The sequence below is a fragment of the Balaenoptera acutorostrata genome, chromosome 6 (genome assembly GCF_949987535.1).
Source record: "Balaenoptera acutorostrata chromosome 6, mBalAcu1.1, whole genome shotgun sequence".
Classification (NCBI taxonomy): domain Eukaryota; kingdom Metazoa; phylum Chordata; class Mammalia; order Artiodactyla; family Balaenopteridae; genus Balaenoptera; species Balaenoptera acutorostrata.
In genome coordinates, this window is record NC_080069.1 from 63,369,372 (window position 1) to 63,513,550 (window position 144,179).

Sequence of the window (144,179 nt, forward strand, 5' to 3'; positions counted from 1 at the left end):
CTAAACTCTACGTGTAATGACACTACTGACAAATTAAATACTTTATACAATTTTTCCAGCCAATTCTAGTTATACAATTATAAAAATTAGAGTGGCATTTTATTTTTTTATGTTCAAAGCAAAATACAATATAGTACAGTTTTGAAATTTAATAAATTTCTTGAAAAAACTGCTTTGATGTGAAATTTTAGCTTTTACTAAATGAGCATGGAGGGATTGTACCTAACTGAAATCATTTGTGATTTGTTCCTCACAGCTGGGGGGACTGGTGGTTCTAACTTCTTGCAAGACAAAGGATCATGTAGTCTGGCAGTAGTAGCTAGTCAATGTTGAAAGATAATGTAGTATATATATACAGTACAGTATATATTATTATATTATATTATATACTAAATATGTTATATAATTATAATAAATTAAATTATAAATTTAATTTACAACTATAATAAATAGTTTAATTTATAATTATAATGAATAATTTAATTTATAATTATAAATAAAATAAATTTGATTATAATAAATTATAATATATATTATTTATGCTGTATATTATATAACAAAAATAATATATATTATATATAGCAGTATAAAAATTCTAAATTGAAAGGTTTTACCCTCAAAACTTTTTTCTTTAAAACTTTTAAAATATTACTTTATATTTATATCACAACTAGCAACACTTTTGAGAAATCTACTAGAAATCGGATGATTCTCATTTATTTACTTATCACCCATATATTTCTGTTTCAGGGAAGTTTAAATTTTTCTCCTGTTTCAGTTATACTTAAATTTTACTACATTGTGTCTATGTGTTTACAACTCTATGGAACCTTTTGATCAGAGACTTATGTTTTCTACTACTTCAGGGAATTTTTCTGTTCTTATTTATTAAGTACTGCCTCTCCTTCATTGGCTCCTTCTCTCCTTCTAAAAGTCCACTGAAGAGGTTGTTTATACTCCTGTCAATCAGATTTAGTGTTTTACCTCATTTTTTTCATAGATTACTTGATAAAGACACAAGTTTTCTGGACAGCCTGGATTTGAATCCTATTTCAATTACCTACAAAATGTGTGACTTAGATCAAACTAACAAATATTTTTGTGCTTCAGTGTCATCATTTATAAAGGGTCAAAAATAACAATAGTTTTTTCAAAAGCTTATTGTTTAAGTCCATGGCTTCAACTTTGAGTCACCCAGAAAAATACCAAGATTTTAAAGGGAAGAGCTAGAATCCCTTACCACACTATCGCAATTTTTTTTTAACATCTTTATTGGAGTATAATTGCTTTACAAGGTTGTGTTACTTTCTGCTGTATAACAAAGTGAATCAGCTATACATATACATATATCCCCATATCCCTTCCCTCTTGCGTCTCCCTCCCACCCTCCCTATCCCACCCCTCTAGGTGGTCACAAAGCACAGAGCTGAACTCTCTGTGTTATGCGGCTGCTTGCCATTAGCTATCTGTTTTACATTTGGTAGTGCATATATTTCAATGCCACTCTCTCACTTCATCCCAGCTTACCCTATGCCCTCCCCTTGTCCTCAAGTCCATTCCCTATGTCTGCATCTTTATTCTTCTCCTGCCCCTAGGTTCTTCAGAAACTTTTTTTTTTTTTTTTAGATTCCATATATATGTGTTAGCATATGGTATGTCCTTCTCTTTCTGACTTACATCATTGTATGACAGACTCTAGGTCCATCCACCTCACTGCAAATAACTCAATTTCGTTTCTTTTTATGGCTGAGTAATATTCCATTGTAGATATGTGCCACATCTTCTTTATCCATTGATCTGTCGATGGACACTTAGGTTGCTTCCATTCCTGGCTATCGTAAATAGTGCTGCAATGAACATTGTGGTACAAGATTTTTGAATTATGGTTTTCTCAGGGTATATGTCCAGTAGTGGGATTACTGGGTCATATGGTAGTTCTATTTTTAGTTTTTTAAGGAACCTCCATACTGTTCTCCATAGTGGCTGTATCAATTTACATTCCCACCAACAGTGCAAGAGGGTTCCCTTTTCTCCACACCCTCTCCAGGATTTATTGTTTGTAGATTTTTTGATGATGGCCATTCTGACTGGAGTGAGGGGATACCTAATTGTAGTTTTGATTTGCATTTCTCTAATGATTAGTGATGTTGAGCATCCTTTCATGTGTTTGTTGGCAATCTGTATATCTTCTTTGGAGAAATGTCTATTTAGGTCTTCTGCCCTTTTTTGGATTGGGTTGTTTGTTTTTGTGATATTGAGCTGCATGAGCTGCTTGTGTATTTTGGAGACTCACTCTCTGTCAGTTGTTTCATCTGCAAATATTTTCTCCTATTCTGAGGGTTGTCTTTTTGACTTGTTTATAGTTTCCTTTGCTGTGCAAAAGCTTTTAAGTTTCATTAGGTCCCATTTGTTTATTTTTGTTTTTATTTCCATTTCTCTAGGAGGTGGGTCAAAAAGGATCTTACTGTGATTTATGACACAGAGTGTTCTGCCTATGTTTTCCTCTAAGAGGTTTATAGTGTCTGGCCTTACATTTAGATTTTTAATCCTTTTTGAGTTTATTTTGTGTATGGTGTTAGGGAGTGTTCTAATTTCATTCTTTTACATGTAGCTGTCCAGTTTTCCTAGCACCACGTATTGAAAAGGCTGTCTTTTCTCCATTGTATATGTTTACCTCCTTTACCAAAGATAAGCTGACCATATGTGCGTGGGTTTATCTCTGGGCTTTCTATCCTATTCTGTTGATCTATATTTCTGTTTTTGTGCCAGTACCATACTGCCTTAATTACTGTAGCTCTGTAGTATAGTTTGAAATCAGTGAGCCTGATTCCTCCAGTTCCATTTTTCTTTCTCAGGATTGCTTTGGCTATTTGAGGTCTTTTGTGTTTCCATACAAATTGTGAATTTTTTTGTTCTAGTACTGTGAAAAATGCCATTGGTAGTTTGATAGGGATTGCATTGAATCTGTAGATTACTTTGGGTGGTATACTCATGTTCACAATGTTGATTCTTCCAATCCAAGAACATGGTATATCTCTCCATCTGTTTGTATCATCATCTTTAATTAATTTCATCAGTGTCTTATAGTTTTCTGCATACAGGTCTTTTGTCTCCGTAGGTAGGCTTATTCCTAAGTATTTTATTCTTTTTGTTGCAATGGTAAATGGGAGTGTTTCCTTAATTTCTCTTTCAGATTTTTCATCATTAGTGTACAGGAATGCAAGAGATTTCTGCGTATTAATTTTATATGATGCTACTTTACCAAATTCATTGATTAGCTCTAGTAGTTTTCTGGTAGCATCTTTAGGATTCTCTATGTGTAGTATCATGTAATCTGCAAACAGTGACATTTTTACTTCTTCTTTCCAGATTTGGATTCCTTTTATTTCTTTTTCTTCTCTTATTGCTGTGGCTAAAACTTCCAAATCTATGTTGAATATTAGTGGTGAAACTGGGCAACCTTGTCTTGTTCCTGATCTTAGTGGAACTGGTTTCAGTTTTTCACCATTGAGAACCATGTTGGCTGTGGTTTTGTCATATGTGGCCCTTATTATGTTGAGGTAAGTCCCCTCTATGCCTACTTTCTGGAAAGTGTTTATCATAAACGGGTATTGAATTTTGTTGAAAGGTTTTTCTGCATCTATTGAGATTATCTTATGGTTTTTATCCTTCCGTTTGTTAATATGGTGTATCACATTGACTGATTTGTGTATATTGAAGAATCCTTGCATTCCTGGGATAAACCCCACTTGATCATGGTGTATGATCCTTTTAATGTGCTGTTGGATTCTGTTTGCTAGTATTTTGTTTGGGATTTTTGTATCACGTTCATCAGTGATATTGGCCTGTAGTTTTCTTTCTTTGTGACATCTTTGTCTGGTTTTGGTATCAGGGTGCTAGTGACTTCATAGAATGAGTTTGGGAGTGTTCCTCCCTCTCCTATATTTTGGAAGAGTTTGAGAAGGATAGGTGTTAGCTCTTCTCTAAATGTTTGATAGAATTCGCCTGTGAAGCCATCTGGTCCTGGGCTTTTGTTTGTTGGAACATTTTTAATCACAGTTTCAATTTCAGTGCTTGTGATTGGTCAGTTCATATTTTCTATTTTTCCTGGTTCAGTCTTGGAAGGTTGTGCTTTTCTAAGAATTTGTCCATTTCTTCCAGGTTGTCCATTTTATTGGCAAATAGTTGCTTGTAGTAATCTCTCATGATCATTTGTATTAAGGCAATGTCAGTTGTTACTTCTCCTATTTCATTTCTAAATCTGTTGATTTGAGTCTTCTCCCTTTTTTCTTGATGAGTTTGGCTAACACTTATCAATTTTGTTTATCTTCTCAAAGAACCAGCTTTTAGTTTTATTGATCTTTGTTACTGATTCCTTCATTTCTTTTTCATTTATTTCTGATCTGATCTTTATGATTTCTTCTGCTGACTTTAGGTTTTTTTTGTTCTACTTTCTCTGATTGCTTTAGGTTTAAGGTTAAGTTGTTTATTTGAGATTTCTTGTTTGTTGAGGTAGGATTGTATTGCTATAAATTTCCCTCTTAAAACTGCTTTTGCTGTATCCCAAAGGTTTTGGGTCGTCGTGTTTTCATTGTCATTTGTTTCTAGGTATTTTTTGATTCTCTCTTTGATTTCTTCAGTGATATCTTGGTTACTTAGTAGTGTATTGTTTAGCCTCCATGTGTTTGTATTTTTTACAATTTTTTTCCTGTATTTGATATCTAGTCTCATAGCATTGTGGTTGGAATACATACTTGATGCAATTTCAGTTTGCTTACATTTACCAAGGCGTGATTTGTGACCCATGATATGACCTATCCAGGAGAATGTTCCATGAGCACTTGAGAAGAAAGTGTATTCTGTTGTTTTTGGATAGAATGTCCTATAAATATCAGTTAAGTTCATCTTGTTTAATATATCATTTAAAGCTTGTGTTTCCTTATTTATTTTCATTTTGGATGATCTGTCCATTGGTGAAATGGGGTGTTAAAGTCCCCTACTATGATTGTGTTACTGTCGATTTCCCCTTTTATGGCTGTTAGCATTTGCCTTATGTATTGATGTGCTCCTATGTTGGCTGCATACATATTTACAATTGTTATATCTTCTTCTTGGATTGATCCCTTGATCATTATGTAGTGTCCTTCTTTGTCTCTTGTAATAGTCTTTATTTTAAAGTCTATTTTGTCTGATATGAGAATTGCTACTCCAGCTCTCTTTTGATTTCCATTTGCATGGAATATCTTTTTCCATCCCCTTTCAGTTTGTATGTGTCCCTAGGTCTGAAGTAGGTCTCTTGTAGACAGCATATATATGGGTCTTGTCTTTGTATCCATTCAGCCAGTCTGTGTCTTTTGGTGGGAGCATTTAATCCATTCACCTTTAAGGTAATTATTGATATGTATGTTTCTATTACCATTTTCTTAATTGTTTTGGGTTTGTTATTGTATGTCTTTTCCTTCTCTTGTGTTTCCTGCCTAAAGAAGTTCCTTGAGCATTTATTGTAAATCTGGCTTGGTGGTGCTGAATTCTCTTAGCTTTTGCTTTTCTGTAAAGGTTTTAATTTCTCTGTCAAATCTGAATGAGATCCTTGCTGGGTAGAGTAATCTTGGTTGTAGGCTTTTCCCTTTCATCACTTTAAATATGTCCTGCCACTCCCTTCTTGCTTGCAGAGTTTCTGCTGAAAGATCAGCTGTTAACCTTATGGGCATTCCCCTGTATGTTATTTGTTGCTTTTCCCTTGCTTCTTTTAATATTTTTTCTTTGTATTTACTTTTTGATAGTTTGATTAATATTTAATATGTGTCTTGCTGTGTTTCTCCTTGGATTTATCCTGTATGGGACTCTGTTTGCTTCCTGGGGTTGATTGACTATTTCCTTTCCCATATTAGGGAAGTTTTCAGCTATAATCTCCTCAAATATTTTCTCAGTCCCTTTCTTTTTCTCTTCTTCTTCTGGGAGCCCTATAATTCGAATGTTGGTGTGTCTTATGTTTTCCCAGAGGTCTCTGAGACTGTCCTCAATTCTTTTCATTCTTTTATCTTTATTCTGTTCTGCAGTAGTTATTTCCACTATTTTATCTTCCAGATCACTTATAGGTTCTTCTGTCTCAGTTATTCTGCTATTGATTCCTTCTAGAGAATTTTTAATTTCATTTATTGTGTTATTCATCGTTTGCTTGTTCTTTAGTTCTTCTAGGTTCTTGTTAAACGTTTCTTGTATTTTCTCCATTCTAGTTCCAAGATTTTGGATCATCTTTACTATCATTACTCTGAATTCTTTTTCAAGGAGACTGCCTATTTCCTCTTCATTTGTTTGGTCTGGTGGGTTTTTAACCTGCTCCTTCGTCTGCTGCATATTTCTCTGTCTTCCCATTTTGCTTAACTTACTTTGTTTGGGGTCTCCTTTTCTCAGGCTGCAGGTTCGTAGTTCTCATTGTTTTTGGTGTCTGCCCCCAGTGGGTAAGGTTTGTTCAGTGGGTTATGTAGGCTTCCTGGTGGAGGGGACTGGTGCCTGTGTTCTGGTGGCTGAGGCAGCATCTTGTCTTTCTGGTGGGAAGGACCATGTTCGGTGGTGTGTTTTGTGCTGTCTGTAAACTTATTATGAATTTAGGCAGCCTCTCTGTTAATGGGTGGGGTTGTGTTCCTGTTTGGCTAGTTGTTTGGCACAGGGTGTCCAGCATTGGAGCTTGCTGGTCGTTGAGTGGAGCTGAGTCTTAGTGTTGAGATGGAGATCTCTGGGAGAGCTCTCGCCAATTGATATTATGTGGAGCTGGTAGGTCTCTGGTGGTCCAATGTCCAGAACTTGGCTCTCCCACCTCAGAGGCTCAGGTCTGAATCCCGGACAGAGCACCAAAACCCTGTTACCCACATGGCTGGAGGATGGGAAAGTCAGAAAGGAATATGGTTTCTGGCCCCTGAATGGTGGCCGTCTCGGGATTGGGGCTCCACAGCTCTGCCTCAGCAGTTGGTGTAGCTGCCCCAGGAGATTTGGGGCCTTGGTTAGGTTCTCTCTTTTTCACAGCTCTCCCTGGAATCATGAACTGAAGTCTGAGAAAGCCAATTATGTAGAGCTGTGATGGAAATTAACAACTAAAGCAGTGTCATTAGAATTGAACTCTGGATACAAATGCTGGCCCAGGAAGCGTTTGGTTCTGGTCTTTAGATGGCTTGCATGAAATAGATTTTTGGTCAGTTATAATAAGGCAGAATGGAGGAGACTCCTTGCCTGACCACAGTTTTCCAACAGCCAGATGAAGAGACACATAAGGCGGGGTCTTGAACAAAGGAGCTCTTGTCCTCGTGGAGTTTGGGGACCTGCACAATGGATAATCTCGCATCTTTAATTTCTCCAAAATTTTTGATTTCTGCTCAGCCATTTGAATATTTTATCTATAACTCCTACCCTCCCACTTAATACTGTTTTTTTTTCCCAGATGCTGAATGTAGCTCTCCATCAATGAGTCCCTGTACTTTGCGTGTTTGGGAGGTGAGGACTGTCTCCAGTCAAGCAAAATGTTAGCATTTCATTTGTTTATTTAATAGTTTTCAAGAGAATGGGAAGTCAATTTTCTCCTCATGTCATTCTCATGACTTCCATAGCTTGAGAACAATATGTTCAGGCCACGGTTATAAAGATTGTTGTCTTTGTTGTTCTGATCTGCTGTACTATTCAAATGTTGTCTAATTTCTTTGGTTTTCTTTTTGTTTTCTTGAGTGAGATCCTTCTATTTCTGGTACCCAAGTACTGATTTCTACCCATTCTGCAAAGTATGATAATATTCCTCATGCATATCTCTAAACAGCACCAAGGTAATTCAAGAGGTAATGTCAGAGTTCTAAATTTATTCTTCCGATTTCAGACACAAGATTTTGAAATTGTTTTTAGCTTTTGGGGGCTCAAAGGGCTATAACATATTCTCCTCTAATTTCCCACAACTTTAAAATTATTTATAATTTCACCCTCTGGTAAATCTTCCTCATTCAGCATGGTTACTGAGTCAATATTCAAATAAGCCCTTTTAAGAATTCAATAGCAAATATGCCTACCTGAATTTTCATGGTGATTATTATAATTTAATACCAATATGATGATTTAAATTACTATTAATAATAAAAATGAATACTTACCTAGAACAAGAAATATAACATACATTTATTTTTGTTTGATTCTTATGTAAAAATCCAAGTAGTATTACAAATTCTTACAAACGTGAAATAGCAGCTTAATAGGATCATACAGTAGTTCACAGAATCTGTCTTTCTCATCCCAAATTAGTGTCCTCTGCTGTTTTTTTAAAAACTCAACACATTACTTTGATTGATTTTCATTAGAATTGACCTACAATTTTCATCTTTATTATTTCTGAAAGGAGGAATTTTACATTATTTTATAACTCAGGTGATTCCAGGGCAGTACTTATACTGACAGTCACTCAACTATAATTTAAATAGGATCATTCCTTCAAAGCAATTATATTTTTCCACAAAAGTTTAACTCATTCTTTCTTTAAAAAGCTTATTTTTCTAGTGCTGAATGCTGATTTATCTGAGACCATTCATCACCATTTTACCCATGAGATGATATAGATTACATTTTTAGTTGAAGTGGTCAGAGAAATGAAACTATTTTCTATTTCCAAATTGATCCAGGATCTAACCTTCTTATGTTGGGACAAAAACCAACCAAATAAACAGACATATCAGAAGATACATTTGATATCTAAAGATAGTTTCCATTGTGTTTTATTCTATTTTGATTTGCATTAACTATATTAATTAAAATAGTAATTGTATGAAAACACTAGCTAATATAAAAGACGATGGCATTAATTTTATTATGACAAAATCTCACAAAAATAATACAGTTCTTTCCAGTTTATTTAGGAGTCAACTACTTCTTTTATGAATTATCCATGTCATTTTCCTCTACCCTAATGTAGTATATAGACCAATCTTCATTTTGGTGATTTTGTTCCTGCAATTACTTTGTGTCATGGTATCAATGGATAAAGGTAATATGTAAATCTTAAAACACATACTACTAAAAAGTGTGTGACAGAAAATGGAATGAAGTGAACAGATTAAAAATCTGGTGTTCTGGTCACAGCCATTCAAAAATGCCTCACTTGGCACCACTTCTCTTGTACAAGGTTGTTTTCATAGATTCAAATGTCCTTCCCTGAACCCACAGCCACTGAAAATTACTTCATGCCCCCATCTATATATTTCAGCTCTGTCTATTCCTCAACAACTCAATAAAAATCTTTCTTCCAAAATATACATAAAATTAATTTCATTCCTCTTAAGTTTTAAACATCTTATCTTTTGAGTTTACATTTTTTCTTATCATGTGTCTTGTTCTAAGAATGAGCATTATTTCCTTCTAGATGACACACACTTAATGGTCAGCAACTATCATTTTCATCTCTATAGCTCCCACAAATTTCAACAATAACTCTTCCACAATACATTTTTTAAATTGTAATGGCTGGTTTTAGCTTAACTTCCCTCTTTCTACTTAAGGTGTTCAATATATATTACAACCCCTCTAACTTACTAAACCTATTCAGAAATTAGCATTAATTCCTGGTAAACCATGCAATAACTGTCCACAGCAAGTTCTTAAAATGATATATATAAACAATTCCTAGTACAATGAAATCAAGTTGGGGTACATAATCAGTAGCACAGAGGCTTAAATATACACACCCACACCCACATATAAACATACATACACATGCAGGATGTTTAATTTTTCTATTGCTGCATAACAAGTTATTATTCATTTAGCAGCATAAAACAAAACAAATTTAATATCTCAGTTCCCACGGGTCAAGAGTACAGGTAAAAGTTAACTGGGTTTTCTGCTCAGGGTCTCACCAGGGTAAAAGCATGGTCAGCTGGGCTACAATATTTATCTAACTCTTGGGATTCTCTTCCAAGCTTCCAAGTTGTTGGAAGGATTCATTTCCTTGCCATACGACTGAGTTTCACACTTTTTTGTTGGCTGCTCACTCACAGAATACTGTCAGCTCCTAGAGGCCACCTGCAGTTCTTTATAACAGGACCCCCAGAGGAAGTTCAAACTGTGCATGTTTACTTTCTTCAAGCCCAGCAGAAGAATTTCTACTGTTGCTTCCTGTGTCTTTCAAGGGTTCAGTGGATTAGGTCAGACTCAAAGCAGCTGATTAGAGACCTTAATTACATATGAAAAAGTTTCATTTTACCACATATGGTACCATAATCATGGGAATGATAGTCTCTCCTATTCATTCACTGGCCCTACACACACTCAAACAAAAGGGATTACCTAGGGTGTGTATTATGGAAGGCAAAAACCTTAGGGGACATCTTAGAAGTCAGCCTGCCACATAGGGATCAAATTAATTTCAGGGTCAGAATCATGACATTAGTTTTGAATAGCACAGCTTGCTGAACAACATGTTTGTTATCTTACATGGTAGCTACTGATTATGGTCTGATTGGGGTCACCAATCATACTTGCATGGCAGGGCAATGGAGTATCCCCCAGACTTAAAATTGTCAATGCTAAAACTTAACTGGCTTGGTCAAACTTGGTTTGTCACCTTATTCTTGATTCCTTAAGTCACAGAAATATTGACCATTACCTTCAACTAAGATCCACTGGAAACAGAAGAGAGATTTTGGGAAGCCATTATGTCTCAGGTTTATCATCCGTGTCTCACTTTTGATGTTCCAAATAGTAGAGAGAGTTCCAGGTTCATATGTGTCAAACAAAGGGCTGATAGGCTTTTATCATCTATCCAGGCAGAAATCCATGTAAGTGAAACTTACACATACCAATCACTTCAAATTTATGTATTGTCAAGCATGGTGATAATGCCTACTGTTTTTCAAAGGAATGAGAAAGAGAGCTGGTAGTGTCCATGTGTTTTATTTCTTTCATCTCTGAATCCAATTTTGGTCTTCTTAATCCAGTCATAAAACATGATAAAATCAGTATATTCATATGATGGAATAAAGTTATAAAACTTTGAGTAAAATATTTTAATATTCTGAAAAAAATTTACACAATGAAATCACCTGTAAAACTGTAACTCTGTTTGCATTAAGATTTGTTTATAGTTAGATGGTATTTATGCATAAACCTGACAATATTGGAGAAAATGAAGATAGAAATGGATTGGGTGGGTAAAACTAAGATAAATGACTGTGGCCACTTTCAGTTAATTTGGCAGATTGAAGTGGTAAATTGATTTCTCTCTCTTATTTCTTACATATAATAATGCTGGAAGAAAAACAATTAATAAATTTTGGAGCTCAAAATCAGGAAAGATAAATCTCCAGTGAAAGATATAAAAAAGAAACTCAAAGTAAGAAATGTGAGGGAACTAAAACCCAGGTGCCTATACCATAATTAGAACCAGGTAGGATCTTTAATGGCTAGGGTTTAATGCCCCAGAGCAGTGGTTCTCCTACACTTTGGTCTTAAAACCATATACTCTTAAAAATTAATAAAGATCCCTAAAAGCTATTGTTTATTTACTTATTATATTAGATTAATATTTACTTTATTAGAGTAAATATTACTATTTACTCTATTAGATTAGATTGATATTTACTCTATTAGAAATGAAAACAGAATTTAAAATTTATTTACAAATTTAAATAGCAGTAATTAATTCATAATAGTCAACATAAATAAAATTTTATTACTAATAACTATTTTTTTCAAAACAATAATATTGATTGATTAATAGATTACAGACATATTCCCATATCTGCCTTTTTCATTCAATCTGTTTCGGTATCACACGCCATGAAGAAACTTACTTGACACTCCTAGGAGAATAAATGAATACTGTTTTGATTCCATAGTCCCTCTGAAAGGGTCTAAGGACACCCAGAGATGCCAGACCACACTTTGAGAACTTACACCCCAGAAGTATGGAGGGGAGTAAGTCTGGATTCTAACACTTATAAAAAAGGTAAAAACTGAGATAAACTGTAGATAGCTGACAGTCATAAAGCACTGATCCGTAAGTGAAAATACCTGCTAGTTGTCAAGTGGAAGTGTAAAGGAGGCCTGTGATGCATGTGGGCCCTTGAATAAAACAGGAGTCTCCAGTGACAATGTGGAAACTGAGTACTGCACCATACTTTTGTATAAAGTCAATTAATACCACTAATGTGATACACAGGCACATAAATTGAGGAACCTACCTCAAAATGGCTTCAGAACTAGGAAAACTCTTATGGCCTTAGCAGTGACAAACATTAACATATTTTAAAGTAATAGTTCCACCACCCATGATATTCTACATTATCATAGAAAACAACCTCACTGAGGAGGACATAACTTTTAAACAAGGCAGTATTTGGGGTAACAAGACATCATGAAGATTAGTTAGCATGCACACATTCACATACACACACACACACATACAGACACACACACACACAAAGAAGAACTGAATATTACAGACTATATAAATAGTAATAGTATGCTTAATAGTCACATCTAAAGTATTTAAAATAATAAAGAGATAAAAAGCTAGAAAAATAAGATATCAAATATTCTTAAAAAGTAGATTTAATAATCAAATAAAATATACTCAATGAAATTAAAACATAAACACCCACATTTCCATTAATACTTAGAAAAATACTAGGAATATTTAGGATCATTTAGGAATTATTTTAATTATTTTGCAATAATTGAAAGTGAATTATATGTCTGAGGAAGTTACCTACAATGTAGTACTGAAAGTAAAAGACATAGAAAATTTGAAATAGACGGGATAGAAGAACTCTCAAAACACATCCACCAAGAATTCTGAAAGAAGAAAACAAAAAGTGGGAGAAAAATAATATCAGAGCTTGCGAGAGCACCAGAATCACAACTGGCTGCTGGACAATCATTGACAGGAAGACCCTGGACTTCACCAAGGAGGACACCCCACGTCCAAGGACAGAGGAGAAGCCACAGTGAGACGGTAGGAGGGGCGCAATCAGAGTAAAATCAAATCCCATAACTGCTGGGTGGGTGACTCACAGACTGCAGAACACTTATACCACAGAAGTCCACCCACTGGAGTGAAGGTTCTGAGCCCCACCTCAGGCTTCCCAACCTGGGGGTCCGGCAAAGGGAGGAGGAATTCCTAGAGAATCAGACTTTGAAGTCTAGTGGGAATTGATTGCAGGACTGTGACAGGACTGGGGGAAACAGAGACCCCACTCTTGGAGGGCACACACAAAGTAATGTGTGCATCGGGACCCAGGGGAAGGAGCAGTGACCCTGGGGGAGACTGAACCAGACGTACCTGCTGGTGTTGGGGGGTCTCCTGCAGAGGCGAGTGGTGGCTCTGTTTCACCGTGGGGATAAGGACACTGGCAGCAGAGGTCCTGGGAAGTTCTCCTTGGCGTGAGCCCTCCCAGAGTCTGCCATTAACCCCACCAAAGAGCACGGGTAGGCTCCAGTGTTGGGTTGCCTCAGGCAAAACAACCAACAGGGAGGGAACCCAGCCCCACCCATCAACAGTCAAGTGGATTAAGGTTTTACTGGGCTCTGATCGCCACAGCAACAGGGAGGGAACCCAGCCCCACCCATCAACAGTCAAGTGGATTAAGGTTTTACTGAGCTCTGACCGCCACAGCAACAGTCAGCTCTACCCACCACCAGAGCCTCCCATCAAGCCTCTTAGATAGCCTCAACCACCAGAGGGCAGACAACAGAAGCAAGAAAAACTACAATCCTGCAGCCTGTGGACCAAAAACCACAGTTACAGAAAGACAGAGAAGATGAAAAGGCAGAGGGCTATGTACCAGATGAAGGAACAAGAAAAAACCCCAGAAAAACAATTAAATGAAGTGGAGATAGGCAACCTTCCAGAAAAAGAATTCAGAATAATGATAGTGAAGATGATCCAGGACCTCGGAATAAGAATGGAGGCAAAGATTGAGAAGATGCAAGAAATGATTAACAAAGACCTAGAAGAATTAAAGAACAAACAAACAGAGATGACCAATACAATAACTGAAATGAAAACTACACTAGAAGGAATCAATAGCAGAATAACTGAGGCAGAAGAACGGATAAGTGACCTGGAAGACAGAATGGTGGAATTCACTGCTGCAGAACAGACTAAAGAAAAAAGAATAAAAAGAAATGAAGACAGCCTAAGAGACCTCTGGGACAACATTAAACGCAACAACATTCGCATTATAGGGGTCCCAGAAGGAGAAGAGAGAGAGAAAGGACCAGAGAAAATATTTGAAGAGATTATAATCGAAAACTTCCCTAACATGGGAAAGGAAATAGCCACCCAAGTCCAGGAAGCGCAGAGAGTCCCATACAGAATAAACCCAAGGAGAAACACGCCGAGACACATAGTAATCAAAGTGGCAAAAATTAAAGACAAAGAAAAATTATTGAAAGCAGCAAGGGAAAAACGACAAATAACATACAAGGGAACCCCCATAAGGTTAACAGCTGATTTCTCAGCAGAAACTCTGCAAGCCAGAAGGGAGTGGCATGAAATACTTAAAGTGATGAAAGGGAAGAACCTACAACCAAGATTACTCTACCCAGCAAGGATCTCATTTAGATTTGATGGAGAAATCAAAAGCTTTACAGACAAGCAAAAGCTAAGAGAATTCAGCACCACCATACCAGCTCTACAACAAATGCTAAAGGAACTTCTCTAAGTCGGAAACACAAGAGAAGAATAGGACCTACAAAAACAAACCCAAAACAATTAAGAAAATGGTCATAGGAACATACATATCGATAATTACCTTAAACGTGAATGGATTAAATGCCCCAACCAAAAGACATAGACTGGCTGAATGGATACAAAAACAAGACCCATATATATGCTGTCTACAAGAGACCCACTTCAGACCTAGGGACACATACAGACTGAAAGTGAGGGGATGGAAAAAGATATTCCATGCAAATGGAAATCAAAAGAAAGCTGGAGTAGCTATACTCATATCAGATAAAATAGACTTTAAAATAAAGAATGTTACAAGAGACAAGGAAGGACACTACATAATGATCCAGGGATCAATCCAAGAAGAAGATATAACAATTATAAATATATATGCACCCAACATAGGAGCACCTCAATACATAAGGCAACTGCTAACAGCTATAAAAGAGGAAATCGACAGTAACACAATAATACTGGGGGACTTTAACACCTCACTTACACCAATGGACAGATCATCCAAAATGAAAATAAATAAGGAAACAGAAGCTTTAAATGACACAATAGACCAGATAGATTTAATTGATATATATAGGACATTCCATCCAAGAACGGCAGATTACACGTTCTTCTCAAGTGCACACGGAACATTCTCCAGGATAGATCACATCTTGGGTCACAAATCAAGCCTCAGTCTATCTATCTCTTGTAAAAATAAAATACAGTGTGTGTGTGTGGAAAAAAAAAAAAAAAAAAAAAAATAATATCAGAAAGTTCCAAGACTGAAGAAGGACATGAAATCTTAATATAGAAGACAATTAGTTCTACAAAGCATAAAAACCATTAATCTTCACTGAGACATATTAAAGTTAAAATAGAAATGAAGATATTTTTTAAAATAACAAGGATTCCTTTGCTGTGCAACAGCTTTTAAGTTTCATTAGGTCCCATTTGTTTATTTTTGTTTTTATTTCCTTTTCTCTAGGAGGTGGGTCAAAAAGGATCTTGCTGTGATTTATGTCATAGAGTGTTCTGCCTATGTTTTCCTCTAAGAGTTTTATAGTGTCTGGCCTTACATTTAGATCTTTAATCCATTTTGAGTTTATTTTTGTTTATGGTGTCAGGAAGTGTTCTAATTTCATTCTTTTACATGTAGCTGTCCAGTTTTCCCAGCACCACTTATTGAAGAGGCTGTCTTTTCTCCATTGTATATTCTTGCCTCCTTTATCAGAGATAAGGTGACCATATGTGAAAGACAACCCTCAGAATGGGAGAAAATATTTGCAAATGAAGCAACTGACAAAGGATTAATCTCCAAAATTTATAAGCAGCTCAGGCAGCTCAATATCAAACAAACAAACAATCCAATCCAAAAATAGGCAGAAGACCTAGATAGACATTTCTCCAAAGAAGACATACAGATTGCCAACAAACACATGAAAGGATACTCAACATCACTAATCATTAGAGAAATGCAAATCAAAACTACAATGAGGTATCACCTCACACCAGTCAGAATGGCCATCATCAAAAAATCTACAAACAATAAATGCTGGAGAGGGTGTGGAGAAAAGGGAACCTTCTTGCACTGTTGGTGGGAATGTACGTTGATACAGCCACTATGGAGAACAGTATGGAGGTTCCTTAAAAACGTAAAAATAGAACTACCATACAACCCAGCAATCCCAATACTGGGCATATACCCTGAGAAAAACTGTAATTTACAAAGACTCATGTACCACAATGTTCATTGCAGCTCCATTTACAATAGTCAGGACATGGAAACGACCTAACTGTCCATCAACAGATGAATGGATAAAGAAGATGTGGCACATATATACAATGGAATATTACTCAGCCATAAAAAGAAACGAAATTGAGTTATTTGCAGTGAGGTGGATGGACCTAGAGTCTGTCATACAGAGTGAAGTAAGTCAGAAAGAGAAAAACAAATACCGTATGTTAACACATATATATGGATCCTAAAAAAAACCAAAAAATGGGTTATGAAGAACCTAGGGGCAGGACAGGAATAAGGATGCAGACCTACCAGAGAATGGACTTGAGGACATTCGGAGGGGGAAGGGTAAGCTGGGACAAAGTGAGAGAGTGGCATGGATATATATACACTACCAAATGTAAAATCGATAGCTAGTGCGAAGCAGCCGCATAGCACAAGGAGATCAGCTCAGTGCTTTGTGACCACCTAGAGGGGTGGGATACAGAGGGTGGGAGGGAGACGGAAGAGGGAGGAGATATGGGGATATATGTATATGTATAGCTGATTCACTTTCTTATAAAGCAGAAACTAGCATACCATTGTAAAGCAATTATACTCCAATAAAGATGTTAAAAAAAAAAAAAACAAGGCAGGGCTATTCAAGTCAGTAGTCTCCTCATCAGTAATCAGATGTCAGAAGACAATCAAAAAATACTTCAAACTATAAAATAAGAATTAATCTAAAATTATATCCAGTTATATATTGTGAAAGACATATTGAGGGAGTTTCTAATTAGAATTTTTGGAAGAACTATTGACCCACGTAGTTTCTTAAGAAGAAATTAATACAGAAGAAAGGATTGGCATGCAAGGAGCCATAGTTTACATAAAAAGGATTTAACCATTTAGGAAGATGCAAAAGAATACTGACCATAGAAAGAATAACTTAATAGTATTAATCAAGTAAAATAGAAAATAAAGAGTAAGCATAGAGAGTTTATTTTAAAAAGCACCACTACACCTAGTCCCCAGAAATGTGCTTTTTCCAATGTTAAAACAGTTGAGCAAGCTCTGTCACAGCTTAAAACATCAAGATACTGTAATTACAACTGAGGTTCTACCATTTCAACAAGGAACTTATAAAACACAAAAAGAAAAAGGGAACAAAAAAGAAAAAAAGGAATTTTTTTTATTTTCATGCTGTGTACATGTTGTGTAACATGAAAACAATTTCAAGAATCATACTTGCACAACATGATTTCAAACCCTTGCTCTGTCACATACCACCTATATGAGTAATTTAGGGCAAGTCATTTCACTTTTGTCCTTCAGCTTCTGTATCTAGAATATAGAGACAAAACCCCTATTTACTACATTATAAATTGGGGTAGGGTGATGACAGCTAAAGAATCAAAGTCTGAGAAACTCAAAGGGAGGTAAAATGCAATGGGAAAAAGTCAATGGACCAAAGTAATTACAATATAGGTAATTAATCTTTGGTCCATAATAGGCAATTGATAAATGGTGCTTGTAATTAAGGTATCCAATAGAATCAAGGAGGGGACTTCTGGACCTGAAATTTATTTATTTATTCAAAAATAGCTAAATAGTGAACCCTAGTTCTTGGTGGCCTACACCACTTTGTAGTGTTATCTAGAATATCCTAACTTTTCTGAGTGCAACTGGCACAGCTCCTGGTCCAATAATCCATGGATAACAGATTATCCCTACCAAGGTGGAACGCTTCATTATTTCTCTTTTCTTTTTCTTTTCCCCATATTATGGTATCATAGTGCCACTGAGGCAGTATGTGAGGGATCCTCAGGACTATCCTCAGGTCCCATGATTTACCAGAAAAACTCAGAAACTTGAAAAAGAAGATATGTTATTATCACTGTTATGGTTTATCACATCAAAGGAATACAGATTAAAATCAGCACACAGACAAAAAAAGATTTCATAGGGTGGAGTCCAGGAGAAACATGGCATGGGTTTCCAGTTGTCTTCTTCCAGTGGACAGTGCTTCCTTCTCTCAGAAATGATTGAGTCAACATTTAGAAAGTGTTTCCAACCAGGGAAGCTCACTCAAGCCTTTGTGTCCAGGATAGTTGTTGGATGTTATTCATGAAGTTTTGGAGTGCCCATGCGACTGACCTTAGCTACTTAGCCTTCAACCCTCTACCCTGCAAAGGTCAAACTGATACAGTGTACTAGGGCCCCAGGTGAGCAAAAACAGATGTTCACTCTAAGTAACATTATTCAGCATTAACTATATGATGCGATCTAATGTTTCAGGTATACAAAGACTCTCTTGTCTGACCAGACCCTTTTCTAAGAGTTCAGAGTTAATCTCACAGGAGCTGGTTGAAGGCTAGCACTTTGATTTGAAATACAGGGCTTGAGCACTCCAAGAGTGGTGAGTTAACTCTTACTACACAGGCAATCTCAGTGTCTTACCCAGAAAATTAACCTTGAGATGACACTCACTCATCTCTCACTTAAACTCAAAGCTGTCTTACCACTGTTAAATTTTTTTCCACTCTATAGCAGAAATAGTACATTATCCCCATGAAACTGAACAGATCAGTATCAACTCCAAGCTAGATTCCACTCCATTTCAGCCTATTCATGCCAATCTTCCAGAGACTCCCTTTGCTTCAGTTTTCTCATTTTATGAGCCTCAATCCTAGTATTTAGTCAGATTTCACTTATAATTTTATGTTTCACTTCAAAGATTTTTGACAGTAGAATAAACCTGTCCTATATTTTCTTTACCATGTGTTGATTTAGGTACTTATTCTTCATTTACTCTTTGAAAATCAATTTAGTTGTCATTTTCTGCTGGTAGAACATTGTTGCCAGCCTTGTTCAGAACACAAACAAACATGCAGATGCAAATATCCCACTGCTCTGTGCTCCACACACCATGTTAAACATCTAGAGAGAAACCTATGATTCAATGGAGAGTCTGAATTGCATTTCAAAATTTTAGCGTGTCGAATCTTGACATGATGGCTGTGCTTCACCAGATTCTTGACTGAGACAACAGCAATTTCTAATTTGAAAACTTAAGACAATCAAGTGTGGGATTTTGCATATTTCAATGCCAAAAATGAAAGAATAAATTCTATCATAAAAGAAAGAATACCATATTATGGCACCAAGTTTACCTCATTCCAAAAACGTTCTGTTATATTGAAAGGTTTCAGCATCGTTTTTGTAAAGCAAGTATTTTTTATGTATAATCTCATATTTCCCAAGTACTGCTCTTAAGAAACCTTATACAGACATTATTTCAAGGCTTTGATATAACAAAATCATTTTAAGAACCAAAAAATGTTTCAAACCACAAATAACTGTAATATTATATGACAATCCACATTTCTAATTTGCATCTTCTCTTACCAAAAGGAGAACAAATTAAATGCCTTTATTTCTAAGGGGGCATAGTTCATTCAGGATTCTTCAGAGAAAAAGAATAGGATATACATATGAACATATTTTAGAATATATATTACTACAATATATATTATATATGTACATGATTGATTGATTGATTGATTGATTGATTTATGCTAAGAATCCAGTTTATACGGTTTTGGAGTCTGTCATGTTCAAAATCTATAGGGCAGGCCATCCAGCTGGAAATCCAGCAACTGATGCTGAAACCTTGAAAAAGAACTTCTTCTCTGGTAAACCTAGTTAGTACCCTTTGAGGCTTTCAACTGATTAGATAATGCCTAAGCTCATTATGGAGTGTCATGTCCTTTACATAAAGTAACCTGATTGCAAATGTTAAGCACAGCTACAGAATACCTTCACAGCAACACCTAGGTTGATATTTGATACTATGGCCTAGACAAGATGACAAAAACTAACCATCACAGGGTAGAAATGTATGAAGATATTGAAGATAATAATAGCTAGAGGCTATCAGCTAACAACATTGCTTGCAGCTTACTGGAAAGTCTGTCCCTAGCTGACCCAGGAGTTTTCCGTTAAGCTCATATACACTTTTGAGTACTATTTGAGAGCTCTAAAACTGTAAGCAGTGTTTTATAAACCAGATATGAAAAACTCAGAAGTAAACAAAACAATTACATATTCCCAAATTGAAGGAGGATCATTGACAAAGGACCAATATGAATGTTATAGACTTACCTAAATTGCATCAAGAAGCCTAAAGGAAGAGGCTTGTGGAGAAACCTAATAATAAAAACAACAAATGCTTTTAATGTTCTGTTCAGAGCAAGAAGGAAAACAGAAAAGCTCATTGAAGTTTATGGAGTTTTATAACAGATAAATGACTGTAAATTGCCTCCTCCCATTTTGAGGATATATTTGTCAAGGAGAATAACCAAGGATATCTAAAATAATAGAATTAACATCTTTTTGAGAAAAATCAATGTTGAGAACGCTTGAAATGATCCTATAATGTAAGTCAACTTTTCTAGGTAATTTCTGTCCTTCAGATCCAGGTGGGACAATGTATAGAGAAATTTACCAAAATATCATTGATAAGCTTTAAGAAATAATTGAGAACATGAGTGATACTTAAGATAAAAATCAATAATGCAGGGCTTCCCTGGTGGCGCAGTGGTTGAGAATCTGTCTGCCAATGCAGGGGACACGGGTTCGAGCCCTGGTCTGGGAAGATCCCACATGCCGCGGAGCAACTGGGCCCGTGAGCCACACTACTGAGCCTGTGCGTCTGGAGCCTGTGCCCCGCAACAAGAGAGGCTGCGACAGTGAAAGGCCCGCGCACCGCGATGAAGAGTGGCCCGCGCACCGCAATGAAGAGTGGCCCCCGCTTGCCGCAACTAGAGAAAGCCCTCGCACAGAAACGAAGACCCAACACAGCCAAAAATAAATAAATAAATAAATTTAAAAAAAAAAATCAATAATGCATAAATAATTTTTAGAAAAGAAAGAAAATGCATCTCATACACCAGTGCTGTCCAATATATTGCAGGGCACATTTGAAATATTAAATTCTCTAGTTGCCATATTAAAAAAACTGAAAAGAAAAATATGAAATTAATATGTTTTATTCAATCCAATAGTCCAAAATAATATCATTGCTACATGTATAAAATTAATAATGATTTTTTTACATTTTTATAGGGATACATTTTTGAAACCTGGCATGCATTTTACACTTACAGCACATCACACTTTGTACACAAAATTTTCAATGGCTATTTAATAATTGAATACTAAAAGTTATTTTTTAAATAATTACATCTACATTTGAATTTCAAAATTTCAGTGTTATATTTGTCCAAGATAATAAAATTTACCATCATGTTTGTCTACTATTTTTATTAACATCAAATTCAAAAGTCTTCAATAAATTGAAAAGCAACTTTAAATTTTAAATATCAATATGTTCTTCAAATTTTTCTTTTAGTTTTTGAAGCCAACTTAAATAATATTGTCGATATTCACTATAAATGTATAATTTTTATATTCTTGCCTTATAAAATCTTTAATTTCAACTTAAATTTTTAAAGTTACATCACATAAGGTTTTTCCATTTCTATAGTTTTATATTTAGCTCATTCATAAACAGGATGAAGACATGGAGCAAAAGTAAATTGCACTGCCAAATTGTTCTTCCTTTGATTACTGAATATTCCCTTACATGCATTCCTTTTCTTTCAAGGTAAACTTAAACAGACTTTAAGAGTACAGTAATTCATTTCCAGAACATAAATGATGCATATGGCAAAGAACACTAAATTGTTAAATTAATTGTCTTCTATTTCTTTAAGCAGTTCCATAAGCTCGCAATGATCCATAGTCTTTGTACATAAATACTGAATGATACTAACAACAGTATCCATAATATTTTCCACAGAATCTGCTAAAGAAAACAGCAAACGAGTATTTTTAATCTGTATCATACACTTATATGATTAATTAAAAGAAACATTAAGTTCTTCTCTTAAAATATTCCTAATTTCAAACTTTAACCTGAAATTTTTGGAGAAATGTACATTGTGATAGGAACAAAATTTTAATATTTAAATAAGATTCTTCTTGACAAATATTAAAAACCCCACAAATTTGAATGTTTTAGGCTGTAGAATGACAATTTATTGTTGTAAATTTGAAGGCCTTTGGAGATAAGAGTTATCTGAAGTATTAATTGAGCAATGTCTCATCTCACATAATTAATATTAGATATTGTTATGAAGATATTTTATCATCGTTTGTTGGCTTAATAAAAGACCATTTTATGCAAAATTTCTTTAGCCTTTTCCTCTTAATATCTAACAAATTTCCATAACTGAAATAGTAATTTGTTTTACCATTTTTCTATTTAAAATAGTTTCTTTTTTGTGTAAGAATCTCAGTCATTTTATACCTACCCAAGTTTATAAGCTAGATCCTGAGGAAAAAATTTTAAATATTACAGCTAGATACTAAATTCTGATTCTAGGTAACTCAATTTATTGGTTGTTTTATTATTGTTGTATTGGAGATTCTTTTCAAATGCACTATGGATTTTCTAGAAATGTTTCATTATTGCTTACTTTATTATTTTTTATTTTCTTAAGGTAAAAGTTTAGGTTATTAATTTATTAGAGATCTTTTTTTAAACAATTGTCATTTACAGCTATGGGTTTCCCTCCAAGAACTTCTTCTGCTACATCTCATAAATTTTCGTATCTTTTTTTATAGTTTTCACTCATGTTAAATTATCTTTCCAATGTCCATTATGATTTCTTCTTTGATCCATTTCTTATTTTGGATGGTGTTGTTTAATTTTCAAATATCTGTAAATTTACACATTTCCTTTTGTTATTGAGTTTTAGTTTCATTTTATTGTGGTTGAAGAACATACTTTGTATAATTTGTCTTTTTACATTTATTGAGATGTGTCTTTGTGAACTAACATATGGTCTATCTTGGCATGTGTTCCATGCACACTTGAGAAGAATGTGTCTTCTGCTCTTGTTGGGTGGGTGGTGTGTTCCACATATGTCGGCTATGCTTACTTAGTTTGCAATGTTGTTCAAGTCTTCTATTTCCTTGTTGATCTTCTGTTTACTTGTTCTAACCATTATTGGAATTAGAATACTGACTTTTCCAACTATTATTGTTGAATAGTATCTTTCTCTCTTCAGTTCCATCAGATTTTACTTTATTTGACAGCTCTGTTTATCAGTGCACATATGTTTAAAATTATTTTTTGATAAATTGACTCTTTTACTATTACTAAATGTTCTCCTTTGTCTCTCATAACCTTTTTATGTTTTATAGTCTATTTTACCTGATATATGTAGAGCCACTCTTTCCAACGTTTATCTTTTTTTATTCATTTTTTCCAAGCTATTGTGTTTTTGAATCCAAATGTGTTTCTTGTGGACTGCACATAGTCAGATCATGTAGTTTAATCCATTTTGATTATATTTGTGTTTTAATTGGAGTGTTTAATCCATTTACATTTAATGTTATTACTGTTAGGTGGGATTTAATATATTTATCATTGGACCTAAAATTCCATCTTCCAACTTTTTAAGTATTTTGCAATATTTTGTTCAAAATTTAGATTTCCTACCTAGTTTTAATTTGACATCCTGGAGAAGATTTGGGATTATTTTCAGTGTCTGTATATAAAATTCATTTTGGCTACACCTTGTCATTTATAGAGTTCTTGGTCTTCAGTAGCAGCTTCTCTCTTTCCCCCTCTTTCTCTCCTCTTTATTCCTCATTGCATAGAGTTTAAACTGAAAATGAATCCCCTTCTGCACAGCACCTCTGTTCTCTTAGTTTTAACAGTACACATCTCCTGGCTATAAAGGAATCTCAGAATGCTCTTGTTTTGTTATTTAATATATGATGAGTTAGATTCATATACAAAAACCCATCAGATAGGGAAAAAAATGCTGTTTGGCTTTCATTGCTGATTTCAAAGGTCTAATTAAGAGCTATTTATAAAACACAAAAAAAACTAAGAAAAATATCTTTCGACAAGGTAAAGAAATTGCCAATTTTGTTCATGACTTGATTTGCCTGTGACAAAATAGTCCAACTCTGATTTTATTACAGAGATAGATTTAGTAAAACATAGAATTGAAAATAAATAAGCATTTTATAATAAAACTCTAAAGAGTAAATCCTTTCCGCTTCATTTGATATTGAAATCCTTACTTTAGAATTCATTAACATTCTCATTTATAGCCACTAACATCTATAACAATTAAAATGTAACCAGGTATAGGGAATATATTTATCAAAATGTAGTGGAGTATATTATCTTGTTTCCTTTTTATAGGAATATTTAGTCATATATATTACTCTATTCATAGAGTGAGCGTGGTGTATTAGCATGTGTATAAATTTGTTAGCCCTCACACAGTATGCAGCTCAGTTTTAATCACTTCCAAGGTAAGGTTTTTGTTTACCAGTCTTTAGAAATTAATCACTGTCATTGCACTGTTAAGAGAAAAAATAATAAGACATTGATGAAGTGGCTACAATTTGTGCAGAGTGTATAAAAATTAGGTTATGCAGAACCAGACCAAAAGCTTAAATACAGTACTGCAGTAAGCCTTTTCTGGCTGCCAGATGAAAAAGTGGTGTTCAGGAAGGAAATCGACATCTCTTGCAAATACAAAATAGGAAAAATTTTTCCACAGTTATGTTTCAAAGGAACCTCTTTCTGTGTATAATAGACACTCTGCTGCCTATTTCAAGGAATAAAGGTAAGGCAATAATAAGGTTGTTCAAATATCTATAGTGTGACTTGCTATTATTAATGTAGTGAAGGGTACATCTCTTCTAATTAATTTGGCAGAGGTATGTTAAGAATCCAGATAGATGAAACATTTCTTTGCACTCAAGGAAAACAAATGAATACAAGCAAATTAGTTTTTAAAAGGTGACATTTAAAAATAGATCCCCCAGCAGATTTACTTATATTCCATTCCATATAATAGCTTCTTATAGTAAATAAATAATAAAAAAATAGATATATAGATAGATAAATAGAGAAATAGAGAAAACACAGACACATATATATTTTTTACTAACTTTGTACCAGGCACTGTACTCATCCAATTTTCATAACAATTCAATGAGGTAGGTCTGTTATTATGTCTCATTTTACAGATGAGTGGATTCAGGAACAATAAGTAACTTGTCCAAGGTCACAGAGCCAGAAAGCAAAGGATCTGTGATGTGAATCTAGGAATGCAACTTCAACTCTTTGAACAGTTAACCTACATCTGTTTGAGTTGTAATATTTTGCAACTGGCATCCATTCATTTATTCCTTTATTCATGTAGTAAGCATTTATTGAGAAGCAACTACGAGGCAAACAATGAACCAGTATTGGTGGTGGTGGTCGGGTAGTGGTGGTCGGAGGTTGTTAGTTTACAATCTTGAAACAAAGATAAATATGTCAGTCAAAATTATAATCATTTCTTACTTTAACTCAGTTTGAGAAGACTGAGGATGTATGTTTGCATAGTGTAGCTAACCCTCTTTTACAGGGTAATTGGAAATGCTTGGGATTCTGGCACAGACTGAAGGTTTTAGATAGTTTGGTTAGAAGTGGGTGAGATTTACACAATAAACTTGAGCACGGAGAAAGTGTGACAGCTGCCCATGCTCCAAGGTAAGCATGAAAAACAATGGAACATCCAAACTATTTTGTACAAAGAGAAAGAGGACAAGAATGGAATCTAGAGTCAAAGGTCAGAAACAGGAAACAGGGAAGACAGAATGAAGCTAAATCCAAGCTCAGAAAGATTATCTTGACTAAATGACTAGGAGGAAAAGAGGAGCCAGCTGCAAAACCTGTTGTAAGAAGGGGATGGTTACTGGCTCAGAGTTGTCTTGACCATTCTCCATTAGCATTTTCAGATTATTCTGTTTCCTTTCTTTTGTAAATGACCATATTCCTTTAGGCTCATCCTATCTTATCATACCACCTTTAGCACACTCCTTGTTTTTCCTTTCTCTTGATCTATATCTATTTCTCCCTCACATTCAAAGAGTAGATCATGCAGTTCCATATTTTTAAAGTTTTAAAACAAGAAAATCTAAAATATACGTTACTTAAGCCTAAATACCTATTTGGCAAAACTATTTAAACATAGAGCAAGAGAGTGCTTAACAAAGAATTAAGGATTATTTTATCACTGAGAAGGGGTGAAGCAGGGAATAGAATGGATGTGATCTGAGAGGGACTGAGAAGGGCTCGCAAGCTAAGGGATATAGTCTATTTCTTAACCTGAGTAGTGTATAACTGGAAATTCATTTTATTAATCTCCTTTAAACATGTCATACATCCTAATTATTATTTTATATATTAAATATTTTATAATTATTATTAAAAACATAAGAGGGATTAGCTATCCTCCCCAAAGGGGTGGAAATATATGTAATATATATGTATAGTATATATAATAATGCCAAGAAAGTGTGAAATAACAGGATCTAGTTGGAGAAAATTGCAAGTAATTCTCTGTATGTGTAGAGGAAATAGTAAGTGGAGTCAAGTGACTAGGTAGGAATCAGAAATGAATGGTCTTGAGAGTTCTGAAATTTGACCTGAACCCAAAAGCTATAGGTAACCATGGAAAAATATTAATAAAGAGTAATCTGATATTTTATTAGAGTATGACAACATATAATATTATTTATATCTTGGAAGGCTCTAAACATTTCCTACATTCAACAGGTATTTATTGAGTATTTGCTACACATAGTCTAAGTACTAGAGAATGAAGAAAAAGACAAACATGGTCACCTTTGTGGAACTTGGATTTTCATATCAGAAGACAGTTAATAAGCCCATAAACAAATTAAATATATGCTCTTGTAATAGTAAAAAGTGGCACAGAGAATCATAAAGAAGAGAACATGCATGCAGAACAACTAGGACACTAAATAGGACACTTAGCAAAGGTCTAGCAAGACAATAGAGCAAAGAGGAGGTAAAGGAGGGAACTGTGAAATGTCAGAGCAAGTAGCATCCGTGAAGGGAAGAGTAAGTACCAGTTACATCGTGTTGGGGTCTGCCTGCTGAGCTTCAAGGAGAACATAGAGATCAGTTTGAAAAGATCAGAGTAACTGACAGGGAGAGTGAGAAGAGGTGAAATGGTGAGGTGGCAAAGACCATAAAAAGAGTTGGAGCCACTGTAATGACTTTGGTGTAAGCTTAGTGTGATGAAAGCTGTTAGTTTAGTGCAGAGAAGTGATTTGTTCTATTACGTTGAAAATTGTTGTGTTGTGGAAACAACTGGAGGTTAGTCTACCGTAACAATCCAGGAGCTAGATAGTGGATTGGACCATGACAGTGGCAGTGTTAGTGATGAGGATTCTGGATATAGATTAAATCTTCTAGAACTTGCTGACTAATAAGTGAGGAGAGTGAGAGAGAGAAAGGAAGTGATGCTGATTTTATTTATTTTTTTGCCCGTTTGATCTCCTGAGTATTAAGAATATTTGAGTTCCCACTAAATTAGACGGAAATGATTTTGGAAAGAACAAATTTGGGAAAAAGTTCATAAACTCAGTATTTTATGAGTTACACATATGACATTCAAAAGGAGATGTTTGGTATTCAATAAGAAATGCAAGTCAGGAATACAAAGAAGAGCTCTGGAATAAAGGTATAATTGTCAGACACGTAGAAATACACACTATTTAAAGCCTGGATTTTGAATGAAATTACCAACAAAGCAAAATGGAGTTTAAAAGGAAGGCAGGGAGAAGTCATAGGAATAGCCAAATGAGGGAAATTAGAAGGAACCAGCAAAGGATCCTGAAGAGTGGACGATGGTAAAGAAAATAGAATAAAGGGAGTGTGGTATGCTGGTAGCCAAGTGTAGAAAGCATTTCAAGGCAAAAACGATGCTCAAAAATTTCAAATGTTGCTGATAGATCAAAGAAGATAAAAACTGAGTTTCTTTCTTTTCTCCCAGTAAATTTCCCCGCAGGCAACAGATGTTTACCCACTGTCCATTCTAAGACTATCTTATTTGGGGCAATATAAAATTAAACACAGAGTTATGATCTAGTAATCACACTTTTGGGTATATATCCAAAGGAAACAAAATCCAAACCTCGAAGAGATACCTGCATTCCCATGTTTGCTGCAACACTATTCACATTAGCCAAGATATGGAAGCAACCGAAATGCCCAACGACAGATAAGTGAACAAAGAAAATATTGTACTTACTTGCAATGGAATATTATTGAGCTTTTAAAATGAAGTAAATCCCACCATTTGCAACAACAAGGGTGAACTTGGAGGACATTATGCCAACTGAAATAAGCCAGACACAGAAGTACAAATACTAGGGAATCTCACTTATATGAGAATTCTAAAATAGTCAAACTCATAGAAGCAGAGTAAAATGGTGGTTACGAGGATTTGGGGAGAAGGGGAAATGGGAGGTGTTAGTCAAAGGGTATAATGTATGAGTTAAGCAAGATGAATTAGTCCTAGAAATCTACTGTATAGCATACAACCTACAGTTAATAATACTGGATTTAGTACTTAAAAATTTGCCTAGAATGTAGATATTATGTTAAACATTCTCACCAAGTAAATAAATACAGGAAACTTTTGGAAACACTAGATACATTTACGGCACTGATTGTGGTGATGGTTTTGTGTGTGTATACTTTAAACATCAAATTGTATACATTCAAAATGTACAGCTTTTTTGGAGTCAATCATATCTCAATAAAGTGTTTTTTAATATTTAGAGAGATAGATAGATAGATAGATAGATAGACAGACAGACAGACAGACAGACAGGTAGAGTCTCTGTTAGGTAAGGTTCCAGGTTTTTAACATAGCTTAACTCATTTAATCCTCACAACTATTCTGTTTTATTATATAATTTATTCAAAGTCGGGGCTAGAGTTTCCTAAAATGAGCAAGGCTAAAAATAATACATTGGAGAAAGAGAATTGGTACAACATTAAGAAATGTGTAGATGTTGTATTTATTTTGTATGAATATTTATCCTCAGTAAAATGACAACAATAACAACAAACACTCTTAAAATACATAGAAAGAAGTTTAATAATTGTTACATGATATGTTTTCCTGAATTTATAATCTCTGATGAGTAGGAAAATTAATATTGGATTCCATTTCAAACAAGATGGTGTAGACCTATATCTCCTTGCTCCTCCTCACTAATCAATACTATAAACCTGCTAAAAATGTAAGAGACACTGAGAGATATGGACCATAGCAGGCAGAGCTGGCAGGAGAGACCAAACTACACTAAGCAAACTGGTCCAGGCAACCTATTTTGTATCACCTCAGTGTCCTTCCTTTTTCAGGGGGCAAGCAGGCAGAATCCAGTTACAGTCTTAGTGTGGGAAGCCATTTTATTCCTGCAGGACAAGACTCTCCTGATTGCTCAGAGACATCTGGCAGATGTAGGGCACTGATAAGAGAGGTCTCAGCACACTCTACACACAGGAGACATCAGACAGCCCCTGGGCTGGAGGAACATTTTCTGTCCCCTCAGGCCACACCTGGGAGCCCCAGAGGTACAAGATAAACTAATCAGACTAGAATAACACCACAAAGTCTCCAAAAATTAAACTGTCATTGGAACCACAGCCCAGAAAAGTAAGCTAAGACCCAAGTGCTGAACCTCAGCAGGGTAACTGACTGCTAAAATATATATATATATTTAAATAGGACCCAGAATCTCCTAACATAATAGAAAAAATGTTTGGGTTACAATCACCTGTCATACCAAGAACCAAAACAGCACAGCTTAAATCAGAAAAGACATTCAACTGATGCCAATATTGAGATATATCTGAAGGTAGAATTATCTGACAAAGAATTTAAAGCAGGTATCATAAGAATACTCCAGCAATCAAATACATATTTTCTTGAAACAAATGAGAATGATGGAAAATCTTAGCAATGTGTCATAAAAAAGACACAAATGGTAATTATAGAAGTGAAAAATACAATAACAGAAAAAGCAACACATGTCGGATGGGCTAGAGTGCAAATATCAGAAGAGAGGATTACTGAACTTAAGGGAAGAACAAAATTCGGCAAATCTAAACAGACAGAAAATAGAGTAAAAGATAAAAGAACAAAAGCCTTAGATATCACGGATCATTACAGAAGGTCTGACATTTGTATCACTGGAGTCTCAGAGAAGAGGAAAAAGGGAGTGCGGCTGAAAGAGTATTTGAAGAGATAATGTCTGAAACTTCCCAAATTTGGGAAAAGACACAAACCTATAGATCCAAGCAGCTGAGTGAACCCAAACAGTATAATCCCAAAGAAATCCGCTTCAGGATACATCAAAAGTCAACTTTTAAAAGAAAAAAATAAAAAGATAAATAAATTGGAAGCAGCCAGAGAGAAGTTATTTATTCCCTTTAATAGGAATACCAATTCAAATAACCACTGATTTCCCATTTGAAACCATGGAGGCCAGAAGAAAGTGCTGAAAGAAGATAATTACCAATAGTGAATTCTACAGCTCACAAAACATGAAAGGGAAATGGACAGTCTCAGATAAAAGAAAGTTAATACTGACTCGACAAATTTATTTTGACATTGTGTGTAATCAATGATTTGGAACTGAAATAAAGAAAATACTGCAGTTTTAAAATTTTATTTATTTATTTTTGACTGTGTTGTGTCTTCATTGTTGTGCGTGGGCTTTCTCTAGTTGCAGCAAGCAGGGGCTACTCTTCATTGCGGTGAGCGGGCTTCTCATTGCAGTGGCTTCTCTTGTTGCGGAGCATGGGCTCTAGGCGCGCAGGCTTCAGTAATTGTGGCACATGGGCTTAGTTGCGCTGCAGCATGTGGGATCTTCCCGGACCAGGGCTTGAACCGGTTCCCCTGCATTGGCAGGCAGATTCTTAACCACTGCACCACCAGGGAAGTCCTGCAGTTTTTAATGTTTTAAAATATCTGTTACTTCCTTTTCCTCTCTTTTCTTATCATTTTAAATAAGAGGGAAAAATTAAAACATTTTTGAGTATCATATGATTTCATTTGCCAAATTTGCTTTTATGTATATTTATATTTTTTCATTATTTGTGTAACTGATTCATAGAGCCATATAGATGAAATTATCTCAAAGCAAATCAAAGAAAAAATTTTGAAAGGAATACAAACTTATATTCAAGTTTATAATGTTTTTGGGAGAAACAGTAAACTTAAGTAGATTATAAATATATGCTTTACATTTGTAGACATCTATAAATTCAAGAGAATTTAGAGACATTTTCTCAGTCGCTGAAGAATCCTCACAACACTCTAAAGTAGAAGTCCCAATATCACCAGAGAAAGCAGGGTTGTCTAAAATGAAGAATTTGAGCTTTACCTTAGCCAGATCACCATGGCCTAAATCCTAGCTCTAATGTTTCTTAGCCTGAATAATTTTACACAATGAATTTAATTTCTGTTTTATAATTTCCTTAATTGAAAACGAGAAAGAAATATTTATTTTCTTTGTTGATAAGAATATTTCATGCAGTAATTCATACAAATTGTGCTGAACACAGGGCCTGGCATATTTTAGATATCTAAAATGGATTGATAAAGAATAAACAAATGAGGAGACCTAGTAACAGAAATGTTACCTGACTTGCTCAATCATCAAGATAGAAAATGACATAAGTGGTACTAATATAAAATTACCATGATTTTTTAGCTCTTTTCAACTAAGAAAAGTGGAAATTATTATTTATTTTCAAAGAAATAGCAATTCTATGAAACCCCTTTGAAAGCAGGTATTGAGCAAATAAGCCTGTGTTAGCCATCTTTGAATCACAAAAATTTGCAGGGTTCCTCAGAGGGAGAGGTGCTGCTTAATAATATTGGATAAATTCATGAGTGAATAAATGAATACGTTGCTTTTTTATATCAATGTATGCAGTTCTTCTTCTTCACTGAGAATCTTATAGCAAAAAACAAACACTTTTCTCTGTATTATAAAGTACTTGAAATTAAGTATAGTAAAATGTAGTACCCAAATTCACACTGAATAAAATTAAATAAGACAGTTACAGAAAGACAGAGAAGATGAAAAGGCAGAGGGCTATGTACCAGATGAAGGAACAAGAAAAAACCCCAGAAAAACAACTAAATGAAGTGGAGATAGGCAACCTTCCAGAAAAAGAATTCAGAATAATGATAGTGAAGATGATCCAGGACCTCGGAATAAGAATGGAGGCAAAGATTGAGAAGATGCAAGAAATGATTAACAAAGACCTAGAAGAATTAAAGAACAAACAAACAGAGATGACCAATACAATAACTGAAATGAAAACTACACTAGAAGGAATCAATAGCAGAATAACTGAGGCAGAAGAACGGATAAGTGACCTGGAAGACAGAATGGTGGAATTCACTGCTGCGGAACAGACTAAAGAAAAAAGAATAAAAAGAAATGAAGACAGCCTAAGAGACCTCTGGGACAACATTAAACGCAACAACATTCGCATTATAGGGGTCCCAGAAGGAGAAGAGAGAGAGAAAGGACCAGAGAAAATATTTGAAGAGATTATAATCGAAAACTTCCCTAACATGGGAAAGGAAATAGCCACCCAAGTCCAGGAAGCGCAGAGAGTCCCATACAGAATAAACCCAAGGAGAAACACGCCGAGACACATAGTAATCAAAGTGGCAAAAATTAAAGACAAAGAAAAATTATTGAAAGCAGCAAGGGAAAAACGACAAATAACATACAAGGGAACCCCCATAAGGTTAACAGCTGATTTCTCAGCAGAAACTCTGCAAGCCAGAAGGGAGTGGCACGAAATACTTAAAGTGATGAAAGGGAAGAACCTACAACCAAGATTACTCTACCCAGCAAGGATCTCATTTAGATTTGATGGAGAAATCAAAAGCTTTACAGACAAGCAAAAGCTAAGAGAATTCAGCACCACCAAACCAGCTCTACAACAAATGCTAAAGGAACTTCTCTAAGTGGGAAACACAAGAGAAGAAAAGGACCTACAAAAACAAACCCAAAACAATTAAGAAAATGGTCATAGGAACATACATATCGATAATTACCTTAAACGTGAATGGATTAAATGCCCCAACCAAAAGACATAGACTGGCTGAATGGATACAAAAACAAGACCCATATATATGCTGTCTACAAGAGACCCACTTCAGACCTAGGGACACATACAGACTGAAAGTGAGGGGATGGAAAAAGATATTCCATGCAAATGGAAATCAAAAGAAAGCTGGAGTAGCTATACTCATATCAGATAAAATAGACTTTAAAATAAAGAATGTTACAAGAGACAAGGAAGGACACTACATAATGATCCAGGGATCAATCCAAGAAGAAGATATAACAATTATAAATATATATGCACCCAACATAGGAGCACCTCAATACATAAGGCAACTGCTAACAGCTATAAAAGAGGAAATCAACAGTAACACAATAATAGTGGGGGACTTTAACACCTCACTTACACCAATGGACAGATCATCCAAAATGAAAATAAATAAGGAAACAGAAGCTTTAAATGACACAATAGACCAGATAGATTTAATTGATATATATAGGACATTCCATCCAAAAACGGCAGATTACACGTTCTTCTCAAGTGCACACGGAACATTCTCCAGGATAGATCACATCTTGGGTCACAAATCAAGCCTCAGTAAATTTAAGAAAATTGAAATCATATCAAGCATCTTTTCTGACCACAACGCTATGAGATTAGAAATGAATCACAGGGAAAAAAACGTAAAAAAGACAAACACATGGAGGCTAAACAATACGTTACTAAATAACCAAGAGATCACTGAAGAAATCAAACAGGAAATAAAAAAATACCTAGAGACAAATGACAATGAAAACACGACGACCCAAAACCTATGGGATGCAGCAAAAGCGGTTCTAAGAGGGAAGTTTATAGCTATACAAGCCTACCTAAAGAAACAAGAAAAATCTCAAGTAAACAATCTAACTTTACACCTAAAGAAACTAGAGAAAGAAGAACAAACAAAACCCAAAGTTAGCAGAAGGAAAGAAATCATAAAGATCAGAGCAGAAATAAATGAAATAGAAACAAAGAAAACAATAGCAAAGATCAATAAAACTAAAAGTTGGTTCTTTGAGAAGATAAACAAAATTGATAAGCCATTAGCCAGACTCATCAAGAAAAAGAGGGAGAGGACTCAAATCAATAAAATCAGAAACGAAAAAGGAGAAGTTACAACAGACACCGCAGAAATACAAAACATCCTAAGAGACTACTACAAGCAACTTTATGCCAATAAAATGGACAACCTGGAAGAAATGGACAAATTCTTAGAAAGGTATAACCTTCCAAGACTGAACCAGGAAGAAATAGAAAATATCAACAGACCAATCACAAGTAATGAAATTGAAACTGTGATTAAAAATCTTCCAACAAACAAAAGTCCAGGACCAGATGGCTTCACAGGTGAATTCTATCAAACATTTAGAGAAGAGCTAACACCCATCCTTCTCAAACTCTTCCAAAAAATTGCAGAGGAAGGAACTCTCCCAAACTCATTCTATGAGGCCACCATCACCCCGATACCAAAACCAGACAAAGACACTACAAAAAAAGAAAATTACAGACCAATATCACTGATGAATATAGATGCAAAAATCCTCAACAAAATACTAGCAAACAGAATCCAACAACACATTAAAAGGATCATACACCACGATCAAGTGGGATTTATCCCAGGGATGCAAGGATTCTTCAATATACGCAAATCAATCAATGTGATACACCATATTAACAAATTGAAGAAGAAAAACCATATGATCATCTCAATAGATGCAGAAAAAGCTTTTGACAAAATTCAACACCCATTTATGATAAAAACTCTCCAGAAAGTGGGCATAGAGGGAACCTACCTCAACATAATAAAGGCCATATATGACAAACCCACAGCAAACATCATTCTCAATGGTGAAAAACTGAAAGCATTTCCTCTAAGATCAGGAACGAGACAAGGATGTCCACTCTCACCACTATTATTCAACATAGTTCTGGAAGTCCTAGCCACGGCAATCAGAGAAGAAAAAGAAATAAAAGGAATACAAATTGGAAAAGAAGAAGTAAAACTGTCACTGTTTGCGGATGACATGATACTATACATAGAGAATCCTAAAACTGCCACCAGAAAACTGCTAGAGCTAATTAATGAATATGGTAAAGTTGCAGGTTACAAAATTAATGCACAGAAATCTCTTGCATTCCTATACACTAATGATGAAAAATCTGAAAGAGAAATTATGGAAACACTCCCATTTACCATTGCAACAAAAAGAATAAAATACCTAGGAATAAACCTACCTAGGGAGACAAAAGACCTGTATGCAGAAAACTATAAGACACTGATGAAAGAAATTAAAGATGATACCAACAGATGGAGAGATATACCATGTTCTTGGATTGGAAGAATCAACATTGTGAAAATGAGTATACTACCCAAAGCAATCTACAGATTCAATGCAATCCCTATCAAATTACCAATGGCATTTTTTACGGAGCTAGAACAAATCATCTTAAAATTTGTATGGAGACACAAAAGACCCCGAATAGCCAAAGCAGTCTTGAGGCAAAAAAATGGAGCTGGAGGAATCAGACTCCCTGACTTCAGACTATACTACAAAGCTACAGTAATCAAGACAATATGGTACTGGCACAAAAACAGAAACATAGATCAATGGAACAAGATAGAAAGCCCAGAGATTAACCCACGCACCTATGGTCAACTAATCTATGACAAAGGAGGCAAAGATATACAATGGAGAAAAGACAGTCTCTTCAATAAGTGGTGCTGGGAAAACTGGACAGCTACATGTAAAAGAATGAAATTAGAATACTCCCTAACACCATACACAAAAATAAACTCAAAATGGATTAGAGACCTAAATATAAGACTGGACACTATAAAACTCTTAGAGGAAAACATAGGAAGAACACTCTTTGACATAAATCACAGCAAGATCTTTTTCGATCCACCTCCTAGAGTAATGGAAATAAAAACAAAAATAAACAAGTGGGACCTAATGAAACTTCAAAGCTTTTGCACAGCAAAGGAAACCATAAACAAGACGAAAAGACAACCCTCAGAATGGGAGAAAATATTTGCAAATGAATCAACGGACAAAGGATTAATCTCCAAAATATATAAACAGCTCATTCAGCTCAATATCAAAGAAACAAACACCCCAATCCAAAAATGGGCCGAAGACCTAAATAGACATTTCTCCAAAGAAGACATACAGACGGCCACGAAGCACATGAAAAGATGCTCGACATCACTAATTATTAGAGAAATGCAAATCAAAACTACAATGAGGTATCACCTCACTCCTGTTAGAATGGGCATCATCAGAAAATCTACAAACAACAAATGCTGGAGAGGGTGTGGAGAAAAGGGAACCCTCTTGCACTGTTGGTGGGAATGTAAATTGATACAGCCACTATGGAGAACAATATGGAGGTTCCTTAAAAAACTAAAAATAGAATTACCATATGACCCAGCAATCCCACTACTGGGCATATACCCAGAGAAAACCGTAATTCAAAAAGACACGTGCACCCGAATGTTCATTGCAGCACTATTTACAATAGCCAGGTCATGGAAGCAACCTAAATGCCCATCAACAGACGAATGGATAAAGAAGTTGTGGTACATATATACGATGGAATATTATTCAGCCATAAAAAGGAACGAAATTGAGTCATTTGTTGAGAAGTGGATGGATCTAGAGACTGTCATACAGAGTGAAGTAAGTCAGAAAGAGAAAAACAAATATCGTATGTTAATGCATGTATGTGGAACGTAGAAAAATGGTACAGATGAGCCAGTTTGCAGGGCAGAAGTTGAGACACAGATGTAGAGAATGGACATATGGACACCAAGGGGGGAAAACTGCGATGAGGTGGGGATGGTGATGTGCTGAATTGGGCGATTGGGATTGACATGTATACACTGATGTGTATAAAACTGATGCCTAATAAGAACCTGCAGTATAAAAAAACAAACAAAACAACTAATACTAAACTTTCATTGGGTTATTTGTATGGAAATATGTTAATATAAATGTTTCAGACATTACATGAAATTTCTAAAAATCTTATATTTGTATTTGTATGGAAATATGTATGGAAATATGTTAATATAAATGTTTCAGACAGTACATGAAATTTCTAAAAATCTTATATTTGTATTTGTATGGAAATATGTATGGAAATATGTTAATATAAATGTTTCAGACATTACATGAAATTTCTAAAAATCTTGTATTTGTATGGAAATATGTATGGAAATATGTTAATATAAATGTTTCAGACATTACATGAAATTTCTAAAAATCTTATATTTGTATTTGTATGGAAATATGTATGGAAATATGTTAATATAAATGTTTCAGACATTACATGAAATTTCTAAAAATCTTATATTTGTATTTGTATGGAAATATGTATGGAAATATGTTAAAAAAAAAAAAAAAAAAAAAATTAAATAAAATTCTACAACATAGTCAATTTTTACATAGTGTTTAGTCAATTATTAATGCAGATAAATGTACTGCCTTTTATGATCTTTTAAATAACTGACTGGTATTTTTACAATATAATTTCTTCTTCCAAGAAGTTTCAGAGTTCATTGTAACTATGTATAATTTTCCCCTTCAAACTGTACTCATAAAGTGCAGCATTTAAATTGGTAGTACATGCATCATTTTTCATGGTCACTTTAGTATTAAATCTCTCTACATGGTTCCTTACGAAATATCGCCAACTCGGCTTCAAGGTTATAGGGTAAATGCTGGGAGATTAGAATTATGCACGACTGGTTGAAAAATAGGCAAATGTGAAGGTTTCCAGCTAGTGGTATAATAGGGCTCTTCTGAAACAGACAAAAAGACTCTGCCATGGCTAATGGATAAAAATCATAAAACATTTACACGCAGGATGGTCTAAGAAGTTAATCCTAGAAGGCTGAAGAGATTTGTAATACAAGAGAGATGCATCATACAACATGTTAGTTGCACAAACTGAAAATAATTCATCACTGGGGTACAGTTTTAGATAACATCTAGAAGACAAGAGAGAATCACAAAGTCTAATTCTTCCATTTGTATCCATAATACCTACATAGTGATTGAGACATAGAGGGATTTAGTAAAAGTTCAGGAATTAGTCATGAATTAACCTTTCCTATTATTTTACATTTTCTCCCTAAGTCATTTTTCTGTTTAGTTTAGACTGAGTATTCAGTTCCTTGGCACAGACTCAGCAAATTGTGTAGGGAGTATAGAATATTTTTCTTTTGTAAAATAAATAAGATACAATATTAACACAAAATACATGACAATATAATCATTAATAAGTGGCCTCCTTTTCTTAGTGCCATGAATGAGCAGAATAGGCCCAATCCAACCCAATCTAGTCTTATGATGTATTCTTTCTTTGCCTTTCTGTAATCATTATTTTGTGCCAGGTTTCTAATTATGAGGCCTTAGAAAATGGTCACTTACAAAAATATTTTATAAAACATACTACATAGCATTCTAGTAAAGTTTGGAAGACAATTCTTCTTGGCCAAGGGATATAGGTATTTTTCATCAGACATTTTCATATTTGTGTCCAATTTTATTGTATTGTAGGATTTTTTTCGTTTTTGCCACATCCTAACAAGTAAAAAAGTGAAGAAACTGAAAAATCAATAAATCTTTTGGGATCCATAAGAAAGACATAGACACAGGGCAAAGTCCTGCTCTCAAGATTGGAGAGATAGTCAAATAAAGGGAATCAAGTTTCACCAGAGCAGACTCATAAGCAGAAACCCCCACAAGGACTGTGCCTAGCTAGGAACATGAACTGTAATTCAAGAATTGCTGGAGGCTCAGGGAAGACAAGTCTGAAAATTAAAAACTCCAGGGGGACCCAGTTATTAGGGGACCCCCACCATACTGTGAGACTTACCTCCAGGAGCTTTACCAGGGTCCCACAGTAAACATCAGAGAAAAATCCCCTAGTCTTCCAGCCAGTGTATGAGCAAGAAACCATTCTGTTCTTAACAAGGCCTGCCTTCCAGGAAAAGTAATTAAGAAAAGCCTAAACTGCCAGAGCCTGAGTGACCTGGGGAAGGGAATTACCAAATTCCATCTCATGCTAGCCATCCTATCCAATCTATAAGGGAGAGAAAAAATGAGAAACACTTATAAAGTTCATATTCCAAGGGCACAGTCTCACTAAAAGACTGAGATTTAATCACAGAACTAACTATAGAAAGCTTCCTTTCCTCTCAGACTTCAATGCCACATAACTAAAAGCTTCTTTACAGCAATTCCTTTAACCTGGTACTTCATTTCCATCTACCAAGAAAAAAATTACAAGGCATAACAGAAGGCAAAAATGCAATTTGAAGAGATGGAACAAGCACCAGAACCAGACATGTCAGTGGTGTTGGATTATTAGACCAGGAATTTAACACAATTATAATTGATATGCTAAGGACTCTAATGGATAAAGCAGACAGCACGCAAGAAAAGATAAACAATGTAAGTAGAGAGATGAACATCTTAAGAAAGAACAAAAAATAAATGCTAGAGATTAAAAAAAAAAAAAACCTCTAACAGAAATGAAGAATGCCTTTGAAGTGTTCATTAGTAGACTGGACACAGATGAGATATAAAATTTCTGCACTAGATCACACATGAATAGAATCCTCATAAACCAAAGAGCAAAGAGAACAAAGACTGAAAAAAAATAAACATAGTATTTAAAGACCTTGGGACAACTACAAAAGTTGTACTGTACATGTAATGGGAATACCAGAAGGACAAGAAAGAGAGAAAGGAACAGAAGTAATATTTAAATCAATAATGACTGAGAATTTCTCCCAAATTAATGTCACATACCAAACCAAAGATCCAAGAAGTTCAGCGAACACAAAGTAGGAAAATGCCCACAAACTACAACAAAGTATATCATCTTCAAACTACAGAAAAACAAAGATAAACAATCCTGAAAGATGTCAGAGGGGGGTAAAAAAAGCACCTTACCTATAGACAAACAAATATAAGAATTACATCTGACTTCTCCTCAGAAAGCATGCAAGAAAGAAAAGAGGTGAGTAAAATATTCGAAATATTGAGAGAAATAACCCACCAACCTAGAATTCTGTGCCCTGTGAAATGATCCTTTAAAACAAAGGCTATAACAAAAGACAAAGAAGGGCATTATATATTGATAAAGAGATCAATACAAGAAGAGGATATTACACTTGTTAACATAAAAGCACCCAATACAGGAGTACCTAAATATATAAAGCAAATACTAACAGACATAAGGGAATAAATTGACAATAATAGAACAATAGTAGGGGACTTTAAAAGCACATTGACATCAATCAACAGATCATCTTGAAAGACAATCATTAAGCAACAGTGGTCTTAAATGACACAATAGACCAGTTGGACTTAAGTGATATGTACAGGACATGATATCCAAAAAAAATGTAGAGCACACATTCATTTCAAGCGTACATTCATTTCAATGTTCTACAGGCTTGATCACATACTAGGTCACAAAACAAGTCTCAACAAATTTAAGAGGATGGAAATTATAACAAGCATTTTTTTCTGACCAAAACAGTATGAAACTAGAAATCTATTACAAAAAGAAAAAATGAGGAAAAACACAAACATGTGGTGACTAAACAACATGCTATTAAACCAATGGGCCAACCATGAAATCAAAGAGGAAATTAGAAAATACCTAGAGACAAATGAAAATGGAAATGCAACACTCCAAAATCTCTGTGATGGAGCAAAAGCGGTTTTAAGAGGGAAGTTCATAGCAACACAGGCCTCCTCAAGAAACAAGAAAAATATCAAACAAACTAACCTACCAGCTAAAAGAATTAGAAAAAGAAGAACAAACACAGCCTAATCTCAGAGCAAGGAATGAAATAATAAAGATTAGAGAGGAAATAAATAAAATAGAGATGAAAACTATAAACATCTGATGAACAAAAACAAAGAACTAAATAAATGAAGAAATATTCCATGTTCATAGTAAGACACAATATTGTCAAGATGTCATTTATTCCCCACTTGATCTGTAGATTCAATGCAATCTCAATCAAAATTCCAGCAAGTTTTTTTAAGTGAATATGATAAACCGATTCTAAAGCTTATATAGAGAGGTAAAAGATCCAGAATAGGCAACAAAATATTGAAGGAGAAAAAGAAATTGGTGGACTGACACTACCTGAATTCAAGATTTACTATAAAGTGACAGTAATTAAGATGGTGTGGCATTTGTGAAAGATCAATGGAACAAATTATAGAGCCCAGAAATAGACTCCTACAAACAGAGTCAACTTATTTTGACAACAGAGCAAACAGAGATGGTCTCTTCAACAAATAGTGGTAGACTAAATGGAAAACTTCCAAAAAATTAACTTAGATGCAGACCTTACACTGTTCATAAAAATTGACTCTAAATGGATCACAGACCTAAATGTAAAATACACAACTATAAAACTCCTGGAAGATAACTTAGGTGATAACTCATATGAGAAAATCTAAATTGCCTGGGGTATAGTGTTGTCTTTTTTGATATAATACCAAAGGTATAATCCATGAAATAAATCATTTGTAAGCTGGACTTCATTAAAAAAATACTTTCAGGAATTCCCTAGTGGGCGGGTGGTTAGGACTTGGCACTTTCACTGCTGTGGGACCGGGTTCAATTCCTGGTTGGGGAATTAAGATCCTGTTAGCCACGCAGCATGGCCAAAGGGAATATATATATATATATATATATATATATATATATATATATATATATATACACATACATACACACACATACATACACTTCTGCTCTGTGAAAGACACTGTCAACAGGATGAGAAGACAAGACTCAGAATGGGAGAAAATATTTGCAAAAGACACATCTAATAAAGGACATCTTTATGTATCCTAAATATGCAAAGAACTTTTAAAACTCAACAATAAGAAAACAAACAACTCATAAAATGGGCCAAAGACTTGAATAGATAGCCAAAGAAGATATATATATGGCAATTAAGCACATGAAAATATGCTTCACATCATGTGTCATCAGGGAAATACAAATTAAAACAATGAGCTTACACAGCCATTAGAATGACCAAACTCCAGAACACTGACAACACACAGTGCTAAAAAATATGTGGAGCAACAGGAATTCTCATTCATTGTTTGTGGGAATGCAAAATGGTACAGCCAGTATGGAAGATATTTTGTCAGTTTCTTAGAAAACTGCAGTTACTCTTACCATATTATACAGCAATCATGCTCCTTGGTATTTACTCAAAGGAGTTGAAAACTTTTGTCCACGCAGAAACCTGCACACACACAGATATTTATGGCAGCTTTTTTCATAATTACTAAAACTTGGTAGCAACTAAGATGTCCTTACATAGGTAAATGGATAAATAAACTGTGGTACATTCAAAAAATGAAATATTATTCGACACTAAAAAGAAACGAGCTATTGAGCCATAAAAATAAAAGATATGGAAGAACCTTAAATGCATAATGCTAAGTGAAAGAGCCAATTGGAAAAGTCTACAAACTATGTAATTTTATCTACAAGACATTCTGGAAAAGGCAAAACTTTGGAGACAGTAAAAAGAGTAAAAAGATCAGTGATTGTTATGGGATGAGGGGAAAGAGATGAATAGGCAGAGCACAGAAGATTTTTAGGGTAGTGAAAATACTCTACATCATATTATAAGGATGGATATATGTCATTATACATTTGTCCAAACCCATAGAATACAGAACACCAAGCGTGACCTCTAATGTAAACTATAGACTTTGGGTAATTTTGATGTATCAATGTAGATTGACCCTTTGTTAAAAAAAAAAAGTACCATTCTTCATGTTTATAACAGGGGAGGCTATGTATGTGCAGGGGTAGAGAACATATGTGAAATTTCTGTACCTTTCTCTCAGTTTTGTTGTAAACCTAACACTCTTCTTTAAAATGTCTTAAAAATATATAAGATTAAAAATAAAACTAAGTGCTTTATGACAGGAATTTTATAACATTTTATAATATGAATATGCACTATGAATATCCTAGAATGGGAGAGTGTATAACATTTTTCAAAATAGTTTGACTGCTTGGCTCATTTATTCACTCAGTAACTCCTGGGACTAGTGTTTGTTAAAATTCAGTTTGAATAATATTCTTCTACTCTACCCTAAAAAGTATATATAAGTTATTATCTGGAAGAGACATTTCTACCCTATAATTACAGTGTACTGTGTAAAATCTCAAAGACTTTCATGTAAAACTACCAGCCTATAGAATCTCTGCACATACAAAAGACAGCTCTAGAAGTTAGTAAAACCACTTCTGATATTGAGACAACAATCTACATGGAGCATGTAAACAGAAAATATCAGCATTATAGAAGGGAGTTTAACCAGGTATAGCACCCTTGTGCTTTAATATTTCAGTGACCTCAAAGGCCACAGTAGATAAAAGGAGATAATATCTGTTTCCTAATGAGACATGTTTATTGATAAAAACCTCAGAATTCAATTAAAATGGAAGCACTGTCTAATGTTTAAGACAGGCATGGCTGGCTTATTAAAACACTAAGGTGAACTTTCATGAGACACTGCTATTGATGGAAGTATGTCCTATAGTCCTGAAGATTTACAGTTAAAAACAAACAAAAAGCACCTCTCATAACTATTTGGGATAGTTTTAGAGCTAATAGAGAACACCCATCCTGCTTCAAACACATAGAAATTTTAAAGTAAAATACAAGAACAATGAAAAATTCAAGTAAATATAAAAGAAAGAAAAATCCCTCTGTGACAGAAAAAAAAGTGTAGATTTCAGTCAAGAAACAAATCCACAAGCTGATACCATGAACGTGTGGGAAACACTGAGGATACAAGAACTGAAGGAGTTTGAGGCCAGTATTTTATCATCATAGGCCAAAATAGGGGAGCTGAAACTAAAAGCTCTGACCAACTGAGGCCTTCAAAGAGTTTCTTCACTAGGAAATATAGAAAAGAAAAGTCTGCTATTTACACTCAGAAGCAACATGGATAGTTATTTCTGCCTGGTGTTTTAAGAAGGAAAAAATATTTTGTATGTATAGATTAAATTTCATATCACTTGTGTTATGCAGGAATCTGCCATTAACATTCTTGGACACATGGAACTTCAGGGACATATAGAAAAAAATACAAAAATTAAAAACAAAGAAAAAGAACCCGAAAACAGTCTTTAGCAAAACTTTCATATCCCAGAAGAAACAAGATCCTTCCACCACTTTAACCACTGCTACACACACACACACACACACACACACACACACACTATCCCTACTGCTCTCACAATAAAAATTACTAACTATATGAGGAAATAACCATACAAATAATAAATGGGAAGATTAGCACTCTAAAATATGAGTTAATAGAACAATTTGAAAAAGATTATAAAATGTTTAAAATAATTAAAACAAATAGAAATTAAATAGAAAAAAATGAAAAAAATACTGTACTGGATTTCAAAATTGGCCATAATTTATTTCTTCCCAGTATGATTATCTATAATATGACTGTGAATCTCTATTCATCAAGGGTTATAGCTTATCTCCCTACTTCTATGGTTTGTATTAGACTACTGGCTTGCTTAGGCCTATAGAATGTGGCAGAAGGAATGTGCCAGCTCTGAGTCAGGACCTCAAGAAGTTTCACAACTGGAAAGGCCTGGAATAGTTTGGTGGATAAGGAGAAACCATATGAAGCAGAGACAAATCATCCAACGTGAGGATCCCTGGACTAGCCAGGCAGCTAAAATATCATCTGATTTTATGTGCCCAGCAGAGAGCAATAAAAACACTTACCTGAGTCCAGCCCAAACCCTCAGCTCACAGAATTGTAAGTTATATACATGGTTATTGTTTTAAGCCACTGAATTTGGGGCAGTTAGTTTTACAGCAAAAACTTACTGACATATGGGCAAAGTTGAAATGTGAAAGGTTGAATAGTCTTTTAAAAATTAAAAATCTAAACTAAAGGGACTTCCCTGGTGGTCTAGTGGTTAAGGCTCTGCGCTCGCAATGCAGGGGGCCTGGGTTCGATCCCTGGTCAGGGAACTAGATCCTGCATGCTGCAACGAAGATCCCACATGCCGCAACTAAGATCCGGCGCAGCCAAAGAAAAAAAAAAAAATCTAAACTAGGGAATCTTATCTGCATTGTGGATCAGAGGATAAAGAAGATGTTTTTGGCTTTAGAGGCTTGGGACTAGACTATCCAGTGTATAACCTGTAACCGTAAGCTGACACTTTTGTTTTAAAAACAATCGGGGGAGACCTTTAAGATGGTGGAGGAGTAAGACATGGAGATCACCTTCCTCCCCACAAATACATCAAAAATACATCTACATGTGGAATAACTCCTACAGAACACCTACTGAACGCTGGCAGAAGACCTCAGACCTCCCAAAAGGCAAGAGACTCCCTACGTACCTGGGTAGGGCAAAAGAAAAAAGAAAAAACAGAGACACGAGACATAGGGATGGGACCTGCACCTCTGGGAGGGAGCTGTGAAGGAGGAAAGGTTTCCTTCCACACGCTAGGAAGCACCTTCACTGGCGGAGATGGGGGATGGTGGGGGGAAAGCTTCAGAGCCACGGAGGAGAGAGCAGCGATAGGGGTGCAGGGGCCAAAGTGGAGAGACTCCCGCACAGAGGATTGCTGCTGACCAGCACTCACCATCCTGAGAGGCTTGTCTGCTCACCCACCAGGGCAGGTGGCGGCTGGGAGCTGAGGCTCCAGCTTCAGAGATCACATCCCAGGAAGAGGACGGGGGTTGGATGCGTGAACACAGCCTGAAGGGGGATAGTGTGCCACAACTAGCCAGGAGGGAATCCAGGAAAAAGTCTGGAACTGCCACAGAGGCAAGACACCATTGTTTTGGGGGGTGTGAGGAGAGGGGATTCAGAGCACCGCCTAAACGAGCTCCAGAGATGGGTGTGAAGCGCGGCTATCAGTATGAACACCAGAGGTGGGCATAAGACGCTAAGGCTGCTGCTGCAGCCACCAAGAAGCCTGTGTGCAAGCACAGATCACTATCCACACCTCCACTCCCGGGAGCCTGTGCAGCCCGCCACTGCCAGGGTCCCGTGTTCCAGGGACAACTTCCCTGGGAGAACACACGGTGTGCCTCAAGCTGTTGCAACATCACGCTGGCCTCTGCCACTGCAGGCTCTCCCTGCATTCCGTACCACTCCCTCTCCCCGGCCTGAGTGAGCCAGAGCCCCCGAATCAGCTGCTACTTTAACCCCGTCCTGTCTGGGTGGGGAACAGAAACCCTCAGGCAACCTACATGCAGAGGCAGGGCCAAATCCAAAGCTGAACCCCAGGAGCTGGGTGAACAAAGAAGAGAAAGGGAAATTTCTCCCAGCAGCCTCAGAAGCAGTGGATGAAATCTCCACAATCAACTTGATGTACCCAGCATTTCTGGAATACCTGAATAGACAATGAATCATCCCAAAACTGAGGCGGTGGACTTTGGGAGCAATTGTAGACTTGCAGTTCGCTTTCTGCATCTAATTTGTTTCTGGTCTTATGTTTATCTTAGTTCAGTATTTAGAGTTTATAATCACTGGTAGATTTGTTCATTGATTTGTTTGCTTTCTTCCTTCTTTTTTAATATATAGATATATTTTTTTTCCTTTTTCTCTTTTTCGAGTGTGTATGTGTATGCTTCTTAGTGGGATTTTGTCTGTATAGCTTTACCTTTACCATTTGTCCTAGGGTTCTGTCTGTCCGTTTTGTTACAATAGCAAAGATCAATAAAACTAAAGCTGGTTCTTTGAGAAGATAGACAAAATTGATAAACCATTAGCCAGATGCATCAAGAAAAAAAGGGAGAAGACTCAAATCAATAGAATTGGAAATGAAAAAGAAGTAACAACTGACACTGCAGATATACAAAGGATCATGAGAGATTACTACAAGCAACTATATGCCAATAAAATGGACAACCTGGAAGAAATGGACAAATTCTTAGAAAAGCACAACCTTCTAAGACTGAACCAGGAAGAAATAGAAATTATTAACAGACCAATCACAAGCACTGAAATTGAGACTGTGATTAAAAATCTTCCAACAATCAAAAGCCTAGGACCAGACAGCTTCACGGGCAAATTCTATCAAACATTTAGAGAAGAGCTAACACCTATCCTTCTCAAAATTTTCAAAAATATAGCAGAGGGAGGAACACTCCCAAACTCATTCTACGAGGCCACCATCACCCTGATACCAAAACCAGACAAAGATGTCACAAAAAAGAAAACTACAGGCCAATTTCACTGATGAACATGGATGCAAAAATCCTCAAAAAATACTAGCAAACAGAATCCGGCAGCACATTAAAAGGATCATGCACCGTGATCAAGTGGGGTTTATCCCAGGAATGCAAGGATTCTTCAGCATACGCAAATCAGTCAATGTGATAAAACATATTAACAAATTGAAGGAGAAAAACCATATGATCATCTCAATAGATGCAGAAAAAGCTTTCTACAAAATTCAACACCCATTCATGATAAAAACCCTCCAGAAAGTATGCATAGAGGGAAATTACCTCAACAAAATAAAGGCCATAATGACAAACCCACAGCCAACACTCTTCTCAATGGTGAAAAACTGAAAACACTTCCTCTAAGATCAGGAACAAGACAAGGATGTCCACTCTCACCACTATTAGTCAACATAGTTTTGGAAGTTTTAGCCACAGCAATCAGAGAAGAAAAAGAAACAAAAGGAATCCAAATTGGAAAAGAAAAAGTAAAATTGTCACTGTTTGCAGATGACATGATACTATACATAGAGAATCCTAAAGATGCTACCAGTAAACAACTAGAGCTAATCAATGAATTTGGTAGAGTAGCAGGATACAAAATTAATGTACAGAAATATCTTACATTCCTATACACTAATGATGAAAAATCTGAAAGAGAAGTTAAGGAAATACTCCCATTTACCATTGCAATAAAAAGAATAAAATACCTAGGAATAAACTTACCTAAGGAGATAAAAGACCTGTATGCAGAAAACTATAAGACACTGATGAAAGAAATTAAAGATGATACAAATAGATGGAGAGATATACCATGTTCTTAGATTGGAAGAATCAACATTGTGAAAATGACTCTACTACCCAAAGCAATCTACAGATTCAGTGCAATCTCTATCAAACTACCAATGGCATTTTTCACAGAACTAGAACAAAAAAAAATTCACAATTTGTATGGAAACACAAAAGACCCTGACAGCCAAAGCAATCTTGAAAAAGAAAAACGGAGCTGGAGGAATCAGGCTCCCTGACTTCATATTATGCTACAAAGCTTCAGTAATCAAGACAGTATGGTACTGGCACAAAAACAGAAATATAGATCAATGGAACAGGATAGAAAGCCCAGAGGTAAACCCATGCACATATGGACACCTCATTTTTGATAAAGGAGGCAAGAATAACAATGGAGAAAAGACAGCCTCTTCAATAAGTGCTGCTTAGAAAAGTGGACAGCTACATGGAAAAGAATGAAATTAGAACACTCCCTAACACTGCACAAAAAAATAAACTCAAAATGGATTAAAGACCTAAATGTAAGGCCTGACACTATAAAACTCTTAGAGGAAAACATAGCCAGAACACTCTATGACATAAATCACAGCCAGATCCTTTTTAATCCACTTCCTAGGGAAAAGGAAATAAAAACAAAAATAAACAAATGGGACCTAATGAAACTTAAAAGCTTTTGCACAGCAAAGGAAACCATAAACAAGACAAAAAGACAGCCCTCAGAATGGGAGAAAATATTTGCCAATGAACCAACTGACAAAGGATTAATCTCCAAAATTTACCAGCAGCTCAATATCAAAAAAACAAACAACCCAATCCAAAAAAGGGCAGAAGACCTAAACAGACATTTCTCCAAAGAAGATATACAGATTGCCAACAAACACATGAAAGGATGCTCAACATCACTAATCATTAGAGAAATGCAAATCAAAACCACAATGAGGTATCACCTCACACCAGTCAGAATGGCCATCATCAAAAAATCTACAAACAATAAATGATGGAGAGGGTGTGGAGAAAAGGGAACCCTCTTGCACTGTTGGTAGGAATGTATGTTGATACAGCCACTATGGAGAACAGTATGGAGGTTCCTTAAAAAACGAAAAGTAGAAGTATCATATGACCCAGGAATTCCATCATTGGGCATATACCCTGAGAAATCCATAATTCAAAAAGAGTCATGTACCACAATGTTCATTGCAGCTCTATTTACAATAGCCAGGACATGGAAGCAACCTAAGTGTCCATCAACAGATGAATGGATAAAGAAGATGTGGCACATATATACAATGGAATATTACTCAGCCATAAAAAGAAATGAAATTGAGTTATTTGTAGTGAGGTGGGTGGATATAGAGACTGTCATACAGAATAAAGTAAGTCAGAAAGAGAAAAACAAATATTGCATGCTAACACATATATATGGAATCTAAAGAAAAAAGTTCTGAATAACCTAGGGGCAGGACAGTTATAAAGACACAGACATAGAGAATGGACTTGAGGACATGGGGAGGTGGAAGGATAAACTGGGACGAAGTGAGAGAATGGCATGGACATATATACTCTACCAAATGTAAAATAGATAGCTAGTGGGAAGCAGCCGCATACAGCTCGGTGCTTTGTGACCACCTAGAAGGGTGGGATAGGGAGGATGGGAGGGAGACACAAGAGGGAGGAGATATGGGTATATATGTATAGCTGATTCACTTTGTTATGAAGCAGAAACTAACACACCATTGCAAAGCAATTATACTCCAATAAAGATGAAAAAAATAATAAATAAATAAATAAAACAAAAATTGCAAATTTGAAAAAAATTTTAAAAATAAAAACTAAATAAAAAATAAAAATAAAAGAATCAGGATCCAGCTTTCTTGTACCAGAGAGGGACTTTCTCAAAACTGAAAAGAAATTCACTGGACATATCTTACTAACAAATTGAACTAGTGTATGGATAAAGCAAATAATGATAAAGGATTAGCTCTCTAGAGAGGAGGCCAAGAAACACAGAGGATTTCAAGGCAAATATATGTTGCTGCTGCTGCTCAGGCATCATATATTCAGATTAGCACTCTTTAAAAAGTGGTTATCAGTGTCCCTGAGTGCCAAGGACAAGAAAAGTGCTAAAGTATAGCAGTTAGGGGACGTCCCTGGTGGTCCAGTGGTTAAGACTTCACCTTCCAATGCAGGGGGTGCGGGTTCAATTCCTGGTCAGGGAGCTAAGATCCCACATGCCTCACGGCCAAAAAAACAAAATATAAAACAGAAGCAATATTTTAGCAAAGTCAATAAAGACTTTAAAAAATAATAATAATAAAGTATAGCAGTTAAAATTCTGACTCTTTGTTCTCCTTCTAATAAAAATATTTGGAAGAAAAGCACTTAGATAATGGTGAAGATCTTTGCAGAAAATACTTTTTAAAATTTAATTGGATCATGGATTTAGTAAGAGATGCTAAATTGAGCCAAAACTCTCTGACACACAATGAAATTGATAACATCAAGAAGATTGTTGGTTATATATAGGAGAAAACCAATCAAATGATATCAGATTTTTTTCATCTAAAACTATGGAGTCCAAGAATAAGTGGCATACTGCTTAAAAGTTCTGAGAGATAATCAATGTCAATCCTGCATTCTATATCCTGTGAAACTGTGCTTCAAGAATTCAGGGGAAACAAAGATATTCCCAGGCAAATGAAGAAGAAGAGCATCTGTCACCACAAGAACTTTCCTTAAGAATGGTCAAAGGAAGTGTTCCAATCAGCAAAGAGAATATAGCAGCGGAAGACTGGGACTACAAAAAGAAAAGAAAGAACAGTGAATGGACAAAAATTAAGGAAAATATAATAGACTATCTCCAGCTCTAAGATTTTAAAATCATATTTGATGATTGGAACAAAAATTATAACACCATCTGATATACTGAAGACAATTGGACTTAAAATGTAGAGGGGATAAAGGGACCTAAATGGAAGTAAAATTTCTATACCTCACTTGAAGTGGTAAAACACGTATACCAATAGACTGTGAGAGCGTGTGGAAATATGTGTATTATAAGATCTACATCAACTATTGTGACACCTATACAAAATGATACAATTATAAACACTGTAAATAAATCAAGATAGATTCCTAAAAAATCTTCAAAATATTCAAAAATCATCCTTCTCTAGAGAAAATTGAAGAAGGAAAAAAAGAAGAATGAGAAACAGAAAAACAAACAAAACAAATAATATGATGGCAGATGGATGCCATAACATTAAAAATATATATAAACAAATATAAATGGTCTAAATATTCCATTTAAAATACAGAGATTTACAGAGTGGAAAAAAGACTCAGATACATGTTGTCTAAAAGAAACACACTTCAAATACAATAACTTAAATATGTTGACAAGCACATAAATTGAAAATAAAGAAATATAGCTGTTTTTATTTGCAGATGATATGATGATGGACATGTAGAAAAGAAATCTGCAAAATAAGCCTTTAGAAATAATAAGTTATGGGCTTCCCTGGTGGCACAGTGGTTGAGAATCTGCCTGCCAATGCAGGGGACACTGGTTCGTGCCCTGGTCTGAGAAGATCCCACATGCCGCGGAGCAACTAGGCCCGTGAGCCATAATTACTGAGCCTGCGCATCTGAAGCCTGTGCTGCGCAGCAAGAGACGCCGTGATAGTGAGAGGCCCACACACCATGATGAAGAGGGGCCCCCACTTGCCGCAACTAGAGAAAGCCCTCTCACAGAAACGAAGACCCAACCAGCCATAAATAAATAAATAAATAATTTTAAAAAAAAGAAATAATAAGTTATGAAATTTTGCAGGATACATAATCAACACACTTTAATAAGTTGCATTTCTATATATAAACAGTGAACATGTAGAAATCAAAATTAGACACAATGCCATTTACAATAACTTCAACAAAAATTAAAAGAAATTTAAGAAAAACTAAATAAATGAAGAGACATATCATGTTCATGGATTAGAAGATTCAACATAGCAAAGATGTCAGTTCTCCACTTATTAGTTACAGGATAACAAAATTTTAATGAAAATTTCCACAAGAAATTTTTTGACAGAATGTGAAGTTTTATTATTTGTCCTTATTATTTTGTCCTGAATGTACACATGAGGTTTCTGAATCAGAGCAGATTTATTTTTATTTACCTTATAGCTAATAACAAGTGTGTTGTGCCCTTGTGTCTCAGTTCTTACACTTACACCAACATAATGAGAGCCAGGTCAAATATCCTACAAATACAAAGTCTGTCTTGTAGACAAGGGATCTAGAAAATGAATTTTCTGTACTTACATACAGAAAAAATAAGCAGTTGACTCTCTGTACTCATCATAGTCTTTTTGAAAATTTCTACTCTAATATGTTGGAATTTAAATAATCCTCTCCAGGGAAAATATAAGACCATTGCCTAAAGCTTTACAATCCAAAGATGACTTATTTTCTCTTCAAGCGTGAAAATGTACCTTTGTAGTTGTACCTCTACAAATCTCTGTAGAGTTTTCAATATCTATACAGTTGTAAATTAACTTCTATGTCTTGTTCTTTTAACATAGGTTCAAAGGTTCAGTAAAATTTTGTCAGAAAGCCCTAACTATGCAGAAAGATAAAAATATTTTCTCTACAATTCACATTGATTGTTTCACAGCAATAGATAACAAATGTGCCAGGCTCAGATGGCTTCATAGTTGATGTCTTACAAATATGCAAGGGATAATTAATTCATATGATATGCAAGTTTTGCTAAAAAAATGGAAGAAAAAAAATTTTTTAAACCCAGTTTGTCTAATAAGATTCATGTAACTAGTGAGAAAACTAGATTATTACAAAACAATGAGAGTAAGATTGAGGTAGAAAATTAAGGGTCAATTTCAATTATCAACTAAGCTACAAAAACTTGAGAATAAAATATTAGCTAACCGATTTTAACACTATTTTAAAATAATAATCTATCATTGTAAAGTAATATTTATAACATAAATTTAAAGAGTTCAATAGTAATAAATCAAAGTAATCAACCACATTCACAGATTAAAGGAGCAACATCATATGATCATCTCAATGAATGCCATTATTTTATATGTTTCAATCGTTATTAGTCACTTAAAAATCTCTTAGGAAATGAAAGTTAGAAGGGGAGCTTCCCTGGTGGCGCAGTGGTTGAGAGTCTGCCTGCTAATGCAGGGGACACGGGTTCGAGCCCTGGTCTGGGAAGATCCCACATGCCACGGAGCAACTAGGCCCGTGAGCCACAACTACTGAGCCTGCGCGTCTGGAGCCTGTGCTCCACAACAAGAGAGGCCGCGATAGTGAGAGGCCCACGCACCGTGATGAAGAGTGGCCCCCACTTGCCGCAATTAGAGAAAGCCCTTGCACAGAAACTAAGACCCAACACAGCCATAAATTAATTAATTAATTAATTAATTTAAAAAAAAATAAAAAAAAAAAGAAGGGAACTTAAGTTGTTAAAAAAGTATTTATATTAGAAAGTTTAGATGTAATTTCCCTATGATCAGCAAAACTTTGTTTGTTGGATGCCAACAACCTTTCTTGAAGAGCCAGATGGTAAATATTTCACTCTTTGCGGGGGTCAAGAGTCAAAATTGAGGATACAATGTAAGAATGTATGTATCCAGTTCCTATAACCATTAAAATGCAGGAAGTATTGTTAGCGACATGTCCTGGAAGGAAAAAATAAATAAAAACAAGCGGCCATGTATGTGCCATGGTCATACTTTGCCAACACCCACTCAAAAAAAAGAAAAGGAAATAAAAGTTAAGGAAACAAATAGCATATAGCTCAATAATTTTGCTACTTTGACACAGACATTGTACATAAAATCTTACTTTCTGTATTTATTTTTTCTCAATCCCATACAGATTGCACATTATTGATCTGATAGTACTTATTTTAAATAACTCTATCATATTCTAACTTATAGCAATAATCTTTCATTATAATTCCTTATTGAGCATTCTAGATAACCTTATCTGATTAAAATGAGACTGAAAAATATCACATTTTCATAGCTCGGTAACAAACCATCTATAATTGAGAATTAGCTCTGTAGAATATCAAACTTCAGTTTATTATGCTGATTTTTACCTGCCACAATTCCAGAAACAGAATTTCTGATTTTGTCACACATGATATTTAGTGTTTTTCATTTTTTTACACAGTGATTATAATCTTTGGGGACTTTGAAAATAGTAAAGCACTACCTAAAAATATAGTAAAATGTTAAATCCCTGGGCAAATATATAACACAGTTGTGTTTGTGTCCAAAAATAAAGCCTCAAGTGAACCACTTAAAATAAAGTGCCTAATTTTCCTTGGCACTGAGTGAAGCAAATAGCCTCAATTGAGCTCATTTGATGAAAGAGTCCTTAAGAAATTTCATTTACATTTTTTACTCCACTCAGGCCAACCACCCAGTGATTTTTTTGTTTGTTTCTTTCTATGGTTTACATCTTCCAGAATACATTAGAATATCATAATATAATTACTCTCTGGAGAGTAAACAGCTGTCCTCTAATTTGAGAAATTTGACAATTAAAAAGATTCCATATAATCTGGTAGAAAAAAGATTCTGATGCAAGGGAACTGAATTATCCTTCTGATTGATGGGGAATGGAGAGAGTGCTGCGTTTGCATTCTTGTCTAGGATGACAACTCGCTCATTTTATGTTAACATTCCACTGGCAGCCTTTCTCCTAATTCTATCAAGTGGCAGACATGACAACAGCAAACAATTACAGGGCTATAATTTCTATCACAAAAAGTTTGTTTTTTTTTTTATTAAATTAGCTTATCTAAATATGTAATCAGCTCCGATTTTTATTTAAAGATGCATTCATTTAAACCTGTCTTATACCTGTACATGTATATGTGAGTCTGCCAGAGTTGGGTGTTTTGCTCTTATAGGACAACTTCATTAAAAATGACAACATCAACATTTTAGCTGACTGGAGAAAATTTTATCTTAGTATACAGACCAGTCATTTGACTTGTGAAATTGGTTTCAAAAGGCTTGCAGCAAAACAGCTTTGAAAAGATGTTACATTTTGAAATGTGGGTGACAAGATGGATCTCAGTGAATAGTGCAAAGAAAAGTGACGTAAATTAATTTCAAAATAACAACTTGATTCTGCTGATAGAGGGAAAAGAATATTGATTGTAACAGAACCATCAAGGATAGTCCCAAGGCTTTCCAAATACAGAATAACCAGTGGAGGAGAATTCAGGATTTCAGTTTTCATAGAATAGTTGAAGTAATGAGAAGGAAAGCTTCAGAAAAATACAGGCAGAAATGTTCATTCAGATTAAGACCAGAGAGTTTAAATTCTCTTATGAGCCTCACAATCTCCTGAGAGGTGAAACACAAGCTGGAGCTCCCTGACACTGTCAGCATGGCTTCCTTCAGATGTGGTTCAGGAATGTTCAACTTTGTAACTTTTCATTATGTCTTACAAATATGAAGTGTGTGCTATTTTGTACGTATGCTACATTTCACAACTTTTAAATCCATTTATTTTTAGCTTGCCCTCAGGTACCAGTCCAGAGGTAAAACTTCCTTAAAGCTCTTCTGCTTCTTATCTAACTCCAGAATGTCAAAACTAAGGAAAGTGAATGATTTCATTTCTCACTGGTTCTGTTTTTCTGTCCAAAAGAAGCAGAAAGCAAACAAGAAGTGTATTAATTGACTGCTTCCCATGCACAATCAATCTTAATGTCCTATTGAGGAACTGAATTTTATTGACTAGGATTTCCTTATGGCCTTGAGATTATTTCACAGAAGAGATAGGGAATATTGAGCAAACCATTTTGGAATGCCCTGCTCAAAAGAGTTTCCGATTACAGAATTATTTTCTGGAAATCTCTCAACAAGGATAGCCTGAAATCTATATTTTCCAAACACAGCCCATTTTATAGCATAAAAAGTTGTTTTTAAAAAAAGCATCTAGAGGAGGGACCTTCAAGATGGTGGAGGAGAAAGACATGGAGATCACCTTCCTCCCCACAAATACATCAAAAATACATCTACGTGTGGAACAACTCCTACAGAGCACCTACTGAATCCTGGCAGAAGACCTCAGACTTCCCAAAAGGCAAGAAACTCCCCACGTACATGGGTAGGGCAAAAGAAAAAAGAAAAAACAGAGACAAAAGAATAGGGACAGAACCTGCACCTCTGGGAGGGAGCTGTGAAGGAGGAAAAGTTTCCACACACTAGGAAGCCCCTTCACTGGTGGAGACAGGGGTTGGGTGGGGGGAAGCTTTGGAGCCACATAGGAGAATGCAGCAACAGGGGTGCAGAGGGCAAAGTGGAGAGATTCCCGCACAAAGGATCGGTGCCGACCAGGACTCACCAACCTGAGACGCTTGCCTGCTCACCTGCCGGGGAGGGTGGTGGCTGAAAGTTGAGGCTTGGGCTTTGGAGATCAGACCCCAGGGAGAGGACTGGGGTTGGCTGCATGAAGATATCCTGAAGGGGGCTAGTGTGCAACAGCTAGCTGGGAGGGAATCAGGGGAAAACTCTGGACCTGCCAAAGAGGCAAGAGACCATTGTTTCGGTGTGCACAAGGAGAGGGGTTTCCTTCCCTGTGTGCCCACAGAAGGCAGGGCACCACCTAAGCAAGCTCCAGAAACGGGCACGAGCCATGACTATCAGCTCAGACCCCAGAGACAGGCATGAACCGCTAACCCTGCTGCCGCTGCCAGCAAGAATCCTATGTGCAAGCCCAGGTCACTACCCACACCCCCCCGGGAGCCTGTGCAGCAAGGCACTGCCAGGGTCCCGTGATCTAGGGACAACTTCCCTGGGAGAACACACAGTGTGCCTTAGGCTGTTGCAATGCCATGTTGGCCTCGGCCACCACAGGCTCGCCCAGCACTCCAATTATGACTACTGTACCCCTTGCTCTCCCTGGCCTGAGTAAGTAAGAGAGCCCTAATCAGCTGCTGCTTTAAACCCCTCCTGTCTGGGAGGGGAACAGACTCCTGAGGACGACCTACATGAAGAGGCAGGGCCAAAACCAAAGCTGAACCCCAGGAGCTGTGTGAACAAAGAAGAGAAAGGGAAATTCCTCCATGAAGCCTCAGGAGCAGCAGATTAAATCCCCACAATCAATATGATAAACCCTGCATCTGAAGAATAACTGGATAGACAACGAATGTTCCCAAAATTGAGGCAGTGGACAGTGGGAGCAAAAGTAGAATTGGGGTTTGCTTTCTGCATGTAATGTGTTTCTGATTTTATGTTTATCTTAGTTTAGTTTTTAGTGCTTATTATCACTGGTGGATTTGTTTACTGCTTTGGTTGCTCTCCTCTTTTTTTATTCTCCTTTTAATTTTTTTAAATTTTTATTTTTAAATTTTTTAAATTAAAAAAATTTTTTTTTCCTTTTTCTCTCTTTGTGAGTGTGTATGTGTATGCTTCTTTGTGTGATTTTTGTCTGTTTAGGTTTGCCTTTACCATTTGTCCAAGGGTTCTGTTCGTTTTTATTCTTTCTTTCTTTCTTTCTTCCTTTTCTTCTGAGCTGTGTGGCTGGAAGGGTCTTGGTGCTCCAGCCAGGTGTCTGGCTTGAGCCTCCAAGGTGGGAGGGCCGAAACCAGGACACTGGACCACCAGAAACTTCCTGGCCCCATGTAATATCAATCAGTGAGAACTCTGCCAGAGATCTTTGTCTCAACACTAAGACCAAGCTCCACCCAATGGCCAGCAAGCTCCAGTGCTGGACACCCCATGCCAAACAACTAGCAAGAAAGAAATACAACCCCACCCATTAGCAGAGAGGTTGCCTAAAGTCATACTAAGTTCATAGACACTCCAAGACACATCACCGGACATGGCCCTGCCCCCAGAAGGACAAGATACAACCCCACCCCCCAGAACAGAGTCACCACTTCCCTCCAACTGGAAGCCTACACAAGCCACTGAACCAACGTCACCCACTGGGGACAGACACCAAAAATAACGGGAACTATGAACCTGCAGCCTGCAAAAAGGAGACCCCAAACACAGTAAGTTAAACAAAATTAGAAGACAGAGAAATATGTAGCAGATGAAGGAGCAAGGTCAAAACCCACCAGACCAAACAAATGAAGAGGAAATAGGCAGTCTACCTGAAAAAGAATTCAGAGTAATGACAGTAAACATGATCCAAAATCTTGGAAATAGAATGGAGAAAATACAAGAAACGTTTAACAACGACCTAGAAGAACTAAAGAGCAAACAAATAATGATGAAAAACACAATAAATGAAATTAAAAATATTCTAGAAGGAATCAAAAGCACAATAACTGAGACAGAAGAATGGATAAGTGATCTGGAAGATAAAATAGTGGAAATAACAACCACAGAGCAGAAAAAAGAAAAAAGAATGAAAAGAATTGAGGACAGTCTCAGAGACATCTGGGACAAATTAAATGCACCAACATTCAAACTATAGGGGTCCCAGAAGAAGAAGAGAAAAAGAAAGGGACTGAGAAAATATTTAAAGAGATTATACTTGAAAACATGCCTAACATGGGAAAGGAAATAGTCAATCAAGTCCAGGAAGTGCAGAGAGTCCCATAAAGGATAAATCCAAGGAGAAACACACCAAGGCACATATTAATCAAATTATCAAAATTAAATACAAAGGAAAAATATTAAAAGCAGCAAGGGAAAAGCAACAAATAACATACAAGAGAATGCCCGTAAGGTTAACAGCTGATCATTCAGCAGAAACTCTGCAAGCCGGAAGGGAGTGGCAGGACATATTTAAAGTGATGAAAGGGAAACCCTACAACCAAGATTACTTTACCCAGCAACGATCTCATTCAGATTTGAAGGAGAAAATAAAACCTTTGCAGACAAGCAAAAGCTAAGAGAATTCAGCACCACCAAACCAGCTTTACAACAAATGCTAAAGGGACTTCTCTAGGCAGGAAACACAAGAGAAGGAAAAGACCTACAAAAACAAACCAAAAACAATTAAGAAAATAGTAATAGGAACATACATAACGATGATTACCTTAAATGTAAATGGATTAAATGCTCCAAACAAAAGACATAGACTGGCTGAATGGATACAAAAACAAGACCCGTATAGATGCTGTCTACAAGAGACCCACTTCAGACCTAGGGACACAAACAGAGTGAAAGTGAGGGGATGGAAAAAGATATTCCATGCAAATGGAAATCAAAAAAAAGCTGGAGTAGCAATTCTCATATCAAACAAAATAGACTTTAAAATAAAGACTATTACAAGAGACAAAGAAGGACACTACATAATGATCAAGGGATCAATCCAAGAAGAAGATATAACAATGGTAAATATTTATGCACCTAACATAGGAGCATATCAATACATAAGGCAAATGCTAACAGCCATAAAAGGGGAAATTGACAGCAACAAAATCATAGTAGGGGACTTTAATACCCCACTTTCACCAATGGACAGATCAACCAAAATGAAAATAAATAAGGAAACTCAAGCTTTAAAAGACACATTAGACCAGATGGACTTAGTTGATATTTATAGGACATTCCATCAATAAACAACAGAATACACTTTCTTCTCAAGTGCTCATGGAACATTTGCCAGGATAGATCATATCTAGGGTCACAAATGAAGCCTGGGTAAATTTAAGAAAATTGAAATTGTATCAAGTGTCTTTTCTCACCACATCGCTATGAGACTAGATATCAATTACAGGAAAAAAACCTGTAAAAATTACAAATACATGGAGGCTAAATAATACACTACTAAATAACCAAGAGATCACTGAAGAAATCAAGAGGAAACCAACAAATACCTAGAAACAAATGACAGTGAAAACACAATGACACAAAACCTGTGGGATACAGCAAAAGCAGTTCTAAGAGGGAAGTTTATAGCAATACAAACCTACCTCAAGAAGCAAGAAAAATCCCAAATAAAAAACCTAACTTTACACCTAAAGCAATTAGAGAAAGAAGTAAAAAAAAAAAAAAAAAAAACCCAAAGTCAGCAGAAGGAAAGAAATCCTAAAGATCAGACCAGAAATAAATGAAAAAGAAATGAAGAAACAGCAGCAAATAGCAATAAAACTAAAAGATGGTTATTTGAGAAGATAGACAAAATTGATAAACCATTAGCCAGATGCATCAAGAAAAAAAGGAAGAAGACTCAGATCAAGAGAGTTAGAAATGAAAAAGGAGAAGTAACAACTGACACTTCAGAAATACAAAGGCCATGAGAGATTATTACAAGCAAATAAATACCAATAAAATGGATAACCTGGAAGAAATGGACAAATTCTTAGAAAAGCACAACCTTCTGAGACTGAACCAGGAAGACATAGAAAATATAAACAGACCAATCACAAGCACTGAAATTGAGACTGTGATTTAAAATCTTCCAAACGAACAAAAGCCCAGGACCAGATGGCTTCACATGTGAATTCTATCAAACATTTAGAGAAGAGCTAACACCTATCCTCCTCAAAGTCTTCCAAATAATTACAGAGGGAGGAACACTCCCCAACTCATTCCAAAAGGCCACCATCACCCTAATACCAAAACCAGACAAAGATGTCACAAAAAAAGAAAACTACAAGCCAATATCACTGATGAACATAGATGCAAACATACTCAACAAAATACTAGCAAACAGAATCCAGCAGCACATTAAAAGGATTATGCACCATGATCAAGTGGGGTTTATCCCAGGAATGCAAGGATTCTTTAATATATGCAAATAAATCAATGTGATACATCATATTAACAAATTGAAGAATAAAAACCATATGATCATCTCAATAGATGAAGAAAAAGCTTTCAACAGAATTCAACACCCATTTATGATAAAAACTCTCCAGAAAGTTTGTATAGAGAGAACCTACTGCAACATAATAAAGGCCATATATGACAAACCCACAGCCAACATCGTTCTCAATGGTGAAAAACTGAAACCATTTCCACTAAGATCAGGAACAAGACAAGGTTGCCCACTCTCACCATTATTACTCAACATAGTTCTGGAAGTTTTATCCATGGCAATCAGAGAAGAAAAAGAAATAAAAGGAATCCAAATTGGAAAAGAAGAAGTAAAACTGTCACTGTTTGCAGATGACATGATACTATATATAGAGAATCCTAAAGATGCTACCAGAAAACTACTAGAGCTAATCAATGAATTTGGTAAAGTAGCAGGATACAAAACTAATGCATAGAAATCTCTTGCATTCCTACACTAAAGATGAAAAATCAAGCAGAGAAATTAAGGAAACACTGTCATTTACCGCTGCAACAAAAAGAATAAAATACTTAGGAATAAACCTTCCTGAGGAGAAAAAAGACATGTATGCAGAAAACTAAAAGACACTGATGAAGGAAATTAAAGATGATACAAACAGATGGAGAAATATACCACATTCTTAGATTGGAAGAATCAACATTAGGAAAATGACTATAGTACCCAAAGCAATCTACAGATTCAGTGCAATCCCTGTCAAACTATGAATGGCGTTTTTCACAGAACTAGAACAAAAATTTTACAATTTGTATGGAAACACAAAAGACCCTGAATAGCCAAAGCAATCTTGAGAAAGGAAAATGGAGTTGGAGGAATCAGTCTCCCTGAACTCAGACTACACTACAAAGCTACAGTAATCAAGAGAGTATGGTACTGGCACAAAAACAGAAATATAGATCAATGGAACAGGATAGAAAACCTAGAGATAAACCTATGCACATATGGTCACCTTATCTTTGATAAAGGAGGCAAGAATATACAATGGAGAAAAGACAGCCTCTTCAATGAGTGGTGCTGGGATAACTGGACAGCTACATGTAAAAGAATGAAATTAGAACACTCCCTAACACCATACACAAAAATAAACACAAAATGGATTAAAGACCTCAATGTAAGGCCTGACACTACAAAACTCTTAGAGGAAAACCTAGGCAGAACACTCTATGACATAAATCACAGCAAGATCCTTTTTGACCCACCTCCTAGAGAAAAGGAAATGAAAACAAAAATAAGCAAATGGGACCTAATGAAACTTAAAAGCTTTTGCACAGCAAAGGAAACCATAACAAGATGAAAAGACAACCCTCAGAATGGGATAAAATATTTGCAGATGAAGCAACTGACAAAGGATTAATCTCCCAAATTCACAAGCAGCACATGCACCTCAATATGAAAAAAACAAACAACCCAATCCAAAAGTCCTAAATAGACATTTCTCCAAAGAAGATATACAGATTGCCAACAGACACATGAAAGGATGCTCAACATCACTAATCATCAGAGAAATGCAAATCAAAACCACAATGAGTTATCATCTCACACCAGTCAGAATGGCCATCATCAAAAAATCTACAAACAATAAATGCTGGAGAGGGTGTGGAGGAAAGGGAACCCTCTTGCACTATTGGTGGGAATGTAAATTGATACAGCCACTATGGAGAACAGTACGGAGGTTCCTTAAAAACCTAAAAATAGAGCTACCATATGACCCTGCAATCCCACTACTGGGCATATACCCTGAGAAAACCATAATTTAAAAAATGACATGTACCACAATGTTCATTGCAGCACTATTTACAGTAGACAGGACATGGAATCAACCTACGTGTCCATTGACAGATGAATGGATAAAGAAGATGTGGCACATATATACAATGGAATATTACTCAGCCATAAAAGGAAACGAAATTGAGTTATTTGTAGTGAGGTGGATGGACCTAGAGTCTGTCATACTGAGTGAAGTAAGTCAGAAAGAGAAAAACAAATATCATATGCTAACACATGTATATCACATCTAAGAAAAAAATGGTTCTGATGAACCTAGGGACAGGACATGAATAAAGATGCAGATGTAGAGAATGGACTTGAGGACATGGGGAGGGGGAAGGGTAAGCTGGGATGAAGTGAGAGAGTAGCATTGACATATATACAATTTAAAATAGATAAATTTAAAATAGATAATTAGTGGGAAGCAGCTGCATAGCACAGGAAGATCAGCTCGGTGCTTTGTGACTACCTAGCGGGGTGGGTAGGGAGGCTGGGAGGGAGGCGCAAGAGTGAGGGGATATGGGGATATATGTACACATATAGCTGATTCACTTTGTTATACAGCAGCAAGTAACACAACATTGTAAAGCAATTACACTCCAATAAAGATGTTAAAAAAAAAAAAGCATCTACTAGGTGCACGTCACCAAGCCAAGTGCTGTAGAGGAGACAAATAAAATGGGGTCTCTGAAATTAGCATTCTAGGTTAGCAGGGAGGCTAGCTTCATGGATATTAAAATCAAGCAGCCACTGGTTCACAACCCTGACTTGAGAATTAATTTTTGTCATCATGGACAGATGATTTCCTTCTCTAATAAGGTCCTAATAATAATTATATCCTAATAAGGGTCAAACAATTTTCTAAGCAAAAGTGTCTTAAAGTTCTCCTCAACTTGGCTAAACTTTAGACTGGTTTTCTTTCTTTTTTTTTTTTTTTCTAACTCTAGGCCCCTAACCTTCCTTTTCTTAGAGTATTTACTTTAGAAAATTTATCATTTTAAATTCTTTCTCTGCCTCTTTGAGATGTAAATTTTTTCATCCATTCATCAGTTGACAGACACTTAGGCTATGTCCATATCTTGGGGTATTGTGAATAATGTTCAATAAACACGGGAGTGCAGACATCTCTTCAAGACTCTTGTTTTCTTTTCTTTGGATATGTACCCAGAAGTGGGATTGCTGGATCATGTGGTAGTTTTATTTTTCATTTTTTCAGGAGCCTCCACATTATTTTCCATAGGGTCTGTACCAATTTGTGTTCCCACCAACAGTACACAAGGGTCACCATTTCTCCATATCCTTGCCAACACTTGTTATCTCTTTTCTTCTTGATGATAATCATTCTAACAAGTGTGAGGTATATCTTACTGTAGTTTTGATTTGCATTTCCCTTATTATTAGTGATGTTGAGCATTGTTCATGTACCTGTTGGCCACTTGTGTATCTTCTTTGGGAAAATGTCTATGCAGTTCCTCTTCCCAATTTTAAGTGAGATTTTTTTTTTATTATTGAGTTTTTTTATATGTTTTGGATATTTACCCCTTATCTGATATATAGTTTGCAAACATTTTCTCCCATTCCATAGGTTGCTTCTTCATTTTGCTGATTGTTTCTTTTGCTGTGCAGAAGGTTTTTAGTTTGATGTAATCTCATTTGTTGATTTTTGCTTTAGTTTCTTGTGCCTTTGGTGTCTTATCCAAAAAAATCTTTGCCAAGACCAATGTCAGGAGTTTCTTTCCTACCTTTTCTTCTAGGGGTTTTATGGTAGCAGGCCTTATAATTAAGTTTTTGATCCATTTTGAGTTAGTTTTTTGAAGGGATATAAAATAGGGGTCTAAATTCATTCTTATGCATATGTTTATCCTGTTTACCCAACACCATTTGTTAAAGAGACTATCTTTTCCCCACTGTGTTTTCTTGACTCACTTGACAAATATTAGTTGACAATATAATTGGGGGCTTATTTCGGGGCTCTTTATTCTGTGTACGTGTGGTCTGTCATATTGGTCTATGTATCTATTTTTATGATAGTGCTACACTGCTTTAATTACCATAGCTTTGTAGTATACTTTTGAAATCAGGAAGTGTGATACCTGCTGATTTGTTCTTCTTTCTCAGAATTGCTTTGGCTATTCAGGGTCTTTTGTGGTTCCATTTAAATTTTAGTATTTTTCTTTTTTACTTCTATTCAAATGGAAAGTTTACTTACCATTTGAATAAGACCAATTAGCAAATGAAGATAGCCTAGGAGATCCCCTCACCCTCAGTTCTTAAAATCTCTCCTACCCTTTGTTTCAGCAGAATTGAGTTCAGATTGCATTCTAATGTCTCTCCCCTACTGCAGTAGCCTTGAATAAAGCCTTACTTACCTATTTAACTTTGTCAGGTATGAGCTTTGCTTTGAAAATATTTCAGGTGTAAATCTATTTAATGCTCACAACAACACAATTACATAGATTACATATGATTATCATTCTTAATATGTTTTTTAGTTTAAAAGTTATATATATTTTTATTAAAGGAGCTCAGATTCTAATCTAGGCAGTCAAACTCTAGAGTTTATGCCATTAATGACTACATTATACTGTCTTTTTAACTTCATTTTCTTCACCTGAAAAATGGGTATAATGATATTTACATGACTGTTTTTTTTTAAGAATTCAACACTGTAAAGTCCTGATCGAGCAAAATAAACTCTGTAGGTGTCATTATTATTAATACATGAGTTATTAATTAATATATTTTAATAATAGATTGCATCCAGTTAATATACAGTATTTCCAAGATCTTTCTTGCCTATAAATGTCAAAGAATTACTCTAAGATAATCATTTCTGAACTAAGTCATGGTTAGGAGTTAGGTGATTTGATATGTCAGTATATTTTAAAGAGTATTAAAAAAAAAATTAAGCTTGATCCTCAGTATGGACAGATTCTCCACCTACATCACACCCCATTTGTAAAAATGAGCATTATATACGCAGTTAATGAGCTTCAAGTCTGAGAATGATTTCCTATTGTCTCATGTACTCCTGAAGAAAGAAAATTGTTTTAGAGATCAAAACATAGACACAGTCTGCAAGCAACAACAACACAGATGCATCTATGAAGAAATTATTTACTGACTATATCAACCAAACCCTTCCCATAAACAAAGCATATACTACATGAATTGTCAATCCGTACCCATAAATAATGCTCAGTTTCTATGACAGCATGGCACACAGTCTCTATCTTCAAACTGCTCCACATCTTTGTCTTTGAGTGGTTCATTATCAAAGCATGTGCATGTGTCTGTGTGTATGCATGCCTGTACGTGTGTGTGTGTGTGTGTTGGAGGACAGGGAAGGCAGGTTAGAATAAAGGGGAGGAATAGCTAAAGAAAAAGATATTTTTTTCCTGCTAAGTAGTGACAATGCACTCCAGGAAATCAAATAAGTTTTTATTAAAGTCTACCAGATAAGCAATTTTGATAACAAGCAGCTGTGTATATGTATAATGCTTTTCACTGCTGTACAAGGTACTTTAGACTCTGCTTGGAGCAGTCTGGGAGCAGGGTGCCCCAGATTCACTGCCTTTGTTCTAAATCTGTAGCTCGCCAAGTCTTCCCGTGCTGAGGACACTAAGCTGACAAGGAACTTTATATATATATATATATATATATATGTATGTATATGTGTGTGTGTGTGTGTGTGTGTGTGTATATATATATATATATATATATATATATATATATATATATATATATATAAAATCCCTATCTAAAAAAGGCCAAGTATATTATCCACGCTAGTGAGGGAGTGGTTCACCTTCATGAAATAAAAGTGCAGCAGGATGCTTTCACAAAAGAGCACTCTGCAAGAATGAAGTGCTGGACTAAACTTAGGCCTGTATTCTACTTTTGTGAAAACTCAAATCCTTTATGTTTTTGCTGGAGAGTGCAACCTCAATTTAACAATGCCTCTGTGGACTTTTGAAACTGATTGCTTGTTTTTGTAATAGTTTCAGAGGGTTTATTTTTCTAATTCAGAAGTGGCTTTTGACAGTGTTGAATTGTACCCGAGCCCTGGAAAACAGCAGTATTAATAAACTGCTCCCCCCTACCCCCGCCAAAATTCTGTGTTCACGAAATGACTTAGTGCAAGGAACTCCCTTTCCCCATATGACTCATAGATTCCCTCCTGGTTTACCTGTGACAAGGCTAGATATAGACTGTTCAAGTTCCTATTTTTTGCTTCATAAAGATCAGCTGAACTGTTTTTCCTGGCAGATCAATTGAAACAAAGGCTTGTTAAGAGATTGACCAAGTTAGGTTTCTTCCCTCCCTAGACTCTTGAATTCTGACCCATTATCACCCTTGGCCAGTATACAATTCTTCCCTAAGGAACCCTCCTAGGAATCAGCTGACCTCAAGGAAAGACATTCCCTGACCAACTGCTTGATCATATCACCCTCTCATCCCAAACCTCACACCTCATTCTGTCTCCTTATGAAAGAAAAGTGTTTGTCTACTTAACCTTTGAGATGCTTGCAAATCTATTACAAGAGTCTCCTTCCCGCTGTTACAGTTATCCTCCACTCCTTACTGCAGTAATCCTTTCCAATAAAGTCTCTCCTTACCTAAGATTAGATCTGATTTTACTTGAAACTTGGCATATGTAATTATTTCATTAAAATTTAGAAACATATAATGTCAGAGACTGAAGGATCCTCAGAGCTAATACAGACAGGCTTTTTCATATTTTAATATGCATAAGAATCACTTAGGGGCATATGAGAATTGGATCCCAGATCATGATGAATAGAACTATAACATACATATTAGATAATACCAAAGTTTCGATCAGTTGTTCCTTGAACACAAATTGGGAGACAAAATGCCCTCCTTTTGCAGACGAAAAATGGAGATTACAAGACTTAAAACCAAAGAATGTATAGCTAATCAATAGGCCAAGTTTGGACTATGACACTTTGATTCTCAAACCAGAATGTGTTTCATTACACAATACTCTCTTTGTAATGTAAAAAAAAAATCATAACACCATCATTTTCTAATGGAAGCATAATAATAGGTCATTATAACGGGCATTTTCTTGGAGTATATGAAACAAAGGAGAACTCTGGACATGTTGGTACACTGCCATTAATTATTAATTGCTAATTGGTAGCATCACACATTGAATACTATAGTGGATTATCTTCAAACTGATTATTGAATATATTATTAAGCTTTGGAACACATTAAGGTATCAGCCATCTTATCTCTACTGAGGAAAATATATAGCATTGCACGAATGATTACTGCTCTATTCAATTAATTTTAAAACAATCTATTATTGGAAATAATACAGAAAGTAAAACTGCTTTAAATTTAAAAATCCACTTTTAATAGTAAAATAGGGTTGTGCCCTTTATTGAAGAACAAAAGTCATAAATCCCTAGGACTTAATTAGATGCACATCATAACATTAAAGATAGAGGGCACTCCAGTAGCATAAAATAATGAAGAAAGTTGCTGTTTTAACACACTGGATTTTTTGTTTCTTAATTTGTGTGTATGTGTGAAAATCTTCTATATTCTTGCCTGATTTTGCTTCTCTATTTCCTATTTATCTTTGCTGTTTTTTAAATATCATAATATGATATACTGGTGGTCTTAGCTTTCTAAACAAAATATAGTAATTTAAAAAGGAATTGTTTTGCAAATTGGCACTAGACAATCATTCATTTTGCAGTTAATGTAGCTGTTCACAAAGTTGAGGACAAAGGAGTGTTATAAGAACAGTGAGTCTACAAGTGGATGACATTTCAAGGAATAAATCTCTTATCTGGGACCTAAATCTTTGTAGGCCCTATTGTAATGTTTATGTACAAATAAAACTGGATAAAATCCCAGACATTAGAAATATTTTTTCTAATATCACTTTGCAACATGTGTGTAAATAACAAGTGACCTCTGAGAGTTGACTATAGGAAGATTCAATTCTTTACTGCAAGTCACCTTACTTTGTAATTAACCAAGTGTGAAGGAAATTATATGAAAGTATGTATGGGTGAAATTGACACCTCTGTGTCACATCCTTATGAATTATAATTTGATTATGTTGCTTCTGTTTTGTTTACATGGGCCTATGTTTTATATATTACTGTGGAAGTGTAAATTTTCCTTTTATCTTAATTTTAAGACTGTCCCATTTTTCAATTTATTCTTGGGTACTTGTGGACAAATATGTATATCTATATCCAAATAGTTAACAAAATGTCAGGTGTAAGGTAGCTGTTTGTTGTCTGAGTCTGTGAGTTATCTTTAAAAGATATGGTTTTTTGGCAGGGTTATCAGCATAAAAATACTTAAAATGAAATTTGAATAGTATCAAGAGGAAACAATAACTTTCAAGCCTTTATCTGCCATTCAGATACACACAGTTAGAGGCTAAAAGAAAAGAAGCAAATAGAGAAAAAGAGAAACACATCCGGATGAAATACAAACACATACACACACAGGGAGGATTTCTAGACAGTTCATTAATGTATGAAACAAGAGAATACATGCATTCTAATACTATGTTGTATATAAGCAAAGTTATTTAAGAGACAGACTTAATGGGGGCCTTAATGTGGGGCTTGTTACACACATATTACAGTATTAATAGTGATCTAAATTTTAGATTTTAGATTATTTTCTATATCTGTAACTTAAGATAATTGCTATTTTCATACTAATAACACTTAACCATAGATATAATTTTGCAGCACAACTCAAATGATAGCTGAGGAGGCACTATAATCAACCAGCTCATTTATATGAGAGTTCCAAAGCTCTCATGATATCCGGTCTTCTCACTTTTCCCAATGTGAAAGGAAATCTTGAAAAAAGCCAAAGGTTGTAGATTGTTGTTTTTTAAAAGATCAAGGTTTTATTTACATTTTTCTTCCAAATACTGCTTATGAGACCTTGGAAACATCCTTTTCTCTTCTGGAGCTACAGTTACTTCATCTATAAAATAATAATTGATCATTTTATAGAGAATTGAGCACATTGGACTGAGTATTTAGTAAATATGTGTTGAGTTGTTATACTGTGGAAGAGTCTATTTCCCCTATTCAATGCTATCACAGGCACTGATTGCCTTTAAGCATCTCCAAAATTGTGGCAACTTACTATATAAAAATGTCTCACTACTTTTTAAAATCTACAACAAAAAGTTGTGATTTAATTTTTTATACCTAAAAGATTTTTCCTCTATTTAGTGTTATTTTGGCATCTCTAATCAACCACTTTCCTTACACTTACAGTTCTTAAATTATCAATTCAGAGAACTAACAGGACTGAAATTCCAGCAGATGGTTTAGAGTTTCTTCTGAGTCTGAGATTTTTAGGTTCCTTGGCAGAATAAAAGGTTTGCTCTGAATTTAGACAGAATAATCTAAATAAAGGAAGAGTGATGTAATTGGAGTGATTCTAAGAAGCAGTTATAAAATACATAAGCATTAAGAATACTTGATAATTGTCAGAATTTGTAAGTTAAAGTTACAAACTAATGAGAGTGCAAAATGTAAGAAAACCTATAAATTTCTTGACTTGCTAAAAAGGCAGATGCTAGTGTGTGATGATTTTCTTGAATTATCATATAATAGTCTCTGACCAATACCTAGAGAGGAGAATAAGAAATAAGTTGAATTGGCCTTTGCAGCTGCAGCTGTGTGATACAACCGAAATGGATTTATGAATAGTGGGGTTATATTTAAAAGTTGTTTAAATGTTGTCAAAAGTTGTTTAAATTCTTACCACATAAAAATAGAGAGATATAGAAATAGAGAGAAAGAGAGAGACTTTATAGTAAACTCATTTTGATCCCTGTCTTAAATGTACACCGATGTTAAATATACATTCCTGAGAAAGTATTGAAAATTTTTGTTAAACATTTAGTAACAGATTTTTATTTATAATGATGCTTCTCTTCCCACTGAGCCAAAAAATAAACGATAAAATATTGAATTGCCCTTTCTGTAGGTGTGCTTCTTTCCTAGGGCTAGGTCCAAAGCAACTTGGTATGGGTGTGAAAACTTTCATACATCTCCTAATAAACCACTTGCCTTCCATGACAAGATCTGTCAGTCACATCCTGTTACCCCAGAGACTGGCATCGTTTCCTCACCTTTCTGTACAAACCTAGACAGATAACAGAGGGCCACCATATTACTTTTTCATCTCTAAATAGAGTGCATTCATAGGAAAAATTGGAGCTTTAGAAGGTCTCAACTATGTGCAATATATTAGAACATTTCATTATTATACAATCACTCTACTCTCAATTTACTTGGAAAGACTGTCCAAGAAAGAGGAAGTCTATGTGACTGAAATGGCTTTAGACTGAGGCCAATGCAAAAACTCTTATGAGCCACAGGCCAGGGAAGAGCCTTCCACAAGAAATGGAAACAACTTAGGTGAGAGTTGATGTTTTCCCTAGTACCGTGGCTACACAATTGTCATCATTGTTCAGTTGATACAGTAACAAATGAATCTGTCATATATAGGTTATTTGAGGGATCAAAGTACAATATTATGTGAGAAAAGTCTAGGCTCTATAAAAAAATAAAGAGTAGTTTATTGTTTGAATAAAGACAGATGCAAAAAATCTAATGCAATGAGTATTCAGAATGCCTATGTTAATGAGTAACATATCAACCCCCTCCCTGTATGTGGTATAATTATTATCTTTTGAATACTACCTTTGGTAATATTTGGTTTTCGATTCAGAAAATTATGGGTTTCTTGATCACCTAATTTAGTTCTTCTCTATATTTCCTTCTTTCTCCTTCTAAAAGGTATAATTTCTCATGCTCTTATAATATTATGTTGGGACTATTGCAATACCCCCAAATATAACTTATTTTGTTTTCTTTCAAAGAATACTGTGAAAAGCATAGCCTTCATAAAAACGATTGTGGCCTTGCTGATTTTTTTTTATACTCTCATGGAACTGGAATGAGATATATCTTCTGTCATATTTTAGTATACATATAAACTGTGATAGGGTCAGGCCTTTTCATTACAGGGTTACCACTGGAATTTTGGTCATATTGAATAATGATGAGTGTTACAAACTCTTCTTTATTAACACAAAGTATGTCTATGCAATGGAGAACAGTCTAAATATCTGTCTTTTAGTAAATTTCATGTGGTAAGTTCCTCAGCATTACAATGAGCTCACATTGCAAATTTGTATGCAATCTGTTTATGTGAGTGCCTAAGACAGGGACATAGTGGCATAGTGACATTTTTAGTGTTGTTAAATTCCAATAAATAAAAAGAGAATCACAATGAACACTGTGAATGTCATTGTTTCTTTCATAATCCATTTTTATTTGTTTATTAATTCTGTATTTTGGGAACCTCATTGGTGCTGGTAGGGGGTAGGTGCATAAAAAAGCAAAGGGCAAATATAATTTAGAAAAAAATAAATCTAATGTAAAATATTTGACCAGTTGGCTTTGAAATGTACATTTCACTGAAAACTGTAAATATGTCTATAAACTCATCCCTTATAAAGATAACTTAATTTGGTTTTAGTCAAACTTAAAATGTTTCCTTTTGATCTCCTTCCCCATCTCTACCAAATATTAAGGAAATGATAATGACAAAAAAGACAGGTTTTTATTTGTTTGTTTTTTTCTAAGAGTGACAGGAAAGAACTGAGGTAATGGGTGTCAATTTTCTCCAATGGAAAAATTAAGACAAAACTAAGGACCATGAGGGAAACACCGCTACGCATATGCATTCACACACACATACACACACACTCTATCAAAAAAAAAAAAAAGAAAGAAATAAAAAAGAAAAAGACACCACCAATAAAACTAGACCTGTATATTTTTTAGGGAAAACAGGATGGCCTAGTGGTCAGATCTGTAAGATGTTTTACAATGTGGGTCTTGTTAAATATTGGGCTGATGTAAATTGTGAAGTTAAAACATTTAAAAACTGTTCCTTTGGAAAGGGCCCAAAGCACTTATTCATTTCCAAAAAAAGTAAACAGCTGGTTTTTTTTTATTATTCATAGTAATGAGGAGAAGCAAAACTGATTATTAACAGAGCTGAAAATATCAAATGATTTTTAAAACCAGATTAAAATATCTTTAATTTAGAAATTCTAGTTATTGGTCAGGGAAACTATTTGTTGAAACAATTTACTGTTGTCAAGTGGAATGAGATAATGAGAAAATTGTGACACTGACTTCTTTTCAGACTCTTTAGAATAACAATTCACAAATAAAGAAAACATTTATTGCAGCATTGCAAGGCTATAAATAAAGAGCCTGGCACATTAATTTACTCATAATAAATTATAGTATTCTATGCATTAGATCAAATCATTACTAGACAATACTCTGCCAGTCTTCATCTAGCTTACTGTATATAATTGAATGCAATGAAACTCAATTTTATTTTTAAATTCCTGAAATTAAATATTGTACTCATAGCTACTTATTGACTTAACGACTGAGTTGTGGAATTTTGCTACATAAAAATGCATTCATATGCATAAGAGTGGCACTCATCTTCCAAATAATCATGTACTTTAACCCAGAATTAAACCCACACATATATGGTTAACTGATCTTCCACAGGGTACCAAGAATACGCAATGAAGAAAAGACAGGCTCTTCAATAAATGGTGTTGGGAAGACTAGATATCCACATGCAAAAGGAAGAATGTCGACTTTATCATACCCCATGTACAAAAATAAACTCAAAATGGATTAAAGACTTAAACATAAGACCTGAAATTGTAAAACTTCTAGAATAAAACTTAGGAGAAATGCTTCTTGTTGTTGGTCTTGGCAATGATTTCTTAGATATGACACCAAAGCACAAGCAACAAAAGCAAAAATACACAAGTGGGACTACATTAAAACTAAAAAGCTTCTGCACAGTAAAGGAGACAATCAACAAAATAGAAAGGCAACTTATGGAATGGGAGAAAACATTTGGAAGCCATATATCTGATATAAGGTTAATTTCCAAAATATAGGAGAAAGAAGTCCTAAAATGCAGTGCCAAAAACAAAACAAAACAAAATAAGTAACCTGATTTTACCTGGGCCAAGTACTTGAATAGGCATTTCTCCAAAGAAGACATAAAGATTGCCAATGGGTATATGAAAAGATGTTCAACATCTCTAATCATTAGGGAAATGCATATCAAAACCAAAATGAGATATCACCTCATACGTGTTAGTTACAATGGCTATTATGAAAAAAAAAGATAAGTGCTAGCGAGGGTGTAGAAAAATTGCAACCCATTTTAATGTTGGTGGGAATGTAAAATTATGCAGCTTCAATGGAAAACAACATGGAGGTTTCTCAAAAAATTAAACAGAATTATAACATGATCCAGCAATTCCCCTTCTAGATATTTATCCAAAAGACTTGAAGTCAGAAACTTGAAGAGATATTTGCACTCTCATGTTAATTGCAACACTATTTACAATAGCCAATTTATGAAAACAACTCAAATGTCCCTTGATGGATGAATGAATAAAGAAAATGTGATATATATACCTACACATATCATAGAATATTTTTCAGCCTTTAAAAACAAGGGAATTCTGCTGTTTGTGACAGCATGGATAAACCTGGAGGGCATTATGCTAAGTGAAATAAACCAATATAAAAAGACAAATACTGCATGTTTCCACTTATATGAGATACACAGAATGGTCATACTCATAGAAACAGAAAGTAGAATGGTGGTTGCCAGTGCCAGTGGATATGGGAAATATGGAGTTGTTTTTCAGCTGGTATAAAGTTTCAGTTATGCAGGAAGAATTAGTTCTAGATGTCTGTGGTACAGCATAGTGCCTATAGTCAACAATACTATATTGTGCACTTAAAAATTTAAGAGGGTAAGTCTCATGTTGTGTTCTCAGTACAAAAAAATTTAAAAATGTAAAGAAGGAACTTTTGGAGGTTTGACTGTGGTGATGCCTTCATGGATGTACACATATGTTCAAACACATCAACTTGTATACATTACATATGTGTAATTTTTGAGCATATCAATTATATCTTATTAAAGCTGTTTTTTAAAAAGACATTTATTGGTATACAGATCATGAGTGGAGTTGATATATGACACAAGGAAAGCAAGTTGAAAACATAAAAGCATCTAAAAGAGTGATTAGACTATTAAACATAACCAATAGGATATCATGTTACTATTTATATTTTTTCTTATAATAGAGTTTTAATATTTATAGGTATTCTTAGTTAAAAGAAATTAATAAAATAACTACATTATTCACACCATTTGTTTATAAACTACTGATTAATGATACATATATAGGGTGATAGTTATCAATTTAGCCAATATTATTTCATTGCTTACTCTGTGGCAGGCACTGTGTAAGGCATTGGGAATGATACAAAATGACCTGGATTAGGACCTTGTGCTTAAAGACTCTAATGGAGGATCTCATTCATTATACAGTAGATATGAACTATAGCACGGATAATCAAAATTGCACTATAATTGCAAAGGTAATAAATGCCACAAAGGAGATACTATATACAGGGACCATAGAAATTCAGAGGAGAATGAGACTATTCTTAGCAGAGGAAACAAAGAAGGATGTCAGTAATTCAACATATTTGAGCTGTTTGTTCAAGGTTAGGTAGAATTTGAATATGTGGATATTTAGGATAAAAACACAGCAAGTGGTGGAAACATGAACAATGATACAGGTTGATGAGTAGAAGAGTAAGAGAAGCTTATAGCAAAGAGGATGGTTAATTTAATTGATGCAGAGATATGGAAGGGTAATAATGAAGATTAATAATGGAAATACATTTAGGGGTTACAATAGAAAACACAAATGGCACCTGCTGTATAAATAAATAAATAAATAAATAAATAAATAAAATTCAAAAATTCAAAAAAAAGAAAACACAAATGGTCAAGATAAAAATATTAGATGATATATTTTGAATAATCATGAACAATCCTAAAAAATTTCTCATCAAAGGACTGTGCTGCACAAAATTAACTTTGAAGAAGTATATAAGAAAGACCAAAGAACAAAAAAAGAGAAATAAGTACACTAATTAGGGGTCTATTGTCATCCAACTATTAAATAGTGAATCCTGGGGAAAAAAAGCCAATACAACTGAAGAGAAAAGGTCAGAATCCTGATTTACTGGCATGGAGTATTAGAAGAAGTGGAAACTCATTTGAAATGGATAAAAGGAAACAAAATTTTTGAAATGTGTGTTTTGAATTTTGTAGTGCTTTCATTAATAGAATATTCTTAAAGGTGATATTCAAACTATTCCATAACTACTATGAGATGAGTCCTGATTATATGGAATAGGCACTGGTTTGGGGGCTATACTGTTAGGTGCCAGGTCTGTATTTAATAGAGGGAGGAGGAAGACTGAAAGGGAAGAAAATGTGGTAAGTGTTCATGACTATCTAGGTTCTAAGTTGCTCATGGGATATCTATTTGGACGTGTCTAGTAGTCACATTCAAATGAAGAATAGTACTCTATAATCTGATATATTTTATTTAGACCATACGTGGGAAAATTCCATTCCATTAAAGAAAGAGACAATCTGAACTTTAAGTTACAAAACACCCCTAAGCAATGATCATTGCAAGTAAAACATTCCAGAAGTTTTTATCTGCTTGTATACACTAAGGAAGGCAGCAAACAATAATTATTGGTGGGGGAATAAAATACACTTGCTCCAGTAAAGAACTCATGGTATATTAGGTAAAGTGTTTCTGATTTCACACTTTGATTAATACAAGGAACATAATGTAGTGTGGTATAATGGGAGAAGTACACAATTTTAATTTATATGCATTTTATGCAATTTTTTAGATACATAACTTTGGTAAGATAATTAAAGCTTAACTTCTCTGAGATACTCTCTCCTCCCATACAAGATATGGAGAGTAATACCTTAGGGTTTGTGGTTAAGGCTTAAATGTTGGTAAAGTACTTAACCAACAGAAAGTGCCAGAGTACTTTCCTCACAAAATCCAATGTTTACTGTGTCATGCAAAAGCAGCTGGATGGATTTCCACCGTGTGATAGTGTACAAATGAGAATGGTCCAATTGAAGGTATATTTTATATGGCATAATCAATATTAATTTTGGTGGCCTTTGGAATGCGCAGTGCTTCTCACAATAAAAGCAGTCTTCCACCTGAATGGCTAAAATCAAGGATGCTCTATGTGGTTGGAATGACCAGCATTTGGAAAAACACGAAATACATTCTAAAATAATGTGGACCACAAAATTGAGTTGTTTTAAAATTGACAATACGAAAGTTCCAAAAGCACATGAACTAAATTCTAGAATTTACAAAAATAGTCAAGAATGACTTAATCATCATATATCCCAGGATATTTAAATTCATAGTAAACAATATTCTTTTAGATGTAATAATGAAAGTATTCTTTTAGTAGGTAAATTATGCTTTCATAGGAGTTAAGGCCCTTAGAAAACATTCTTCTTTTTGCAGAAAAATGCATATTGTACTGATTTATTTGTAAGTACCTTGACAGAAATAATGTGTCTCTTAAGGCAATTATCTCAGTGTTAGAGAACACTTTAAAATAATACTGGGCATATTGGACTTAAGAGTAAAAAACATCACCATTTTATTGTCATCAAACCAATAAAAATGAGAATAACTCCGTGTCAACTTGAATGGTTTCAATGGGCAAAAATTCCCTTTTGTTTTGAACATTTGTGATCCAAGCCATTTTTTTTCCACTTACATACTAATCTCAATGAAACACACTTAGAACAGACAATCTCTTGTGGAAAGGTACTGAATTTTAGGCTTAATGAAAGACTTGCAAAAGTACATGCCTACTCTTTCTTGAATCAAATCTATTCTAAGATTTATTCATTCAAATCTCACTTCTGAGACATACTTGATTATCTTAAACATTCTCTAAGGGTTGAAGTATTTCAATATTTAATTTACTATACTACACTCAAACCTCTTTGTAAAGGACATTTTCCATGCTTTTATTAACTATTTTGAAGGATATCATAACCAAGAGAGTACAGCAGAGATAGATTAAAGATAGTACATGGAAAAAGAGTATGTTTCTAACCTGTTTTGGAAAAAATTGAGAATAAGTGAAAAGTAGTTTCATATAATAGATTTAAGAGATAATTTATGAAAGCATATTTCTTGAGAGTTGGCAGATCTTTGAATATACTATACTTTTGTGGAAACACAGAGTTGACAGTTGTCCTAAAGTCTAAGAACTTCATGTGATTGAGGCCATGATGGCTGGAAAATATGTGAACCAGTGGGGGTAGATTACAGGTTTTAAAAAATTATTGCCATTTTTTAAATAACAAATGTGCTATTTTTCCTGATGCAGAACAGAGTCATGACTCATGACTTTTGTAACAAATATTATAGCCGATTTGATGTACTTTTGTCAACTCTGATACATTTCCAACTAATACAATCACCCACCCACTCACACACACGGAAGTAGCAGGACGGGGCTGGAGGTGATAGAGGAGCAGATACTTGCTAGTTGTCTTTTATACACATTGAGTTGATTTGCCTGAAATCATAGAAGTAGATTACAAAATTGGGACAAGATACTAGGTTTCCAAAGTCCCAATCTACTACTCTTTTCTCTAACCCAATCTTCTGAAAATACAGTGTAATTCAAAAGCATGTGAAAAACACCCAAATTTACTTTTCAAACCTCAGACATGCCCATTGAATCTAGTCCTTTTTAACCTTAAATTAATGTAGTAAAGCATCACAGTATTCTATGTGCATTCTAAGATTCCATGGCACTTTTCTTTTTTCTACATATTCCTTATAATCTCAGTTATTATATCAGAATTCTAAAATTATCACCTATTCACTGGGAAAAATATCTTAAGTGGCACTGTGTTTAATGAACTCAACTATAAGCACGATTCCAGGTCTTACACGGGGCATTCTTTTTTATGTCTTTCATGTCCCCTTTAGTTGTTTCAGAGGTACTCACCATTTAGGACACTACTATCAACCATTGCTTATAATCGTCAACTGCAATCTTAAAGAGTTTATAGGACTCTTGCATTTGTAACCCTTAGGTCCAGATGTGACAGGTGTGAAATGTAAAAATGATTATTCTTTACCTTCCTTCATGGATCTAGACACAGCTTTAAGAAACGGTGAAAATTATGATATATGATGTGAAAATGGTATTTTACATAAAATTAAAATATCTTAAAATAAAATTAAAATATCTTAAATTTATTTGTGGTAATTTATTATATTGGACCCTGTCTTAAATTGTATCTCCTAGAAGCAGACTCAGATGGGGATTCTTGTTCAAGTGATACATTGAGTTCTATTTTTGCAGAGGAGGGGAATGAGGGAAACTGGATTAGGCAGGAGGTAAAAAGTTAACAAGAACATGGTCTCAGCAGCACAAATAGCACCACATATTTAGCTCCACCTTATGACAAGGGACTGGCCTTCTGTACAACCCTAGTTTGCTGGGGGTGGAAATGGGGGAAGGAGTGTGTCCACCCAGGCAAGTTAGCTATCATTTGGTCAAAGACAATTCACCAGAGGAGGGGGCATGTGTGAATTGTGACGAAATAGGTACAAAGAGCAGAAAAGAGGATCTAGCTTGACACCAACAGTATCTAGGACAGACTCTGTTGCAATGTTTTAACATAACTGTAAATTTCATTTTAGCTTCTAAGTATCACTTTAAACGTAATTAATATCAGATGTTGCTACCTCAGCCGAATGAAATTTCTCCTAATTAAACTAATTATTTAAAAATACTATGTGACAACCACAAAAACTCAAAAAAGGTTGTTTAATTTGGCATTACAGTAGAACTCTAGTTATATTAAGCTCTTGATTAAAGTAACAAAATTAGTATTTTGCTCAAATAATCAGATAAATTTTAGGAAATAAATATATAATAATTTGTGAAGTATGTGTGTCTCTATTTTACTGCTCATTAAATATCACCAACCCAACAATGAGACATATACAATGAATGAGTTCATTGCCATGGTTAATTGCTAAATTTCAGCCATATAGAAACAAGAATTTTACCCATAGGTTTTTCTGTTTTTGGTTGTGAAGGTATATTAGTCTACAAAAATAGATTATATTTTATTTAACAGTTTATATTAACTTAATAAATTTAAAATACTTAAATGCATGTTACGTGTCTTCTTGCCCTGGGCTCTTCAATAGTTAAATCTAGGCCTGCCCAAAAATGAACACTTATAAAGTCCTTGGTGTTCAATCATCTAAATTGCACCTTTGTATTAGTTTTTAAAAAATGTTATTTGTCATCTCTTAATTATCAAATTTAGGCAGAATATATTTTAGTTCTACATCTAAAGAAATTGTACTTAACTCTCTCTCATATGGCATCCAAAATTATCCTTCTCTATTGCTCTTCCAAGTTTTCTTAATTAGATGTTCCTTTTTAGTTATTCTGTTTGCTATTTTCATTTATATGAACATATTTAAATTTCTATTTCTTTAGGATCAGATATAGGCCAAAACTCTTTTGTTTATGTAAGACTAGGAAATTTATGCTCCTTTAGTAGATACTATCTTATCTCTACCACTATTTAACCTCTACTTGCTATATTGTTACATTTATAATGTCAAGGTATGAAATATTGACTTTAGGTTTTATAAATGCAATTGAGCCAACTGTTGTTGGTACTTAAAATGACTCTGAAAATACAAAATTAAAAAATTTTGCTCATAAGATAGTTATTATGTTAATTTAGTTGTTGACTACTTGTTCAACTCCTACTTTGGGTTATGCATAATCTTCCTGGGCTATTATAGAGGGAGGAAAATCATTTTAACAGACTATACCACTTCCCTTAATGACCAACTTACCCATGGTATCTGGAAAGTGGCTTTTTATATCACTTTACGTCAGACAGTGATTTTGTCCAGGAAGGATTTTAATCAAAATGAAACAAATTAGGCATATAGGTAATTTACTCATTCTATGAGCTTATCACAATTGTGATGCAGATTTGCTGTATTTGGGAAATTTTCAAACATGCTGGCTTAAATTCATAAATTTACACAAAACCCAAAGTTTGCTCTCTGATCCCTCATTCACCCACCTTGGCTCCTACCCTACTCTTTCCAAAGATGTATTATAATGCCTCCAATACAACACAGAACCATAATCAGCACTTAGTTCTCCTTTTTAAATATTATCTCATCTTAATAAGGAGAACATTCTGCTTCTTTTCCATTGTATTTTGCTGGTGGTTAACATAGCTATTTTAATTTTTTTTTAATCATTTCTGTACAATTGGTTTTGCTTCCTTTCAGAAATCTGTTTCCCTTAAATTACATTCAACTTTTTGCTCAAGTGTCTGTAAAACACTGATAATTAATTTAAAAATACTCCTCATCGATTATTAATTTCAGTAAAAAATAGCATAATTCGATTTAGGGAGGGAAATATAATATTTTTCACTAAAACTTTGCCATTCAAAGGGCAAGCTTTGCCATTCCAAAGTTTAAGGTCAAATGGATTCTTCTCTCTTAAAGCAGAGAGAGGTTAAATAACTTGTTCAAGGACATACAACCCAGTGGGTTGTAGATGGCTACTCTACACCCTCTTTAGCATCCAGGGTTACTGATAAAATGTGATGCCAGTCCAATTTATATTTCTTTTAAGGTAAATGAATCTTTCTTTCTCAAAATTGTAAAAATTGTATCTATACATATTTTTTATTGGAGTATAATTGCTTTACAATGTTGTGTTAGTTTCTGCTATACGACAAAGTGAATCAGCTATATGTATACATATACCCCCTCCCTCTTGGATCTCCCACTCACTCACCCATCTAGGTCATCAAAGAACACCGAGCTGAGTTCCCTATGCTATACCACAGGTTCCCACTAGCTAGCTATTTTACACATGGTAGTGCATTTATGTCAAATCTAATCTCCCAATTACTTTTGATGTAAGGAAATTCCACAAGAATATATCTAGATGTGGACATTCTGCTTCACACTCACTAGGCACATATCTCTATAGATTATTCATTTCTCAAAAGTTTTTACTATTATTTTTATGTTTAGTTTCTCCCTTTGTCTCCCCATTGTGTCATTATTTTTTCTATTTTCTTTTTATAGAATGTCTGTTATTTGGATATAGGTTATGCTGGACTGATTCCCTGTGTTTGTTAACTTTTCTGATATCCTCATCTCTTCATTTTTTTATTTTCTCTACACTCTAGAAATTTATTTCAAATTTATGTGCCAGGCATTATTTTGATTCTATTCCTGAAAAATATGTATTTTTAAAATTTTAAGCTATCTTTTGCATTCCATTGAAAGATGATTCAATTTCTTAGAAAACAGATATTATTCTTGAACCTGATTTCCTATGTAATACACTGTCTCTCTGAGCACAGGAATGGGAGACTATCTGGACCTCTCTTCCATACATAGTTCACAAATACTTTAAACTCATTATTTAAATGATGCAGGAGTCACGGCCTCATCCTGCTGGCTGTGGTTGAGGCCCTAATCATTCTCAAGGATCTGCCAATATGAAAATACCTACTGTTTTTTTTTTTTTTTTTTTTAGAAATTCACGTTCTTTTTATTTATTTATTTATTTATTTATGACTGTGTTGAGTCTTCGTTTCTGTGCGAGGGATTTCTCCAGTTGCGGCAAGTGGGGACCACTCTTCATCGCGGTGCGCGGGCCTCTCACCATCGCGGCCTCTCTTGTTGCGGAGCACAGGCTCCAGACGCACAGGCTCAGCAATTGTGGCTCACGGGCCCAGTTGCTCCGTGGCATGTGGGATCTTCCCAGACCAGGGCTCGATCCCGTGTCCCCTGCATTGGCAGGCAGATTCTCAACCACTGCGCCACCAGGGAAGCCCGAAAATACCTACTTTTGAGGCTGCCTTTTTCAGTGTATATTTTAGCTGCAATGTTCTCTATTTTGACTTACCCCCTTTCCTTTTCTATCTCTATTACTCTGTTCTTAAGAAATATATCTGCTCTTGGTCACTAATAACCCAACTCCCTTTCAGTTATCAGTTCTGTAATACATTTATTCCCCTTTGTACATAATTAACACCATTTCAGTGAGATAAGCTTGGAAGAGAGGAAATGTAAATGCATACAGTCCTCATTTTAAACCATAAATATGATGCCTGAGAACTTTTTTTTTAATAAGAGCTATATTTTAAAATTCATTTGAAAGTTATAAAACTCTATGGCTTCTAGTTATAGGAAATGTTTGATTCATGAATATTATTAATCCAGCCTCAAAGTTTTAATACTGTGACCCTGATCTCTTTTTCCTGTAAGATCTGGCAAATATATAACAGCTCTTATTCTCTTTTGAAAAATGTCTGTTTTCCTCACTCTTTTTTCCTACTATAACTGTTAGAAAGTTACTATGTCTTTTCTACTTGTTTTCTGTGACAAGTTCACTGGCCTAGAGTTCTCTGTTCTATTTTTTCATCTTTCATTTCCATGGTAAGCAATATATGCTACCTCAAGCAGTCTTTTAATGGCTTCCATCTTTCCTTCTTTTTTTCATTGATAAGCTTGTGAATGAAATACTATCATCCACCTCCAGGCCACTCAAGAGCAGTCACAGTTCTCATTCATCTTGAAACTCTAATAATTGAAGTCCTTTACCTGGTCATATGTTTCTGTTAGATGTAAGATTTGTCTGTTACAAAAAATTCTCATTTTGTTTCAAGATTACAGATAGGTGTTGAAGTGTATACTACATTTAAGAATAAGCTCTCCTTTAAAGCTTCTAAAAATTCTTTCTCTCAACCACCAGTGAACATGCCCTTCAGATTACAGAAAGTGAAGAGTACATCATCATGAATAAATAATTGATCTAGTCTGTCCCTGGAAAGAAAAGATGATACAAAATTGTAATTGACATTTTCAAAATGTCTTCAATAGATTTTTTTTTTAAGCACAGAACTGTAAACTTCTAAAAAGGGGGAATGAGAAATCCCTAGGAACACAATGCGTTTATCAAGAATTTTTTCCTCCTAGACTTTCCAGGAAATCTAAGTTATATTGTTATTTCCTGCCTGAATATCTCCTCTCTCCAAATCATTCTTCTACAACTCCTCCCTTCTCTTCTTGTTCTCACACAGAGAACTGGAAGAATCCTGGACTGGGAATCTCAGGTACTCTGGAAAAGCACCTGACAGTTTGTACCTTCTTTAAAACTTGCTATGGTCAATTCATTTTGACTAAGTAGTATCAAATACCGTGGAACACGTTAGCAATAGGAGCAACTGCTCCTAAAGTGAGAAAAATTTGTGTATGGATTTTTTTCACCCTTCTCTTTTCAGGAAGATGCTGAAAATTGATTAGCAACCCTTCTTATACTTAAAATGTTTTGAACAAGAGCTCAATCTTCTAGCAAAAAGAAATCAAGCTTCCCTTGGAGGTAAGGAAGTAAAAATAAACTTAAATGTTTTCTTTATGCTACCAAGTTAGAATTTCAAAAAAGTTTATAAAGCAACTTGTAATTGATCTTCAACAGAGAGATTATCTTTTAAGGGATTCTCTAGTGAAATAACAAGCTATGTGATTTTTGTCTCTATTACTGGATTTTCTTAAAGATAAACAAGGTTGAAATGAACATTCTAGCAGTTGAAAAACAGTGATCAGCAATGTCACAGAAACTCAATATACTGACATTTTTATGGAGAGACTACTCCCTACTCAACATTTACAAGTAAATTCATTTCTATTCTGTTGAGTGAGTCAGAAATGTATTGGATAGAGAGAACGGAGGCTTATAGCAAAACTCTCCTTCAAGGAGGACCTTCAAGATGGCAGAGGAGTAAGACGTGGAGATCACCTTCCTCCCCACAAATACATCAAAAATGCATCTACATGTGGAACAGCTCCTACAGAACACCTACTGAATGCTGGCAGAAGACCTCAGACCTCCCAAAAGGCAAGAAACTCCCCCACGTACCTGGGTAAGGCAAAAGAAAAAAGAAAAAACAGAGACAAAAGAATAGGGACGGGACCTGCCTTTGGGAGGGAGCTGTGAAGGAGGAAAAGTTTCCACACACTAGGAAGGCCCTTCACTGGCAGGTATGGGGCATGGGCAGGGGGCCGGGGGGGGAAGTTTCAGAGCCATGGAGGAGAGCGCAACAACAGGGGTGCGGAGGGCAAAGCGGAGAGATTCCTGCACAGAGGATCAGTGCCGACTAGCACTCACCAGCCCGAGAGGCTTGTCTGCTCACCCACCGGGGTGGCTGGGGGCTGGGAGCTGAGGCCCGGGCTTCAGAGGTCAGAATCCAGGGAGAGGACTGGGGTTGGCTGTGTGAACACAGCCTGAAGGGGACTAGTGTGTGACAGCTAGCCAGGAGGGAGTCTGGGAAAAAGTCTGGTCCTGCCTAAGAGGCAAGAGACCGTTGTTTCTGGCTGCGCAAGGAGAGGAGATTCAGAGCACCGCCTAAACGAGCTCCAGAGACGGGCGCAAGATGTGGCTATCAGCACAGACACCAGAGACAGGCATGAAACAGTAACACTGCTTCTGGAGCCACCAAGAAGCCTGTGTGCAAGCACAGGTCACTATCCACATCTCCCCTCCCAGGAGCCTGTGCAGCCCGCCACTTCCAGGGTCCCGTGATCCAGGGACACTTCCCCGGGAGAACACACATCATGACTCAGGCTGTTGCAACATCACGCTGGCCTCTGCCACCACAGGCTTGCCCCGCATTCTGTACTCCTCCCTCCCACCAGCCTGAGTGAGCCAGAGCCCCTTAATCAGCTGCTACTTTAACCCTGTCCTGTCTGGGCAGGGAACAGATGCCCCCAGGCGACCTACATGCAGAGGCAGGGCCAAATCCAAAGCTGAACCCCAGGAGCTGTGCGAACAAAGAAAAGAAAGGGAAATCTCTCCCAGCAGCCTCAGGAGCAGCGGATTAAATCTCCACAATCAACTTGATGTATCCTGCATCTGTGGAATACCTGAATAGACAATGAATCATCCCAAAATTAAGGCAGTGGACTTTGGGAGCAACTGTAGACTTGGGGTTTGCTGTATGAAACTGACTAGTTTCTGATTTATATGTTTATTTTAGTTTAGTTTTTAGCACTTGTTATCATTGGTGGATTTGTTATTGGTTTGGTTGCTCTCATCTTTTTTTGTCCTTTCTTAATTACTTTTTTATTTTTTATTTTAATAACTTTATTTTATTTTATTCTTTCTTTCTTTCTTTTTCTCCCTTTTCTTCTGAGCCATGTGACTGACAGGGTCTTGGTGCTCCAGCTGGGTATCAGGCCTGAACCTCGGAGGTGAGAGAGCCAAGTTCAGGACACTGGACCACCATAGACGTCCTGGGCCCATGTAATATCAATGAGCAAGAGCTCTCCCAGAGATCGCCATCTCAGCACTAAGACCCAGCTCCACTCAATGACCAGCAAGCTCCAGTGCTGGATACCCCATGACAAACAACTAACAAAACAGTAACACAACACAACCCATTAGCAGAGAGGCTGCCTAAAGTCATACTAAGTTCACAGACCCTCCAAAACACACCACTGGATGTGGCACTGCCCACCAGAAGGACAGGATACAGCCACACACACCAGAACGGAGTCAACAGTTCCTTCCAAGAGGAGGCCTACATAACCCACTGAAACAACCTTACCCACTGGGGGCAGACACCAAAAACAATGGGAACTATGAACCTGCAGCCTGCAAAAAGGAGACCCCAAACACAGTAAAAGCAAAATGAGAAGACAGAGAAATACACAGCAGACGAAGGAGCAACTTTAAAACCCACCAGACGAAACAAATGAAGAGGAAATAGGCAGTCTACTTGGAAAAGAACTCAGAGTAATGATAGTAAAGATGATCCAAAATCTTGGAACTAGAATGGAGAAAATACAAGAAACACTTAACAAGGACCTAGAAGAACTAAAGTGCAAGCAAACAATGATGAATAACACAATAAATGAAATTAAAAATTCTCTAGGAGTCAATAGCAGAATAACTGAGGCAGAAGAACGGATAAGTGACCTGGAAGATAAAATAGTGGAAATAACTACTGCAGAGCAGAATAAAGAAAAAAGAATGAAAAGAACTGAGGACACCCTCAGAGACCTCTGGGACAACAATAAACACACCAACATTCAAAGTATTGGCATCCCAGAAGAAGAAGAGAAAAAGAAAGGGTCTGAGAAAATATTTGAAGACATTAAAGTTGAAAACTTCTCTAACATGGGAAAGGATATAGTCAGTGAAGTCCAGGAAGTGCAGAGAGTCCCATACAGGATAAATCCAAGGAGAAACACGCCAAGACACATATTAATCAAACTATCAAAAATTAAATACAAAGAACAAATATTAAAAGCAGCAAGGGAAAAGCAACAAATAACATACAAGGGAATGCCCATAAGGTTAACAGCTGATCATTCAGCAGAAACTGCAAGCCAGAAGGGAGTGGCAGGACATATTTAAAGTGATGAAAGGGAAAAGGCTACAACCAAGATTACTCTACCCAGCAAGGATCTCATTCAGATTTGATGGAGAAATTAAAACCTTTACAGACAAGCAAAAGCTGAGAGAGTTCAGCACCACCAAACCAGCTTTACAACAAAGGTGAAAGGAACTTCTCTAGGCAGGAAACACCAGAGAAGGAAAAGACCTACAATAATAAACCCAAAACAATTAAGAAAATGGTAATAGGAACATACATATCGATAATTACCTTAAATGTAAATGGATTAAATGCTTCAACCAAGAGACATAGACAGGCTGAATGGACACAAAAACAAGACCCGTATATATGCTGTCTGCAAGAGACTCACTTCAGACCTACGGACACGTACAGACTGAAAGTGAGGGGATGGAAAAAGATATTCCATGAAAATGGAAATCAAAAGAAAGCTGGAGTAGCAATTCTCATAAAAGACAAAATAGAGGGGAGTTTATAGCAAAACAATCCTACCTCAAGAAACAAGAGAGGAGGTAGAGAAGATGGCGGAAGAGTAAGACATGGAGATCACCTTCCTTCCCACAGATACATTAGAAATACATCTACACGTGGAACTACTCCTACAGAACACCCACTGAACGCTGGCAGAAGACTTCAGACCTCCCAAAAGGCAAGAAAATCCCCAAGTACTTGGGTAGGGCAAAAGAAAAAAGAAATAACAGAGACAAAAGAATAGGGACGGGACCTGCACCAGTGGGAGGGAGCCGTGAAGGAGGAAAGGTTTCCACGCACTAGGAAGCCCCTTCGTGGGCGGAGACTGCGGGTGGCGGAGTGGGGAAGCTTCGGAGCCACGGAGGAGAGCACAGCCACAGGGGTGCGGAGGGCAAAGCAGAGAGACTCCCACACAGAGGATCGACGCCGAGCAGCAGTCACCAGCCTGAGAGGCTTGTCTGCTCCCCCGCCGGGGCGGGCGGGGCTGGGAGCTGAGGCTCGGACTTTGGTTGGATCGCAGGGAGAGGACTGGGGTTGGCGGCGTGAACACAGCCTGAAGGGGTTAGTGCACCACAGCTAGCCGGGAGGGAGTCCAGGGAAAAAGTCTGCAGCTGCCGAAGAGGCAAGAGACTTTATCGTGCCTCTTTGTTTCGTGGTGCACAAGGAGAGGGGATTCAGAGTGCCGCCTAAACGAGCTCCAGAGACGGGTGCGAGCCGCGGCTATCAGCGTGGATCCCACAGCAACAGGGGCATAGAGGGAAAAACAGACAGATTCCCGCACAGAGGCTCGGCGCCGAGCAGCACTCAGCAGCCCAAGAGGCTTGTCTGCTCACCTGCCAGGGCAGGCGGGGCTGGAAGCTGAGGCTCGGGCTTTGGTCGGATCGCAGGGAGAGGACTGGGGTTGGCAGCATGAACACAGCCTGAAGGGGTTAGCGCACCACAGCTAGCTGGGAGGGAGTCCGGGAAAAAGTCTGCAGCTGCCGAAGAGGCAAGAGACTTTTTCTTGCCTCTTTGTTTCGCGGCGGCAAGGAGAGGAGATTCAGAGCACCGCCTAAATGAACTCCAGAGACGGGCGCGAGCCGCGGCGATCAGCGCGGGCCCCAGAGAAGGGCATGAGACGCTAAGGCTGCTGCTGCCACCACCAAAAAGCCTGTGTGTGAGCACAGGTCACTCTCCACACCGCCCCTCCCGGGAGCCTGTGCAGCCCGCCACTGCCAGGGTCCCGGGATCCGGGGACAACATCCCCGGGAGAACGCACTGCGCGCCTCAGGCTGGTGCAACGTCACGCCGGCCTCGGCCGCCGCAGGCTCGCCCCGCCTCCTCTGTACCCCTCCCTCCCCTCGGCCTGGGTGAGCCAGAGCCCCCGAAGCAGCTGCTCCTTTAACCCCGTCCTGTCTGGGCGGGGAACAGACGCCCTCAGGCGACCTACACGCAGAGGCGGGTCCAAATCCAAAGCTGAACCCCAGGAGCTGTGTGAACAGGGAAGAGAAGGGGAAATCTCTCCCAGCAGCCTCAGAAGCAGCGGATTAAAACTCCACAAACAACTTGATGTGCCTGCATCTGTTGAATACCTGAATAGACAATGAATCATCCCAAATTAAGGAGGTGGACTTTGGGAGCAGGATATATTAATTTTTCCCCTTTTCCTTTTTTTGTGAGTGTATATGTATATGCTTCTGGGTGAGATTTTGTCTGTATAGCTTTGCTTTATAATAGCTTTATTTTACTTCACTATATTATATCCTCTTTCTTTCTTTCTTTCTATTTTTTCTCCCTTTTACTCTGAGCCGTGTGGATGAAAGGCTCTTGGTGCTCCAGCCAGGCATCAGGGCTGTGCCTCTGAGGTGGGAGAGCCAACTTCAGGACACTGGCCCACATGAGACCTCCCAGCTCGATGTAATGCCAAATGGCGGAAATCTCTCAGAGATCTCCATCTCAACATCAAGACCCAACTTCACTCAACGGCCAGCAAGCTACAGTGCTGGACACCCTATGCCAAACAACTAGCAAGACAGGAACACAGCCCCATCCATTAGCAGAGAGGCTGCCTAAAGTCATAATAAGACCACAGACACCCCAAAATACACCACCAGACGTGGATGTGCCCACCAGAAAGACAAGATCCAGCCTCATCCACCAGAACACAGGCACTAGTTCCCTCCACCAGGAAGCCTACACAACCCACTGAACCAACCTTAGCCATTGGGGACAGATACCAAAAACAACAGGAACTACGAACCTGCAGCCTGTGAAAAGGAGACCCCAAAAACAGTAAGAGAAGCAAAATGAGAAGACAGAAAAACACACAGCAGATGAAGGAGCAGGGTCAAAACACACCAGACCTAACAAATGAAGAGGAAATAGGTAGTCTACCTGAAAAAGAATTCAGAATAATGATAGTAAGGATGATCCAAAACCTTGGAAATAGAATAGACAAAATGCAAGAAACATTTAACAAGGACGTAGAAGAACTAAAGAGGAACCAAGCAACGATGAAAAACACAATAAATGAAATTAAAAATACTCTAGACGGGATCAATAGCAGAATAACTGAGGCAGAAGAACGGATAAGGGACCTGGAAGATAAAATGGTGGAAATAACTACTGCACAGCAGGATAAAGAAAAAAGAATGAAAAGAACTGAGGACAGTCTCAGAGACCTCTGGGAAAACATTAAACGCACCAACATTCAAATTATAGGGGTCCCAGAAGAAGAAGAGAAAAAGAAAGGGACTGAGAAAATATTTGAAGAGATTATAGTTGAAAACTTCCCTAATATGGGAAAGGAAATAGTTAATCAAGTCCTGGAAGCACAGAGAGTCCCATACAGGATAAATCCAAGGAGACACACGCCAAGACACATATTAATCAAACTGTCAAAAATTAAATATAAAGAAAACATATTAAAAGCAGCAAGTGAAAAACAACAAATAACACATAAGGGAATCCCCATAAGGTTAACAGCTGATCTTTCAGCAGAAACTCTGCAAGCCAGAAGGGAGTGGCAGGATATACTTAAAGTGATGAAGGAGAAAAACCTACAACCAAGATTACTCTACCCAGCAAGGACCTCATTCAGATTTGATGGAGAAATTAAAACCTTTACAGACAAGCAAAAGCTGAGACAGTTCAGCACCACCAAAACAGCTTTACAACAAATGTGAAAGGAACTTCTATAGCCAAGAAACACAAGAGAAGGAAAACACCTACAATAACAAACCCAAAACATTTCAGAAAATGGGAATAGGAACATACATATCGATAATTACCTTAAATGTAAATGGATTAAATGCTCCCACCAAAAGACACAGACTGGCTGAATGGATACAGAAACAAGACCCATATATATGCTGTCTACAAGAGACCCACTTCAGACCTAGAGACACATACAGACTGAAAGTGAGGGGATGGAAAAAGATATTCCATGCAAATGGAAATAAAAAGAAAGCTGGAGTAGCAATTCTCATATCAGACAAAATAGACTTTAAAATAAAGACTATTACAAGAAACAAAGAAGGACACTATATAATGATCAAGGGATCGATCCAAGAGGAAGGTATAACAATTGTAAATATGTATGCACCCAACATAGGAGCACCTCAATACATAAGGCAAATACTAACAGCCATAAAAGGGGAAATCGACAGCAACACAATCATAGTAGGGGACTTTAACACCCCACTTTCACCAATGGACAGATCATCCAAAATGAAAATAAATAAGGAAACACAAGCTTTAAATGATACATTAAACAAGATGGACTTAATTGATATTTATAGGACTTTCCACCCAAAAACAACAGAATACACATTTTTCTCAAGTGCTCATGGAATATTCTCCAGGATAGATCATATCTTGGGTCACAAATCAAGCCTTGGTAAATTTAACAAAATTGAAATCGTATCAAGTATCTTTTCCGACCACAACGCTATGAGACTAGATATCAATTACAGGAAAAGATCTGTAAAAAATACAAACACATGGAGGCTACACAATACACTACTTAATAACGAAGTGATCACTGAAGAAATCAAAGGGGAAATCAAAAAATACCTAGAAACAAATGACAATGGAGACACGACGACCCAAAACCTATGGGACGCAGCAAAAGCAGTGCTAAGAGGGAAGTTTATAGCAATACAAGCCTACCTCAAGAAACAGGAAACATCTCGAATAAACAACCTAACCTTGCACCTGAAGCAATTAGAGAAAGAAGAACAATAAAACCCCAAAGCTAGCAGAAGGAAAGAAATCATAAAGATCAGATCAGAAATAAATGAAAAAGAAATGAAGGAAACAATAGCAAAAATCAATGAAACTAAAAGCTGGTTCTTTGAGAAGATAAACAAAATTGATAAACCATTAGCCAGACTCATCAAGAAAAAAAGGGAGAAGACTCAAATCAATAGAATTAGAAATGAAAAAGGAGAAGTAACCACTGACACTGCAGAAATACAAAAGATCATGAGAGATTACTACAAGCAACTCTATGCCAATAAAATGGACAACCTGGAAGAAATGGACAGATTCTTAGAAATGCACAAACTGCCGAGACTGAACCAGGAAGAAATAGAAAATATGAACAGACCAATCACAAGCACTGAAATTGAAACTGTGATTAAAAACCTTCCAACAAACAAAAGCCCAGGACCAGATGGCTTCACAGGCGAATTCTATCAAACATTTAGAGAAGAGCTAACACCTATCCTTCTCAAACTCTTCCAAAATATTGCAGAGGGAGGAACACTCCCCAACTCATTCTACGAGGCCACCATCACCCTGATACCAAAACCAGACAAAGATGTCACAAAGAAAGAAAACTACAGGCCAATATCACTGATGAACATACATGCAAAAATCCTCAACAAAATACTAGCAAACAGAATCCAACAGCACATTAAAAGGATCATACACCATGATCAAGTGGGGTTTATCCCTGGAATGCAAGGATTCTTCAATATACGCAAATCAATCAACGTGATACACCATATTAACAAATTGAAGGAGAAAAACCATATGATCATCTCAAAAGATGCAGAGAAAGCTTTCGACAAAATTCAACACCCATTTATGATAAAAGCCCTGCAGAAAGTAGGCATAGAGGGAACTTTCCTCAACATAATAAAGGCCATCTATGACAAACCCACAGCCAACATTGTCCTCAATGGTGAAAAACTGAAACCATTTCCACTAACATCAGGAACAAGACAAGGTTGCCCACTCTCACCACTATTATTCAACATAGTTTTGGAAGTGTTAGCCACAGCAATCAGACAAGAAAAAGAAATAAAAGGAATCCAAATTGGAAAAGAAGAAGCAAAGCTGTCACTGTTTGCAGATGACATGATACTATACATAGAGAATCCTAAAGATGCTACCAGAAAACTACTAGAGCTAATCAATGAATTTGGTAAAGTAGCAGGATACAAAATTAATGCACAGAAATCTCTTGCATTTCTATACACTAATGACAAAAAATCTGAAAGTGAAATTAAGAAAACACTCCCGTTTACCATTGCAACAAAAAGAATAAAATATCTAGGAATAAACCTACCTAAGGAGACAAAAGACCTGTATGCAGAAAATTATAAGACACTGATGAAAGAAATTAAAGATGATACAAATAGATGGAGAGATATACCACGTTCCTGGATTGGAAGAATCAACATTGTGAAAATGACTCTACTTCCCAAAGCAATCTACAGATTCAATGCAATCCCTATCTAACTACCACTGGCATTTTTCACAGAACTAGAACAAAAAATTTCACAATTTGTATGGAGACACAAAAGACCCCGAATAGCCAAAGCAATCTTGAGAACGAAAAATGCAGCTGGGGGAATCAGGCTCCCTGACTTCAGACTATATTGCAAAGCTACAGTAATCAAGACAGCTTGGTACTGGCACAAAAACAGAAATATAGATCAACAGAACAGGATAGAAAGCCCAGAGATAAACCCACGCACATATGGTCACCTTATCTTTGATTAAAGGAGGCAAGCATATACAGTGGATAAAAGACAGCCTCTTCAGTAAGTGGTGCTGGGAAAATTGGACAGATACATGTAAAAGTATGAAATTAGAACACTCCCTGACACCATGCACAAAAATAAACTCAAAATGGATTAAAGACCTAAGTGTAAGGCCACACACTATCAAACTCTTAGAGGAAAACATAGGCAGAACACTCTATGATATAAATCACAGCAAGATTCTTTTTGACCCAGCTCCTAGAGAAATGGAAATAAAAACAAAAATAAACAAATGGGACCTAATGAAACTTAAAAGCTTTTGCACAGCAAAGGAAACCATAAACAAGACCAAAAGACAACCCTCAGAATGGGAGAGAATATTTGCAAATGAAGCAACTGACAAAGGATTAATCTCCAAGATTTACAAGCAGCTCGTGCAGCTCAATAACAAAAAAACGAACAACCCAATCCAAAAATGGGCAGAAGATCTAAATAGACATTTCTCCAAAGAAGGTATCCAGATGGCCAACAGACACATGAAAGAATGCTCAACATCATTAATCATTAGAGAAATGCAAATCAAAACTACAATGAGATATCATCTCACACCAGTCAGAATGGCCATCATCAAAAAATCTAGAAACAATAAATGCTGGAGAGGGTGTGGAGGAAAGGGAACACTCTTGCACTGTTGGTGGGAATGTAAATTGATACAGCCACTATGGAGAACAGTATGGAGGTTCCTTAAAAAACTACAAATAGAACTACCATACGACCCAGCAATCCCACTACTGGGCATATACCCTGAGAAAACCATAATTCAAAAAGAGTCATGTACCAAAATGTTCATTGCAGCTCTATTGACAATAGCCAGGACATGGAAGCAACCTAAGTGTCCATCAGCAGATGAATGGATAAAGAAGATGTGGTACATATATACAGTGGAATATTACTCAGCCATAAAAAGAAATGAAATGGAGGTATTTGTAGTGAGGTGGATGGAGTTAGAGTCTGTCATACAGAGTGAAGTAAGTCATAAAGAGAAAAACAAATACAGTATGCTAACACATATATATGGAATCTAAGGGAAAAAAAAAAAAGGCCATGAAGAACCTAGTGGCAAGACGGGAATAAAGACACAGACCTACTAGAGAATGGACTTGAGGATATGGGGAGGGGGAGGGGTGAGATGTGACAGGGTGAGAGAGTGTCATGGACATGTATACACTACCAAATGTAAAATAGATAGCTAGTGGGAAGCAGCCGCATAGCACAGGGAGGTCAGCTGGGTGCTTTGTGACCACTTGGAGCGGTGGGATGGGGAGGGTGGGAGGGAGGGAGATGCAAGAGGGAAGAGATATGGGAACATATGTATATGTATAACTGATTCACTTTGTTATAAAGCAGAAACTAACACACCATTGTAAAGCAACTATACTTCAATAAAGATGTTTAAAAAAAAAAAAAAGAGAAACAAGAGACATCTCAAATAAACAACCTAACCTTACACCTAAAGCAATTAGAGAAAGAAGAACAAAAAAACCCCAAAGTTAGCAGAAGGAGAGAAATCTTAAAGATCAGATCAGTTATAAATGAAAAAGAAATTAAGGAAATGATAGCAAAGATCAATCAAACTCAAAGCTGGTTCTTTGAGAAGATAAACAGAATTGATAACCATTAGCCAGACTCATCAAGAAATACAGCGAGAAGACTGAAATCAGCAGATTTAGAAATGAAAAAGGAGAAGTAACAACTGACACTGCATTAATACAAAGGACCATGAGAGATTACCACAAGCAACTATATGCCAATAAAGTGGACAACCTGGAAGAAGTGGACAAATTATTAGAAAAGCACAACCTTCCAAGACTGAACCAGGAAGAAACAGAAAATATAAACAGACCAATCACAAGCACTGAAAGGATAAAAACCATATGATAATCTCAATAGATGCAGAAAAAGCTTTCAACAAAATTCAACACCCATTTTTGATAAAAAACTCTCCAGAAAGTAGGCATAGAGGGAACTTACCTCAACATAATGAGGGCTACATATGACAAACCCACAGCCAACATCATTCTCAATGGTGAAAAACTGAAACCATTTCCACTAAGATCAGTAAAAAGACAAGATTGCCCACTCTCACAACTTTTATTCAACATAGTTTTGGAAGTTTTAGCCACAGCAATCAGAGAAGAAGAAATAACAGGAATGCAAATTGGAAAACAAGAGGTAAAACAGTCACTGTTTGCAGATGACATGATATTATACAAAGAGAATCCTAAAGATGCTACCAGAAGACTACTAGAGCTAATCAATGAATTTGGTAAAGTAGCAGGATACAAAATTAATGCACAGAAATCTCTTGCATTCCTATACATTAATGATGAAAAATCTGAAAGAGAAATTAAGGAAACACTCCCTTTTACCACTGCAGCAAAAAGAATAAAATACCTAGAAATAAACCTACCTAAGGAGACAAAAGACCTGTATGCAGAAAACTATAAGACACTGATGAAGGAAATTATAGATGATACGAACAGATGGAGAGATATACCACGTTGCTGGATTGGAAGAATCAACCTTGTGAAAATGACTGTAGTACCCAAAGCAATCTACAGATTCAGTGCAATCCCTATCAAAATACTAACAGCATTTTTCACAGACTAGAACAAAAATTTCACAATTCTTATGGAAACACAAAAGACCCTGAATAGCCAATACAATCTTGAGAAAGAAAAATGGAGCTGGAGGAATCAGGCTCCCTGTCTTCAGACTATACTACAGAGCTACGGTAATCAAGATAGTATGGTACTGGCAGAAAAACAAAAATATAGATCAATGGAACAGCATAGAATGCCCAGAGATAAACCTACACACATATGGTCAGCTTATCTTTGATAAAGGAGGCAAGAATATACAATGGAGGAAAGATAGCCTCTTCAATAAATGCTGCTTAGAAAATTGGACAGCTACATGTAAAAGAATGAAATTAGAACACTCCCTAATCCCAGACACAAAAATAAACTCAAAATGGATTAAAGACTTAAATGTAAGGCCAGACACTTCTAAACTCTTGGAGGAAAACATAGGCAGAACACTCTATGACATAAATCACAGCCAGATCCTTTTTAACCCACCTCCTAGAGAAATGTAAATAAAAACAAAAATAAACAAATGGGACCTAATGAAACTTAAAAGCTTTTGCACAGCAAAGGAAACCATAAACAAGACAAAGAAAAAAAAAACATAAACAAGACAACCCTCAGAATGGGGTAAAATATTTGCAAATGAACCAACTGACAAAGGATTAATCTCCAAAATATACAAGCAGTTCATGCAGCTCAATATCAAAAAACAAACAACCCAATGCAAAAATGGGTGGAAGACCTAAATAGACATTTCTCCAAAGAAGATATACAGATTGCCAACAAACACATGAAAGGATGCTCAACATCACTAATCATTAGAGAAATGCAAAGCAAAACTACAATGAGGTATTACCTCACACCAGTCAGAATGGCCATCATTTAAAAATATACAAACAATAAATGCTGGAGAGGGTGTGGAGAAAAGGGAACCCTCTTGCACTGTTGGTGAGAATGTAAATTGATACAGCCACTATGGAGAACAGTAGGGAGGTTCCTTTAAAAACCAAAAATAGAATTACCATACGACCCAGCAATCCCACTATCGGGCATATACTCTGAGAAAACCATAACTCAAAAAGAGTCATGTACCACAGTGTTCACTGCAGCACTATTTGCAATAGCCAGGACATGGAAGCAACCTAAGTGCCCTTTGACAGATGAATGGATAAAGAAGATGTGGCAAAAAGGAACGAAACTGAGTTATTTGTAGTGAGGTGGATGGACAAAGAGTCTGTCATACAGAGTGAAGTAAGTCAGAAAGAGAAAAACAAATACCGTATGTTAACACATATATATGGAATCTTAAAAAAAAAAAAATAAGGTTCTGAAGAACCTAGGGACAGGACAGGAATAAAGAAGGAGACATAGAGAATGGACTTGAGGACACAGGGAGGGGGAGGGGTAAGCCCTGAAGAAGTGAGAGAGTGGCATTGACATATATACACTACCAAATGTAAAATAGATAGCTAATGGGTAGCAGCTGCATAGCACAGGGAGATCAGCTCGGTGCTTTGTGACCACCTAGAGGGGTGGGATAGGGAGGGTGGGAGGGAGACGCAAGAGGGAGGGGATATGGGGATATATGTATATGTGTAACTGATTCACTTTGTTATACAGCAGAAACTAACACACCATTGTAAAGCAATTATACTCGAATAAAGTTGTTTAAAAAAACCACAACTCTCTTTCATTCATAGTGACAGTGTGTTTGTGGGTAATGACTGCTAATAATATATTTTGGAGTGCAATGATGCAAAATCAATTGCTTCATTGAAAAGATTTTGAGAATCCTTCTGATCCAATTTCTCTGGTTCTTTTTAAAAAGGTGAAGGTTCATTTAAAAGGTCAGAACAATTTAAACATCTATAAAAAAGCCCCCTCCCTTCCAACACACCCCCACATACAAACTTTCTTACATTCGCTGTCCAGAGAACTGTGCTACGTGCATACGGAAGTTGTTGGGATTCAGAGTATGAAATCCAGAAAACACATAGAATTTCATGCTTTCATCAAATAAAAAATTGAATTAAGGTGTCAATATCTATGTTGAAAAAATTATGTGGATAATTATATACCTTGATAATATTTATTCAACATCTACTGCATACTTCAGATACTTCTATCCACATGTATTTAGATAGTAGACTCATATTGCTTGTTAAACTAATAAAATAATGTTTTAGGTGTCTTACCATCCATACCCATTGTATCATTATATCCCATGTCTCCCTGGCCCCAACTTCCTGAAAAAGTGAGAGAATAGATCCTTATTTAATAATAGCTTATATTGTATTATGCTTAAAAGTTCAACCTCTACAGCCGTGCAACATAGTTCCAAATTTCATCTTCAACTGGTATGACTGTGTGACCTTGAACAATTTAACTTTTACCTCAATTTCCTTATCTTTGAGGCAATAATATTTATAACTACCTTATAGGTTTTTTATAGGATTGAGAAAATTATGTAAAGCTTTATCAACTGGCAAATCAGATTGCTAGCATCACTAGCATCATCTTTCTCTTATCTAGTACGGTACCTTCATTAGTAAAATCATGTGATGCCTCCCTCAGCCCCTTATATTCTGATTTCCTCAATTGAGGTAGCTTACATATTCCCTTAAAAACCACTGTAAGAGACCTCTGACCTTATGAATACTTTTTGTTTGTTTGCTACTTCTGGAAATGACCGGCAAGCCAACTGCACACACGTCTCTTCTAATTATCACTGCTGGTTTGTTTTTTATATGTGGGTTGGTTTGTGTGTGTGTGTGTGTGTGTGTGTGTGTGTGTGTGTGTGTGTGTGTGTCTAATCACTGAAAGACTCAGAAAATAGGGTTACTTCTCACCAATCTCAGTGCCACTGTGTCTGCTCTGTGTGGCTGTCTCATTCTAAGGCAGTGGGGTCATTTCCATCTTGTCTTGTGGTCCTATTACCTCTCCTCTATCTTACCCCTGGAAATGGAAAGCACTTCCTATCCACCCATGGAAAAGAATTACCTGGTTTCCACTCTGCTCCTAGCTCTTCCACCCCTAGAATCTCCTTCACTCCACAGGCTGCCTGCAATTCAGATCCAGATATATTTTCCAAAGTGAATTTATATCTACTATCTGTAATTCTCCGAATTTCCAAAACCCGTACAAATATAACACAATTAGGCAAATATGGTAAAGATGAAACATGGTTTCGGTGCTCTGATTAAATATCTGTATTCTTGCTTTATTATATTTTTTGGAGTCAGGATTTCTGACTATTTTGCCAGGATATATACATTAAAAATATTGTTGTTGTTTCTATCCATCATTCCTGGTTGTTTTCACTGACAGTGTTGGTAAGGCTATCTAGTTTGCTGGAAGCAGACTATTCAAAGGCATGTGATCTCCTCCTCTGAGGAAAGTAGAACTTCAGGAAAGGCAATACATTGTGTTAGCTCACTTAAATATCTGTGGGAAAAGTCTGCACAACAATTTGAAGTACTATATGGCAGTTTCTAGTAAAACTGATAAGTTGCATATCATATATCAGCAAGTCTACCTCTGGGCCCATACTCTTTTACACATGTACATGAGAAGATTTATAATCAAAAAAGTTTATAACCCAATTGTTTGAACTATTAAGCACTAGAAAAACTAAATAAATATTTATTCTAGAAAAATAAAATAGGGGAATGGATAGAATATACATTAACATGATTAGATCTCAAAAATAACTGATATGGGTGAAAAAATAAAGTTGAAATATAACTTGTGCCAACTTATTTTTAAAAACATAGAAGACTATAAACATATATTGTTTGTGGATTCATGCATATATGTTAAAATAGAATTTAAAAGCATAATTGATGAAATGATGCGATGCAAGCTCAAGCAACTTCAGAGGAAGGTGTTTGGGAATGAAATAGGGTACCGATGGGAAGAATGCATGCATATATTCATTGATTTTAAAATGTAAAGAGTTATTTTAGACTGTTGATTATAACATGATTTGCACTTTTTATATCATTACTTCCTCATTTAAATGCCTTAAGCCTCAAGGGAAAATACAAAGTAGATTTAAATAGTGTTCAAAGGAAGGTGAAAAACAGGACCAGAACACTGAATTATATAATTACAGATTTATAAACATTAAGTAAAGTTTATCACTTTGCGTTAATATATCAGGTACTGCCTTAAAATAACCTTTGAACAACGTCCCTTCAGTGAATGCTTAGTGTAATAGATCCTAATAGTGATGTTTATTTTTCTTTGCTCATCACAAGGAATACATTTATTACATGTTAAGAGGCATATAATTTATATTTCTTGGTAAATTAACAAAAAACATTTTGATTTTATTAACATGTAATATTTTTCTCCCAATTCTGTGATAATTATTTCAGACTTGACCTTATGACCTTAAGAACACTGTAAAATCCTATATTCTCTGAACTTGCAATTTGCTTATCCATGACTTTCTTGATACACCGGATGCCTGCCAGAAGGGCAAAGTACAAAGAAGAGCTTTCAACAACACCTCAATTTGAATTCACTTTGTTTAAAACTGTGTTCTATTTTCAAAATACTTTATTTCCATTTTTTTATTTTTTCCATTGGAAAAAGTCAGAGTCCAAAGGCTCAAGGACCCTTCAGTCAGTCAAGTCATGTTCTCATGCCAGAGGTAATGTTGTTAGACACTTATGCATTGAATAATTTATGCATTATTTTAATACCCTAAAAACTGTTAAAGTGACACTCTTAGGTCTATGTAGTATTTACTCCCAAAAATGTAAGTTCCATTTAATGATGACCGTGATTATAACCATAAAGCTTTTCTATAGGCAAATTGCAGCAAAATATTGAGTTGTTTTTGTGAAAAAAATGTTCTAGAACACTGTTTATGGTGCCTTGCAAAGGTTTATGCCAAACCTCTGAGAATTATTAAAAAGTGAATTTAAGTATAAAATGCAAGGCAGTCAATAATGAATACACAGTAATTTAGAACAATTCTCCTCCTGTAAAAATGACAAATGCTATTAAAATTGTGAATGTAAATATATATATATACATTTAAATATAAAAATTATGCATATAAAACTTATAGATACACATACATTAAACTTTATATGCATACATCAAGGTCCAGGAGAAGACAAAAATCAAGAGGTGAGGCTAGCTTTTAAAGTTGCTTTCACTCTGGGCTAAGAAGCTGAGAAGCAATTTTGAAAGCCTTGAGATGAAAAGCAAAGTTAAAATCCAGGTTCATTGAAACATTGGGAATCTGGTAAACAATCCTCTGCTTATACTTAATTATGTATGTTCCCTACACTGCACAGCTGTTCCCTAGGACTAAACTTGAATCAAAATTAAACTAGGTTTTGCAGACATGGACTCCTGGCTTCAAGTCATTTCTGTGGTCCAGAAAATTTCAACTTGTGAAATTGGTTTAGAGTGATTTTAGACTGGTAGTTCCTTCACATGGCTTTAGAAGCAGAAGAAAATCCTCTCTGAGATAATGTAATATTCTTCTAGTTCTCAAATTATGTCACAAAAATTTCTAAAATACCTATTTCACATCTAAGATATTCTAGTCATAGGAAAAGGCAAATCACTGTGACTGAGAACCAGTAGAAATAATTGACAACAGATAAAAGCCCACTGTAGTGAAGGACATTCTTTCTACTGGGGAGAAGAGTTAAACTTTTGAAATGTCATCAAGGAACAGAAAAACATAAGCAAGATATTGCAGATTTGCAAAAGGACCAAATAGAAATTCTAAAAATGGAACACCATTTAATAACCAAGACTAAAAACTCAACAGGTGGGATTAATGGCAGTATTAGAATTAAAATACAGCTTCCAGATTGAAGCACATAGAGACAAAAGTTTGTAAAATTGTGAAGAGGGAAGAGACATGACAAATGTAGTGAGAATATATAACAAAGTTAACTGAAGTAAATGGAGATGACAGAAGATGTGGTAGAAATTATATATTTTTTTAATTCGTGAGTATTTCCTCTAATTGATTAAAAAAAAGCATCTGTAGATTCAGGAAGACAAATGAATATCAAAAAGGTAAGTAAAATGAAATTCATAGCCAAAGACATCATTTGAACCCAAAGAAAATCAAACATAAAAATAAATCTTAAAACAGATTACATTTAAGTTAGCTACAGTTTGCAGCTATTGGGCTCATAAATGATTTCTACCAGCAAAATAGAACCAAGATAGCAGGAGAATATTTTAATATGTGTATAGAAAATAATTGCCAACCTCAAATCTAAATACAAGAAAAAATACTATATAAGAATGAATGTGAAAAAAAGGCATTTCTAGACAAACAAATCCTGATAAGATCCACCATTAGCAAACCTGTCATAAAATGAATACTTAGAGCTTTCTTCAGGAAGAAAGAAAACAATCTCAGCTTTTAGTTTGGAGATGCAAGAAGGAATGAAGAGCAGCAGAAATAAAAAAAGTACACATTCACCAAGATAGACCAAATTCTGGCCCATAAAACACACGTCAACAAATTTAAAATAATGGAAATCATACAACGTCTGCTCTCAGACTACAGTGGAATTTAATCAGAAATAAATAACAGGAAAATTACTGGAAAATCCCAAAATATGTAGAGATTAAACAACATGTTACTAAATAACACATGGGACAAAGAAGCAATCACAAGAGAAATTTTAAAATATTTTGAATAGAACGAAAGTAAAAGCACAATTATCAATATTTGTGGGATGCAGTGAAAACAGTGCTTGGAGGAAAATTTGTAACATTGAAAGCATATAGTCGAAAAAAAAAATCTAAAATCAATAATCTAAGTTCCCATCCTAGGAAACTAGAAAAAGAGAAGCAAACTAAATCCAAAGCAAGCAGAAAATATATATATAATAAGAGTAGCAATCAATGAAATTGAAAACAGGAAATCAATAGAGAAAATCAACACAACTAATACTTAGTTCTTTGAAAAGATCCATGAACTTGGCAAGCCTCCAACCAGGCTAAGAGAGGAGAGGGCACAAATTGCTCAGATCAGAAATAAAATAGAGGACATTAAAACAGATCCCATGGACAATAAAATTGTCCCACAAACTTGATAACCTATAAGTAATGGACCAATTCCTTGAAAGGTACAATCTGCCAAAACTCATACATAAAGAAAGAGACAATTGGAATAGGCCTATATCTTAAGGATATTGAATCAATAATTAATACCATTCCAAACAGAAAGCCCCAGGCCCAGAAGGGTTCACTGGTGAATTTTATCAAAGATTTAGGGGGAAATTATACCAATTTTCTATGATCTCTTCAAGAGGATAGAAGCAGAAGAAATACTTCTTAACTCATTCTGTGAGGCCAGCATTACCATAATATCAAAACCAGACAAAGATATTACAAGAAAAGAAAACTTCAGACCAATATTTCTCATGAACATAGATGCAAAAATCCTAAAGACAATATTAGTGAGTTGAATCCAACAATGCATGTAAAGAATTATACACCATGACCAAGTGGGATTTATACCAGGTACACAAAGCTGATTCAACATTTGAAAATCAATTAATGTAATACATCACATCAACAGGCTGAAAAAGAAAACTCAAATAATCAATAGATGCAGAAAAGGCAATTGACAAAATCAAACACCCATTCATGATAATCACTCTCAGTAAACTAGGAATAGAGGGGAACTTCCTTGAATTGATAAAGAATATCTAAAAATGTATACCTAGCATCATACTTAATGGTGAGAAACTTGAAGCTTTCCCACTAAGATCAGGAACATAGCAAGAATGTCTCCTGTCACCACTTATTGCAAGATGTCTTGCAATAAGGCAAGAAAATGAAATAAAAGGCATACAGATTGGGAATAAAACTATTTCTGTTTGTAGGTGACATGACCATATGTAGGAAATCCAAGAGAATCCACGAAAATCTCCTGGAACTAAAAAGTGATTGTAACAAGGTTGCAGGATACAAGTTTAATATATAAAAACAGTCACTTTCTCTATATCAGTAGTAAACAAGTGGAATTTGAAATTAAAGACAAAATACCATTTACTTTAGCACCCCCCAAAAATGAAATACTTAGGTACAAATCTAACAAAATATATACAAGACCTATATGGGGAAAACTACAAAACTCTGGTGAATACAATCAAAGAACTAAATAAATGGAGAGAGATTCCATGTTCATGGATATGAAGACTCTAAATTGTCAAGATGTCAGTTCTTCCCAAATTAATCTATAGATTCAGTGCATTTCCATTCAAAATCCCAGCAAGTTATTTTGTGGATACTGACCAACTCATTCTAAAGTTTATATGGAGAGGCAAAAGATCCAGAATATCTAACACAATTTTGAAGAAAAACAAAGTTGGAGGACAGATACTACCTGACACTTGTCCTATACTACAGTAATCAAGACAGTGTGGTATTAGCAAAAGAACACGCAAGTAGATCAATGGAACAGATTAGAGAGCCCAGAAATAGCCTCCCATAAATGATGAATATATGTAGCACAGAGGCTTTTTAGGTCAGTGACAATAATTTGTATGATACCGCAATGTATGATACATGTCATTATACATTTGTCCAAACCCACAGAATGTATAACACCAGGAGTTAACCATAGTGTTATAATGTAAAGAATGGACTTTGGGTAACTATGATTTGTTAACATAAGTTCATCAATCTTAAAAAAGGTACCATTCTGGTGGGGGATGTTTATAACTGGGAAGGCTATGCATGTATTAGGGCAGGGGGTGTATGAGAAGGCTCTGTGCCTTCCCCTTGATTTTGATGTGAACATTAAACTACTCTAAAAGAATAGTCAATTTTTTTTAAAGTATATTTTATTATATAAATCTAAATTAACATTGGCTACACAACAATAACAGTGATGTATTATAGGGTTCAAAACAGACTAGAATAAAAAAATAGGAAAATAGCATTTAAATTGAAGGCAGGCATAAAGCCAACAATGTTTGTACACCATTCATTTTCCCAGATCCTTTCCACCTCCCCCTGTTTCTGTTAGCCTCCCTTCTCAGCTCCCTGAAATCCTTAGCTAAAAACTTTTGGTCACTGGAGCAAAAAAACATATTTCCTTTGCCATGGGTCAGGACAAAACTGAGGCATTGCTTAAACTCCAGAGGTACCATGTGAGGTTTTTTCCCTTCCTTTTCCTTCCTATTTCCTATAATTATTTTCTGTTTCTCCTGGAAGTGCTTCACCACTTCCAACATCACCAACAGATAATACCTAAACTGAGGATCTGTTTCTGTTTCTTAAAGACCTATCTAAGGTAGTTTTCAGTTTGGATTAAACTCTTCTAAAGTGTTTATAAATACATGGCAGGGAGTAAAATATCCAAGTAATATCAACTTTGATAAGTCTAGCTTGCATGGAAAAGTCATTAGCCTAATGACCAATTAATAGGAAAAGAGTGTATAGTATCCAAACGAAAGATAAAAAATGAATAATAAAAATAATCAAGTCAAGACTCATAAAACAGTCAGGACAAATAAAAAGCACATTGTAAGCTGGTAAATTTAAAATCAAATACATCACTGGTTACATTATTAATCCTATACACATAATGTTGAGCAAAAGGAATCAAACACAGTGAAAACATGCTGTATTATTCCATTCATATTCAATTCAAAACTGTCACACCAAAACCATGGTGCTTAGGGGTTTATACTTACATAATAAAATTATAACAAAGGAAAGCAAGCAGTCACTTCATGAGGAAGTGAAGAAGAAATGTCAGATCAGTGATTACCTTGAGCAGGGAGAGAAGGATTTGCAATCTGGACTAGGAATTCAGGGTTTCTGTCTTTCAGATCCATTTTATTGCACTGGGTCAGTGGTGCTGACTTCAAATGGAGCTAGTCTATTTAAGCGATTTTCATGATGCCTAAGGTGCATAGGCAAGCTGAAATCCCCCATTAGAATCGTTTTTTGTATGGCAATTTACACTTTCAGAGTGTTTTACATTTGTATTTTCAGCCAGTGCTCAAAGTCTAAATATTGGTATTAATACTGCTTTGTTTTTGCAAATATTAATACTAAAGATTTCCAGATGAAGGCACTGAGGTTTGAAAGGATTCAGTGACTTGTCCAAAAGATAACTTGGGGCTTAAACTTAGATCCTTTGAATTTTAAGCCTGCCCTTGGCCCACTGTATCACATTACCTCTATACAATCATATTGTTATAAATAATTTTCTAAATTTTATAAATGCCTCTGGAAATCATGTTATAATGCTTGCGTAGTTATAAGGGTATTAACTGTAGAAGCAGTATAATATTTGTAAAATTTGTATCGTGTCTGCAAAGGTATAGTAATGAAGCCATGAAGTCCTAAAATCTGATGCTATAACTTCTGATGAGGGTGGTAAAGCTAGACTGATATTTATCTTTAGTTATGATTGCCCACCCTCATTAATTTGAATTTCACCAATTCACACTTCACAGTAATTCATTTAGGGCATTTACTAAACTGTAATAAAATGGCCGGAGCTTGGACTTATCTATAATGAAGGGGTTGGTAGGAAAATTAGTACTTGCCCAGAGAATATTGAAATGACTGAAAAGAATGGAAGGACCATTTTCAGGTGTCCAAGCACTCTAGAAATCATTTACATACAAGCAATTGATGAGCTAATTTCAACTCATTCTTATCTATTCATTGAAGCTAGTCAGTGTCAGAACTCTAGTGCTTTGTTCGTCTAATTCCAATTACAGTACGTAACAGAGTATTGAAAATGCATTTTGGAAAAAAAATGCATTTCATTAAAAGAAAACTACAATTTAGACCTTTCACTAAGGAAAACTAATCCAGATTGGTAACCAGATTAATGAGCTTTCTTTATTTATGACTAAAAACTTTGTTCTTTCTGGTATATTACATAAAGGAGAAACCATCATCTAGGTTATAGTTTCTATTCTCAGGATTAATTGCTTTTTTAATTAAGAATTTCTGCCTTGGTTATAACTTTGATTATCCGATGAATGTATATTTGCATTTCTGGAAGTATGTAGAAATTTTAAAAATTTTGATTTTAAAACTTGAGAGAGAGTCAGGGAATATATAAAATACCAGCCAAGCCAGGATGTTTGGTTAATAATTTAAAATAATCCAGGGAAAAGTGAGCAAATATTAGTACAAGTCATGAGATTAAAACTACGTCTGGTAGACCATTGATGTAGCACGTGTGTTAGGAGTTGTTATCAGAGAAAAGTTCAATGAATCAACGCGCCAAGTATCTACATGTTCATTGAAGCCTGCTGGAGGTAGGGCAGAAGATACATGAATCATTCAAAAATTATTATGAGAAATTATGGTATAGAAGCAAGAAAAACATCTGGTTCAAGTTCTGTCACTGCCACTTAAGAACTGTATGGTTTTCTATGAATTACCTTGGCGGCACTTCTTTTTCCTTCTCTGCAAAAATACTGAGAATAATACCTGCATTCCCAAATCCTATAAAGTTGCTGTGAGAATGAAAAATATCAATGTATTTTGAAAATGGTAAGTCGCTCTATAAAAATGAGGTATAAATTAGTTTTAGGAATAGCCTACTACGTCACTAATTTGACCTAGAAAAATGCTGGGTTTGGTGGTTTAAACAAGTCAAGAAAGATCATTTCATCTCTGCCACACTAGCTGAGAGCTCTTTGTCCTGAACCAACTGAAAATCTGTCAGACATGAGACTCTGACTGAAAGTGCTGGAAAAATGCATGATGGAGTGACACTGAAAATAGCAAAGCCAGAGGCAACAACATGATTGTACTAATTGCCTAAATATGTATTGCAGCACTGGAGAGACAATTGTTAATACATAAGACTCCCAAGGACAAGTGTTTTCCCATCACCACATAGTAAGAGTTTATGCATGATATCATTTCAAAATTAACTTTGATTTTATCCCTGAGTTTATATTCTCTGTGGCTTAAAGTAGATTTACTCGATCCCTTTTGCTCTAGATCAAGTTGATCGTCTAAGCCCCAAATAAAAGAAACATTGGTTTGTTCCTTTTATGCTTTTTTCTTTAGAAGCTACACAAGTTTTTGGAATGACACTAAGATAAATTATTAAAAATTTCCAATAGAATAAAGAGCACAGGTGTCACATGTGTTGTAAGTTATTCTGACAGCCCAAGGCAACAAGCTGCAAACAATTTGTACAGGCATATTTCAAGAGGCATCACTCTCCAAACTCAGAGCTAAAGTTTCCATGGAAAGTTATACATGTAAGTGGGCTTAGGTGATGAAAATTCTTCATCTGAGAACTGCAACTGGCCTCACTAACTCAAGGCATAAATTAGATAAGGTTTCATGGAATCAGTATCTATGTAATAATATAGAGAATAGTGAACTAGTTCTTATCTTCTGGAAACTTCAGTGGATTTAGTTTTCTGAGAAAATTTAGACTAGTGGAAACTTGAGTTTCCATAGGACTGAGTTGGAGGATAAAGATTCTAATTCCAATTCCATTAGTAAGTAGATATTTAATCTTGAGCAAATAAAATAAATTCCCTAAGCCTTATTTTCCTTATCTGTGAATAAGATGACAGATAATGGAAAAAGTATTATCTATCAAATAACTTTGTTAAGATAATCAGATGCAGTCGTAAATCCCAAATAGTCAGAACCTACTAAGTGCTGAATAATGTTCATTAAATTGAAGTTTTAAATATTGCACTGTATTATTTATACAGGTGAGATTTTTTTCTATTTAATTTTGCACAATTACTGTGCATGTATGTTGATTTGTTTCTCATTGTTTTAATGGCCCATCCCCTGAAAGAACATGTAGGTAGCCTCTCCAACAATTTCCTGGATCCCTTTTTCTTCTTTTGCCCTTGCTTTTCTTCTGTCAGTCTTTCATCTCTCATTTCTGCCTTTCACAATAAACATGCTGGACAGGCCTCTCCCTGGATCAGCACTAGTGTTCTAACTGACGGAGCTGTCATTTTCTTTGTCTACAGCTTGTTAAACTTCAGTGATTTAAGAAAACGCTTCCTGGCTCAACTCCCCTGAGTTCAGCAAATATGTTTCCACTGCCCTTGTTATTTCTGTTCCTAATTGCTAACAGAAAAAAAAAAAAATCTAGGCAGTAGAAACTGCAGAAGGTGCTACTTTATAAGGTCACTTCCTATAGTCTTTGCAGAAAAATTGAATTTCGTTTGTTCTGTCTTTACCATATGAGATAGTTTTAAGGAATTATAGTTAAACTCGTTGAGAATCACTATGTTGAGATGAGTATTGTTTGGGAGTATCTTCCCACTATTCAAAAAATCCTTTCTTGTATGGTTGTCTGCCTGGGTTCAAATACTGACTCTAATACAACCTATGATCTTGGGAGTAGTACATGAATTCTGAGCCTCTTGAGTTCCCTGTCTGTAAAATGGGAATAAAAATACGATATGTGTCATAGGATGGTGGTTAGGATTGAATGAGCTAATGGTTGCAATGATTTAGAACACTATTACACATGGTAAAACTATTATACATTAACCATTATTACTGGTATTCTACCTTCTACAACATATCACATCACTTATACCTTAGAGGGTATATTCGCTACCTCTCTCATACCTACCACACAAAGTCTACTTGAATGTATGATATATGTACTACCTATATACACATATACAACCAAATTCACACATAAATAATCATTAATAACCTTCTAAATATTTTGGTCAGCTGTCTTTATTTTCTCAGTGTAATTGGTAATTGGCTGAACTAAGGAGAGATAAGGAAGCAAGTCAAAGAGTACTGGACAACATACTATGCAAAGAGGTACTCCTAATGCTACCACAATCCTTTTTCAATAACGGTAGGAACAACGGTTCTCTTCTACTATCTTCTTAGTCACCACATGTTACTGAAGTCCTCCTGCACATGGGCTGTACCATAGTCCTCGTAAAGGTTAGAAAGGAGTGGGGTGAGCAGAGAATATGGCAAGAAGTCTTCCTTTTTTAATTATCAAGTATAAATATTATGTATAAACCCTACACCTGCATATGTTTGTTTGGAAAATACACTGTATTCTTGGCTAGTAAATATCACAACTTTCTTTTGAGATTTCCATTATTTTGATATTCTGAGATACACTGCATATGATATAGCCAAACTATGTAAACTATTCAAATAAATATAATTTTATGAGTACAATTTAGTACCACAATTCAGGGTTAAATATAATGATACTATGTCATTTCTGTGACTGCTTTCCTAACAATCTGAAAAGAAATGTAAAGAGCTGCAACTCAAAGGTCAGAGAAATCTGTGTTTTAATTCCATCACCACTACATACTCATCTGTGAGACTGAAGGAAAACTACTCAGCCTCTCTGAACCTCCCTTTCCTTTACTGTAAAATGAGGATTATAATGCTTTCAACATCAGAAAGCTGTTATTAGAGGAAATAAAAGACTAAATGCATGCTCAGCTCTGCTCTGCACAGAGAATATTTGACCAAAGGCCCCCAGCTGCTGCCCTCTGAACGCACATGGCACTTGTGTGAGGCCATGCTTCCTGGGGGCTGCTCCTGGGGACTTAAGAACAGAAAGTATTCAAGATAAGGTTAGCTCACTCCTAAGGGAAGCAAGACTCCTTCAGTGGAGACTTTGGCCAGGAGATTCCCATGGGAATGGCCAAACCATCTTCAAACTGTGCTGCAGCATAAGATCCTTCATACCCAAGCTTCCTCCTTTCCTCTCTCCTTCATAGTGATCACTCTGTCCTGCAGTCTGAAAAAAACAAAACAAAACAAAACCTATCCTCCTCACCCGAACCCATTACGCTTTTGATACACGTCCCACAGTGAATCTGTTAACCTTCTTAATCATGCCTTGGAATCTGCTCTTCTGCAAATCCAGACTAACAAATCATATAACACAGCACACGGCACACAGTAAGCACTTCATGAAATGTTTTTAATAACCTTATAGGAATAGATACCACAGGAAAGAAACAATTCTACCCAGACATTGTGTAAAGAAAATACACAGAATTTTTATTTTCTCCTACACAAAATTTTTATATTCCTGTACGTAAAATCTAAAAATACATTTCTTCTTTTATTTTATTAATACATTGTAGCAAAATAATCAGTACATTGCATTTTATTTCTATATAGAATTTTCCCCAACACCTTCTCTAGCCATTCTTTATCTTCTCCTATTTCATGCACACATATTTCAATAATTCTGACTATATTTTTTACTTAAAATAGTGAGTTAAAAATTCCAGAACTTAGCCTTGTTCTGTCTAGGTTATTTTAAAGGTATTGAGATCACATGAAAGGGACATATGAGAAAGAAAGGAAACATTTCAAGCAATTTAAGTTAAAGTGGCAAAGGAAAACCTGAATTGATTACACTTTTCTTACTGCCAATATTTCCCATGGAGTAATGCATGCACGTGTGTGCAGATACAAGTGGGGGTGATATCAGAGTGTGCTAAGGAGGAAGAGTGGAAAAAAGTACAAAAGAATGAGAAAGGAAAACAAGAGCATAAGCAATCACAAAAAAATGGAGAAGATTTAATTTCTCCAAAAAATGAAGCATTTCTTTCTTGCTTTACATCATTTCTCCTCACTTCCTTATGTCTGCACACTGGGAAACTGAAGTTTTGTCATTCTTGTCCTATAACTCCTGGATAGCCACCTTTGACTATGGAGTTACACGTGTTTTGTTTTGTTTTTTAATGCATGCTTATGTAGTATTATTTTAATTATACAAACTTTATTGGGACTCTCTTATGTAATAAAAATTGTTCAGAGCATTAAAAAATAAGTATAATGTGTTCCCTGCTTTCAAAAGGCTCTAAAATGAAGTGTAAGCATTTTAAAAAGTATCATATACTCTGCTTACTCTGCTAACTGCTTTAGTTGAGGTCTGTACAAGGTGCTCTGGAATGATTAAAAGAAATACTTTGTTCTGCCTTTAGGAGTGGAAATACTACATAAATTGGTAAAACTGCACAGAGTTTTGAAGACTAGACCTTCTCCAGTGAGATGGGGTCGAGAGCATCTTCTGAGGCAGAGGAAATAATAACATCAATAAATTCATAGTAGCATAATGCACCATGGAATACCTTGAGAATGCCAAGTGAATCCTTGAGATTGGATCTAGGATGGCACAGATGGGAGATAGCATAGCAAGAGATGAAGCTGGATTGATTGAAAGAGGTCAAATTATGAAAGCACCAGTGTGCTATGCTTTTATTATAGTAAACAGTTAATATCACAGACTTAAGGAAGCTTGTGGATGCCTCTTTGCTTATTTAAAAAAATAAACAAACCTTCATATCTCAGGTTTATATCCTAGTCGTTTACCCAGTACAACCTTACCTTCTACGCACCATTTTGGAGTATGTAGGAAGTGATTTCAGATATGTAATTTAGCAAGACAAAAATATTAAAACCCATTTAGTTTCTCACTTGTTCTGCATGTCAGAATTCTGCAACTAATTTGGTTTGTATAGCATGTTTTTCCTTCATTTCAAGTGTTGCTGAAAATTATTCTTTGAAAAGCACAAAAACATGCCCCATGTTCAAAGTTAAATATTTTACCTGAGGAATTTGAGATTTATGAATAAGAAATTCTATGAAAGTGTAGTTTTTCCCATTCATCTATATATAAATGTAAAGAAAAAAATATTCTTGTCACAGTGCAATATTATCAGAGTATTCCCTGACAGAACCATCTAAATTAATGCTGTTGCATTCAGGAAACTGAGTAGAACTAACAGCTTTGGCTCTATGTTCTGTTCATCTGGTAACCATAGAGAGAACAGTCTTCTAGCCCCAGTCTATAAAGGGAGAGACAGACAGAGAGAGAGAGAGAGAGAGAGAGAGAGAGAGAGAGAGAGAGAGGAATCTCAAATTCCTAATACCAAGCTTATTGAAATACTCCTCTGACTAGCTCTTTTGGGTCAATGATAATTGCAGTTAGGGTCAATTATATTTGCAAAATTTAAAACCCTAATATCATGTTAATAGTACTGGCACTTGTTTAGTCATGTCAATTTATTTTTAATCATTAAAACAACTTCCACAAACTTGAACAAGTTTCTTTCTAAGCCAGGTTTTATTTGTGTGCAAACTCCTTTTCACCACTTGAGCCACAGTTTTATTTTATTCAGCACTAGAGCCAGATTTGTATTATAGAAAATATTACATCCCTTTAGGACTTTTAAACAGGCAGACATAACTAAAAACATTAAGCATAAAAGAAGTCTTCATTCTAGAAAGGGAGAGTACAGCTTATCTATAGCTCCTGATGTGGAATTCTTTCATAATGAATCAGGAAACTCAGTCCCTTTAAAGTAAGTCATTTGGACATGCTTAAGTCTAGATTATACATTTCTCATTAGTAACTTGATAACTTCTAAAGGTACAAAACATAATATTAGCCAGAAAGATATTTTGAGAAAGCTTATGTTTTCAAATCATATTGAAGTTTTTTTTTTTTTCCAATAGTACTTTTTGTAAAGATGTGGAATGATTCAATTCTAAATGGACTCCAGTGAATTTTTTTCAACACTGTGTTGGTTTTTTTGGGAGACTTATACAAGGTTATGATTCAAAAAAAAAAAAAGTAACTATTTAATGTAAATATATTTAAAATATGTGAAAAATTCATCAATCTATTTCCTATGCACTACATTAAACCTACTTAATACTATATTGTTGAATTATAAATACCATGCAGTCATTTGAAAAATATATTAATTACCAATGGTGTTATTCTTCCTCTAATGCATTTGACCCTGCAATATATTTTCTCTTTCCTCTCTATGAATGTACCTGTACTATAAGACTAAGGTGAAATAGTAAAATTTTCATTACATAAAGTTTTTCATATAAAAATGTCAATATTTTAAATTGTCAAAATCCACAATAATACAGGCAATACATAGTTGTCTAGAGATACTTTTTTAGAGGTGATACTATCCTTAAAATTTATTTAATGGAAAATTCTATGCATATATATGTTTATCCCCATCCTTTACATATTAATATAATTTTTGATTAATTTTCCACTATTATCTGTCTTGGAATGAAAGTCTGTAGAACTTTTGATGAAGACATGAAAGTTAAAGGAGACATCCTATTTAGACAGAGTGTTCTGTTTTCACCTATTGTTTGTTTTTGTCGCCCTTCTAGTGATCTTTTTTATGATCAATGTATCAATTTCTGCAAATAAGTTAACCAGAATTTTGAACAGGGTTGCATTGAATCTGTACATCTATTTAGAGAATACTGTCATCTTAACATTTATTTCTTCCAATCCACGAAAATGGGATACCATTCCACTTATTCACATCTTTTTAAATTCCTTTCAATTTTTGCTGTACAGGTCTTGCATTTCTTTTGCTAAATGAGTTTCTAAGTTTTAAAAAAAATTATATTGTAAATGGAGTTGTTTTCAGATAGTTCAGGTTGTACAGAAATACACATGATCTTTTATCTGCAAACCTCCTTCCTATTTAAGGGAGGCTTGCTGGATATAGAATTCTTGGTTGATAATCTTTATTTTTTTCAGCACTTTGAATATGTTACCCTATCGCCTTTTGGCCTCCATGGCCACTGATAAGGAGTCAACTCTTAATTATGTTGAGATTTCCTTGTTGATGATGTTTTCCCTTCTTTCAAGATTCACTCTTTGGCTTTGGTATTTGACCATTTGTCTATGATAATACGTTTATGATTGTATCTCTGAGCTTATTGTACCTGGAGTTTGTTAAGGGTTTTAAATGTGTAAATTAACACTTCCCTTCAAATTTGATAAGTTTTCGGCATTATTTTTTCAACTATTCCTTTGCATCATTTTTTTCACTCTGATTTCTGATAGGTGTACTTGATAGTGCCTCATATGTCTTTAACGTTATGTTCATTTTTCTTAATTCTCTTTTTCTCTTTTCTTTTCCTCAGACAGGATAATTTCCTTTTTTTTTTTAACTTTTGAATTTTGTTTTATTTATTTTTTATACAGCAGGTTCTTATTAGTTATCTATTTTATACATATTAGTGTATACATGTCAATCCCAGTCTCCCAATTCATCCCCCCACCACCACGGCCCCCGCCACTCTCCCCCTTTGCTGTCCATACGTTTGTTCTCTACATCTGTGTCTCTACTAGAGACAGGATAATTTCAATTGACCTTTCTTCAAGTCTGCTAATTTTTTTCTTCTATCAGTTCTAATTTGCTTCTGAATTTTTTATTTCACTTGTAATTTTCAACTCAAGAATTTCTATTTATTTTTTAATAGTTTCTTTACCTTTATTGATATGCTTTATTTTATGAGCTTTTTTTTTTTTAGATCTTTAGAAATGTTTTTCTTTAGTTGTTGAACATATTTATAATAACTGACTTAAAATCACCTTCCAAGTCCCATATCTAGGTCACCTAAGGGAGAGTTGTTATTGCCTGTTTGTTTGTCTCCTCCACACATACAGGGCAATACTTTCTCTTCTTTTTTGCATGTCTCATATTTTTTATTGTATATGGAACATTTAAAATATTTTTTAACTTTTATTTTATATTGGAGTATAGTTGATTAACAATGTTGTGTTAATTTCAGATGTATGCCAAAGTGATTCAGTTATACATGTATCTATTCTTTTTCAAATTCTTTTCCCATTTTAATTATTAAAATGAGGCAAATCTGGGAATCAGATCTCTCTCCTCTTAGTGTTTGTTGTTGTTGCTCTTTATTGTTGCAGCTTGTCTTGGCTCTCTTTCTCTGTTAAGTGACTTTCCTGAACTAATTCCCTAAAATATATTTTCTTGGTTGTGAATGGCTAGTATAATTGATTAACTTAGTGGTCAGCTAGTGCTTGGATAGGGATTTTCTTAAATGCCTTCAACCAATACATCTTCCACACTTTGCTGACAGGCTTTTTATGTGTGTTAGGGAACAGCTTTAGTATTCATCCAATTTATAACTCTGCCTCTGGCTTTATGTCCTCATTACACAATGTCTCAAGGTCAGACAGAGTTGAAAGCTTAAGGTCTCTTTACATCTTTCCTGTGCATTCACAAAGCTCTATATGTATGTATGGTTTTTTAGATTTCCAGGAATATTCCTTTGAATATTAAAGATTTCCAAAAACCCTATTTATATACATTTCAATCATATTTTCCTTTCATGCTTTTCGGCCAGCCTCTTGTTTGCCCCCATGGGTATTGCCACCTCAGGCAGCTGTGATGTTAAACAATTGCCACTGACTTTTCTACAAACAGCCTGAAAATAGCCCTTTTTCTTACTGAAGAAGTTTGTTTCAGATAAAATATATACAAACCCTGTGAATCAGACTTGTCCATAGAGTCTTCAGGCATGTGAAATGGTGACAATTCTTGAGAATGGATTATTTTTGGTGAGCTATAAATTGATTCTATTTTCCTCCAATGTCTGCTAGTCTTCTGATTTTCATAGCTATGGAGGTTATGAGGCTGCTGATTTTTATAACTATTGCAGGACTAGAAAAAGAGAGTCTGATAAGAGATTTATGGGGATAGAACAAGATAAAATGGCACAGAGTTTACTATTCTTACGGTTATTTAGCTGTTTTGCTAAACACTCCTCAATTGTTGTGACCATTGATTAATTTCCAATTTGAAGAGGTTGTTTTTGACATTTTTGCCAGTGTTCTTGTTACCTTTATTGAAGACAAGATACTTAGAGAGTTTTTGTTGTTGTTGTTGTTTGTTTGTTTTTTTAATCCACCATTCTGGATGTTCTTTCCCCCTTCACTCTGATTTTTATGAAAAGAATATATAAATACCTCTCCACCTGTATGTTAGCCAAATGAATGTGTAAGGCAAAGAAAGACATGTATTGAATAATTTGCTACATGATTATTATGCTAAATTATATTGTTATTTTCTAGTGACAGGAGGTTACCACTCAAAAATAGAAAACTGTTGAATCTCAAATAGTGTTAACATTTGTATAAAAACTTCAGTTTTTAAGGAGACAATACTTTGGTCCCATTTTTATCTCTATATGCCATGACTCTCCTATCAATACCTAATGCGCCATAATGCTTAGGCTATACGATATTTAAATTTATCTATCTACCTACCTCTGTATGTGTGTTTAAAAATAGCATACAGCCTAATAGTAATTATTAGGTATCTGCTGAAGATTTTAAGTGTGTATGTACATTTTTTGTTAAGTCTACTAAATTGCAAACTGTATATGTGTAAGATGAGTGTGTATGATTGGATGTGGCTGTATTTAACTGTCTTATTGTCCCTGCTAGGTCTTTTCTTAGTGCCTTGTAATTAACAAGCACTCAATATTATTTCTGAATAAAACAGAATTGCCAGTCACTATCCAATATCTAGTGGCTCTGCTAATATTTTTCCATATGTGAATAGATAATTAACATTCACATTCATATTTACCTTTGTTATTTAATGTTAGAATAGCATACTCCCAACATTCCCCAGATGTGTTACTAATGTCACCATTTGCACAATTGTCTTTAATGTATAAGGATGAGAACATTAAGTTTGTATACATAAGACAGGCATATATTCACTTGTGGAAAAATTTATCTGGATCTTGGTTCTTAAATGTTCCTGTATTGACCATCTGTACATTTCTCTCTCCCCATTTTGTTTATTCATTCATTATTCATATGCTTTACTTTTAAATTTGAATTTACACATCCTGCTTTTAATCCACTCTGATTTCTGATTTTTTATCCTACTTTATAATAAAAAATTTTTATGAATCTACTCAACCAGCCAAGGTTTTTCCTATACACTGACAATTATCTTTTATGTGTTTAGCACTGTGCCTTTCCATGACTCTCTTAATCAGTTCACTGGGTTTTACCTAATCTTTTCTTTCTCAGCTGACCCTCATCCCTCCATGTCAATTAAGAAAAATAAGTCATACATCAGACAGTTCTCCTAAAGGGAGGTGAGATTTATATCTTCTCCCTTGATCTAGGAAGTCTAATGCCTGCTTGGACCAGCTTAGTACAGCATGCCTGGCACTATATGACTTCTGAGAACAGGTCAAAAAATGCTATGCAGTCTGCCTGATTCTCCTGGAACATCTGTGCTTAGAATGCTCCCTTTCAGAAACCAGCTGCCATAACGTGAAACACCCAAGCCTCACAGATAGGTCATGTGTAGGCATGCTGGTTGACAGACTCAGGTGAGACCATCCTTCATGTTATCACAACCTATTTAAAAGACATATGGTGAAATATTGTTCAGATAATTTCAGCTCCCAAGTGTTCACATCATCTGCGACTAACTGAATCCTCTCAGCTGAGGCCTCAAATATGTACGGCAGAGACAAGCCATTCCATTTGGCTCTGCCTGAATTCCTGAGTCACAGAATCTGAGTATAATAAATTGACTGTTGTTTTATGCCACTAAATTGGGGTTGTTTGCTTTACATCAACAGGACTAAAGTATCTGGCCTAATCCCAAGCCCTATCTACCACCACACACACTGCTCTGCGAAGTCCTGGCAAGTATAGTCTGACAATTAGCATATCAGTCTTACAAGAATTTTAAGAACACCGTTTCTTAGAAATTCACTGGGTGACATATATTTTCTTTCCTTCTCTCTAATGTACCTTTCTCTTGGAGGTGGCATCATGGTTCAAGGATATAAATTAACACATATCATTGGACCCTTGGCTTTCACATTGTGACACTGTATAGTACCATATATCTACGGAAAGGTAGAAAGTGTCTTAGGAAAGACTGGAACTCAAGATATTCCCAATGTATCATTACATCACAGCTTTTACTAAAACCAGGCACCAACCTCGTTTTGAAAACTTACTGTCAATAATTTGAAATGACTGGCCCATGAAGTGGTAATAAATGCTCAGTAAGGACATTGGTTTTATATTAAATCTGTCACCTATATCTATTTGTAATAGCAAAATATATACAAAGAGATTGCCTTCCCACAATCATTTCTTTGCCTTCCATTTAACGTTGTTATACATATGCTTTATGTCACTGTAGTAGTTTAACTGCAATTTGTTCTACTACATTAATGGAAATTTGTTACAATAAGTGGTGAAAAACCCAATCTAAACCTGTAGACTCTGGTTCTGAGCCATCAACACAAGATATTAGCTAATCCTGTGCTATATAAATAAAAATGAAACTTAGTTAGCCATTGAACTCGGTGGTGAAATAACCAAGAAGGTTAAGAGCAACAGTATATAAACTTAACAAAAGATGAGGCGTCCTACTATGCTAATTGGGAGATGATGCCTTTAAAGTAAGAGTAACAATTTCTCTACATTGATGATTTATATATCCAGTGCTATATTATAGAAACCAAGTAACAATTTAGTGAACTTAGAAGAAATTAATTGAAACTTTTATATTTCTTTGGTTTAACTTTAGAAAAAAAATGTAAATTTTATAAACTTTTTTCCTCTTTTGACAAACTATTATAAACCTTTCTCTAAAATAATCAATAAATATTTCTTAATGTTAATTTCAAAAGATATAGTTCATACATTGAGCCACATTCTGTTCCTTGACATTATCTGTACTTGAAGAAAAAATCAACCAGAGTGCACATTAATTTAACATTTGTTCTTCCAAAAAATGATAAGCTATATTGAGCACCTATTCTATTCTATATAAGGTATCCTCAGAGATGTATAGGTGGAAAAAATTAAAAAGTAAATTAAAGGTCACAGTTAGAAAATAAAACACCTATAAATAAAATATTACAAATGAAAGGGGAAGGAGATATTAATTCATATTTTCAGAATAATGATGAAGCATATGCTTCTTACATACATTTTTTTCCTCAGAATTTCACTAAAAACCTTATAAATTAGATTGGTCAAATATGTCTCTAAAATTGTAGGCGGCTATAAATGCACAGTAAGAAATTAATTTGGGGAGAAATGCAAGATTACAAGAGCCGAATGAATGTGAGGGTAACTTTAGGGAATTTTTAAAACAAATTGTACTGAGATAATTGAAAAAGAGGAGATCTATTTCATAATTTAGATGCTTCTATAATACAATAATATGCAACAGCTTATGGGTTTAACAAATCTAAAAAAAAGCCCTTCCTCTCAACTTCTGCCTTGTCCAGATTCATGCATGACAAAGCCTCTTGTAGATCAGATTGCTGAGAAAAGATTTTTAAAAACTGCCTTTAAAGAGTCTGTATGTTAAAATTAGTTTAAATCTATGGAAGCATATGCTGAACCTAGAATTAGGCAAATTGCAGTGAAAATATATGCCTTGGTTTCTTGTTTGGTTAAACAAGAATTATGTAGATATGGCAATATTTGCAAGTAAACTGATTATAATAATTGAATTATTTAAGAATGCTTAAAGTCAATCATAAAACAATGCTTTTCTTAATAGTTAAAAATATATGGGGCTATTATTATAATAGTCTATATACCGTGATGGATAATTTAACCTATAACTTCAGAAGGGTGCTTTACTGGAAACAATAGAGAATATCAACTTCATGGACTCAGAATTAATCAGGTTTTAATTTCCAGTCAGTTGACTACTCAATATGAAAATTCACAAATCCATTCCATTAGCTTGAATTCATTTCAATAAATGTGTGGGTCAGATATATTGCCAGGCACTTGGAATACTGGGATTGAATACAAAAGCAGTCTGTTCTATCAAGAAATCTAATATGTATTAGGGTACAGAGATACAGAAAGAAACAAATTACAGAACAATGCCAGAAGCTTAATGATCAAAGGATGTATTAGGTACAGAGATCACAAGATGAAGGAGCTATCTATTCTATTTTGAGAGAGGTCAGGGATGTCTTCCCTGGAGAAATTCTTTTTGATTTGTTTTTCAAGAAATAATTGCTTCATTTTGTGGCATAGAAGGAATAGTTATTACAATTAGAAGGAACAACTGTGAGGAAAGTATGGTAGAACGGAAATTTGATTTTAATGCATTGTACTGCTGTGTCAGTAAGTGAAATGCGAGTTATCTGAAAACACACACACACACCTGGAATGTGTCCTGCCACTCTGTATCCCATAAACTGGAAAGGGAGGCATCCATATCCATAAGAAAAGTCTCACCATGCTGTTACGATAACCAAATTTCTCCATAGCTTTCTTTAAATGTGTTCTTAACATCGCATTCTCAATCCTAGCTCTCTATAACATGATGTCAACCATTTTAATAGTGCCTTAAATAAGATGGCCAAAAAATATCATTTATACTGATTCGCTTTTTAAAAGCGAATGTAAATATGCACGCTGGGACAACTGGCACCAAACGGGACATTCAGTGAGAATGTGTAGTAACACCACATCTACCTTTCCTCCCCTGTCAATCCAGTCTACTTTCTCTTTTAAACTGATCTGTGTTTAGGAGAAACTGACTGGATCTTGATCACTTTGTAAAAGTTTTAACAGTTTCCTATTATCTATTAGACAGGGGGAGATTAGTTTTTAATGAGGATTTTTACTTCACAGCTTCAATTCCAGGTTCAGCTGTTACTACCTCTACATGTACTCAACAAGAGAGCCAAACTATGTGACTCATTATTATTTAATGTATATCAAGGAAATATTTTCACATTAAATTGTTTGTGGTGCTTCCTAACACAATTTGTCCTGTCTTTATTCTTCCAATCTTCTGCCCCTCTCTCTTCACTTAAGAAGCAACAAGGACTTTCTATAAGCATTGCCACCAGTGTAAGTTTGTTATTACAGAAAGATGTGGAAGAAGAAAAAAAGTATAGCTCGGTTTTGAATTGTGGTTACATTCGCAGTTTTCAGACCTAAAGACGATACATTTGAAAGAAAAGCCTTTGGGAATCAGTAGAGCATGAAAATCTAAAGCTAAGATTTATACCATGAACAATAAATTTCCAGTAGAATAAAGATCCAGATTGTTCTCCCCTTAGAAGGATAGATTAAAAATGCTCGGGCTGTGGTAGGGAGGGAAGAAAGAAGACAACCCAGGGTATAGAAGGAGGGTTAGCTAAGATAAAAGAAGTGGGTCTGGAGGGACTCATGAGCAAAAACGAAGAGTCTACATTATGGTCCCAAGAAGAATGAGCACTTTCCTTTCTTGGCTCCAAGTAACTGAGGTGGGAGCCAAGTTCTCATTAGTGGTTATTAGAAACAAGGAGGTATCTTGCTTGTGTTGACTGCAGTATTATCTATCCTTTTTATGGTCAAGTAGTGAGGGTCTCTCAGCTGCAGGAGCCAAATGCTGCTGGTCAATAGCCCACTAAGAGCAACATAAAGACATTTGTCTCATGTGACCTAATTTGTCTGGATATCTCCCCTTTAAAGAGGCAGTGAGGTCTTGAAAACCTTGAATACAAGAAGGGTAAATGTGAAAGGAAAAGGGAATTCTTCCCACTCCTTTCCTTTAATCTTCCATCTGCCTGTGATCCCAGAGAGTCAGGACCCAAAGTTGCCTCCTATCTCCCCAGAGATATTAAAGCCCCCATCACTACTTTTTGTGAGGACAATTTTCTGCTTCTACTCATACTCCCCCTTTGCCTGAATTATTGTCTCTTGACCTCTTGCTGCTATATTTTATTTATCAGCAAATGAATCAATATAGGTACAGGCTACTTGAAATCTCTAGTTGTTATTGGGTTCTAGCCATTACCACAAAATATTCTGGCTCTCAGTGTAGACTTTGTAATCAGTCTCACAAGTAGACATTCACCAAATGAGGATTCTTGGAAGTCCTGGAAGGGACTCAACTGTGGTGTATTAATCTCTGTAAATTCTAGAATCCTTAACAATCCCATGGTTTTGTTTCAGTCTGATGGGGTCTTAGCCATGATCAATATTTAAATTAATGCTCTTTACTATCCAATTGAATGTAGTTGAAACATAATTCAGACAAGATCAACTGCTTTCTTGCATATGTATGCCTCTTACCTAGAATATCACTGTGAAAAGTTAAATATCTATGTAAGTTCTTTTTTTCTGATACATAATAATCTGTATGACATATGAATTTTAAATATTTATTTATATTTGTTTTCAAATATATATTCACACCCTGATTTTCAATGGTTTACTCATTAGATATACATGGAAAAATAGACTTAAGAATTTGAAGCTGTCTCTTTAGGTGATGATTTGTACCTATGCATATTTTTTTAAATGGTAAAAAACAAAGAAGGGAAACGATTTGATTTTTACCTCTTCAATGTGACAAAACTAACCTCTTTTCTGAAACAAAACATTAAGTATTTTTACTTGGGAATATCACACAGTTATATTAAAATTGCATTGAAAAGAGATTAAAATACACTTTTTAAAGAAAAGTAGTTGTTTTCCCTGAAAGAGTGGGCGACTATTTCTATTCTCTGACAGTAGGGGAGGTTCCATTATTTAAAATGTTACATTATACCTCTGCTGAGAGTGACATAAACAGTCAATTCACTGAGAATGAGAGCAACAGGAAGGCAGTTGTATTCATTTAAACCAAGAAAATCTATAGAAAGCATTTATCACAAGATGAACTATAAGGTGCTATTTTAGGAGTACATATTATCCAACTAGTCATTGGCATATCACAACAAACAAACAAACAAAAAGGATTAAAGGGATTTAGAAAATTTTTCTTTTCTTTATAGCTGGCATACAAGAAATAATGAACTTGGTTTTCTATGTTCCCAGAAGAAGTGTCATTAACAATGCAAAAATTAAATGCTTTTACTAATACACTAACCTCGAGTATTCATTGGTGTAGCAAGTGGAAATGCTGAACAATGACACATCTGCCACCTCCAAATATACATGCAGATGTTTATCGTTCAAGTGATGGTTTATTTCCCTAGTGAGGAGGCACTAAGTACTATCTGAGCCAAATTGTTAAGGAAGCAGTTGCCGAATTTGTTTCCATATTACCTACCAAAAAGTAACACAGAAAACATTATATGCACCACAAAATATATAAAGAGGCCAAAGAAAGAGTCATTGTAACCACCTGCAACAAGTCAGGTGGAATTTTTAAGTTTCCAGGGTTTCATTACAGGAAAATCACATACTTAAAACTAAACATTGCAAGTACAGTAAGTCCCCTACATACGAACCTTCAAGCTGCGAACTTTCAAAGATGCAAAAGTGCGTTCCATCAACATCAGGCGTGAGTGAAATTGCAGCTTGCCCTCTCCTATTGCCGATGATCCTTCAGCTCTACCATCTCCCACCTCCTCTCCCTCCTCCAGTCCATAACTCTCCTTGCCTGTTCACTCGATGCCAGCCCCTGTATGCCAGCTGTTGTACTGTACTACTGTACTCTTCAAGGTACTATACTGTAAGATTAAAAATGTTTTCTTTATTTTTTGTGTTTGTTTTTTATGTATTATTTGTGTGAAAAGTATTATAAACCTATTACAGTACAGTACTTTAGAGCCGACTGCCTTAGTTGGATGACTAGGCTAACTTTGTTGGACTTACTAACAAACTGGACTTACAAACGCACTCTGGGAACAGAACTTGTTCTTATGTAGGGGGCTTACTGTAATATATTACCTGCTAATATGACACACAAAAATTAGGATGTACAAGCTTTTAAATATTCCAGATAGTTCTTAAACAAGAATTTTCCTTTCTTATATTTAAAGGAAATAGAATCATACTTTCAAATCCAAATTATTGGAAGTTTAAAGAATGCAACATTTTGGCCAGTGATATTTCATCTTTAATCCAGCCTATGGAACAAGAGGATCTGAGTGATAAATGCAAACTTCTTTGAATTCTATTTTGGAAAAAAATGCCAGATAATATTATGTATCTTATGGAATTGTTAAAAATTAGTAACATCAAACATACAGGTCACAATACAGCATTCACAGATAACAAAATTCCAAGTTCAATAAGTACTAAATTTTGTAGAAATTGTGGCATAAACTTTTGACACCACCACCTCAAAATCCTAAACTAAACTAAAACTATAAAGAAAATGTTTTAAATAACATAAAAATAATTGGAAATTTGACAATATAAGGAAGATGTCACTAAAAGATTGATTTGTTCGAAAAATTATGTATCCTATCACATCATAATTGCAGTTCACAAAGCAGATATATCTACATATGGAAAGGACAAAGTAGGCAAGTTAAAACAGTGTACACAGCAGCTAAGTCATCCCTTGGTGTGTTTTTTAATAATGGTTTTTCTTAATAGGCAATAACGTTATGATCAAGAGAGTGGAATTACTAAGCTATCGAGATATATTATTTTAATCTAATCGTTACTGGTTTTATTTTTTAATGAGCTCTTTAATGTTTTCTGTTAGAATGATGTATTTATTAACTGTTTTTATGATAATTAGTTTCACAGATTTTTTTGCAAATTATTACTAATTACATGTGCTGAAATGATTGATAAGACAGCATCTACTTTACAGGGCTTCATCTCTTCTGATATTTTTTCCAATGTTCTAAATAATGTCAGTCTAGTTTTTCTACCCACAGTGACTCTATCTTGCCATGCACAGCTTTAGTGCTGAGTTGATCACCATGGAAAAGTTTCCTTTTCTAACCTCTTCAGGGCTGATTTTCCAAAAACCTGCTTGAAATCACCACTTACACCAATGACTAACACAAAAGTCTACGTGTTCAAATTAAAATTAAATTTCTACTGCTTTCAAGTTTTTTTCTTCTTTGCTTTTTATTTAATTAATGGTGTGACTATCTTACCAATAACTTCAAACGTTTTGATTGATAACATTACATGTTCCTTCAAAGTGTCAAATTTTCATAATATTATCTGGATTTTAATTTTGAAAATAAAATAAAGTTATCCATCACTAAGCAAGCAGATATAGTAGAAAATATTGGGAATCATTTTGGAAGGCATAATTGTACAATTTTTTAAAGATGTCTATTCTGTCCTGGCAGCAGCATTATATTTTAGATGTAGGCACAAATCTTTTTATTTTTTTTTTAATGGTAAATACAGTAAAAGCCATGAGAGCTACATAGAACATGAGACAAATTCTAACATGCATAATATCTCTACAAAGAGATAGGAAGAGGAAGTAGAAAAAAAAACAATGTTCATAGACATCTTGACTAAACTTTTTAAACTTTACAAAAGAAAAAAGAAGTTACAGATTAATAGTAAAATTGTTGGAAACAAGACCAAGAGAAGATCTTGAAAGAAGCAAAACAAAAATCCACAGCACATTAAAAGGATCATACACCATATTCAAGTGGGATTTATCCCTAGGGTGCAAGGATGGTTAAACATATGCAAATCAATAAATGTGATACATCTCATTAACAGAATGAAAGATAAGAATCATATGATTATCTCAATAGATGCATATAAACCATTTGACAAACAACTATAGAAGGAACATACCTCAACTTAATAAATGTCATATATGACAAACACACAGATAACATAATATTCAATGGTAAAAGGTTAAAAGGTTTTCCTCTAAGATCAGGAACAGGACAAAGGTGTCCACTATTACTACTCTTATTCAACACAGTATTTATGTACTACGTCTTAGCTAGAGCAAAAAAGCAAGATAAAGAAATAAAAGATATCTAAACTGGAAAGGAAAAATTAAAACTGTTTGCAGATTATATGATCTGCATATATAGAAAATGCTAAAGATCCAACCAAAAGAAATGTTGCAAATAATCAACAAGTTCAGTAATGTTGCAGGATATAAAATCAATATACAGAAATTGGTGCTTTTTCTATACCTCCACAATTAAAAATCAGAAAAGAAGCAACAATTTCATTCAAAATAGCATAAAAGCAGTAACATATTTAGGAATAAATTTGACCAAGGAAGTGAAATATCTGTACCATGGAAACTACAAGACTCTGATAAAAGAAAATGAAGAGGACACAAACAAATGGAGAGATGTGTTCCTGGATCAGAAGAATGAATATTGTTGAACTGCCCATAATACTCAAAGCCATTTATACATTCAATAATTCTACAATACCAAAATTCCAATGGCATTTTTCACAGAAATAAAAAACAATCCTAAAATTTATATGGGTCCACAGAAGACCCCCAAATATCAAAAGCAATCCTGAGAAAGAAGTTAAAGCTGAAGGTGTCACACTTCCTGATTTCCAACCTCATTACAAAGCTATAGTAATAAAACCATAAACACAATGGTTTATAAACCATTGGTTTATAAACACACAAACCAGTGGAACAGAATAGAGAGCCCAGAAATAAATCCCCACATACAGTGTCAACTAATATTTTACAAGGCAGCCAAAAATACTCAATGGGGAAAGTATAGTCTCTTCAATAATGGTGATAGGAAAACTGGATAACCACAGGAAGAAAATATAATTGGAACCCTATCACACGCCACTCACAAAAACTAACTCAAAATGGAATAAAGACTTACACATAAGACTTGAAGCCATAAAACTCCTAGAAGAAAACATAGGGGAAAAGTTCCCTGACATTTGTCTGGGCAACAATTTTTTGGATATGACACCTAAAGCACAAGCAACAAAAGCAAAAATCAGTAAGTCAGACTACATCAAACTAAAAAGCACAGCATAAAAGAAACAAAGAACAGCAACAACAACAACAAAAAAATCAACAATCAACAAAATAGAAGGCAAACAAAATGAAACTTATGTAACGGCAGAAAATATTTGCAAACCATCTATCTGATAAGAAGTTAATATCCAAAAATATATAAAGAACTCATACAACTCAATACCAAAAAGAAAAAAATATAAATAAAAAAAGGGCAGAGGGACTGAATAGACATTTTTCCCAAACAAGACATAAATGGCCAACAGGTACATGAAGAGATGCTCTACATCACTAATCATCAGGGAAATGTAAATCAAAAACACAATGAAATATCACCTCACACCTATTAATATGGCTATGATCAAAAAAAAGAAAAGATAAATGTTAGTGAGGATGTGGAGAAAAGGGAACCTATGCACTGTTGATGGGAACATAAATTGGTACAGCCACTATGTAAAAGATTATGGAAGTTCCTCAAAAAATTAAAAACTCCTGTATGAAATGAAAATAGGATATCACAATAATATCTGAAGTCTGATGATGATTGCAGCATTATTATCAATAGCAAAGATATGAACACAACCTAAGGGTCCTCCAACAGATGAATAAAGAAGATGTGATGCATATGTATATACATACACACAACAGAATATTATTCAGTCATAAGAAAGAAGAAAATCCTACCCTTTGTGACAACATGAATGGACCTTGAGGGCATTATGCTGAGATCAATAAGTCAGATACAGAAAGAGAAATACTGCATGTGAATACTTATGTGTGGAATCTAAAAAAGCTGAACCCAGAGAAACAGAGAGTAGAATGGTGGTTCCCCTGGGCTTGAGTTTGGGAGAAATGCGGAGATGTAAGGCAAAGGGTACAAACTTCCAGTTGGAAGATGAATAAGTTCTGTGGATCTAATGTACAGCACTGTGATTATTGATAACAATACTGTATTATATTCTTGAAAGTTGCTAAGAGAGTAGTTCTTAAATGTTCCCATCATAAAAAAAGAAATGGTAATTATGTGACACAATGGAGGTGTTAGCTAAATGTAAGTTAGTGATAATTTTCTAATATATAACTGTATCAAATCAATATATTGTATACCTTAAACTTACATAATGTTAAATGTTAATTATATGTCAATAAAACTGGGAAAAAAACACAATGTATAATAAAAAATATGTTGGCCAAATTATGTGGTACGCAATTAAAAACTTGGCACAGGCTATAAGGTTTCGTTCATTCTATTTCAAATCAAAATTAGACTTCATTTAAAGAAAGAGCATTGAAAAAATATGTTTCTATTTTATGCAGTAACAAATGGATAGAATATATAGAACTATAGAAGTTAAATTACTGATTTAAATCTATTAACTAGAAAACTATCTAAAAGAGATAATCAGCCAACTAGTATATGTTCAGAATAACACATATGCAAGTTGAATTTTTATGTAGTATGGTAGAAACTATATCTTTTCCTGAGTGCCCTGTTTGGCTGGATGCTGGTCTTCATTGTAATTTGGGCACATTTTGGTTAAAAACATTCATTTATTCAGTGAATTTGTATATGAATCTAAATAAGGTGGGAGGGGGTGGAGGTGTTGTTTAGTAATAGCTTTTTCTTTCATCAATACTTTATGACTATAAGGAAATATTTTATAAATTCTATCATTTAAAAAACTCCTCATGAGACCTTCTTTCGTGAATAATTCCACTTTTGCTTGTTCTTATCCCACACAAAAGAGCTAAACCTAACAGAGGTATAAACTGATTCCTTATAAATGGAAATGATAATTAAGAAAGTAGTCTCATTAGATTATTTGAAATAATTGCTACAGTATGAAGAATTATCAGTAATCATAAACAGTCCACATCTTTATCTCTAATACTTTATTTTTAGGAAGTAATCCATGATTCCTTTTTTGTGTGTGCCAATATAACTATTGTGGTACTTCCTATACTCTATATTCCAGGATCTCATATTTCTCTCTTTCCCCACCTGTCATATATACACAGAAACACACAGATACAGACATCACATATACACACATATGTATGCTACACATAAACACATATTTTAATGTTTGCATCCAATATATTACAAATATGTATATTTTATATATCTTACCCTGTAACAGAAAAAATAGACATCTTTTTCATATAAAGCAGTAACAGAATTGTTGCTTTATTATATGTACCTAGCCATTAACCTCAGTAGCACCAAAAACTCAAACGTTATTGTCCACTTTCTTTGAAATAACATTTATAACCTTTGTGATTATTCCAAATCCATTCTGTCCAATGTTTATAGCAGTTGTATAGAGTTAAGAGCTAGGATGTTAAAGCCAAAATTATCTGGGTTTGAATATTATCCTTACCACTTATCTGTGTGAACTTAAGCAATTTATTTAATTATTTTGCCTCATTTTCTCATTAATAAAATGAAAACTACTATAACTCCTATATTATTATATAAATTTTGAAACTGTTTATCAGATGTTCATCAAATGTCCATTCCTTCTATTTTTCTTCTCTGTTCACTTTTCCTCCATAGAACTTACAGTCACATCCCATGCATTTAATTGTACATTTTTAAACTGCCTCCTCACTGAGCAAGTTCCATGAAGACAGATATTTCTGTCTGTTTTATTCATTGCTACAGCCTAGGATAGTGTTTGACCCATAGTAGGAAATCAAAACCTATTACCTGTATTAACTAGTTAATCATCTTATTAATCTACTAATATTCAAACTAACAGAAAATAGTACCTATTAAGTCTCACGTATATGTGATTAGGGCAATTTAAATCTCTTTTCTTGAGGTTCCTAATAATGGAAGTTTTCAAACTTTAAAAGTTTATATTGTTGTCTAAAATTGGCATATAAAAATCACTTGCAACTTCTTAAAGTACAAACCATAGATGTAAATTTTTAATGTCAATAAATAGCTCTCCATATGTCTGAATACAATAATATTTTTATTGATGATAAATGTAGTAGATTCTGCAATGCACCACACAGATATTCTTTCAATGAAGGGCTTGTGGGCACAGCTATTGAGAGTACTGATGGCAGGAAAACTTCGATCTCAGGGATTTGGGGAGATTGCCTCACCCTGGCTCAAAGTCACACTGCTTCCTGAGCTGGTCCACCTCTATTAACCACATGAACGGGAAGTATAAAGTCCTGATATAAAGGACCAAACTCAGGAACTCTGAAGAGCTATTCTTATTCCAAGGATCCCAGAAAGATTAGCAAGACAGCTGTTGAGCTTGTAACACACTAAACTTCTACCCAATTCTGTCTCTTTCCTCTCCCTTCTTTAAGTGTTGATTCCAAATGTGCTCATTAACAAACCACCTGCATGTCTGATTCTGTTTTAGAGTCACCTTCCTGGGGAAATTAGCCTATAACACTTGTTTGATAAAGCAGGCACTATGATGGTATTTTGGAACTAGATCACTCAGCTCTGTACTGTCACTGAAGACCCCACCACTGGTGGTAGGTCAGCACACATAATACCTGGCATAAGGTGGCAAACCAGTTGTTAAAACTATCAGTTATGTTGAATTAGACTAACTTACAGTTGAAAGGGAGAGCATTAGCTGATGCATTTAACAGGCATTTAAAAATTGTGAGAAAAGTAGTAATCATAAAGGCAATGAATTGGTTGTCTATTACTAAGTTCAGGAAAGTTTGAAAAAAGATTAAAAGATATCTGAGTGATTAATTTCTAATTATTGTCAAAAACGAGTGCAAAAACCAGAATGTCTCCTTGGTACCTTAGAAAGAAGCTCATACTCCCTGCAGTGGGAGGGTAGACAAAGCTGACAATCAGACCCAGGACTTAATGGTCAGTTTCTAAAACCCAAAGAACAATAAACACCCAACCAAATCATGTCTGCTATGGCAAGTTCAGTCCCTTGGCTGCGAGAGAACAGAGCCATTCCTTGTGGGATAAAGCAATTGGTAATGAATCCCCAAAATGTGTAGTAAAGATTTTTCTGAAGCATCTTAGCCTTCAGAATTGATTCATCCTTCTTTATTACTGCTAGAACCATACCCCCTTGCTTGGATATGATGCAGATATATCATCCCTGTAAGGCAAAATGTGCCCTCCTGAAGATCTTTGTTCCCAAAGGGGGAACGCTTTTGAGAGGGTCCACAGCAGGTCTCGTTAGATTATAATCTTTAACTGTTCCTTTAGATACTTGAGGCTCCCATACCAAGTGACCAATAGGCAAAAAGAGGAGTCAGTTTAATGGCGTAGGTAATTGACTATGCTGCTGTTACCTAGTGAAATAATGAGATATATTTTAGCACCTATTGATCTGGGGGCACTTATTGAAAATGACTGGCCCAATTGTGACAATTAAGACAAGAATAGGATCTCTGGCCAGAGAAGAACATGAAGAGTAGGGTTTAGAAGCCATGGGTCAAGTGACCAAGGCCAGAAGGTGTGCTAGATGGGCCTGAGGGGAACCTAAAATATTCAATAACGGTTGAAAGCAATGAGAATCAGCTGCACCCCAAGACCAGCTGGAGATGCTGAGCACTCCTTGAATTCTTCTTCAACTCATTCCACTCTCCAATCATACTTCCTTCCCCTTCCTGAAACAGGTATTGATCCCCAGGGAACTTCTTAATAAATGTGCTGCAGCCAAACTCCATCTCAAAGATTCATTCTAAGCCTCTCAATTCTAAGACTCTTTCCAGGGCACCTAACTTATGGCAGCATTCTTTTTTTTTAACATCTTTATTGGAGTACAATTGCTTTACAATGGTGTGTTAGTTTTTGCTGTATAACAAAGTGAATCAACTATACATAAACAAATATCCCCATATCTCCTCCCTCTTGCGTCTCCCTCCCACCCTCCCTATCCCACTCCTCTAGGTGGTCACAGTTACATTTGGTAGTGTATATATGTCCATGACACTCTCTCACTTCGTCCCAGCTTACCCTTCCCCCTCCCCATGTCCTCAAGTCCATTCTCTATGTCTGTGTCTTTATTCCTATCCTGCCCCTAGGTTATTCAGAACCCTTTTTTTTTTTTTTTTTTAGATTCTATACATATGTATTAGCATATGGTATTTGTTTTTCTCTTTCTGACTTACTTCACTCTGTAGGACAGACTCTAGGTCCATCCACCTCACTACAAATAACTCAATTTTCTTTCTTTTTATGGCTGAGTAATATTCCATTGTATATATGTGCCACATCTTTATCCATTCATCTGTCGATGGACACTTAGGTTGCTTCCATGTCCTGGCTATTGTAAATAGTGCTGCAGTGAACATTGTGGTACATGACTCTTTATGAATTATGGTTTTCTCAGGGTATATGTCCAGTAGTGGGATTGCTGGGTCATATGGTAGTTCTATTTTTAGTTTTTTAAGGAATATGGCAGTATTCTTAACTAGAAGCCTTTCTAGTTGTGTTAATAAACCTAGGCTAATCTTAGGATCTGTTATTTTCCAGTCAGTTTTTATTGTGTGGTTATTTGTGCCTCGTTATCTTGTTCATGCATCACAATACATGAGGATGTCTATAGAGAACCGTGTCAATAGGCTGCTTAACCAATAAACCTTCAAGAATTCTCCTGACTGTAAAAGTATTTGATAGCATGAGTTGTATTTTGATCCAATACTTCATTTACTTTATCGTTGATTACTTCTAACCAAATTGCTATTTTCTAGCTGATGTTCTTTGGTTATATTTTATGTCACCAGCTCCTTTGGCCTTTCTCTTATTATCTCTACCCACTCCATTTTAAAGATGAAAAATCTCAGGACAGAAGAGAGAAAGCTGCCTACCCATGTTAGTGCTAATGCTCCTCTGTTTTAGTTTCCATCTCATACCTAAGCTTTCATTCCATGTTACTTTTCTATAGGAATTACTGATTAAAAGATTATGTCTTTTTCTGTCCTCTATGTCTTGTATACATGTTACCCACTAGATTCTGATCTCATCATACATGTCCTCTTTGTGACATGCTATAAAAATAATGCATCTTTATGTTAGATAATTCTGAGTGTGAAAATAACCCAGTAAATGGTAGCTATCTGCTTTGAGGCAAGGTGTATAATGTTCTTCACATTGTAGAATGGGGAAATATTTTCCTTAGGATATGAATTAGATGTGGACAATTCAACATTCAGATACTGGTGAGCATTGGATAAATTAGGACAGGATAGCTGAGGTGCAACTGGAAACTGTACACTGAGATTTTGTATCTAAACTTGAACATATTTGTTAAGCTGATTAAACTTAAACGGTTTGATATATGGTTTGATATCAATGGAGGCACTCAGTTCCAATATTCTCCTATAGTAATATTGGGTTGGCCAGATAGGTCATTTGGGTTTTTTCATAAAATGTTACAGAAAACCCCGAACGAACTTTTTGGCCAACCCAATATTTTATAATTCTCTAACTGATTATTTTCCCCTACTAATTCACCCTGTGTCTGCATAATAACATAAAGTCTCTTTTTCTGTCTTGGTCAAATACCTCAATTCCTATTTATTTAATTTATAGGATTAAAATTTCTCTCCTTTTCTTCCTGTGATGGCAGATGAAATGTATTTAAAATGAAAAATACAATACTTGATGGTTATTATACACAAATATACTAAATTTACTTGGAATTTTCACATTTTAATGCCTGTATGTTTCATCGGCTGATCTTTCAAATAGGGAATTGATGGTTTTGTTCTCAATTATGCAAATATACCTAGAGGCTTTATTTCAATGTTCATATAATTGTTGATTGAAAAGGAAACTCTTCAACCAATGTACAGTGTTAAATGGATATATTTACTTTAAAAAGAAGATATTAATATAAGTAATGAATGGAATACCCAAGATGGTTTTAAATTTCTTTGGTTACAGGTCAAGCAGTAGCTCTAGCTGTACACATCTAGTAAAATTATAGTAGGGACCTAATCAGCTATATTCCCTATAGATGTAACCTAGCAAGACATGAAAGTCATTTATTTGTGTTAAAATATTTTTCAGATGATACATAGGGAAGTCTGTGAGAAAACAGTGCATTAAAACTATATCCAAGCAAGTGTTACTTAGCAAACCATACCAACAATGACCTAAACACATTGTGTATAGGGGGAAGAATTTTAAGATATTTCAAAAATAAACATGTTGAATACTTTGTGGCTTTCTATTACTTGTTATAATAAATGTATTTAACAGAATTTATCAAAATAAATCTAGATCTTGAGGCTGAATAGCTTGCTTAAATAAAATATCATACTATTAATACATTCATAAGTATGAAGTAATTTATATAGGAAAAGGATGAGGACTTATATTCTTGAAAAAATATCTCCTTAGTGCAGATTTTTTTTAGATTTTAACCTAGTAATATTGAATGAGGGAAAAAATATGAAAATTATAAAAAAGGGACTAGAATTTGTGTGTAGAATATGATAAACTTACCATAGATACATATGAATATAGTACATAAAGCCCTCAGAAAGGAGACATTCCACTCTATTTCAATCATTATTCGCTCATTCATATATCTTCATTCATTCATTTATTTGTAAGCACCTACCAAGTGCAGGTATTATCAGGCTGTATAACATGTTATACTGAGGTAACAGATTATTCGAAAATTTCGGTGGCTGAATAAAACTAAGGTTTATTTCTCCCTAAATTTATATCTCCCCTGTGGGTTGGTGGGAGGATTTTGCACATAAATTCAGTCAAGAATTTAAGCAATTCCAAGATTTCCTATAGTCATGTCTGGTTTGAAAAGAGCTCTAAAGCATGTAATATTACCAATTAAGCACAATTTCTCCCGTGAGTCACTGAGAGTGATGGTAAGTGAGGCCACTCCAGTTTTCTGGACCCACACAGTTTTTCTATTGTAGACAAAGTATCAGCATGTGATTCAGTGCATATACTGTGCCCTGGAGGATGGCACCTCAGCGCTGCAGAATCCTTCCAAGCTGAACCATCAGCTTTACCTTCATCAGGCCATTCTAGCACTCTTTTAGGAAAGCAGTTTCCAGATACTACAATATATGATATGTAGGATGCCTAGTCAAATTTCATGTTAATTATACCTAAATTGGTCTAAGTGTTCAATGCAATCCCAATCAATACCCAAGTCACAAATGGAAGTAAATATTGCCAAACATGTCAGATAAAAACTTGTACTCAGAATATATAAATAACAATTAAAGCTCAATGTTAAGATAGAAAGCTCCACAAAATATGCAAAATATTTAGACACTTCATGAAGAATGCCTAACAATGAGCAATAAATAGAACATGAAAAGATGACCAACAACATTAGTCACTTGGAAAATGCTACTTATATCCATATAATGATTCCACTGTGCACACAGTGGGAAGGTTACAATAACAATGATTTAGTACCAAATACTAGCCAGGATATAGAGCAGTTGGAACTCTGACATAGTGCTGGTGGGAATGCAAACTTTGTAGTTTTCTTGGAAAACAATTTGGCCATTTCTTATAAACATGCACTTAACATTTGACCAAAACATCCACTCTTAGGTATCTACCCAAGAAAAAGAATATATATGAGCCCAAAAAGACTCCTACATGAATGTTCACAGCACCATGATTTGTAATATCCTCCAGCTGAAACAATACCAGTGTACATCAACAGAGCATGGATAATCAAATCATGGTAAAGTCATACAGTGAGAAAGATTATTGCAGCACTCTTCAATATAGCAAAACACTGAAAATAACTCAAAGTTTCCATGAACAATGGGATCTACCATTCGCTGTAGTAATACAAAGGAATTCTATACAACAATGACAATAAATGAAACATATGCACATGTATCCACAAAGATGAAACTTAAAAACACGAAGCAGAGGAGAAATATTAATTGTAGAAAAAATATATATATAATGTTCTTCTGTTTATATAAAAAACAAAACTATATCTTAAGGATTCATATGAATGTGGTAAACTTCAAAAAAAATTAAACAGTTAACAAAAACTTAGTAATTATCCTGGAGGAGAAGGAAAGGGAAGAAGAAGCCATGGAAAATAGGCACACAGAGTTCTTCAAATATATAGGCCAACTTTTATTTCTTAATGTGTGGATATTCACTTTTATCCACTTCATTTAAACTGAATGCATGCTTCATATGTACATAATATTGATGAATGTGTATATGTATGTGGATTTGTATATAATCTTTATATAATTAATGTTTAATATATTTCAATTTTTTAAGGGCTACAAATAGAAAATGAGGTTCTTACTTGGGCAGAAAGTATCTGAGCTGTGTTTTACAATGGATTTCTTTAATCCCCAAGTCAATTTTTAAACTACCATCATATATATCCTTGGAAAAGTAATTTCAGAACAACTGTCATTTCAGAGCAACTGTGCATGATAAAGGGAGGGGAAACATTGCTTGTTGAACTTCTAGCTGTAAAGACAGCTCCAACTTAATTTTCATTAACTAGGAAGGCAATTTATATTTGCAGTTCCTTACTAAGTGAAATAGGTGGAAAGAAATACAAAATGATTATGATAAGAGAAAGGAAGGCCGACACGTTTAGATAAAACTTCCTTGAAATTTATGTGGAAAATGTAAAAATTAATGCTTCAATTTAACACCTGAATACAGCAAGCAAATGCTTTTCCCAAGCAAATATAGAAAATAATTGAAGGTGGGAGATGCAAATAAAATAGTTAAAATTTTCTTACTATAGATTAAAATGGTTATTATAGAATGATTATTAATTCTTCTTAATTCATTTTATATTCTTTTTTAAAAATACTACCTATATTCCCTTACTTTAGCTCATTTTTATCATTCACAATTAATCTTTTCCAGGACATCTTAGCTGCTCATTCCTCACAAGAAGCACTTAGTAATATTTATCATATTAAAGTAAACATTATCATGTGTGAAAAAAATTGAAATCCAAGACTCATACCTAGGGCTGAGTGTCTTACAGACTAGACTAAGCAGTTACCAGAATCCTTGATTTCTTTTCTGGCTCTCTCACATAAGTATTACATGAACTTTGGTCTCTCTGTCTCAGTTTCCCCATGTCTTAAAACAGTATCAATTAGCTATACTTTATAGGATTATTATAAAGATTAAATGACTTGATGCATATAAAAATCTTTTATAGAACAGGGTATGGAACATATAAAATCTTGATAAATATTATTTCTTACTGGCCAACCAAACTCTGTATACATAGCAATGTATGACATACAATATGTGTCATACTGTATACAAGGTTGTTCAAAACATTAATTGGGCGAGATTTCAAAAGTCAAATATGACAAATGTATGAATTCAGTGGATGGACAATGTAAGCCTAGAAATTTGATTTCCAACATGGATGGTAAACAAAATGTCTCTCTGGAACTGGGATAATGTGGAAGTCTAGACACTGGAACAACTGCCTCCAAGAAAAGAGCCTAGTTGTTGAAATAGGGAAAAGAGTCTTTGTTAGGTAAATTCCATGATTCCTTCTTTCAAGGAATTTGGGATATAGACAGAATAAAATAAAAATTTCTAAGTCAGAATCATTATGTCCAAATTAAAAACAAAACAAAACAAACAAGTGAAAAACAACAAAAAAACAGCTGGTAAACTGAAGTCCTAGAAAACCTGGGAGGCTGTAAATCGGAATGTTTGAAAGTTGTCTATAGTAAAGATTTTCTGGAGCAGCTGCAGGGGATTAAGAGGGATTTAGAGAAAAGGAACTAAGGAAGGGAGGGAGGGAGGTTGCTGTAGGTTTATGGACTATTTCCTCTTTAAAATTCTTTGAGAAATACTACATAAATACATATAGGAATTCTATTTTAATTATCTTTTGCTTGCAAAAGTTTCTAAACACAATTTTCTGAAAAATTAGAGTTACTTGAAGGTTGTGGGTTTTATTTTTGCTTGTTATTGTCAGTGATCTTTTCAGTTTCTGTGCATTATTTCCTTCTCAATCCTTAATACTCTAATAGTTTAGTGAGCTATGTGTACCTTCTTGGAGTGAAAAATATTAAGATGGCTATTTTATTTGGTTTGAATAAGGACGGTGACAGGAAAATTATTCCTAAACATTATTTAAACTCTAAAACTTGTTTTTAAGAACTTGTCTAGTAATTTAAATACCTGAATCATCTATATGTATAAGAGAATGTGTTTTCTCTTGAGTTTTGGACACATTCTCCTGGTTCTTTGTGTTTTTTAATATTTTTAAATTGCATTCCAGACATTGTGTACAAATGAACTGGGAAGCCTGGAGCATAATATTTTGTTATGTAAATGTTTGTTTCCAGAGATGGCAAAGCATTTTCAGTATGTGGTGGAAAAGTTGAGGAGGTTATCATATAGTTTCAAATTATATTCAAGTTGAGCTAGAGCTAGGTCATCATTTTAATTATATTGAATTTATCTTTGATTACTTCAATGCCCAACATCCCAAACCATATGTTTTTCCCTCATTACTCAGATTGGAAGAAAGGTGGCATCAGTCTCAAATAGTTTAGGTTCACTTTTGGATTCTACTCCAGTAGAGTCCTAGTATCCAATTACTGTGAGAGTGTACAAAAATATATGATTTATATATGTCATCAACCCCTAATTCCCTGTTGCTTTCTTGCAAAACTATGAGAGAGAGAATATTAGGATGAGGAATTGCTTGATTAAACTATCTGCCCTTGTATTAGTGCTCTTATAGATTCTGATTCACCCCACCAACCTTAAGTGTTCTCCCAAGCTGTCTGTTCTCTCCATCTCTTCACTAAATTTCCACCTGTCCATACCTATAGTGTAAGCCCATCTTCATGTGCAGAAGCTGTCAACACTCTGCTCACATATGAACATCTATTTTACTCTAAAGTATAATTTTCTCAAGTCTTCCTTACATCCAATCCATGTCACAAAATCCATATAAAATATGTAAAATTAATTTTAATAATATATTAGGTAACCTAATATATTTAAAATATTATCATTTAAAATCAATTATACTACAATTAAAAATAGAATAAAATATTATCATTTCCACCTGTAATCAATATAAAATTATTAATGCAATATTGTACATTATTTTTATACTAAATTTGAAATCTGGTATGTACTTTACAGCACATCACAATTTATATTCTAAAATTTTGTTGGTAATACTGGATCTCTATGTATTTTATAAAATTTACAGTTGAAAAAGTAGATTTACATAACCAAATTGTTCCAAATATAATTAAAGTTTTGTGAATAAGCAAATCAAGTAACAGGTTTTATAGTTTAACTAGAATTACAAATAAATTAAATTAAAAATTTAGATATTCAACTATACTAGCCACATTTCAAGTGCTCTATTGCCACATGTGGTTAATGGCTACCATATTGTTGAGCGCAACTCTATTCCCCTTGTCTTGAATTTTCTTCTCTCTGAACTCACTTTTCTAACTCTTGCCTTCTTGCCAAAGCTCACCACTTAAAATTAATTTATTATATTTTATAGTCTTCTTACCTCCTACCAATATGTGGGCTTTACAAGGTCAGCAGGCTTTATCTACTATACTCATTGATATATCACAAGCAGCTAAAAAGTGCCCAACAGATAGTAAGTGCTCAATTAAACATTGTTGAATGAATGGATTTTCCCAAAAATATACTGCAAAGTATTCTGTTAAATTGGCTGATCTTATTTTTCACATTTATAGACAAATTGGTTTTGAATGCATACTGATTTGAACTCTACAATACAGTGTAGTAGGACAGTGTTTCTCCTTTTGTACTGCATTATAATAAGAAAAAATAGAAGATCTGACAGAGAAGTAATGAGATTCCAGGTATGTCTGTCCCTGTCCTCCTCTGTCTTTGTCTTTTCCAAGAATTGTTAGTTAGGGTAAAGTGATAGTGTTTTAGGTATTTTAGTTTGGTTGTTTGGTTGGATTTTTGGGTGTAAGAAGGAGTGAGAAGACAACAGTTGCTTTCCTGAATATATCAGAAATTACAATCAGCTACAATAAGCATCAATTGTGCTATCCCTTACATGTAAATGTCCCAATTGTTAGTCTTACAAAGCCTCTACTTTTTTATCTTCCTTATTGATTATCAAAGCAAACACTGCCTTGACATGTATTTACAGCAGGAACTTGCTATTTTATGCAACACTAATTCAAGATTTTCATAGAAGAAACTAAGGGGAAAATACCTAGTCCAAATTTGTACACCAAGCTGATGGCAAAACTTTGAGACTCTCATTCCTTATGTGAATCGGGAACTCCATGTGTTCACTATATTTGTATCATTGATCAAGACATTACTATGCTAACAGAATCTACAGAAGCAACAGATGGCTACTTTTATTTTTATCTAAGAGATCAGCTGATATCTTAATGTCACTTTATTTTTAGTACCTTGCATCCCTCAGTCTTGCATATTATTGGTATATCTTCGGCCAAGTTTAAATTGGTCGGGAAAATCACAACGAATTCCCAACCCCAACAGTGATAGCAGATGATTTCTTCCTCCCCATCGAGTCTGCCTCCAGACTACCATTCAAACTCTAAAATCACCATACCTATTTTGGACTTGGCTTTATTCATTCTGACCACATAGAGTGAATTCTGTTCTCTACACTCAGGAGGTTTGATTTAAACAAAACCTGTGAATACATCACAGGTTTTATTGTATCTGTTTTAAATAGATCCAATTTGATTTTATTCGGTTTTGCTTTATTAATTTCCCAAAATGTTTGTTAGTAAAATTTGACAGCGCCTAGAGAATCGAAAGATTAATTGATGGATATCCTAGCTATTTTTGTAGCTTACAGCTGTAACTATAGCTTACACTTGCAAATGTTAACCCAGCTTTTTAGGAAATTCCCAAGCTCTAAGACAGCTACAGAATGAATTATCTTTGCGCTCTGACAGCTTTCTATATAGTACTTGTTTGAAAGTGAGGCTTGGGGTAAGGGAGTGGGAGTAGGAGCAGATAAGTGACAAGTGAAAATAATTTTTACATTGTAGACTACAGATGGGCTAGTAATAACTACTAGCTGTTAAATGATCAAAGTGATCAGGCAATTTGCAGTGAAAAGGCAATCAGAAGAAAACTAGTGTATTAAGATATAATAATAGTAAGTTGTTTATTATGTGTGCTCTTTACTTTTTGGGAACCTTCCAGAATCTTAATCATCAACTCAGAAATATCATTTGCTGAAAAATCAATTTGAATTCAATTAGGAGATAAAGATTTCCCTGTCAGAAACTGAAACCAACCAGCTGCATCCAGCAAGCTTTAGCTTTCAAGTTTCTTGATGAAGGGACTATGATATTCTATCATCATTCTGACTCTCAAACTGTAGCTGATGACCAATGTTACTGTCAAACACAATGATCTTGCTGTAATTATTCACTTGTCATCTGACTTTTAGACGTTAGCCATAATAGCTTAAAGTATTAATTTTGCACTTGGGGTATTTATTTTCTCTCTCCTTATGTCACTGGAACCATTTATAGCAACTGAACCGATCCTTAAGTCCCTGGCAGCAGTTTTAGTGAAAGGAAAAATTTAGTCCATTATAGCTAAACTCAGGTCAACAAAAAGGAGGTACATTAAGTCATTTGTGCAGTTCACACTTTGTTTACATGAATGCTCCTTACCATTGCAGGTGTTTTCTCCTCAGAGAAGTAGAAATTATGGAAATATCCATGCACTCTTTTTTGAGATCTGCTTTCTTAGGAAAACTAAGATCAATAGCAGAATGCATACAGTTTTAGACACTAACATCCTATAACCTTAGGTAGAGCATTTTAATCATCTCAGTTTTGTGTTTTGTAATTTAGTTATATTTTCATCTTGGGAACAGGGTGTTTACTTAGAGGTATTTTGATTTAGCAAAAGGATAACACAGTATTTTCAGTACACTAAACACTTAAATTGTTTGGTGACTATTAGTCCAAACATGAAGAATGAGGGGTAAAATTAAGGACTATAAAATCATACAAGGCATATTTAATTAGAACAATAGAAATTTTTGCTCACTATATGCTAATATAATAGAAAAGCAGCAGTTTCTCTAAAATTTGAAAGTGATATATTTGGATGTATAAAATACTTTGCAAAGTGGATAGTAAGTATACAGAGAGAAACTACACACAGAGATGTAATTCAAATCAGTACATTTTTTACATAAAAGTTTAGATAAAATATATACAATGGAATATTACTCAGCCATAAAAAGAAACGAAATTGAGTTATTTGTAGTGAGGTCGATGGACCTAGAGACTGTCCTATAGAGTGAAGTAAGTCAGAAAGAGAAAAATAAATACCATATGCTAACACATATATATGGAATTAAAAAAAAAAAAAACGGTTCTAAAGAACCTAGGGGCAGGACAGGAATAAAGATGCAGACATAGAGAATGGACTTGAGGACACGGGGAGGGGGAAGGGTAAGCTGGGACAAAGTGAGAGAGTGGCATGGACTTATATATACTACCAAATGTAAAATAGATAGCTAGTGGGAAGCAGCCGCATAGCACAGGGAGATGAGTTCTGTGCTTTGTGACCACCTAGAGGGGTGGGATAGGGAGGGTAGCAGGGAGATGCAAGAGGGAGGGGATATGGGGATATATGTATATGTATAGCTGATTCACTTTGTTATACAACAGAAACCAACACACCATTGTAAAGCAATTATACTCCAATAAAGATGTTAAAAAAATTGTTTTTAATAAATAAATAAATAATAAAAATATTGGGTACATCTATTTAATAAGCTTCTGCATGAATTGAGAATATTTACACAGTACATCTTTAGACATTTTAGACTACACAAGGCACAAATGAAAAACTTAAAGGATGTAAGTCATCTTTTGAGACAGT

The 144,179-nt window shown here is 35.2% G+C and overlaps 1 non-coding gene across 1 annotated transcript; it reads left to right on the forward strand.

Annotated features, from left to right (window-relative positions):
* The first annotated feature begins 45,516 nt into the window (after positions 1 to 45,516).
* TRNAA-CGC (transfer RNA alanine (anticodon CGC)) lies at positions 45,517 to 45,589 on the forward strand. Its single transcript has one exon. It is a non-coding gene; the product is annotated as a tRNA-Ala (tRNA).
* Positions 45,590 to 144,179: the final 98,590 nt, after the last annotated feature.